At 32.2% G+C, this 120,969-nt stretch overlaps 6 protein-coding genes and 1 long non-coding RNA gene across 7 annotated transcripts; 5 read left to right on the top strand and 2 right to left on the bottom strand.

Moving 5' to 3' along the window:
* The first annotated feature begins 4,815 nt into the window (after window positions 1–4,815).
* Window positions 4,816–9,584, top strand: LOC143042180 (LITAF domain-containing protein-like). Its single transcript, XM_076214449.1, has 3 exons — window positions 4,816–5,029; window positions 6,881–7,076; window positions 8,556–9,584. Exons 1-3 carry the CDS (start codon window positions 4,963–4,965, stop codon window positions 8,665–8,667), a joined length of 375 nt encoding a protein of 124 aa, XP_076070564.1. The 5' UTR covers window positions 4,816–4,962; the 3' UTR covers window positions 8,668–9,584.
* A 1,077-nt stretch (window positions 9,585–10,661) lies between these two features.
* On the top strand, window positions 10,662–18,355 carry LOC143042181 (LITAF domain-containing protein-like). The gene is made up of 3 exons (XM_076214450.1): window positions 10,662–10,842; window positions 17,345–17,537; window positions 18,124–18,355. Exons 1-3 carry the CDS (start codon window positions 10,776–10,778, stop codon window positions 18,233–18,235), a joined length of 372 nt encoding a protein of 123 aa, XP_076070565.1. The 5' UTR covers window positions 10,662–10,775; the 3' UTR covers window positions 18,236–18,355.
* A 13,695-nt stretch (window positions 18,356–32,050) lies between these two features.
* On the top strand, window positions 32,051–39,352 carry LOC143042177 (uncharacterized). Its single transcript, XR_012967899.1, has 3 exons — window positions 32,051–32,206; window positions 35,848–36,058; window positions 38,408–39,352. It is a non-coding gene; the product is annotated as an uncharacterized LOC143042177 (long non-coding RNA).
* Window positions 39,353–43,948: 4,596 nt separating this feature from the next.
* Window positions 43,949–54,219, top strand: LOC143042176 (LITAF domain-containing protein-like). The gene is made up of 3 exons (XM_076214445.1): window positions 43,949–44,100; window positions 47,164–47,410; window positions 53,970–54,219. The coding sequence occupies exons 1-3, from the start codon at window positions 44,061–44,063 to the stop codon at window positions 54,076–54,078; spliced, it is 396 nt and encodes a 131-aa protein (XP_076070560.1). The 5' UTR covers window positions 43,949–44,060; the 3' UTR covers window positions 54,079–54,219.
* Window positions 54,220–63,420: 9,201 nt separating this feature from the next.
* Window positions 63,421–105,317, top strand: LOC143042179 (uncharacterized). Its single transcript, XM_076214448.1, has 6 exons — window positions 63,421–63,745; window positions 84,859–84,941; window positions 87,424–87,523; window positions 88,116–88,240; window positions 98,685–98,846; window positions 104,873–105,317. The coding sequence occupies exons 2-6, from the start codon at window positions 84,875–84,877 to the stop codon at window positions 105,172–105,174; spliced, it is 756 nt and encodes a 251-aa protein (XP_076070563.1). The 5' UTR covers window positions 63,421–63,745; window positions 84,859–84,874; the 3' UTR covers window positions 105,175–105,317.
* A 2,160-nt stretch (window positions 105,318–107,477) lies between these two features.
* On the bottom strand, window positions 107,478–108,661 carry LOC143042178 (uncharacterized). The gene has a single exon (XM_076214447.1). It carries the CDS (start codon window positions 108,583–108,585, stop codon window positions 107,671–107,673), a length of 915 nt encoding a protein of 304 aa, XP_076070562.1. The 5' UTR covers window positions 108,586–108,661; the 3' UTR covers window positions 107,478–107,670.
* Window positions 108,662–111,212: 2,551 nt separating this feature from the next.
* Window positions 111,213–117,159, bottom strand: LOC143043700 (uncharacterized). The gene is made up of 7 exons (XM_076215882.1): window positions 117,007–117,159; window positions 116,077–116,272; window positions 115,326–115,426; window positions 114,785–114,913; window positions 113,388–113,564; window positions 111,923–112,041; window positions 111,213–111,398 (listed from the first exon to the last, which is right to left on the bottom strand). The coding sequence occupies exons 1-7, from the start codon at window positions 117,056–117,058 to the stop codon at window positions 111,213–111,215; spliced, it is 960 nt and encodes a 319-aa protein (XP_076071997.1). The 5' UTR covers window positions 117,059–117,159.
* Between the last annotated feature and the right edge of the window lie 3,810 nt (window positions 117,160–120,969).

Genomic DNA, 120,969 nt, shown 5'->3' with positions numbered 1-120,969 from the left:
TCAATAAATTGTTTAGAAAAGCTAGCATTAAATAGTTAAGTGTTACTATGTATCAGCATTCAGATACTGGTTTGATATCAACCTCCGTAACAAAGATGGGGGTGTGTACTAATACAAGCATAAAAAATACATACAAGTGATTCAAAACATAAATAATAGGTTTTTTCCTGGAAAGCTGTATTATGAAACTAAAATATTATACAGCATAACATTTCATTAGTTTAAATTTATTACTAAATAAGTTGTGAAAACTACTTATTTGAATTATTTTTTAAACACTATATTAATTCAGACCTTAAAATTGGTATTTGCTTTCAATATATACAGAATAATACGTATAAATCAGTTTGCTATGGTGGTAAATGTAACCTATTTCACATGAGCCTGAATTTAAATCTTGTGTTATTCTCTAATGCAATTTTTAAGATGACTTTATACAACACTAACCTCCGATACGTTCATACTTACCTTGTTTAACAAAAAATACTATAACTAGAAAACAACTAAAATGGTGTAAGTAAAAATTAAAAAAATGACAGACTAGATATAGACACAGAAGAAAACAACACTCTCTCTCTGCTCAGTTGAAATTTATTTTTTAACAGTGTCTACATTCGAATTGTACCCATTTTTTGGGAATGACTGGTAAACATTTGACAAAGCATGTTCACTGCATGATATAGCCTGAAATTGAATGCATGTACATTTGAATTTTTTATATTGCACACAAATATATTTAACAATTTTAATTTTGACTTCATATACATTTCATTAATTTTAAACGAAATTCACCTTTTCATAATTTGTGTATCTGAAAAACAATATATGAATGATCGACTTTGTTTGCTTAAACACCCAGTGGCCAATATTTAAGGCCTATTCGGAACTAAGGTAAACATTTCAAAGCTATATTTGTCAGTATAGACAGATCCAACTATCAGAATAGACAGATCCAACTATCAGAATAGACAGAACCAACTGTCAGTACCGGTATATAGACAGAACCAACTGTCAGTACCGGTATATAGACAAAACCAACAGTCAGTATGTAGACATATCAAACTGCCAGTATATAGACAGATCCATCTTAATCAGCACAGACAGAACCAACTGTCAGTATATAGAAAGAACCAACAGTCAGTACAGATAGAACCAACTGTCAGTATATAGACAGAACCACCAGTCAGTATAGACAGATACAATTATCAGTATATAGAAAGAACCACCAGTCATTATAGACAGATACAATTATCAGTATATAGACAGAACCACCAGTCAGTATAGACAGATACAATTATCAGTATATAGACAGAACCACCAGTCAGTATAGACAGATACAATTATCAGCATATAGACAGAATCACCAGTCAGTATAGAATGATACAATTATCAGTATATAGACAGAACCACCAGTCATTATAGACAGATACAATTATCAGCATATAGACAGAATCACCAGTCAGTATAGAATGATACAATTATCAGTATATAGACAGAACCACCAGTCATTATAGACATACAATTATCAGTATATAGACAGAACCACCAGTCAGTATAGACATACAATTATCAGTATAGAGACAGAACCACCAGTCAGTATAGACATACAATTATCAGTATAGAGACAGAACCACCAGTCAGTATAGACATACAATTATCAGTATATAGACAGAACCACCAGTCAGTATAGACATACAATTATCAGTATAGAGACAGAACCACCAGTCAGTATAGACATACAATTATCAGTATATAGACAGAACCACCAGTCATTATAGACATACAATTATCAGTATATAGACAGAATCACCAGTCAGTATAGAATGATACAATTATCAGTATATAGACAGAACCACCAGTCAGTATAGACATACAATTATCAGTATATAGACAGAACCACCAGTCATTATAGACATACAATTATCAGTATATAGACAGAACCACCAGTCAGTATAGAATGATACAATTATCAGTATATAGACAGAACCACCAGTCATTATAGACATACAATTATCAGTATATAGACAGAACCACCAGTCAGTATAGACATACAATTATCAGTATAGAGACAGAACCACCAGTCAGTATAGACAGATACAAGTATCAGTATATAGACAGAACCACCAGTCAGTATAGACAGATACAATTATCAGTATATAGACAGAACCACCAGTCAGTATAGACAGATACAATTATCAGCATATAGACAGAACCACCAGTCATTATAGACATACAATTATCAGTATATAGACAGAACCACCAGTCAGTATAGACAGATACAATTATCAGCATATAGACAGAACCACCAGTCAGTATAGACAGATACAATTATCAGTATATAGACAGAACCACCAGTCAGTATAGACAGATACAAGTATCAGTATATAGACAGAACCACCAGTCAGTATAGACAGATACAATTATCAGTATATAGACAGAACCACCAGTCAGTATAGACAGATACAATTATCATCATATAGACAGAATCACCAGTCAGTATAGACAGATACAATTATCAGCATATAGACAGAACCACCAGTCAGTATAGACAGATACAAGTATCAGTATATAGACAGAACCACCAGTCAGTATAGACAGATACAAGTATCAGTATATACACAGAACCACCAGTCAGTATAGACAGATACAATTATCAGCATATAGACAGAATCACCAGTCAGTATAGAATGATACAATTATCATCATATAGACAGAACCACCAGTCAGTATAGACAGATACAATTATCAGTATATAGACAGAATCCAGTTAGCTTGATAGAACCAACAGTCAGTATATAGACAGAGCCAACAGTCAGTATTTAGACAGAACCAACTGTCAGTATATAGACAGAAACAACTGTCAGTATATAGACAGAACCAACTGTCAGTATATAGACAGAACCAAATGTCAATATATAGACAGAACCAACTGTCAGTATATAGACAGAACCAAATGTCAATATATAGACAGAACCAAATGTCAATATATAGACAGAACCAACTGTCAGTATTTAGACAGAATCAACTGTCAATATATAGACAGAACCAACTGTCAATATATAGACAGAACCAACTGTCAGTATATAGACAGAACCAAATGTCAATATATAGACAGAACCAAATGTCAGTATATAGACAGAACCAACTGTCAATATATAGACAGAACCAACTGTCAATATATAGACAGAACCAAATGTCAATATATAGACAGAACCAACTGTCAGTATATAGACAGAACCAAATGTCAATATATTGACAGAACCAAATGTCAATATATAGACAGAACCAACTGTCAGTATTTAGACAGAATCAACTGTCAATATATAGACAGAATCAACTGTCAATATATAGACAGAACCAAATGTCAATATATAGACAGAACCAACTGTCAATATATAGACAGAACCAAATGTCAATATATAGACAGAACCAACTGTCAGTATTTAGACAGAACCAAATGTCAATATATAGACAGAACCAACTGTCAGTATATAGACAGAAACAACTGTCAGTATATAGACAGAACCAACTGTCAGTATATAGACAGAACCAAATGTCAATATATAGACAGAACCAAATGTCAATATATAGACAGAACCAACTGTCAGTATATAGACAGAAACAACTGTCAGTATATAGACAGAACCAACTGTCAGTATATAGACAGAACGAAATGTCAGTATATAGACAGAACCAAATGTCAATATATAGACAGAACCAAATGTCAATATATAGACAGAACCAACTTTCAGTATATAGACAGAACCAACTGTCAGTATATAGACAGAACCAAATGTCAGTATATAGACAGAACCAACTGTCAGTATATAGACAGAACCAAATGTCAATATATAGACAGAACCAAATGTCAGTATATAGACAGAACCAACTGTCAGTATATAGACAGAACCAACTGTCAGTATATAGACAGAACCAACTGTCAGTATATAGACAGAACCAAATGTCAGTATATAGACAGAACCAAATGTCAGTATATAGACAGAACCAACTGTCAGTATATAGACAGAACCAACAGTCAAAACAGATAAAACCAGCCGTCAGTATACCCCACTCTTATAAAAGGTAAATGTGTTACAAAAAGGAAGTAAATAAAACCTTTGTTTCCTCTGAAAACTAGGTCAGTTGATTCTGTCTATATATTGACAGTTGATTCTGACTGGTGGTTCTGTCTATATACTGATAATTTTAATGTACGTATTGTTATGCGTTTACTTTTCTACATTGGCTAGAGGTATAGGGGGAGGGTTGAGATCTCACAAACATGTTTTACCCCGCCGCATTTTTGCGCCTGCCCCAAGTCAGGAGCCTCTGGCCTTTGTTAGTCTTGTATTATTTTAATTTTAGTTTCTTGTGTACAATTTGGAAATTAGTATGGCGTTCATTATCACTGAACTAGTATATATTTGTTTAGGGGGCAGCTGAAGGACGCCTCCGGGTGCGGGAATTTTTCGCTACATTGAAGACCTGTTGGTGACCTTCTGTTGTTGTTTTTTTCTATGGTCGGGTTGGTGTCTCTTTGACACATTCCCCATTTCCATTCTCAATTTTATTAAATAATTACAGCGTTTGAATTTCAAAATGTTACTGTATTTTATTAAAAAAAGTATTTGGAAATAAAAGTAATACAGAAATGTTTGTTCTGAGTCAAAACCTATATGCCCCCACAACAAATAGTCAACTCTAAGATTAGTGTTTATCATAATCAAAAAAATATTGAATTTTAATGTCTACAAAGGAAAGTATTTTCAAGGGGCATCATGTGAAAATCATATCAAATGAATCACTCAAACATTTCAAAACATTTAAAATGTGAACTTTAAACAGACCTTTACTGTAGCACCTACGTAACCATCTAACTCGGTCGAGATAAGATAAACTTTATTGTTTAAACTGAAAGGACGTTAAAAAAAGGGAAACACATTTAGGATATAAGCTTCAAATATGGAGAAAGGATCACCGTACCCACAACAGCAGCCACCACCCCAACAGTACAATCAACCTCCACCAGGTAAGGTGTTAATAATACATAGAAAAGTATAAATAAATATTGATCAAACTGTCATATTTTGAGGTGATGTCTTTAACATCCGTATAATGTAAAAATTTTAAATGGTCCGTGGCTAGGCATTCGTACCCGTCTTAAAAGAATTTTAACTTCAAAGTTGAGTAACACGTTTTTTTTTATTCAATATAGTATTACGTAGTTCATAGAAAACTATAATAATTAAATATTGATCAAACTGTCATATTTGGAGGCGATATCGTTAACACCCGTACAATGGTTAATTTTAAAATTATCCGGGGCTATGCATGTCACTAAATACATTTGTACATGACTTTGTCTGAATAAAAAGAAATTGAACGATATTTGTTTTCTGTATTAAAATAAATCGTAGTTCAAAAACAAGTATCAGTTTCATGCTCGTTTTTTGATGTATTGAAAATCTATTTTTATTTTAAGGTGACATTTTTGTTGTCACTTCATTAAAAAGCTTTTTAAAGGATCTGTGTTTTTGATCCTTAATTGAAACTTTGTATCTAAAGTTTTAATCAACTATGAATAAATTATAAATGGTAGACAAACATATTTTCAACATATTGACCATAAAAAAGTAAAAGAAACTAAAAGTTGCAATGTCTATTACTTGGAATGTAGATCAATGTACAAAATGTAGGTACATGTATTTTGAAATGGTTGTTTGCGTACGTCCTCGTATTACCTGTTATGTTATGTGTCAGTAGAGTTAAAAAGTAGAATCAAGAAATATTGAGTTACACATATTATAAGTAACTGTACACTTTAATACATTGTAAAAGAATTTATAAATAAGATGGTTATCTTTAATATTCCGTTCTCACACTCAAAACAGATTTAAAAAAAAAACACAAAAAGAGTGAATCGTTGAGCTTATTCTTAATTGACAATTTTTTTGTTTGTTTTTTTAAGTAAATTCTTCTATAAAGCCTCGCACTGAAAACCGAAATTGAAAAAAAATAACTACGGTTCGAAATAGTTCTGTTGACTGATTTTGCTTCAAAATCATCATACTTTAACTCGTATGTTAATAAGCATGATAAGGCTTTAACGAGATCCTTAATATTTTCAATAATTTAAACAAAATTGTAAAAATAGTCCGGAAGTAAAATGTGTTTCTTGGTATAGTAAACAAGTCCATATACTCATAAATGTACTTGAACAATCACAAACAATCTCCTGTGGAACAAATATGTCTCAGGGAAATAAATTCTTCGAAATTGAGTTCAATGACATATATAAAATGAAAAATTCTTTGGAATTTGTGTAAACAGAAACGTCATTCCTTGCTAAATAAAAAACATGGTCTAAATGTGAAGCAAAATCCAAGGAACTGTTAACTTAAAAGAAGCAAAAAATAAATACTAGGAACGCTGTTTACTGTTTGAAATAAGGTTTCTTGGTAACAAAAGTCACAATAGAGTTTCGAGATGGATCATTGGTGCGAAACTTAGTATGTCACTGTAAAATTAGGGTAAATTGGTGAGGGACAAAAAATTAACCTTACAACGGGCCATCATAGATCTCAAACAGTGTTTGCAAGGGTCCTAATAGTGCAGAAACGTGGCATTCTATACACTAGTCATCGGATGTAACGTTTCAGTTCTAACCGGATATAGATAGAGAGTTGTCTCATTGGCACTCACACCACATCTACCTATATCTATGACTGCGAGTTAATGCAGTCAGACGGATGACTAACTTAGGCAAAGGTTTGTTTTCCAATCTGAAGAAGACATTAGTGATGACTATATTTCAAAATACCTCAATTCATATTTGCAATGTTTATTAAAGAATTTATATGAATAATACTTTTGATTTCAGCCTATGCACCACCTGGCCAGCAGTCACAAGCCACAGTCGTGGTTACACAGCAGCCAAATGTTTTGCTTCGGCAGAACTTCCGTGAGGTACCAGTGCGTGTGACTTGCCCATCATGCAGCGCTGATATCATGACCGCAACACAATTTGAAATCGGAATGCTGACCTGGTTAGCGGCTGGTATGATTTGCCTGTTCGGGTAAGACAACTGTATTTTACAGTCAAATTTTCATTTAAAATTATGGTTAGATTTGGGTTGATGCTTTCTTGTTATGTCTATTGATAAATTGTTTTTGTTTTATTTTTGTTTGGGGGTTGGGACTGTATCTTCGTCTATCCTTTACTGCATATTTTTCTCTTATACTTCTTCTAATATTTCTTCTATTTTAAACATGATTTATCTATCTAATCGAATGAAAAGAACACTGGGGAAATGGTAGATAGATCTTTATTCTCATTAACTAAATAACATAGTTACAGAGATGATAGTATATACAATACAACATATTTTGCATGTGTGAAATATACATAAATAAATGTAGTTTAACCAGGAGGACAAACTTTCACTGATATATAGTTTATATATCTACACAATTTTTCTAGTAAGACAATATTGACTGTAGTGAATACATTTTTAAATTTAAGAATATTAACGTTTGTACAACAATAGTGTGGTAAATATTGATATCGTTCTTTTTTGAAAAAAGGACAAGACATTATATAATGGAATTCATCGCCGATGTCAGCGGATTCACAAAGGTGACAGAGCCTCTCGGGTCTTTGAACTTTTTGCCACCTCCCTGTCTCCACTGGCAAACGGTGAATACCACATCTAAATTTACATAGTTTCAGTGCATTTTTTAAAGATAAAACTGAAAAATAATTTTCAAATTTAAGTTCTGTTTTGAATAATTTATAACATAGACCTTTTGAGGATTGATTTACATTTGCAAGCCATTCTTGTCTAAACTGATCTTTTAACTTTTGTTCAATACTTAATACAATCCATTTTTTGAGATACAATCTTGATTTTGCCAAATGTTTGACATACCACAATTATCAAAAATACTTTTGATAAATAACAACCATTTGTTTTCAATTCCATACTTATTATAATTAATATATATCAACTTATATAACATTGACGAAATTTTGTTATCAAGTGTGTTATCAAGAAGGTTGCACCAAAATTTTATCATCCGTAATTTAACGTATAAAGAAATCGGATATCTTCCCCATTCCCCGTAAACCATAAAATTTGGAGTCGATCTTTTTAACCGTAAAACATGCTTACAAAAACTCAAATGTACTCTTTCCAAAATGTCAAAATTTTCGTATCCCCAAATTTCGGCCCCATATAAGAGTATAGGTAAAACAGCTTTGTCAAACATATCGAGCTGGCATTCTATAGAAAGATGGTTTGATCTACTCTTCTTAATAACACAATACATAGCTCTAGTAGCTTGATCTCTAAGATATTTTCTAGTTGCATAAAAAGATGCATTTCTAGAGAATATAACACCAAGATATTTATAGTTCTTAACAATTTCGATCTCTTCGTTATTAATAAAAAAATTCAAATTGTTCTGTGGTCTACCTTTTGAAACTAACGATCATATATAATTGTATATAATTGTATGAAAAAAACATGAACGTCAACTGGTTTTCATTCTTTCAGGTTATGGCTTGGATGTTGTCTGATTCCATTTTGTTTAGACGCCTGTAAAGATGTCGTCCACACGTGTCCAAACTGTAACCACGTGGTTGGAAAATACAGCAAATTGTCATGAGATCTACAAAGTTCAAATAACGGTCTTGGAGGTTCAATACCTCGTCATTACATATTACATATATATAACTTTATGTAAATATTTATTTTGTAGCCCTCTTTAAGTGTTTATTGACCATGACCATTAACACTTAAAGAAATTGTAAGAAAGGCTTTTAATCCAATGGCATGGTCGTCCATGGATTTTTTTTCAATATTGTTTATATACTATATACCGTGTATTGTATGGACAGTTTATATAATTTGCTTAATGTTATTCTCAGTTTTCTTTTATATGAGAGGGTGGTATAGAGACAGAAGGAACGTTGAATAAACAAATATCACATATGTTAAGAATGTTTGATTTGAACGTATTTGCCGAACAGACCCTTGTGGTTAATTTTTAAACATTCCGAGAACTTCTACAATTAATATTTTTATTTTCTCGCAAATGTTTTTGTGAAAATTTCTCTATTAAGTTTTGTTCTTTCAAATCGATATATCAATGAATTTCAGTTCTTAAATGATTGGGGTACAATCTCGTAATATGATAATGTCCATGTGAAACGTAAGAACTTTGCTGCCCTTTTCAAAACTTAATTACACTTCTGTATACAATTTTATCCTAATTATATTATGTGTTGCAAGTATTTTTTTAATCCTGAGTGGGGAAACTTATTTTATTTTCAGCTCTAACCAGGCCAGAGAATTCATTTTTTACTAATCCTGAAAAACTAAACGACAGTCCTGTATGCATGTGTCTTACTTTTTCCCGATTTAACATGATTTTTTTACAAGACTTAGTTCAGATTTGTATTAATAAATTCAAGTGTTAAATAAAAATGGGTGTTTTTATAAATATTATTAGTCTAGTATGGTTGTATTATTTGTTTTAGAGGCAATAGAAAATCAAATGGAAATAAAATATCATTGACAAAATTGGACTTTTTAACACCCAAAATGCTTTCATAACATGACTGCAGGGTAAGACAGATCTTATAAGGTGTCGTCAATTGAAAAATACACAAATGCAAACAGAATTAACATAATACCATTTTTTTAACGCACAAGGTGAACGTATTAATGCAAAGACTTCTCTCAACAAATTAGTTAAAACAATTAATTTGAAAATCTGCCCGGTCTCGTACATCTCTGGAACGATAAAGTGCAATGTGGCACTGATCTACGTCCATTTAGTACACATTTTGTTTATAGGGTCTGGCTGAAGCCCGATCTGTTTTTCATTGTGTTGAAGACTCATTGGTGACCTTGGACAGCTTTCTATTCTATGGTCGGGTTGTTGTCTTTTTGACACATTCTTAATTTCCATTCTCAATTTTATTGCATGTAAATTTTGTCGGATTCGACTCCGGCCTTTGATCAGTTCATAGGTATGATGTTACTCAACATAATCGCATACATAAAAGTACAGATCGGCGAATTGTTGGCTGTTTAACGTTCAGTGACAGATATTCCAGGTCTGTTGATCCAAAAGATTTAGGGGGCTGAGGTAACATTTATGGCTAATCAAAATTTTTACTTGTTCTACATTACACTAGTGCTAAAATGTTTTGTGTGTGGACCCTCTCCGTTTCAAAATCCTGGCTTCTCAGAGCCTGACTCAGCATTGTGAATCAACTATTGGTGCATGATCGAATAGGGTTGATATGATCATTTGGCCTTGCAATAGATCACCGGGCCACGAACCTTTGAAGAGTCTTTGCAAGGTTTCTTTCATGTGCAGAAGGTTTGACATTCTTTACAATGTGTTCCCAGATCCAGTCTAATTAGACGTGGCTACGTACTTATACATCCCGCATTGCCATACTGATTTTAAAATAAAAAGGAAGAGAGATTCAACATCAAATATATCACAGAGTAAATATCCATAAATAAATACAAATATATGAAGCCTTAGTGCACTATTCTCATAAGCTCATAAAAAAATTCAAGACACAAAACGAAAACGTTAACACGCGCTAAGGATACAGTGACAACAGGTCTCAACTGTAGCGACCTAGTTCTTGACTCCAGGTAATCGACGTATTGTTTTTACGTTCTAGTCACAGTGTTGCGAAACACCAGCTTATTTCGATTTTGAAATACTTAAAGAGCGGATTAAAAGAAGACATGGAGAAAGGATCACCGTACCCCGCACAACAACCCCCACCCCCTCAGTACAATCAACCTCCACCAGGTAAGTCTGTAACTGAATAGTTTTTGCTATTTGTTTACATTTAAAGATTTATGGATCGATTACTGCCCTTGGTTCTTTGTGTAAACACACTGATAAAGGAATTCCAAGTGTGTTTGTTTGGAACATTTATTAATTTATATATAGACCTGTATGAAGTATTATGTAAAGAACCACACCAACCTAGACATTTTGTCAATTTGTGTGTACGTCTCGGTGGATGTACATGTAGTACCTTTATGGACCCTTAATGTTATATACTGATTTTATTATACTATTATGTGGAATTGTCCCAAATTAAGGAATTTCTTTTTTGATAATTACATTTACGTGTATAGGCCTAAATGTCAACTATTTTGGTAAAATGTGAAATTAAATCACCTATAAGTATCCAATTTGGCACACCCGTAAACCATTTGTAAACATAAATTTACATGGACGTTGCGCACGATATTGGTGTCACTTTGGAAATATAGGTTAGAAGGCGGGTTATTCAAATTCAAGCTCTTATCCTATACCATAAATATCCATGTTATGCATATCATTCGAAAGGAAATAACCCATAGAAAACAATAACATAGATGATTTTATGCTTTGTCTATTTTTTAATGAAAAACTTTGCTCATTTCGATGCCTATAACGTCATTTCAAGGGTGTCCCGCTGTTACAATTTTGTTTTATGTGCGTCTTTGAAATCCCAGTGCGGATTCATTAGTAAGTAGAATGGTTTAAAATTTTACAACTGTTTTGTATACATTTAACGTTAAATGAAGTAAAAGAAGTTTTTAACTGTAAGAGAAGGAAGATCGTCAGAAGAGTTTAAATAAAAAAGAGAAAAAATGTCCCATCTAGCTGCTCAACCCGTAAAAAAACTTCCTGTCTTCACTTTCATAAGATATAATCGACGAAAATGGATTTTAATAATATTAGAAAAATTATACATGTCCCAAAGAAGCTATCTGAAGTCATCATTATGTAACTGCGGTCTTTTTTAAAAAACATCGTCATTTTTCCCGTGTCCAATAAAATGTCCCGATGGACAAAATAACACAAAGAATAATTGAGAGGCTTTTTATCAAACGAAATTCTACTACATCTCAAATTTTTAACACCTGTTAACTGATAGGAATGGAAAATACATTTAATTTCCTTTAAAATGATATGATATGTACATTTGTTTGAGTTGCTGGTAGAAAATTCCAAACGATCTAAGATGTCCAATGACATGTCCCCGTAACCGTAATTTGACGTTCGCGTTATAATAACGTTAAACTGTATACGACTTTTCTTGCATATTTGGCATAACATAATTGCATGAAATGGTCTGATCTATATAAAAAAAAGTTCCCGTTTGATATGCATTAAAATATAGATCTGCATTGTTTCAAGGATATAAGATGTCGAAATATTTAACTCGGATACTTCATACAGACAAGGCCCCGGAGCTACATGTATAACAAAGAGATAACTTACTAATGACCACACTCCCACTTTATAAAAGCAAGATACATTGAAAAACAAAATGCGATCAAAAGTGAGATCTATTTAATAATCCTCCTCAAACAGATATAATCTGTAATTACTAGCGTTGCTATTAAAAGATTCGAAGCTATACACACGAATGAAAATTCTCACAAAAATCTTATGAGAAAAAAAAAAACTCCTTAGTCGTGAACATTTAAGTAAAACGTGCAATGATTTTTTTTGTCGCATCGACTCATCTTACAAAAAGTTTTATCAGAGAAATTATTTCATGTCATAAACATTTCAGTATAGCTATTACGATCATTTTTTTTTTATCTACTGAGTAGAACAATTCCTAGTCATCTACCTAGCAATATGTGTATGAAAAATAAGGTTATTACATTTAGAAGTAGTGTGGCAGAATGAATTTTATTTTCTCGAATCTCCAACAGAATTGCCTGGTACATAGGCATGTGATGAAACTAGTATTTTGAAATTGAAACTTTTCTTTTACAAAGAACGAGAGAGAGAGAGAGAGAGAGAGAGAGAGAGAGAGAGAGAGAGAGAGAGAGAGAGAGAGAGAGAGAGAGAGAGAGAGAGAGAGAGTAGTTGTCCGACATATATGATGGATGGCACACAAACATGTAGGAGCTAGATCTAAGGTATTAATTTACAGACACTCCCAACTCTTTCGAGAGAAAAAATTCAACCAATCAATCTGGTGTGTGCAGATTATTTTTTTTTGTGTGTAAAGTAGACCTTTTTTTTATCTTTGCAGAACGCCACAAAACTTACTGGCTCGAATATTGATTTTTACATCGCGATGACCGTGAGGGCATTCGATGTATTGTTGCCATAGAGATTTGACTTTCGTCTTTGACTGGTAACCGATCGCATAAATACGCTGATATCATCGAGTGCAAAATAACATTTTCTATTTCTTGTTATGAATTCATTTCTTCAATGAATACTCATAAGAACAGAAATTAATAATACGAAAATATTTTGTCGTTAGAAATATTTATATGCATTAGAATATATGCACACGTACAGAAAAATTGTGTTAACGCATGTGGAAGAATATCGCAAGAAAGTTTTGTGGGAAAATATGAATGATTACTCAAATCCAATCTATTGGAAAAATCGAATTGTTATAGAAGAGTGTCCACCATGCACTTGTACTACACTTTTATTAGAATCGTAGAATAGAATGATATACAATAGATGAAAATAATACATACATGTAACTGCTAAATAAAAATATTATAATAATATAATATGTAACAACAAAATAGAGAATACTGATTTGTATCACATCAATATAATAGATAATAAAGCAGTGAGGTTGAATTCCCTGTCATTTATCAATCATCCACGCACGAACTTGTCTCAGAAAAAAACCATATTTCTGTACATAAACCTCAGTTTCAGGTATACAAATGTGATTTTTTTTTCTGAGACAAGTACTTGTGACCAACCACAAGAACTTGCGGTCATCCGATGTTCAGTACTTCTGTACTTTGATTATTCTTGTTAAAACAATTTTAAAAACGAAACCAAAAAGATTGAAACCGAAAACATAAAAATAATCAGTTTGGAAACGGTTTTAAAAAAATTGTCAAAGAAGATGTATCTTGTAAACCGATACTCATTTATATGTTATATGGAAGCGCTGAACCAAAAATAATGTAAAGTAAAGTTGAAGTGAATGAAAAAATACTGATCCATGTGAACATGCACATAGAGCAGTTACTTAAAAAATCACATCTAGTCAAATAAAAATAATTGTATTATTCAAAATCGCATTTCGACCTGCTAGTAATCTGTGAGGTAGGTATTGGTCTGTGTAAGAGTTTGCCATACTTTGCAAAATTCTATAATTTCAAACATTATCAAAAAAGTATTGATCACCGACGCTTTTTTGAAGCTTAGGTTTGTGAAAAAATGTCAGATGGAAGGATAGCTGGTAAAATATGTTTCCGAAAGCAAAAACAAAACAATAATACATAATCTCCGTTCTCATTTTCATAATAAAGTAGAGGATGCGGCCGTATAAGACCAATTGATAATTTCTATATGCAATCAACAAAGAGCAAAACCATACCTTATAGTCAGCTATAAAAGATCCCGAAATGACAAATGTAAAACAATTCAAACGAGAAAACTAACTGATTTATGTACGAAATGTGAAAATTCCTACATAACATGAATTTTCTTAATTTTTGTGCCTGGGAAAACAATCCTGATTTAAAAATTGTAATCAATGACAACATTTTCTTTTAAAAAAATATTTTAGACCCCAACAAACTTCAATCATTGAAAATTGGCAACGGCAGCATAAGAGCACGTATTTCTTTTGCAAACTTGATGCACATTTTATAAATTTTTTTGTGAGAGATTTTTGAAAATATGCTATTTATAACATTTTCCATAAAATCGGGATTGATGTTAAGATTGTGGACTTACTTATACGTTAAAATAAATAATATGAATTATAATGTAAGTATAAGTCACTGTTTAAGAAAATTAAAATTAAAACCAAATTCTGGGACTATTATATTAACGTTAGTAGAATAGTCCCAGGATTAAAATGGTGATAAAATAAGATTTTGAAAAGAAAAATACCTGGCGATATGCTACCTACATCTTTCACATAATCAAAGACAAATCAAGAAGCATTTGAACATTAACGTAAATTGAGGGAGCGAAATTATCAAATTACAACAAACATATATAAACGTGTATTTGGCGGAAAAGAGACAGAAACAAGAAAGGAAATATTTACAATTTTACTAGCAATGATAGGAGACGTCTTCTGGCAGAGAAAACATTGCCTGATTTTAAGAAATAGAAGAAACTGATAATATACACAAATAGTAAAAAAAGAGAAGAAAATAAGACATCGAAGGTTATAAGCAAAGACAGCCAATAAAATATGTTGTATAAGCACGCTCGTCCTAAGAGTAAAGTGGTTAGCCTCAGATTTGTCCTGCATTTGTTTCACTCATAGTATCAAACTAAGTTTTAAAGTTTTAAAACATTTTGAAGATAAAAAAAAAACGTCAAACAATAAACAACACAGACTTTTTCGTTCATTTTGTAACATGAATTAGGCAGTTAGTTTTTTGTCTGAATTGTTTCACGTTGTCATTTCGGGACCTTTTATAGCAGACTATGCGGTATGGGCTTTGCTCATTGTTGAAGGCCGTACAGTGACCTATAGTTGTTAATTTCTGTGTCAATTTGGTCTCTTGTGGAGAGTTGTCTCATTGGCAATCATACCACAATCTTCTTTTTATATATTTAAATCATTTTTACAAGACATCAAATTGTTATTTTGTGTTATTGTTGCATGCATTTAAAATTTTGTTTTAATTCAATGGCATTTTGCATTTGTACCGGCTTGAAAAATTAAAACCATATAAAGAAGCAACTTTACTTTAAGCGGCTTTTTCACATGAGTAGAATAAAAGTTCAACGTTTGAAACTTTCCGTGGAACAACGTCAAAATCGTCGTTTTATTAGGAACGTCGTGTAACGCTAAGTGGCACCAATACCGTGCGTAACGTCACGATAAATGAAAAAAAAATAAATAAAAAATCGTTAGAACGCGTGTCTATCTGCGTCATATAAACCTAAGTCAGGAAGTAAGAAACATGCAAAATAATAAAGTCATATAGTTTTATACGTAGTTTCATCATTATTATAGTAAGCAAACTAAAGCTCGTTACCTTCGACTCGCAATAATTTGAGGGGTTCATTAATGCGGATTTATAATACGTCATGGGGTTTATAGAAACTTGAGAGATAAAGTTACCAAGATTGGAGAAAATGCATTGATGAGCCAGAGACATATAATACATTGTATTATATGTCTCTGGATGAGCCCAATATATGTTTAATAATTTGATTTAATAAGAGGTATAAGTTGGGTGCTGAGATATATACAAAGAAAAGAGAATAATGTGCAACAGTTATTGGCTAGAGAAAAGTTCCCCCGAAAATTTAAAATACAGAAATAAAGGCCCTCCTCCCCAAACCAGAACCTGGTGTAGCTGACATTTCGATAGGCGGGCATATTTCTATCAAACATATCTCCACTTTTTAATACAGTGAAAAGTTAAAAAAAAAAAAAAAACAAAAAAAAAGTACTACAAGGAAAAATCATGACGTCTTTGCACAAAATCGGTATGATGTGAATAGAATGATATTTTACTTTGGAAAATCATGATTCATTTATCAGTAGAATTTTTTTTAACCAGTTTTCCAAAACTAGGAGTACTCGTCGATCAGTTTTTTGTGTTTTCATGTCTTTTTGTTATTTATTTGTGAGCTCTAATGAGTTCAGTCTTTGCCAACTGATTTATTTCTCGCACCGACCGTACAGTGACTACATATCGTTGCCGAACAATTTGGATGCAAGTGATAAAGCGTTTAGGAATTCTACTCCATATTATTCGAAGGGCTTAAATGAAGGGCCAAATGAAGAGCATAGGGAAGATATTAAATTTAATTTGTCGAAGTTGAATTTTATAAATGAATTAACATTATAGAAGGACTGTTAAACCCTTTAATTGGTGTTTATTCCTTGGGAGTGTCAATAGGAATAAAAAAACAACTTCAAAATGATTTTGATGTACCAAGAAATGCAAATTGTGTTATAAAAGTAAAGAGTACTAGTAGTTTTCACACAGGCCTCTTGGAATATATGTGAACGGTTTTGATAAGTCTTAGTTTGTGTTGCCGCCTATGCTTCATGGTTACGGTTCCATGGTTTCATGGTTTCATGTGAATTATGTTCCTTTATTTTGCTGTCATTTATTTGCCTTAATAATGCATTTTTTAGTAAAGTGTGAATAATCACTGATTAACAGATTCCTTGAATACACCTCAAATCATTACAAATCATAACTGAAATACAAACTACGAATTCTGCACTTAAGTCCTCTAGCTTTATTACATCTTGTAGCTTTTAATGAAAACCCTTGTACACGTGATATACATTCATATATTTTATAAAATCTATCTTTTATTGTTTTAGCCTATGCACCTCAAGGTCAACAGACCGCTGCCACCGTTGTAATACAACAACCACATGTATTGCTTCGCCAGACATTCCGGGAAGTACCAGTACGACTGAATTGTCAATCATGTCAAGCAGACATCATGACAGCAACCAATTATGAAACTGGAATGTTAACCTGGATGGCTGTCGGCATTATCTGCCTGTTTGGGTAAGTTTGTCTGTTTCTCAGGTAAAACTGTCAATAACCACTGGTCAGCATTCGACCTGTAATGCAGTCTTGTGAGCATTACCAGGAAGAGTGGTTATATTTTTGCACCTGCTCCGACAGTTGAAGAAGCGGCGAGACTAAGGCATACAGTGTATCTAGCGTCAATGTAAGGGGCGAGCAATAAGTAATTAGGTCTTATGCCAGTAGCAAATTAAAGTAAACAGGATAATTACTGAAATTGTCGGATTTTAGAATAATTTTCTTTCCATCAAATCATGGAAGTATTATGGGTAAAAGCACCACTTAAAACTGTGTCACCATCTGATCAAAGTGTATTTGTAATGTTGATATTACGTTAATATTATGTAACACATATTGATTGTTGATTGTTTAATGTCCAGTGGCAAATATTTCATGCATGTTATTAACGAAATATGTAACATAACAGAGAAAGTTCTTGGATCTGCCGCCTGAAATATCCACTGTGAAATATCAATTCCAGTAATATATGTTTTTTTAGTATACAAGTCTCTTTATATGTGTGTGTCAAGTTGGCAACTTTTAAATTTGTTATTGATCTTTACAGAGGGTGGCTCGGATGTTGTCTTATTCCATTCTGTATTGACGCCTGCAAGGATGTTGTTCATACTTGCCCAAACTGTAAACAAATGGTGGGAAAGTACAACAGATTGTCATAGAGACAGTAGAACCGGAAGTGGCTGGAAATCAAACTTACCAAAATGTTTTAATATGTTTTTAACAATGTTTTGTATTGATGTTAGTTTAAACATACATATGCATTATTTTATTAACACAAACTATTTTAAGGGCATAAAGATGATTATGTAAATACTGCAAGACAGCCTGAAATTTTTACTTTTAAGAATATGAGCTACAAATGAATTAGTTTAACCATTGGAACACTAATGAAAGTTATCAAATCATAATGTTCTTTGAAATAAGTTATTCACTTAATCTGTTGTGAAAATTTCTTTCTATGATCTAGGAGCAAAAAATTGTTGACAGCATATCTCAAGCAAAACTGGAGGAATTTTTGTAAAGATTAGATAAGGATGTCTTTGTGTAACTTTTATTGTAACCATATCTATGCCTTATAACATATGTAACATACATAATATATAATTCACTGTTCATAGCTGATCATTTTAAAAGTCCCCTACTATTAAATCCTTAATTAAACTATTACTAGTATGTCATAAGGGATGCCAGTTTCTGCTAATGTAAAATTACTGAACCAGATAAGAGTGCTTTTTGCAATATATCATTGACTTTTTTGGCAATCCTTAAGGTTTCGTGAAATAAAACACTTTAGATATCAGAGTGGGGACAGAACACTTTTAGGCTTAAGACAGGGAGATAACTCTTTAAAAATCATCTGAACGTTTTCATCAAGGAGAAATGAGAATTCTCAAGGATCAAAATTAGTGTTTGTCTCAAACTAATGAGTTATTCCTGTAAATTGTGTGGTTCAAATTTTTATATTTTTGCATGTCAAAAGGTCAAAGTAAATATTTTGTGAAAATTTAATGAAATTTATATGAGCCAAATCTATTTTAGTCAACATGTGGGGTCTTAGATTTAAACTTAAATTGGCTATCTGGGGCCAATTTCACAAAACATCATAAGTTTAAGATTACACTTAAGTCAATTCTTAAGTAAAAAACCAAACGAAAGTACGTTGCTAAGGTATTTATATCTTAAAGAGTGGTCGTAAGATAATACTTGAGATTCAATCGTAAGAGTGGTCCTAAGTGTAGGATTAAAAATTACGATATGCTTCGTGAAATTGTCGTAGGAGAACACTTAGAAAAGTCTTTAAGTATAACACTTTCTTAAAAGACTTAAACTTACGATGTTATGTGAAATTATTCCTGTCTGGCAGCCACACAGTGACATACAACTGAAATTTAGAAATGTTTTAATAATTTCCAAATGCTCTATACTGCATTCATTTCTACGTTAAAGTGAACATGATTTATTTTGTTTTTAAAAAAGAAAAAAAAATACTTTTAATAAAATTTAAAATTCTATTTTTAAACTTCGATGGTTTGAAGTTGAAATATAGTAAGTGCCTTGAATCTGTATTTATTTGTTGTTTTTAGCCTATTATTATCATTCCTTTTCTTTTATTATTGTGTAAGTTATCTGATTAGTTTTATTGTTTTATGTTTTTACTGTTCATATATAAATGTGATTATAATAAAGTATTTTATCATCTTCTCGTAATTTTTATTCTACGAAATGTGCTTTCATCAATTCAGGCATTGCACACAATATTGCTACTTTGTTGATGATTGTTAAAGACTACAACATTTGGCTTTCCTAATATCCAATCTTATTGAAATATAGAACTCATATTATAATAATGTATAATATCGAAATCAGAGTTGTTCTATTAAAGTAAGGCTTAGCGATCATTAAAACACTTAACATATGATTTTCTGATACAAAAGGTTGTGGGTATATATATCAATTAGACAGCTACATAATCATCCTTAGCCAATTTGATTAAAATAAAGACCCTATTATGAGATAATTAAATATTGATTTTAATTAGATTGAATCATAACAATTAAAAAATAAATCTAGAGGTCAAGATCCTTGCTTGGCAATTATTTCATTCATGTTCAGGATCATATGGCAAATTAAAACGATGAATACAATTAGTAGGCTCTGCAATAGAGGACATCAGTGGTATTGGAATGCCCCTGGAAAATGGTGCTAATTTGGATTGGAACAGAAATTTTGCCTTGCAACAGACCACCTTAGTAACGGACACTCCCGTTTCCCTTAACACGCTGACAGCATGGTACTTTATCTGCAAGAGACATCGTATTTACTGTTTTCATTCTGACAAGGACGTGGCAGTGTACTTTTACATCCCGCACAGCCAAATTAACGCCCAACTTGAGCATTGGTGTTACTGCTGTTTGGAAGAAGACATTTAATGATCATATTTTTATTCCCCAATCATCCTGGGGAATTAGAGAGGGGGATCTTTTCGTGTCTGTATCTCATCAGCGCATTGAGTTCGCATGCATTCAAAAATGTTTGCACTATTTTGTTTAGAGTGACATTTTTACATTGGACAGTGAAAAACGTGGGACGCAGTGAAATAAAATTAAAATGACAATGTATCTAGCATATTTTATTTCGTAATGATAAATAACGTATTAACGATATATAACAATGTTTCCTTCGATGAAGACCATCATCCGTCTCATATTGAAAATTTGCATTTCTGTTCCTGGAATTTTAATGTTCAATAAGTCATCAGGCTCGATATATTTAAGGATAACAAGTTTTCTGTAATCCGGGTTAATCACGAATTTTAATGATAGAAAAAAAGTATGTTCACCCGTTTGACTTCATCCTCCCATTCAGCTCTGTGTAGGGCATACTATTCCACAAAATAGAATTAGGTTGTCATTCATTTATTGACGTCGAAATATGTTTTTTTTCTATAAGATTGTTTAACATTCATGACAAATGTGCACACAGTTGATTATTCGAAGTCATAGTCCCTCCTCAGTCATTTACAGTTATTCAAATTGAGATTTTTTTATATCTAGAAACGTTCAGGCTTCTTCATAAACGTACTTTCAAAAATGTTAAATATTTGATTTTAAGAAATATTTGGTTATCAAAATCAGAAATCGGCAGATCAAAGATTTGTTAATACAAGATAAATACTTGTTTGTAAGGTCAGGCAACTTGAAAACACCTACAATGTAAATAAAGTTAAGATAACGTACATGTAACGGACGTAGTGTCGTAAGGGAGGCAACCATGGAATAATTTATAATATATTTTTTAAATTCACAATTTGTAATCTCCCTTGGAAATACTTGCAATATTACAAAATTTCATATTGTAATATAAACGGCGACAAATCCTGCAAAAGAATTGTGTGTTACATGCAAATTTTCTGAAGAGGATGGTCATTTTGATGGCAAAATTAATGAGTTAGTACATTGTCGGCAGAGTCTAACAAGTTTCTTTGAAATAGATAATTATAAGAGTGGTTACGTATACTAACCCCAAAGTCGTTATCATATGGTTACCGGGTCCAGTAATAATATATAAAGAAATTATCACTCTTTCATATGCATCTGAGCGAACGACTTATTTTTTTATTTAACGGAAATTAAATAGTTACCTGAAATACTACAATACTATTTCAGCTGACAAAAATGTGCACTTGCATGTACATGACTTTGTACGTGTGTAGGTTTGCTATTTTTTAAAGTGCTAAAACGGAGACATATTTGTATGTATGAGAAAAAACCTACTGAAATGACAGTGTTCGCTTCCGTTTGTCAACTTATGATAAATAGATAGGAATATGTGGTATGAGTGCCAATGAGACAACTCCCCATCCTAGTAACAAGTTATAAGAGTAAACCATTATAGATTAAAGGATAAATACTCAAGTAATTCGCAAGTTTTATTTAATAAAAAGCCGTCTGCTGTATGATATAATCCATGGCTCTGAAAGAAAGGCCAACAAAAGAACACAAAATGTATAGTACCTAATATAGAGTATGTTAAAGGGGCACTAGCTGTCAAATTCATGGTCACCAATTTGACTCAAATTCTCATATTTGATTTATAACAATGTAAAACATTTATCCAAACTATCAAAAGTCTAAAATAAACAGTTTACAGAGCATGGGGTAGATAATATGTAGGTTCGTTTCGTGTGTATTTTAGTCCAGACGCCATCTAATTAACTATCGATTTGACCTCAGATGACCGTATAAGCGATGTAAACATAAATAAAGATATGCATAGATTAAACCAACACGTGCAATTGGATTTTTATAGGTCTGTTTGATTTTATTTTATAGATTAAAAATAGATATTTCTCATTGTTTTTAACCGTATGAGAATGATTTCATGTGCATCGAATTAGTAATCAAATGATTGACCGTTCACTTTCATTGTTGACATTCTTTTTCTTTGCATGCGTTGTCAATCTCTAGCTAGGGGTTAAATTGAAGTTCACGTGAATACGGATTTAAAGAGGTCGACTCATTCACTTGCAAGTGAATTACTAATTATCAATGTTTCTTAGCGTAGTTTGACAAAATTGAACCTTTTTGGCTGCAAAAAGCGAATTGTTAATTCACTATTTCACTTTTATTATTGATTAAACAGAAAAAAAAGTCAAACTTTAGATTTTTTATACATCTCGTAGCTAGTGCCCCTTTAAAACAAGTCAAGTGAAATGCAGTAAAATGAAACCGAATGATTTGGCATAATCTGATGAAGCTTTGTGGTGTGTTGTCAAAACAGCACATGTACATGTAATTGGCAATTTCATGTATTTAAAAGAAACCTTTTCTAACAGCCTGCATGAACATTTTGAACTACACATAAAAATTCGTTACTACTATCTATACTAGTGATAGTATTTTTTTTAGCAAATAAATGCCAATTGTATAAATATATTTTGCACGTCAACTCAGTAAAACGTGTCTGTAATTTATACTTTAAATCCTCAACTTCTAAAACATGTAGATAGATTTTTCGTTGAAATCAATACGTCTTTGAAAGTTTATAGAATCAAAAAACTACTAAGTAGCTTCTAGGAATTTTTCCTTACACGGTTTTAGGCGGTCCTTCCGAGTCTTGGACTGTTATAGTATCACAAAGACCTCAACCATTCTTTGAAATGTTATTTACTTTTAATGTGTTATCTTAAAATATAGATAGCAAATTTGTTTAAGTCTACATGGTCTACAAATGTAGGTCTTATTCGTTGTCTCCTTCACAGAAAACATTTGTTAAACAAGAATGTTTGAAATAGAACACACGGAAGATGTAAATTATGTACGTGTGCCTTTATCATGGCAATGCATACAAATGAGCAACTACATTGTAGTTAACTATTGTTAACCTTGTATACTTAAATACACATGTTTCTGTCACGCGCCATCGGTATTCAAAAAGTAAATGTTTTCATATTACTTTTTTATCTGAACCAATTTACTTTTCGTTTACAAGTACATCTTTTACAAAACCACTATTCACCAGGTTTAATGGTCCGTGTAACACTTATCAATTTAAAGTTTTAAAAAGTTTTGAAACTTTAGATTTTTGGAATTTTGATCAAAGTTTTAAAATATCAAAATTTCAAATTGTGTAAAAGTTTTGAAATTTTGAAATTTTACCCAAATTATTAAAATATTAAAATTCTAAATATCGTTTATAAATTTGATAGTTTAGGAATTTGGTCAAACTTTTAAAATACTAAACCCAACGTGCAATTTTGATTATTTCACTTTTTGAAAGTTTGATTTTTTAAATTTTTGATTAAAATATCAAAAATAGAAAAGGGGCGAAAAGAGGGGTACCTTTAAACACTGATGTTAACACGGCTTTGATAACAATCATTCATAGTTATAAGTAAATAGCACGAAATATATCAAATCATTTTTAATTACAAAATAAATAATGGAAAGAAGAAGCCTGTTTTTTATATATATAAAACATATTAGACATCGCATGGGATAACAGTATTCTGAAATTTTAAGGTTGTGCATCTATCAAAAATAATTTGTTAAACCTATTTAAACCGGAATTAAATAAGTTGATTTAAATCTCTTATATAAAGTTAGCGTTTGAGATAATAATTCAGAGCTATTTGGTGTTCCAAGTGCCCAACATTTAGAAGTATCAGTGAAAACTGACCAACTCGCAGTAAACCAAATAGTATTATTCGCCTTTTTGACGTTCATGATGAAGGAAGAGCCAGAAAAAGCGCTTTGGTCGCATGCATGCAATTTTAAACGTTTTTTTTTTTTTTTATCGATTGCATGACGATAATATATTCTAATGCAATTATTTTGTAACAATTGTTCTGCTCCGCGTCGCCAGGTAAACTAAATTTGCGACAGTAAAACTACCGATGGACGTCCTTAAAGCTTCAAATACAATACAGTTATCTCTTAATTGCCTTTTATGATTTATTTCAGTTCCAAGAAATAACACGGAAGGAATACTTTTATGTATAGCGTCGCAATGAACGTTGAGGTAGGCGCGCTTCAGCTGGCCCCTAGACAAAAAAGTGTACTGGTTCAGTGATTATAGACGTCATACTAAACTTCGAAATATAACAATGAACTAAAATTAAAATCATACAATACTTAAAAGGACAGAGGCTCCTGAATTGGGACAGGCGCACAAATGCGACGGGGTTAAACATGTTTCGTGAGATCAAAACCCTCCTCTATACCTCTAGCCAATAAAGAATGAAAAACACACAGTAATACGAACAGTAAAACGCACTTGAAAAGGAATTCAAGTCCTATGTCAGAATAGGAAACAAACGAAACTAATCAAAATGACAATGATAATAAATTAACAAAGGACTACTATCTATAAAGCTAGCAGTTACTGCCATACGCCAGCTCCAGACCTCAGTTAAACGGATTGAAAGGTTATGTCTTCATTATGCACACTCTCTCCCTGTTGTATTTATTGCTAATTTGTTCCGGAACATTCATGAAATATGCGTCACTGGCAACAACAAATCAATAATTTAAAATAGGTTGTTTACGTACAAATTACGAAGAAACTTAAGATTCCAGTCCCTTGGACAAAGTAGCCCTTATAGATGGATTTTGATATGTTTTAACTTCACTTTGGCCAAACACCTCTTCAATTTTTTTCGGTTCTTATTTTTCTTGACTTTCAAATTTCAGTTTTCAGCGTTCCGTAGTTGAATTCTTTACTTAAAATTCAGCGTTTTACATTGTACTGGTTTTTCGAGAGCAACATTGGTGTATGGCCAAAAATTGAAAAAAAATCCATCATGCAGCTGACACTGTGGCTTCTCTTTACACGCCCCATTCTGACTGGATGTACCTATATTCTTTTAGTTTGCTAAAAGCCGATTGTCGTACGATAATTTAAAAATGTTCAAATAACAAAATATAAATACGGAACAATAATATCCCTTAATACAAAAAATCCCTTTCCTTTTATTTACTATTTAAAAACAGTGGTTGATCTAGGACCCATAATGGAGCTACATGTACGTATATAATAACCAGTCCAAACGTTGTCTATAAGGGAGCAACCATTTAACTTTAAAAGTAGGGTGTTGTTGTTTTGTCGAAGCGCTAACAATTTTGTTAAGTATATCGCTGATATTAACTTTAATTTGAACAGAATTTTCATCTACAAATAGATAGATGGGCGCTTAATGTAGTACAGCGGCAACTATTACATACATATGAATGCTGAAAATAATGTTTATGGTATACGTTTATATATGATATGAATGGTTTCAACTTTTACAAAACCAGAGCTATAAGTTTGATATAAACGTTTAATCTATTTGGCCTTTTTAATTTTATTTGACTTTATTTGCCTTTTTAACTTGATTTGAATCGAGCGTCACTGATAAGACTTTTGTAGACGAAACGCGCGTCTGGCGCAAAAACCGGCAAAATTTATATCCCGGTATCCAACTATGATGAGTTTATGTAGATACCTTGTAACAGTATCTTGGCTCCAATCTACTAATATTTGGTCTTAGTACTCTTAATTTCAGCGTAAATAAGATATATATATATATCAAAAACCTCCCACATTGTGGACTAGCACAACCTCAATTGGGACACCATGCATTCAGTATTCCTACCGTACCAAAAAAAAAAAAAATAACTAAAATCATTGATATAAGGCAATATAATTATGATCGTCATACAACCGATAACCAGATGCTCCACAGGGCGTAGCTTTATACGACCGCAGAGGTTGAACCCTGAACGGTTGGGGCAAGTATGGACACAACATTCAAGCTGGATTCAGCTCTAAATTTGGATTGTGATTAAATAGCATAGGTTTCTGACACAGAATGAATGTGTTCTAATGAACTTAAAATTTTTGTTTTCTCTTAGAGCAATTCACTATGCTGTTGAATATTAATCCTCTCAAAAAAATGTTTGAAGAAATTTTCTTTTTTATTTATGAAATTTCAAATGAGAAAAATTGAACCCAATTTTTTTAATCACATCCCCCTTTCCCTTATTCCAAAACTAATCTCAATTAAAATTTCTAATGGAGTTTGCAACAATAACTACTCATTTAAATACATCATAAAATATTAAGATGTAAAAAAACTGCTTGTTATCACTGAATGGTAAAGATTATTTTAATTTATCAGTTGGTAGTAAAAAGTGAATATACATTGTATATTGTATATAACAAAGATTTAAGTTGATTCTGGACAAAGAAAGATAACTCCAATTAAAAAAAAATCTTGCTATTGCACAATATTTTGCAATTAGATATTTCTTGCTTACTATTCTGGACAAAGAAAGATAACTCTAATTAAAAAAAAAATTGCTATTTCACAATATTAGGCAAATAGATATTTCTTGCCATTGCGCAATACTGTGCAATTGAAAAGACTTGCTATTGCACAATACTTAATATAATAATTTTAGATCCTGATTTGGACCAACTTGAAAACTGGGCCCATAATAAAAAATCTAAGTACATTTTTGGATTCAGCATATCAGAGAACCCCAAGATTTCAATTTTTGTTAAAATCAGACTAAGTTTAATTTTGGACCCTTTGGACTTTAGTGTAGACCAATTTGAAAACAGGACCAAAAATGAAGAATCTACATACACAGTTAGATTTGGTATATCAAAGAACCCCATTTATTCAATTTTTGATGAAATCAAACAAAGTTTAATTTTGGACCCCGATTTGGACCAACTTGAAAACTGGGCCAATAATCAAGAATCTAAGTACATTTTTAGATTCAGCATATCAAAGAACCTAACTGATTCATTTTTTGTCAAAATCAAACTAAGTTTAATTTTGGACCCTTTGGACCTTAATGTAGACCAATTTGAAAACGGGACCAAAAGTTAAGAATCTACATACACAGTCATGACAGTTAGATTCGGCATATCAAAGAACCCCAATTATTCAATTTTGATGAAATCAAACAAAGTTTAATTTTGGACCCTTTGGGCCCCTTATTATGTTGGGACCAAAACTCCCAAAATCAATACCAACCTTCCTTTTATGGTCATAAACCTTGTGTTTAAATTTCATAGATTTCTATTTACTTATACTAACGTTATGGTGCGAAAACCAAGAAAAATGCTTATTTGGGTCCCTTTTTGGCCCCTAATTCCTAAACTGTTGGGACCTAAACTCCCAAAATCAATACCAACCTTCCTTTTGTAGTCATTAACATTGTGTTTAAATTTCATTGATTTCTATTTACTTAAACTAAAGTTATTGTGCGAAAACCAAGAATAATGCTTATTTGGGCCCTTTTTTTGGCCCCTAATTCCTAAACTGTTGAAACCAAAACTCCCAAAATCAATCCCAACCGTTCTTTTGTGGTCATAAACCTTGTGTCAAAATTTCATAGATTTCTATTAACTTAAACTAAAGTTATAGTGCGAAAACCAAGAAAATGCTTATTTGGGCCCTTTTTGGCCCCTAATTCCTAAAATGTTGGGACCAAAACTCCCAAAATCAATACCAACCTTCCTTTTGTGGTCATAAACCTTGTGTTAAAATTTCATAGATTTCCATTCACTTTTACTAAAGTTAGAGTGCGAAAACTAAAAGTATTCGGACGACGACTACGACGACGACGCAGACGACGACGACGACGACGACGACGCCAACGTGATAGCAATATACGACGAAAAATTTTTCAAATTTTGCGGTCGTATAAAAATGAAAACATAACGTTAAAAGTTACGACCGAAGCGCTTTTCTAGATCGACCTTCTTAGGGAACGCTCAAAGCTGAATATTAAGGGCCAACAAATTACAAAGTACAGATTCAATGATATATTCTTTAGCCAACATGATTGCAGAAAGTAAGAAGTCGTAGAGCAAAACAGAAAAAATTGAAATCAAATGAGATAATACACCGTGTATTGAGCTGTTCTATTGCTTAAAGTTCAGTAGAAAATATATATACTTGCTCAACCTAAACATATTATTTGACCTACTGCGAGTAGTTCAGTTTTTACTGTTACTCCTGTTTCTCCTAGAATATGGGTGCTAGAAAAACCAGCAAGTAAAATGGCCAATATCAGATCCGTAAGTCTTGTTTTGAAATGAATTCTCTTTTTTTGAGAAATATTCATTTTGTCATCTAATTGTTCACCACTTACATCTGTGGTTTTATTTCAATTTCATACATTAACTTTTAAGTATCAGTATGTTTTCAATTCATATTGTTTCGTTTCGTTCCGCTTTTATTTCGTTTCGCTTTTTACAGGTACCCCTCTTTTTGCCCCTTTTCTATTTTTGATATTTTAATCAAAAATTTAAAATATCAAACTTTCAAAAAGTGAAATAATCAACCTTGCACGTAAGGTTTAATATTTTAGAAGTTTGATCAAAATCCTAAACTATCAAATTTAAAAACGATATTTAGAATTTTAATATTTTAATAATTTGGGTAAAATTTCAAAATTTCAAAACTTTTACACAATTTGAAATTTTGATATTTTAAAACTTTGATCAAAATTCCAAAAATCTAAAGTTTCAAAACTTTTTAAAACTTTGAATTGATAAGTGTTACACGGACCTTTAATGAGCTGTGCAGTGAAACCTACAGTAAAGAATAAATCAACGTACCGATTTTTGGTCCGTGTAACACTTGTCAATTCAAAGTTTTAAAAAGTTTTGAAATTTTAGATTTATGGAATTTTGATCAAAGTTTTAAAATATCAAAATTTCAAATTGTGTAAAAGTTTTGAAATTTTGAAATTTTAACCAAATTATTAAAATATTGAAATTCTAAATATCGTTTATAAATTTGATAGTTTAGGAATTTGATCAAAATTCTAAAATATTAAACCTTACGTGCAATTTTGATCTTTTCACTTTTAGAAAGTTTGATTTTTTAAATTTTTGATTAAAATATCAAAATAGAAAAGGGGCGAAAAGAGGGGTACCTGTAAACACTGATGTAAACACGGCTCCGATAACAATCATTCTTAGTTATAAATAAATATCACGAAATATATCAAATCATTTTTAATTACAAAATAAATAATGAAAAGAAGAAGTCGTTTTTTTTTTCTTAAAACATATTAGACATCACATGGGATAACAGTATGCTGAAATTTTAAGGTTGTGCATCTATCAAAAAAAAAATAAAAAAAATAGTTAAACCTATTTAAACCGGAATCAAATAAGTTGATTTAAATCTCTTATATAAGGTTAGCGTTGGGATAAATAATTCAAAGAGATTTAAATCAACTTATTTTATTCCGATTAACATCACAACAAAGAAAGATAAACAGTATAAAATATCCATTGACTTGGCTTATCTGTTTATAATGTAATGGCAGTATGTTACTTTGAGAACAACACCAGTTTATTTTAAGGAGCATAACTCTTCCATTTACAGTGTATTGTTTTCATAAAGGGACGTAAGACAAGATAAATGAATTTATGTTTAAAACAAAATTAAAAAATCCAAAATCAGTCGGGATTTTTTTTAATGAAATTCTGGCCTTTGCGATCCTGTCCCATGCTGGCAGGAATTTACGAACACAGATAAGTAAAAAACAGTCATATAACTTTCTCCTCCAATGCAATACTCTTCACTTTTAAGCATCTGCTCTATCACCTTCGCAGCTACGTATTAACCACGTATTATTTGTAAACAATCTTTGCAATGATTTTTTGATGGATCAAATGATGGCCTATTGCATAGAAAACACATTGTGTTCCTCTTTTAGCAGTCGGTTCCAGCAAGGTTCGATATGAGAGGTTTTCTCAAAATCGATTAGGTATCGTATCTAATATCTGAGTTTTACGGCATTGAATTATATCACTTTGGTTCTTTTTTCATTCCTTCTAACAATGCTATGACGGACGAGTATGTGTAAACAAAAACAGATCTAGAGCAAAGCTACTTCCTATACACAGGAAAACAGGAAAAAAAAAAACACAAGAGGAAACATGCAGCAGTCGTCAACATCAAACTACTACAGTTTACAAAAATATCAAAATTGTCGCGAAACAGTTTCTGCAAAAGTAGTTGACATAAATTTGTCTGATAGGCTAGTAGACTGCATTTGGAATCGGTTCTAAGTTCTCTTCAAATCTGTCAGTAACTGTCACAACGGGTAATTTCCAGAGGAACTTCAGAAGTTTATTAGGAGGAACAACTAAATGTTGACAATGCAATACTAATATTTTACCCGCTATGAAAAAAAAGTCGGAAGTGTTCCTCGACCAGTACAATAGTCTTTCAAAGGATAATACTATATGATAATAGTTATTATAGTATTTTTGATAATAATCACGGAAACATAAGAAGAGTATTTTTCTTCGCTTGTCATAGACGTTAACATATAAAATTGTAATTCTCCCAATCCTTCTTATAAAAAATTGCTGTTTAGTTGAACCTGACCTGAGTATGTTGAAAACATACATGTATAAAACGACCACAGGAAAGGCAGTCTACATGTACATTTTGTGTAACTGTAAATTTAAAGAAATCTGAAGCCAAACGGGACATGAAATTAGACGAAGTAAAATCGTAGATTTTGAGAAAAGAACTGATATATGCTTCTAAAGCAAAAGAAACTTCAAATCAAGAATTTATGTCATTATTGTCTCACTCTGAGACCATGAAAAATAAGTCGTATGGAACAAGTTCTAATTATAATATATTTTTTAATGTCTTTCAAATAATCATTATACTAAATAAGGTCATGAGTGCATTTTATTTTACACAAACTTCAATCCATAACTTTAATATAATCGACAAAAATGTTTAATCAAATACTAGGATAGTCGCTAAGAACAAAATTGGAGAACTTACATACGTAGGTAAACAAATTTTCCATCGAAATTATTGTAGACTCATATTATAGTGTATAATACTGAAGAGCAATGGCTGATTAAGAGGTGTATTGGTAGGTGTATGCCACCCATTTGTTTTGAGAAATCATTGCATTGCTTAAAATCGTTTTATATTATTTCGAATTGTCTATTTAGAACAGCTCATCGAACACTAGATCCGCACCTAGCAAGATAGTAAAATTCTGATAACACAACTATATAGCATATTATTGTAAGAATAATTTGATAATCAAATTTGCATATACATGCAAAAAATATGACAATGAAACGTATAACTGTCTGCACTTACAGTACATAAGTTTAATTACAATGTAAAAATCATGCTTCAGTGATTCCCTATATATAATCAACCAAATTTCCCCCATAAAACGGGGGGGGGGGGGGGGGGGGGAGGGGGTGAGGGCGAAGCGCGCCCTCCCCGACCCCTAAATCCACCTCTGGTAAAGCAATGAATAACATTAAAGAAAGTGCAGTATGGTTTGATTTGCATGCGTTTAATGCGATACTTTTTTCCCGGTAATTTCTCGTCTACATTTACAAAGGAATATCGTCCTGCTTCCCTATTGTGCACATCTTTACATTTATAATTTCTTAAACGGGTCTGGTTGTAAATCAACAATATAATTATAAAAATACTTCTGTATTTTGTAATTTCCCCTGGACTTTGTTAATACGTGCCAGTGCTCATCTTAGTACACGTTTACCTGACTAATTAATACGCATCCGCATTTAATGAAGTATTTCCTTCAACAAAATGGAAGCGCAAGGTAAGACGTTTCTTCTACTTATAAGATATGTAATATATGCAGTCATAGAATATAAAGAAAAAAAAAAGGAATAAAATAGACGAGAAGTATTCGTCAATAAAAAGCACTTAAATGTTACAAAAACTGTATATTTATTTCTAAATATAAGGAAATATGACAGCTTAAGTAATATACGTTTTTTCATCTTTTTTTTCCTTCGTATTTTTCGGCTTTTCCCTTTAACTTTTCTAAAGTTTTGTTTTCACTTTTTAAGCGTTTTTTTTTAATAATTCTAGTCTCACCTATATAGTTTGTATTACATAATTCATAGTAATTACCTGATGATAAACGACATAAGTTTTTACAATCTTCTCCAGTAGACATTCACGTAAAAGTTTTTGACAATTAAAAAAATAATCACTATTTATTTCAGTAAAAACTGTAAGTTATACAGTCAACCGAAATATGTCGTTTTTCAAAATCTGAAAAAGTTATACAGTCAACTGAAATATGTCGTTTTTCAAAATCTGAAACAATTTTATAAATGAAGGCAAACGGCCTATTTCAAATTAAACAAAAAACATATTTCACGGACAACGGCAACTGCTTGACACTTAAGTATGTGGCGGGACTAAAGATGTCCTATGGTGAACCAACACTGTGACAACATAACACGAAATGTTCAATTCGATTGGAAAGGGTTCGACTCTTCAAATCTGCATGTGCAGACAAAGACAAAACTTACACATTTAAGTACTATACATACAACAGTTACTGTAAACTTACTAAACTCTAAAGAGTAAACTTGTTCTCCAGGACTATCAATCCCTCTTGTAACATAAATTTGTGTTTCAAAACCATCTTGATCAAGGGTAAATCACAAACGTTCCCGGACGTGTCAAAAAGGAAGAAATAGAGGAGAAAAAACCACACACTGGTACTATTCTTAGTTCCTATATATCGTCTCTCATTCTTAACTTAATGATTTGTGGAATCAATTAACTTAAAGGTAATCTCGTTTAAAGAGGCAAATAGATACATGTACCACTGTCTCTAAGTTCATGACAAAATGTGCCTGCATGTATTATGGAATTAGTTTACACTAAATTTCAAATAATCACATATAATAAAGTTGTTAAAAAAATCAAATTATAACAAAAGCATTCCTCCATTTTGTGATTTTGATACACGTATGACTGTGTTTGTAGTGTCGGTGAACCCGGATATTTCTATATACAGGTGTCAGACCACCAAAAACAAAAACTGTATTATTTACAACTACTCCCTCAAATTTAAAAAGTAAAAGTAGCCCTACTCTGACACACAAATATAGTGATTTTGATTACCTTGTTTACTAAACTAACCAACAAATTTGCAGAAATAAACTTTTGGTGAAATGTTTTAGCCAAAATTTACTTTTATTTAGTTTGCATTAAAAAAAATCAGATTAATGTGATCCATAGTATACTAATTTAAGATTTCCAGAAAACCAGGATTTATTTTGGTAGTACCTCAGTGCGGGACGTCTCTTTTTTCTTATAAGACTTTAAAGGTAGGTTGAAAATTGGCATGTAGAAAGGTGGTACATGTACAATTGATGATATACCTGGATTCTATGGAATTAAACTTAAGGTAAAATATTTTAATTTAAAGCTGTGAAAATTGTAAAATTTAGTTGAACAGATAAGGATTTTTAATGGTGGTCTAACACCTACATGTATATAATGTATAGCTTCTTTCACTTGGATCCAAATAGCTAGTTTTATCAAATGCATGTTTGGTGTACACTGAATCCCCTTTTAACAAGAATAAAATTAGAAGTGGAGAGTTAGCCATTGAAAGCAACACAAGATAACATTAAAACCGAAAGCAACAATTAAAAACACGGAATCTTCAACATCAACATATACATACATATAACGCCGCGAGTCTTCAAAAGTTAATTTTTGACAAGCTTTTCCTTGTGGTTTACATGTTCAACATGGTCTATTTCATTGCTAACTGTTTACAAGCCATAAAGAAGCGAATCCAAAGCAAAATTGCATCTTTTTCACCGTAAACTGTGACTGTTTCAATTGAGAAGTGTTTTTTTCTTTACATTTTTATTATATTTAGTAAGGACCGATTAAAAAAATTTGTTGATGCATCATCGTCATATTTGAAAAGAAGTTTTGTTTTCTCTTATATTCTCTTCAGATAAAGTCTCATCGAATTTCGCATTATATATACATATTTAGAATTGTACGATTCATAAAAACTGTCAAAAGTTTATTATAGTATTTAACATTCAATCTGAATCTAAAAGCGGGACCATCTCAAAATATACATTGATACTTCGTCACATGATTCTGACTATGCACCTCGTGATAATAAAAAAATATTGGTATCACGTGCATTTTTAAAAAGATATTAAAAAAGATTCTTTCAATACAAATTTACATTTTCATAGCCGTTAAGTGTACACAAGACTATTTAAACCTGTGTGCTATGTACTAAATAACTGCAACTATATTTTTATTAATTGATATCAATGATATATATGAAAGAATATTATATATGCAGTTTCAACAAAAGTCTTAATTTTAAGTTTACTGTCAATGCCCTGGAAGAATTCATTACTCAAATTTAACTATTATATAGAAAAAGGTAAAAAGCGGTCAACATGATAGGTTTTCAGTGTGAAAGGTGAGGTGTTATAACATAGCAATAGACCTGAACTACAAAATTTATAAATGTATGATGCTTGTTCAATGATATTCTGCGAGGCAAAATGCAGGAATTAAAAGTGAAAAAAAGGATGCAAAGCTACAGATAAAAATAAAGGATATTGTCTGCAGTTGTTCTGTTCCAAGTCAAGGGAATATATGGTTGATGCTTTCTTTGAAAATTTGTTTTTTTTTAAAATCGGTGTGGATGCACATGTGTCTTAGTAATTCTCAACATGTCGGAAAATTGTAGCAATTTTTTATTTGGTTGCAAAAGCAGTTGCTTTGGCATGTAAAATGAATTATTCTGATAACACATCACAGTTTTATAAATTGTGTAAGTATTTAATTTTGACTCTAACTAATAGATGCAAGTCTTAATGTCCCAAGTTAGAGGAAGTGATATGGGCGCTCGTTAACATTTTTAACACTGCCGCATATTCTGTATGTGCCTGTTCCTAATGAGGACCATGTAATTCAGTGGTTTTCGTTGGTTGCTGTGTACCATATTTGTTTATCGTTCCTTATTTTGTACATAAATCTGGCCTTTAGTTTTTCGTTTGAATTATTTTACATTTGTCATTTGGAGGCATTTTATATTTTACTATGCGGTATGGGTTTTACTCATTATTGAAGGCTGTAAGGTGATCCATAGGTGTTTATTTCTGTATCATTTGGTCTCTTGTGTAGAGATGGCTTATTGACAATAATTCCCCGTCTTCTTATTTTTATATAAGACATCTTTTGTGTTTTTTTCTATTATAAAATGTGATTTAAATACATACAATTCAAATATTTATGAAATTGTCTTCCTAAGCATTTTGCATTAATCGAGCTTTGGAGGTTATTTAACACACAAATGAAAAATAAACCATTACAAATATGTTTTTGGTGTTTGTCTTTTTTTCAAATTTAATATATCGTTGTTATAATCAAAGATATGTTTATATGTTTTAGCCCCGCCCCCTTATGGTCCACCAAGCTACCCACAAGGCCAGACACAACAGACGATAGTTGTAGCACAACCAACGGTAGTGGTGTCCCCACAGTACGGCGATTCTCCGGTAAGGATACAGTGTCCGGCATGTAAAGCAGATGTGATGACTTCAACTTCTTGTGAACCTGGGATGCTGGCGTGGATTATTTGTTTAGTTTTGTTTTTCACTGGGTATGCTGTAAATTCAGAAATTATTGCGCGCATTTATTATTTCGATTGTTGAATATTGGACACAAATCCGATTTGATTATTGCCATTTCAGGAAAGGTAAAATACAAATTTTACAAGGGCATTTTTGTGGAAAATAACCCATATACTCTTTAATATAAGACGTGTCAGTATATTAAAGTATATAATTATATACGATTTTTGACAGAGACAAGTGCATGTCTGTGAAATAATTCCATCAAATTGAATGCGCGGTTAGAATTTGTCAGCGCAATTTTCGCAAAAATAAAAACATCGCATTGATTTCTTTCTTGAATATCATATCATTGAACTAAATAACTGGTTCATTGACAAACTATTAGTATCGACAAGATTTTTGACCGTATAAGTGTTCAAAATTGCATTGGAATTTTCCGGTAATATATATATATGATTATTTAGTTAAAGTGTATTTCAAAAACATTGCGTTTTCATGATGTGATTTTTAAAAGCACTTTAATCTGACTACATTATAAAAATAATAAAATGCCGCTCAAAAGCAGTTTCTTTGATATTGACATTTCAGTTCTATAAATTATTTATGTGATTTTTACTATAATAAATAGATACAACTCCCTCTGGATGTTGAACCGCAAGTGTTCAAAAACTGGCTACGAATTATTACATATTAAGTTATGTTTAAATTAATCAATAATAAAATCAATGTTATAAAATAATACCGATGAAAAAAGTCCCGCTGGACTTGGAAAGAGCTAGAATGAGTGAAGAAAAAAAGAAAATATATTAAAAAAAAAATTTGATGGTAAAATAATTCTAATTTTTTCACTTGTTAAAAATGGTAATTTTTCCTTATGACTATGTTAAAAATAGTGATTTTTCCTTTATGACGATGTTAAAAATTGTGACATATGTGCTTATTTCATGGTTTAAATTAGGAATATATGAATACCAGTAAAAGCGAAAGATACCAGGGGGACATTCAAACTCAACCGTTAACAATATACGGACAACATCATTGCTATAGAAAAGAAAAAGACCATGCAACAGATAAATATTAGTACACAAAACACAACATAGAAAACTAATGATAACAAAACCCAACAAAAACTAGGGGAGGGGGTTCGGTTCTTCGGAAAGGTAAGCAAATCATGCTTTACACGTGGCACCGTCGTGTTGCTCATGTTAGTAAAAAACAGTAATATTAGTAAGACTAAGGCATGGGTAAAAGTGATATGAGTGTATAGTTACAACATTATGAACATAATTACCCATTATCATCTGTGAGTGTTATTCCATAACGGTCAACAAACTCATGATGGTGTCCGTAAAACTTACGAAGGGATGATTTCAACCTCACCACTTGGTAGTTTCGTGGTGAGCAGAAATTCTCTATCAAGTTATCAATGATATGGAATACAAGCTCTGGAATAGCGTATCAACTGGGGGATATATTCTCCGTAATAATTTTTATGCATCAACATTCCAGCAGCACCGGCATACGGAGTCCGATTTGAAATTCATAATTGGGAAGTTGAAATGATCTCCTTTGCGTTAAAGTTTTATTTTCAACCGATTCTCATTGTCAATTTCTAGATGTGAGTCAAGATATGAGGCAAACTTAACTGTATGATATGTTGTATCCTTTATCTCAAGTTCGATCCGTTCATGGAAGTAATATTGAGTTTAAATATTACTTCCATGATCTGATAGATGTGTTCAACATAGTCATCATTATTTTTTTTATTATTAAGTGAGAGAACATCATCTTTTAATATATAGTGGAAAGTAAATTTAATGGATACTGCTAACTTCTTTTCTTTGATCCTTATAATTTTATGTATGAAGGCTTCTCCATATGAATAAAGGAACAAGTCGAAAAGATGAGGGGCACAGTGGTTTCCCAGGGAAATGCCGATCGTTTATCGAAAACATGTCCTCTAAACGTGACAAACAAGTAAGGAGTCCTATCACTGTCATTCATTTACAAGTATTCTCGAATAAGCTCACTAGTAAAAACAATGCTGATCCTTATTGACATTGTTAATGTGACCTCTGAGTATTTAACCTTGTTAACACATGTATTTGACCTTGCTAGTAAGTGTGACTATCTGATATTGTTATTGTTAGCACATGTATTTGACCTTGTTAGTTAGTGTTAATATCTGGTCTTGTTAATGTTAACACATTATTTGACCTTGTTATTGTTAATATCTGGTCTTGTTAATGTTAACAAATGTATTTGACCTTGTTAGTTCGTGTTAATATCTGGTCTTGTTAATGTTAACTCATGTATTTGTTAATTAGAATATTTGACCTTGTTCATAACATATGTCTGTGATGATATCGTTTCAGGTTCTGGTTATGCTGTGTTATTCCGCTCTGTATTGATTCCTGTAAAGATGTAACTCACACGTGCCCTAACTGTAGACATGTTGTTGGGAAGTTTAGTCGAATGTGATAACACGTGGCCTAACTGTAGACATGTTTTGGGGAAGTTTAGCCGAATTTGATAACACGTGCCCAAATTGTAGACATGTTGTTGGGAAGTTTAGCCGAATGTGATCACTGCATGCTAACCCTAACAGTTAAAACTAAAACTATTGTATAGCGATCCAATCCTCTGTTATATATGTTTTCTTAATACTTAAGGATGTACTTAAGTGAAATTAAAAAAATCTAGAATCTAAAATTGATAACATATTAAAGTTGGAAGTGCATTAGTTAAGGAACAAAATAAGCAGAATCTGCTTATATTTTGGTAAATGACCTTTTTTGAGCTTTTGAAGACTTTTATGAAAATAAAATGGGTGTTATGGGGCAAACTATTTTACCTTGCATTGAAGGAAAAAACAAGGAGTCAGAACGTATGACACAAATTCTTCAACCTTACATAAGTACACCATTAAAGCATCGAACACTCATTTTCATGGTGGGGAGGGGGTAGGCATAATGGGCATGCAATTTATTGGGTTTCAGCAACACACTATTGGTCATTGGTCATTTATGTTATTAAAAACATAGTTTGCTTTTGTATAAAGTGAATATTTTTTGTCTTGCGAAAATATAACACTGCTCTTCTTTTCCCATAAAGTGTTTGCTTGTCTTCAATATAAGCCTTAGGGAATACATTGATAATAATTATTTACTATGTGATATACCTGCATTGCTGTAATAATCATTCATGCTTTTTATGCCGTACGTTTTAACAACTTGATTAATGTCCCTTTGCACAAATGTGCAGTTTATTATGACAAAACTACTTTATAAATCGGTCATATAAAATTTTACAATTTATTTTCCCCATAAAAAAAATAATGTATATTTTTCATAGTTTTAGAATAAATTACAAAGTATCATACACATGTCGTGTAAAATATTGTGTACAGAACCAACATTATTGTACTGAATTGTGTATCAATATGTTTTTAATTTGTTTAAATACTATAAGTTATATGGTTCGCTACTGACCCCCTACGGATCCATAGAGGGTTAGTAAAATCCATAGGGGTTGAGGCCGGAGGCCAAGTCCCCTATGGATTTTATTCATCCTCTATGGATCCGTAGGGGTTAGTAGTTAACCGTATAACGAATTTATCGCACGCTGGACCTTTTCTGCTGCGTTTTGTTGAAAAATAAACGATGAAACAGAACAACATTCATATAGATAATGTCACCATTAACGCGTCATGAACCCCCTATGAAATTTACTAACCCCTACGGTCTCATAGGGGTCACCACGTGACGGTGTTAAACCAATCACAACGTGATATTTTACCCGCAGTGCGATAAGATATTATAGTATTGAATAATTATGTTCAAATTCATCGTATTCATTGTAAAAATACTTTTTGAATATTAAATGGTTTTATTATTAAAGGAATGCCTTATATATTTATTCAGTAAGATCAAGATTTTCAATTAGATAAATTCATATGGTGGAAAGCACGAACAAATAAACTCATCATAGATACCAGGACTAAATTTTGTATATACGCGAGAGGCGCGTTTCGTCTACAAAAGACTCATCAGTGACGCTCGAATCCAAAAAAGTTGAAAAAGCCAAATAAAGTACAAAGTTCAAGAGCATTGAGATCCCAAATTCCCAAAAGTGTTGCCAAATACAGCTAAGGTAAAAAAGCCTTATTATTTAAAAAAATTCTAAATTTTGTAATGTATCCTATGAAATGTATATGTTCGTATATAAATGAGCATCCTGTTACTTTATTATAAACCATCTTTCTAGTCCTTAGGAGCACACATTTAACTTCAGGGGTTGGGTGGGGTTGATTTTTTGCTTATTTTATTTCTACGTAAAAAAAGTGAGAACATTTTGTTTGTGTTTTTTAATGCTATCTATCAAATTATTTTTTTGAAAACTTAAAACTATAATGTATGGGGAAAATCTTGATTCAGAATGGTTTTTTGGTCATCTGCATAACTACAATATTTTGTCCATTAAGAGATCAGACTATTTTTTTAAAGAAAAATCCATACCCCTCCTTGAATTTAAATGGTCGTTCCCTAACATGATATTCTGTTGTGACGTCAAGTGCACAGAATCAAGAAGTCCATTTTACTGAACTATAAATAAGAAAATGGTATCAGTATACATTACTGTTTAGGGGTCAGCTGAAGATCGCCTCCGGGTGTGGGATTTTATCGCCGGAAATGAAGACTCGTTGGTGGCCTAGATCTTTCATCTGGTCTTTGGTCGGGTTGTTGTCTCTTTGACACATTCGTCTTTTCTGTGTTCAATTCTATATATTATTGTAATGTTATTTGGGTAAATTTCAAATTCATGACAGCACATGTCTGCTTCCTGTGACACCGTAGCAACACTGCATAGGAAAACAAACAGAAATGTACATAATAATTTGAAATGTTATTCGTTTCTGTTTTTTTTTGGGTATTTTCACACATTTGAACACCGTAGGCTGACTAGGGTATATAACTATGGTCTTCTTTCTTTATCGTCCGTTTGGCTGTGTGGGATATGTAAATACTCAGCTACATTCGAAATAATTAGAAATTAAAGGTAATTATGACGCCACATCTCAGTGCCCTGTCTAACATAGTATCCTCTTTTCATAATGGCGCTGTAAAATATCTACGGTATATCTAACCTGATTAATTCAGTCCATCCCCGTAATTGATCTCTCCTACTTGGTAATGTAGTAAGCGGAATATAACGACTGAATTATTCGGGTTACGGTATATCCCAGTCAACTCACTGTGTGTAATAAACACAATGAAATATATATTGCCATATACTGCCAAAGTAGCAGCAATTTTGAAAAGAACTAGAGATATACCTGAAGGAGTGTGTGTTGATTTCCCTTAATTTAAAATTATTTCGATACTTTATAATAGTCAATTTCAATCAAACAATATCCGTATTTTCATGCCACAACTGCATGAAGCAGTGGCGGATCCAGAAATTTTCATAAGTGGGGGCCCACTGACTGACCTAAGAGGGGGCCCGCTCCAGTCACGCTTCAGTGATTCCCTATATAAGCAACCAAATTTTTTCCCAAAAAGGGGGGGCCCGGGCCCCCCGGCCCCCCCCTAAATCCGCCTATGTGAAGTAGTCGCTACTGGGTGGAGTGTCGATTCCCGCGTTGAAAACAGCCGACCAACAAAGGTATCGACCAAGTTGAAGTAATAACGCTAAAGCTTTTTTTTTTAATTCTACTGCACCAATAAGGCATGTTTATATTAAGTGCATTCAAGAAACGTGCTTTTTCCCGCAAGTTTTTAATCAAGCAAAGTTCGAATCATCAAAGTTTTCGAATTAAATGCAAATTCCGGTGTCTATAGTGTCCATCATCGATTACAAACAGGAAAGTATATGAACCTCATATATATATAGAATTATCATAATGAAACTGAGTTTTGATACTTCTACCATTGGGTGATATCGCTAAAATGTGCTGTTAAGCATCTTTGCTAGGTTAGGGTTTCAATCCAGTCCTCTCCTCGTTACGAATAGACTGGATCGTAATCATTCGCTAGCGAATCAGAGTATAAAGAAAATACGACAAACGATAGATTTCCAAACTTTCTTAAATTGTCCTTTATGAATTTTGAAGTTTTTAAGAAACCAAGATTTCAGCACCATCGGGAAAATACAGTAGATCTTAGATAATTGCATTTACAAAAAAAATAATGTAGCTATGATTTAAGGTCTATTTTGTTCATATAGCTCTTCAGCTGGTTGACTCACAAATTCTTGGCTTTTAAATATTCGGCTTTGAATGTTCCTAGCTGATGAAGGTAAATCCAGAAAGCGCTTCGGAAACTGGTTTACTCTTAGATGCATAATTTTTTTATTAGTTGTTAGTGGCTTTGAACTAGCTGTCAGAGAACTCTCAGATCTGTTCATTGTGTCTTTTTGTGTCGGGATGTATAAGTACCCGGCCACGTCCACTTGTATTTTTGTCCATCTAATGAGTTAAGCCTTTTTCAACTGATTTTTATAGTTCGTTCTTATGTTGTACTGTTATATCACTGTCCCAGGTTAGGGGAGGGTTGGGATCCCGCTAACATGTTTAACCCCGCCACATTGTTTATGTATGTGCCAGTCCCAAGTCAGGAGCCTGTAATTCAGTGGTGGTCGTTTGTTTGTGTGTTACATATTTGTTTTTCATTCATTTTTTTAATATAAATTAGGCCGTTAGTTTTCTCGTTTGAATTGTTTTACATTGTCTTATCGAGGCCTTTTATAGCTGACTATGTATTGGCTTTGCTCATTGTTGACGGCCGTACGGTAACATATAGTTGTTAATGTCTGTGTCATTTTGGTCTCTTGTGGACAGTTGTCTCATTGGCAATCATACCACATCTTCTTTTTTATATTAATAGATATAGGAATTCGAAGATGTGGTGTGAGTGCCAATGAGACAACTCTCCATCCAAGTTACAATTTATAAAAGATGTTATCATTTTTTTCAGTTTTATTATCAAATGAAAACAACTTTCTTTATTTTAATCACACATGTGACATGTGTAGAAAAGAAGCATTTTAAAACTTATTTACATTTAAAAAATGTATTCCTCCGTTCGTGTCCTGTTAGGTAATATAATATGCTAATTGTATCCGTGTGCATCTAGCAAGGCAAAATTTAAATCTATTAAAACGCTTCAAATAAGATTTAAATTTACTTTAACATATTGCGTTTATCAATAACATATTTATCTGTAAGTAGTCTAAATGTGTAAAAAAAAAAAACGGGGAATTTTATCATACATCAAATTTGTTTCGATATCTAATTTTTTAAATCGATGAATTAAAATATATTTTAAATGTTCGTTATCTCATAATGACATTTGTCAAATCACACCATCTTTATAATACATGAACACGCAATTACTTGTGTCCATAGTACACGGATGCCCCACTCGCACTATCATTTTCTATGTTCAGAGGACCGTGAAATTGGGATCAAAACTTTAATTTGGAATTAAAATTAGAAAGATCATATCATAGGGAACATGTGTACTAAGTTTCAAGTTGATGTAACTTTAACTTCATCAAAAACTACCTTGACCAAACAAAACTTTAACCTGAACTTCGCACTATCATTTTCTATGTTCAGTGGACCATGAAATTGGGGTCAAAACTATAATTTGGCATTAAAATTAGAAAGATTATATCATGGGGAACATGTGTACTAAGTTTCAAGATGATTGGACTTCAACTTCATCAAAAACTACCTTGACCAGAAACTTTAACCTGAAGCGAACGGACGCACGGACGGACGGACGGAGGCACAGACTAGAAAACATAATGCCCCTCTACTATCGTAGTTTGGGCATACAAATATTTTTTTAATCAAATATTAAAATAAGCCAATTACCCCACTACCGTATGCCTGTTTGCTTCAGAAACTATCGTGCGTGCAACACTAAACCACAGACCCTAACTGTAGGTTAGCCGCCTGTGTATCAACAGAGCGTGTGTTAATTTATTGAACATTTCTGTAGAGCAGGGCGTTAACGATTTACAATGCAAGGACAAGGACCGTACCCCCAGCAGGGACAACCAGGTAATTTATTTAATTAATTTTTATAACATATAATTCTTAATTGTTTGACCTGCTATGCCGAGACTTTGATAAGAAACAGATGTCTACGAACTAACATCCATTAGTAGGTGAAATATTTATTGTAGCGTATCAAGGGTTGGTTAATTTTTACAAAGATACAAGTTTTCATATCTGCACATTTATGAGAAACGAAAATGTGTTATAAGAACATTACGTGCAATTAAACAACCCGTTTTTAGTATAAATATAACGGGGACGGGTTATTTACATATAGTTAATCAGCCTGTAGCTGACATTATGCCAAGGGAAATGGTATCATGTCGAACATTTACCCCAAATTATCAATTCATAAATCGATACATACACATTTATCATTTCTTTATAAATAGAAGTCTTTCCCTAATTTCTTTCAACTTTGATTTTAATAACATTTGATCTTTTTCGATGTGATCAGCTTTGAAAAAAATATTGATGAAACATTTATATGACCTTTTATTACTCTGATACGATCATGGGTGAACGAATGAATGAAAAATACCCAAGATAATTGCTTGACCTTTCAATGCGACAGCTTGAGGGCAATACACACAAGCTTCGCATCTCCCTTGTTCAGATCACGTGACTTACATACCTGGGACAATTGACAAGTTAAAAATGTTATTGTAGAGGATACATTCAAAAACATTGTTTTTTATAACCTCTACAGGGAATAAATCCCCTCAGTTCAAGTATATGTCTTTTTTTGCTTTTTGCGTCAAAAGAGGGTTACAATTAAAGTCTTTCCATATTAAACTGTTAATATATTAATCGTCCTGAATATGATGAAATAATTGCCACTGGACGTTACAGCAAGCAGTAATCGGTCGAATCATAGTCAGTTTTGACTTTGAAATTGAATCGACCAGCATCCACCAAAATAAAGCATTTACAAAACACAAGGTTGCACAAAGAGTATGCCGGTATAAACAGAATTTACGAAGCACGGAAATCGAAGGAAAAAAATCCTTTTGAAGGAGTTGTTATTGATAGGAAATACACATTCTGCATTGAGGATCTGGATGGTTCCCTTCATTTCCATTCTCTTGGATTTTTAAGTCATTTACTTTTATTCTTTATATTTAATCGACCCATTATTCTCTACCCTTAGTATTTTAGCACCCCTTCATTCTCTATTCATAATTGTTGGCCCTATTTTCTCTTTTCTTTATTTCTGCAGATTCGATCCAATATTCTCTTTAATGTCAACCCCATCCGCACGTTCTTTTATGATCTTGTAGAGATTGATGTACACACTTTAATATTACTTCTTTGTCTTAATTTAAATTTCTTCAGACACTAAGCGTAACTTTTGTATTTATATTAATCCATTTTACAGACCTTCAACAGTGTTAAACCACCTGTAAACTATACCTGTTCAGGCCATACAGTAAGCCATTGTTTGGAATGATACTCGTAAAAATTATCATATTTATGAAGCTCCCTGATACACCTCTGCAGTATACGGTAACACATTGGGACCATTGAAACGAAGGAACATACTAAAAAGAAAACTATATCTATTTTTATACGACCGCAAACATTTTTTTGGGGATCGTATAATGGAATGATGTCGTCATCTGCGTCGTCCGAAGACACATTTGGTTGCCGGACAATAACTTTAGGTTAAGTAAATGGATCTCTATAAAATTTAAGAAGAAGGTTCAATACCACAAAAGGAAGGTTTGGATTGATTGTGGGGATGATGGTCCTAACCGATTAGGAATTAGAGACCCAAAAGGGGCCAAAACAAGCATTTTTCTACTTTCAGGTTAATAACTTGTATAAGTATTTTAATTGCTCTGAAATTGTACCACAATATTTAATACATCAAGTAGAAGGTTTGGATTCGTTTTAGGGGTTATAGTGCCAACAATTTAGGAATTAAGGACCAAAAAGGGGTCAAAAAGGCATTTTTGTAGTTTCTGGACAATATAAACTTGTGTGTAAGTTTATGGATCTCTCTGACATTGTACCCCAGGGTTCCATATCACAAAAGGCAGGCTGAGATTGAATGTGGGGGTAATTGCCCAATTCATGCAGGAATTACGGGTAAAAGAAGCCAAAAACAAGCATTTTTCTAGTTTCAAGACAATAACTTGTGTTTAAAAGTATGTATTTCTCTAAAATTGTACTACAAGGTTCCATACAACAAAGGAAAGGATGGGATTCAGTGTGTGGGTAATTGCTCAAAGTGGAATTCAAAAGTTTGTGGGTTCTAATTTTTCTAAGGGGTTCAAATTTATTTTTCAAAATTTTTCAAATTTCAAATTTTTCAAATTTTCAGGAAGAATCTTTAATTGCACAGTATTGCGCAATAGATTTGTAAGATCTTGACATTTATTTTGTGTTAGAAACCTTTACTATGTCAAAAATTTGATCACAATCCAAATTCAGACAGTGTCAAGCTTGAACACTTTGTTCAAATTTGGCCCAACTGTTCAGGGTTTAACATCTGCGTCGTATCAGGCTGCGATCAGCGAAGCAATTTATTGTATTGTAAAAATAGACTGTGACATGAATTAATAGTTCATAGATACCCTGTATAAGAAGATGTCACTTTTTGTGGTATAAGTGCCAATGAGACAATCTCCATCCAAGTCACAGTTCGTTAAAAGTAAACCATTGTAGGTTAATGTGCAACATGGAACCTTGGCTCACACTGAACAGCGAGATATAAAAGGTCCCAACATGACTAGTGTGAAACAATAGATACATGAAACTTACAGTCTAAGCTGTATATAAACAAAGAGAACACTTACTATGCCTACGTACCACATCAACTAATGACAACCGCTGTTGTTCCTGACTAAGGACAGTGCAAACAAAAACAGCGGTTTTCAACGTTGAAACCGTCTGAAACCTTCACCCTAACCTGGACCAGTAGTATAACATTATACAACATAGAAAGACACACTAAATTATAAATTGAAATTGCTTAACTCGATCAAAATGAAATAATAACAAAACAGGTAAAGAAAGACTGAACGAATGAATTTCCTCTATATACTTATTTTAATTATCAAGGTTATCCTCCACCGGGACAGCAAGGTCAACCAATGTATCCACAAGGTCAACCGCAGCAAGGTTACCCACAAGGTCAACCACAGACACAGACAGTTGTAGTACAGCAGCCTATGATTGTTAATCAGGTGTTCAGGGAATCTCCAGTCCGTATGCAATGTCCTGCGTGTAGAGCAGATATAGTGACCGCTTTGAATTATGATACTGGGATGTTGGTGTGGATTCTTTTTGGAGTTATGTGTATATTTGGGTATGTCAGTTTTTTATACAATGAATAGTTGTTACAATGTATACGGCATTTACCATGTACGTCTGTCTGTCCGTAATTTTTGGTTCATATATTTCTTATAGCTTCTGTATTGGTAGCAATATGATTAGCTAATGCCAATTTTGATTAAAAATATATCACAAGTTAAATAAATATTATATTAAGGTGGTACCCAACATCTTCACTAAAATTGATTTGACTCGTTTAATTTTCATAAAATTTTGACAAAGTATTTATTTTGACCCTTTGACATAATATAAAAATTTCAAAAAATTTGAACCAACCATTTTATTAGAAAATTACACTGGTTATATAGCAGTTTGACAAACACTAATTTTGATCATTGAGAAGCTTAATATTCCCTTAACAACACAACGTAATTAAACCGTTTAGCTGATTTTACAGAGTTATCTCCCTGTAGTGTTAGGTACCACCTTAAAACAATAATAAGGTAACGGTAGCTTAGTGGTGGATGTTGTGAAAAATTCTTAAGCACCTTACTGCAATTTGTAAAGTATTTACTTAGTTAATCAACATTTTGGACATCTAGGATAACAGCGGTATATTATATGGTTATTAAAATCGTATTCCGCGATATTAGTACAAGCATGACAATAATTCACTAACATTTAGTGCCAACTATTTTAGTATCATTGAAGATTCCTGCAATAATGGCGAATGCCATTTTGTTTATCTATATAATTGTTTTGCATTTATCGATTTACTCGGACCCTCTCTAGAGCAAACACAACCTAGACTTTATGACAAAGTATTATATACAATAGCAGCCAAGATGCATTAGTTTATCCACATCGGAAATCATCTACTTTTCAAAGTCACATAAACGAGCTAGTCTGTGTATCTGGTTTCATATTTTGTACATTGACTACCAATCGACAGTTGTGAATATATTTCCGCCTTATATAAAACAGAAAGAAGATGTGGTAGGATTGCAAATGATACAACTATCTACTATCATGACTATAGAGTAAATGAAGTCGATGTAAACAGAATATAGGATAATAACTTGTCAATTTAGATGTTTGTATAATATCCGTTCGGGTGTGGAGGATATATACACTTGCAGCCAATTAAAGTTTACTGAATGACACGGTTAAGGTTAAAACCTTATTCAGAAGGGATATATTTACGATACTGTTGTCATGACATTTAGAATGACATATTTTTGTATTAATATTGATTCACTCATATGGTCATTGGTTTGGAAATAAACACATTCATTATAAAACCAGTTGAGGGCATGATACGGGTTATGTAATTGTTCTTCTCATATATTCTATGATGGCATCATACTAACCTCCTAACGGGAGGGATTGTACGGTAGCAGATTAGTGTTGAATTATAGTAAGACTAAAGATTGTTTTTATCCATGTATAGATACTCTAAGTCGTTTATGGAAATTTGTATTTCTAGTAAATGCTTTTCAACTTACTGCTGGAATCAGCTTTCCAACTGTTTTGTGTCGAGAGCCGCTGGCGAATTTTATGTTGCTGAAGTGAAAAGTCCGGTATCTTTGATATGTTATCGTATTTTAAGTTGGATATTGACTTAAACTGTTAGCAGAGGCGGATTTAGGAAAGTAAAGGGGAAAAAAAGGGGGGGGGGTCCAATTCCCTTTTAAGGAAAAACAAATGGTTGACATTTTATGAATTTCTGAAGCATGACTGGAGCGACCCCCTCTTAAACAGTCAGTGACCCCCCTCTTATGAACATATCTGGATCCGCCACAGCTGGTAAGAATTCAGATCAGGTCGTAATGAAATCGTTCTTACACATGTACACATCAGCCATATAAACCAAACGGCTGTAACTGTGGTTTTGTCTACTTCAACCTGGAATTTTACTTTTATATTACATTTTATTTATATAGGATTTGGGTTTCCTCGACTTAAATACACAACCGCAATTCATTCAACATTTCAAAATATACATGTTTCAGATTAAGAAATACGTCGATATCTACAGATGTAAACTGTAGCTAGTAACCTCTCACTCAATCTTACTCTGACACACATTTGGTTATATCTATCCTTTGGACACACTGAATATATTTTCTTCGTTTAACTCTGTTAGGAGAGGCTGTAAGAAATATCATAAAATTCTGAGAAACCATCCCCCCTCTTCCCCCTAAAAAACCCACAAAAAAAAAACAAACAAACCTTAAACAAAAAACTGGCTAGGCTACTATATTTTGAGTATATTACTTTAAGTTCTTTTACTATTTTACTTTCACTTTCAATTAGATTCAAAGTTTAAAAGGACGGGTTCGAATATTTAACAGTAAATTTGGGAATTTTCCCAGCGAGGTTGGCTGCTGTTCAAAAATATTTTATTGACATATCTTTTTAAGTGCAAGGAGTGGCAAAGGTCACAAAATTAATATTACGTGCGTGTACAGGGTATACAGTGGCGGATCCAGAACTTTTCATTAGTTTCGCTGACTCACCTAAAAAAAAGGGGGGGGGGGGCGCTCCAGTCATGCTTTAGTGATTCCCTATACCCTATATAATCAACCAAATTTTTAAAAGTTTTTTGTACTATTTCCTACGGGATGTAAAGGCTTAAGCTATATTTTTAATTGTTACTTTTTTTATCTACAATTTCAAAATGTGTGTTGAAAAAAAACCCGTAGAGTACGGGAAAACCTTTTTTTCTTCGTCACTGATTATATTTGAGAGGGGGAATCGGTAGCTCTCTTGTACCTATACTAAATTTAGACAGTTGTTGCTCATCCTAATTTCTCTATTACAATTCCGTTCATAAAGCTTAAAATTGTGAAATTAATTTCAACAGCAATATATCTGAAACCGCTGAATGAAATTTAACCACAAGGACGTTAATCTTGGGCGATGCATAATAAATAGTGCATCAAGCATTTTAAATTTATATAAAAATTACTATAAAGTGGTTTCACATTTCGAAATGCTTGTGTATAGTTGGATATTTTTGCTCAGGGACAGGTTAATGGATTTCATTTTACATCATAATACTATACTATTATATATTGTAGTGTAGTTATGCATCGTTTATTTTGTTTCTGCGTAGGAGAAAAAAATTGGGGAAATCCATATTACATACACAGTCTATACACAATTATGATTTTATGGATCTAATCAAGATATATATCTTGTCCTCTTTATCTTATTGCCTTACAGCAAATGTCAGACTAAGGGAGCTACCATTTGATTTTTATGGGGGGGCTAGGATGAAAAATTTTGTCCTGCATTTTTTTTTAGCTGTAATCTCTGTCCTGCCTTTTTATTTTTCACTCTGTTCGGTCCTGCCTTTTTTTTATAGTTTATCCTGACTTTTTTTACCTAAATTGTCGTCCTGACTTTTTTTTTTTGCAAGTGTCTCATCCTGCCTTTTTTTTTACTCAAAACTCCTGTCCTGCCTATTTTTTTCAAATTTCATCCTAGCCCCCCCATAAAAATCAAATGGTAGCTCCCTAACGTTAACAAACCACACATTTCTTTTCTTTCTGATGTGTTAGAGAGCTGTGCGAGCCAAACATCAGCCTGGTATACATGGTATATAGGTGTGATAAGAATAAGAATAAGAAGAAGAATATTTATTATTTCCAATCAACAGACCTTAATGGGCATCATGACATGTACACATAAAACATTACATAATGCTTTGTAATCTGGTGATATATTCAAGGTCAGAAATACAGGACGTATGAAATGAAATAAAATCCATATATGATGGCCTCAATTTACGTTATGCCAATTTGCCATCCCTTGGGTTACTTTTCTAGTTTCTGATATACAATGTCATATATCAATGAATATAGTATCCCTTATCAAACATGTTTGTGTCGAGATATGCAAAAATATGCATCTAATAAAGCACGAAAATCACTAGGGGATAGTTTCCCATATATATTTTTCCTCAAACAACCGACCAGTATCGTATGAATTTTCGACAAACAGTCAATTTCTGTTTATTGATTGTTTGTTATTTGCTTATTCCTTAACGTCCAGTGGCTAATATTTCATGCAGGTTCAGTACGATCTGTGTTAATAGAAACGTATTGATATTATACAGTATCTAAATTATAAAGCATTGTGATTCTGGTTTGAGATTTTCTTATCAGTTTTTAGAAAGGAGAAAGACAATTATTTTTTTAACGAACAGTTTATTTCCTAATCCACTACTTTGTATAATTATTATATTTATTTTCGCTTCCCAAGTATAATGCAGACTATAATGTAACTTCCTGTGTTGTTTTCTAATGAAATTTATGATCGATTGAAGTATATCAGTATAAAAATAAATTTAAACATACTATAATAACTTTATAAAATAAGAAGCTTATAAGTTATAGTGTGAATATTTTGAAAGCAAACCTTAATGAGTAGCTCATGATATACAGTACTTTAAATATTCATTCACAATATATGGTGTGGAGACTTCTGAAAGTTACAAGCAAAAAGAAGCTCCTTTAGTCTAGTGGTTGTTCAGTAATGCCCTCTAGAAATGTTCTTTTATATTTGCGGTAAAAAATAAAACTTGGACCAAATGTGTAAAATACGATCATCCTATGCCTCCGCCCACTCCGGTCCCATTTCCATCACAACCCCTACAACATTTTTTTTTAAATATTAATTTTTATGAAGTCACTCTATAAGATAAGATAAGATAAGATAAGATAAATTTTATTTTCCAAATTAGGTCCCCAGGGGGGCATATACACATAACATATATGATTGATACAACATACAGTATTTTACATAACATTGTAAAACAAACTATTGAAATAGTCATACAGGTATTATTTGTTAAATAAAAAAGTATTTGAGAGTTGCTACTCCAGAGATGTGGCAAACCCCATTTATTTATTTACTTTTTTTTTCTCACTTGATTTTATAATATTTTGCTGAAAATGTATAAATATAAAATATAAAATAAATGATTGTTTAGCTGCAACAGACACCAAGGGACGATGCTCTAGGATTGTGATCTTAAAAGCTCTAACAATCCTCCTCGTATCGGATGCAGAAAAACAAACACAAATGAAAAAAGTTTATGTATATTCACAGCAAACAACATATACTGCAGTAAACAGGTATTGAGAATAGTGTAGGTTTCCCTACTGTAATAGACACCAAGGGGCGGTACTCAAGGAGCTGTGGTATTTACACAGTCCTCCTCGTGTCTGAAGCAGACAATAAAGCCACATAATTAACAATTTTTCGAAATAAATTTACATGCAGCAGTGAGAATAGACTTATCTATAAACATGATAGGGGTGACCTTCTGTTGTTGTTTTTTCTATGGTCGGGTTGTTGTCTCTTTGGCACATTCCCCATTTCCATTCTCAATTTTATGATAAATATTGAAACAATACGAATGATCAATCGAAAAGTTTGAGTTGTTTCCCCTTTACCACTGGCTACTACTTTAATAATCATACAGCCTCGCTTTTAGATTATATCATAATGATCAACATTATACGAGGTTATTATTTTGCGATTGTTTTGTATGACATGTAATGTTATGAATTTATGATTGCGTAATACTACAAGACATTACACTGTTGTTATGTTATGGTAATATTATTTCAAGTAAATTGTTGTATAAAACAGATTGTGTTTGCCATGTAATGCTCTTTCGAAAGTCAACGAGCGCATAGTGTAGGTGAAGTTATTAAGTTATTATATCACCATTGATTCAAAACAATGGCAACCATGCCATGATACACAAGGCAGTTTGTTACGCCGACATATTCTCTGAAGAAACGAATCATTTATAACTGCGGACGAATATCGAAATATGTCTTGAGGAGCAAGGTATTTACGGTTGACCAAGGGAAATTATCCTTTCCTTGGTAATGCTTAATCAAAACATTGATGCGCGAGGGAAATTCAGAGGCCAATTTAGGGGGTTCAGGGTGCACGGGTCCAACTTTTATGGGAAAAATTTGGTTGAAATATTAAGGAATCACTGGAGCATGAATGAAGAAGGCCTCTCTTAGGCAGTCAATGCCCTTCCCCCTTTATGAAAATTTCTAGTCCGCTACTAAAAATTGCTTTGCAATTGAGGATGAATATCGAAAAGTTCTTCAGTGGCATGGGACGTATTCACGGTTGACCGAAGCGAATCTTCCTTTTATTGATGCCTTTATAATTGACGCGCGAGGGAAATCACTTAACAACTGCTGATGAATACTGAAATAGCTTTTCAGTGGCACGAATTGAATTTACTTCATTTTATTGTGAGATAAATAAATCTACATTGTACACGTTCATGGAATTAGCTGTTCACAAGGACCTTTTAAAATATACATTTACTCAACAGTTTTCCATTAGTAAGTACTTTATTTTAAAACTTTATCAATGTCCTTAAATAAAGATTTATCAATGTCCTTAAATAAAGATTTATCAATGTTTCCTAAAAAGTATCCAAAAATTATCATATATTAACATCCAAACCTAGGTAGGATAAGCATGATCTTAAATACATTTGTAATCAGTACACAATTGATATGTCTGACGTTACTTCTTTTTTTTTGTAGATTTTGGATTTGTTGTTTTATTCCATTTTGTGTTGATGCCTGCAAAGACGTTACACACACGTGTCCAAACTGTCAACACATGGTTGGAAAATACAGTAGACTTGGATAATGTGAGACCTGTCAGTTATAAATGACTTTATATGAAAATGAGACTCAGTCACATGACGTACATCCAAAATGAGGCTCAGTCACATGACTTACATTGATGTTGTGTACATCTATGCAAACGTAGTAAAGTTGTTTGATTATGTATTTGTAGCTGCTTTGTATCCTCTCAAATGGTCTAAGAATTATTATGTTTTTAATTTAAAAAGTTCTATAACAGTGCCTAAATCCTTTATGACTATATACAATCATCACACATTTAATTCACTTTTAATTAACTTGCTCTGAAGTATCGTCGGTCTGTAATTATTGGAGCAAGGGAATGCTATTTCCCCAGTCAAATACAGTTGCCACAAGTTGAAAAGTTTACCTAAAAACTCATCAGGGATATAAGGTTTATAATATTGTATACCATACGCGCGTGTCGTCTACATAAGACTCACCACTGACTCTCTGTTCAAATTAGCGTCAACCACTGTCATTTCAAATCACAAATTATAAATCAAACTTTATAAACTCAGGTTAACTGTTTTGTGCCTACAACATTTTCCAAGTTAAGAAGAAAACGGCGGTTTTAATTTTTTGGTATATTGTTGTTGTTTTTTATGCAATCTTGATACATGTACTATTGCTTGGAACATTTTTTCTTGCCTTGCAGTTTTATGTAAAACGTTTATTGTTACTTCTACGGATAACTTTGTATTTTGTATGGAAACATGCGAAGGAAAAAAGTAAATTGTTTTAAAATAAAGACTGCCGTTTATTTTTTTCACCATTTTACATGTCAGTTTATTTTGTTATTCTTGTCTGTATAAGTTTAATTAACTATTTTCAGTTTTCTAAATATCAATATTGTTTAGAATTAACAGCCAGCCAATATTAGTGCTCTCTCAATTTTGTCAAAAAATACTTCTCGTTTATTCTGCTCGAGAGGTTATACTTTACGTTTTAGTAAATCATTTCATTCGATAGATTTTATTTTTTTCTATAATGATCTTGTTTAAATCCCTTTATATATTCATCTACATGAACTTGTATTTTCTTTTCTTATTAAAAATTATTCATGTTTTTTTTATCAAATGATACATGTATACGTTAGTACCTCTATACTTTTTAATATCTACGATATAAAGTTATAAAAATAATTTAAAATGTCTTATTATTTTTTTTAATCTACACATACAACACAATGTACGAGAAGCAGCTAGTATTATATACTCACACACTTACTAAAGTTGGTTTCCGTTCTCTTAATTACTTTAATTTGCCTCAACCAAATGTTATAGTACTCATACACAATGCTCATTACCACACATCACAGCCTAAGTTTAAATTTTTGTTGCGTCACTTTAACCGTTCTAGAGTTACGCCCCATTACAAATGGAAAAGTTGCTGAATTTTTCGTTTCCGTTCTCTAACTTTAGTTGAGGTGTTGTGAAACTCATACACCGTGCTGTTTTAACCACAGCACAGATTAAGTTTGAATTTTGGTGGCGTCACTGAAATCGTTCAAGAGTTATGCCCCTTCATAAAGGTAACTTTTACCGTCGTCCCTTTTAACTTAATACTAGTATGATATGCAAGCGGCAGCATCATCTGTATCCCATGGATACATTCCCCATTTATTTTAAGTGTAAAGTGTATATCTTAGGATATGTTTGGGATACCAAAACAATACAGTTAGCCTAAAGACATACTCGTATAATTGAAGTAATGTTATAACTATACAAATGACAAATATCCAAATGTCAACAAACGGTCTTCAAATATAAAACATGTCTACACTATATGCCGAGTTAAATTACTCTTAGTCTACAACAGGGACAACAATTATATTGTAAAAAGCACTGACCAGGTTCCAAACTTGGACAGTCAAATGACATATTGAGGGGTTAAATTAAGTTTTGAGATCGTTGTATATGTAGGCCAACACTAATACATCAAAACCTTCGATTAAGAAAAAGAACGGGAAATGACTGACACTGTCAACACAAATATTATTGTTTGGGAAGTTATTTCGCCGTTCTTTCATCTACTACCCATTGTGATTGAACGTCGTTGCGTATTTATGTACACATTCCGCAAAGCCAAACCAAGACCTCATTATTATACAAATCGTAATACTGGAAAAGGAAATTCAGAAGCCAATGAACAATTGGTTTTATGCAACAGTAATCGTCAGATATACATACAATGGTGATAACAAGTATCAACCAGTAATTGTGCGACATATTTGGTAAGGTTTGACCATGAACTCGTTTCAGATGAGTTTCAGCTCATACTTTTAGCATATGATGTCCCAAACACCAACACAACATGGTTTAAAAAAATTAAAATCTTAAAAATACCAAACACCAAAGAAAATTCAAAACGGGAAGTTCCTTATCAAATGTCAAAATCAAAAGCTGAAATACATCAAACGAATGGACAACAATTGTTATATTCCTGACTTGGTACAGTATTATGTAGAAAATGGTGGATTAAACCTGGTTTTATATCTAGGTAACCCCCCCCCCCCCTTTTTCCAACCACACACACTTGTATGACAGTCGCATTAATCTATCATATTGCCAACGATGTGTGAACAAAACAAACAGACATAATCGGTAAACATGTCAAAGATTTTGGTACAGAAGTCAACATTGTGTTATGATCTTAATCACTATTTAAACAAACTAATATGTAACAAAAAGGTATATAGACCAAGCACATAAGTAAAAATGTAACACAAGATTACAAGAATTTACCATAGCACAATAACACAATGACGGTGTGTATAAGTACAGAGCCACTTCATGTGTAACAAAGAAACACAAAAGTTATATAGATTCGGACAAAGCACAAAAGCAAAAATAAAAAAACTACATTTTTTTACCATAGCACAATAACACAATGACAGGATGTGTAAGTACAGAGCCACGTCATGTGTAACAAAGAAACACAAAAAGTCATATAGATTCGGACAAAACACAAAAGCAAAAATAAAAAAACAATACATTTTTTACCATAGCACAATAACACAATGATGGTGTGTATAAGTACAGAGCCACGTCACGTGTAACAAAGAAACACAAAAAGTCATAAAGATTGGGACAAAGCACAAAAGCAAAAATAAAAAAAACAATATATTTTTTACCATAGCACAATAACACAATGACGGTGTGTATAAATACAGAGCCACGTCATGTGTAACAAAGAAACATAAAAAGTTATATAGATTCGGACAAAGCACAAAAGTAAAAATGAAAAACAATACATTTTTTACCATAGCACAATAACACAATGACGGTGTGTATAAATACAGAGCCACGTCATGTGTAATTAAGAAACACAAAGAGTCATATAGATTCGGACAAAGCACAAGAGTAAAAATGAAAAACAACACATTGTTTACCATAGCACAATAACACAATGACGGTGTGTATAAATACAGAGCCACGTCATGTGTAACAAAGAAACACAAAAAGTCATATAGATTCGGACAAAGCACAAAAGCAAAAATAAAAAAAACCAATACATTTTTTACCATAGCACAATAACACAATGACGGTGTGTATAAATACAGAGCCACGTCATGTGTAACAAAGAAACATAAAAAGTCATAAAGGTTCGGACAAAGCACAAAAGCAAAAATAAAAAAAAAAACAATACATTTTTTACCATAGCACAATAACACAATGACGGTGTGTATAAATACAGAGCCACTTCATGTGTAACAAAGAAACACAAAAGTTATATAGATTCGGACAAAGCACAAAAGCAAAAATAAAAAAAGCAATACATTTTTTTACCATAGCACAATAACACTATGACAGGATGTGTAAGTACAGAGCCACGTCATGTGTAACAAAGAAACACAAAAAGTCATATAGATTCGGACAAAGCACAAAAGCAAAAATAAAAAAAAAAAACAATACATTTTTTACCATAGCACAATAACACAATGACGGTGTGTATAAATACAGAGCCACGTCATGTGTAACAAAGAAACACAAAAAGTCATAAAGATTCGGACAAAACACGCAAGCAAAAATAAAAAAACAATACATTTTTTACCATAGCACAATAACACAATGACGGTGTGTATAAGTACAGAGCCACGTCATGTGTAACAAAGAAACACAAAAAGTCATATAGACTGGGACAAAGCACAAAAGCAAAAATAAAAAAACAATACATTTTTTACCATAGCACAATAACACAATGACGGTGTGTATAAATACAGAGCCACGTCATGTGTAACAAAGAAACATAAAAAGTTATATAGATTCGGACAAAGCACAACAGTAAAAATGAAAAACAACACATTGTTTACCATAGCACAATAACACAATGACGGTGTGTATAAATACAGAGCCACGTCATGTGTAACAAAGAAACACAAAGAGTCATATAGATTCGGACAAAGCACAAGAGTAAAAATGAAAAACAACACATTGTTTACCATAGCACAATAACACAATGACGGTGTGTATAAATACAGAGCCACGTCATGTGTAACAAAGAAACACAAAGAGTCATATAGATTCGGACAAAGCACAAGAGTAAAAATGAAAAACAACACATTGTTTACCATAGCACAATAACACAATGACGGTGTGTATAAATACAGAGCCACGTCATGTGTAACAAAGAAACACAATAAGTCATATAGGTTCGGACAAAGCACAAAAGCAAAAATAAAAAAAACAATACATTTTTTACCATAGCACAATAACACAATGACGGTGTGCATAAATACAGAGTCACGTCATGTGTAACAAAGAAACATAAAAAGTCATAAAGATTCGGACAAAGCACAAAAGCAAAAATAAAAAAAACAATACATTTTTTACCATAGCACAATAACACAATGACAGTGTGTATAAATACAGAGCCACGTCATGTGTAACAAAGAAACACAAAAAGTTATATAGATTCGGACAAAGCACAAGAGTAAAAATGAAAAACAATACATTGTTTACCATAGCACAATAACACAATGACAGGATGTTTAAGTACAGAGCCACGTCAATTGGATATCAAAACCAGACCCGGCTTCAGTAAATAACTAGGCATTAGGCACATATATAAGGACTATCTCTTAACATTGCACACTATTCCCAATATCTTCAGCGAATATCTGGGGGTCGAATATATTTGAAGCGAAGCTAACAATGGTCACAAGGAGACAATGTTATGAGATGGCAGGCAGTAATTTCTATTTTTGGTAGATGTCTTTATAAGATGTTGAAATCACACAGGAATAAATTTATACCTTTTGTAATGTTCAATGTGTTGACATTCTTATAAATTATGTATACCGTGTATTCATCTTGATTAAAAAACTCAAGAGAAATCCAGCTCAAACCTGACAACACTGAAATCTCAGCCTTTATTGTGACAACAGAAACAAAGTAAATACAAGAAGTATTATATTCTATTTGGATAATGCAGTAAAATTGCTTTTTAATTAATTTGATTATACTTGATAGTCTTATAAAATTTGTTTACGTTTTTGAAATGAAATTATTGGTTGTTTCATCCTATCTAATTTACATTGATTGAGTGTTGATTTCACAGTATTATATCCGGTTTAGACTAGTCATAAGAGTAATTAATAACATAAATCAATACATTAATATCTTGAAATCGACAATCATGGTCAATTAATAGTTAATGAAAACTGAGTATTGAGAATATCGTAAAAGACCAGTAATAGTAACTGTTATGTATAGGTTTTTTTTAATTACAAAGTTTATTTTTAAACAAATATCTGTGAGAAAGCTATGCCTGTATAATATCATGTAGACACTTTAAGGTTCATAAATCCATCATGTGGACCCTATGGCTAAAATGGCCGTACTTTCACCTCAAATTTTTTTTCTGAGTACAGGCAAACCTGTGCATCTTGAAAAGTTTTAAGGCATGGCATGCCCTAGATAAATAGAATTCAAATGCATTGTATGATTTAGAAAATTCATAACTTAACTGGATTTTGCCGTACACTTTTTTTCGTCTCTGCAGAAGATGATGAAATTAACAAACAGTTCAGTTTACCTTGATATGGTCCACTCAGATACACAGTTTAAATAACCAATTATTGTCAGGTATCTATTGTCCATCTAATGTCCATGTCAATTAAAAATGCTCCCTTTAATTTTTACCTGGGGGGGAAGTTCTCAAACGGCCTGTTTCCCAACTTAGTTTATTTTGGCACCTTCTGGAGGAATGAAAAAAAGTGCACGGCAAAATCCTGGTAAGTTTTTATTTTTCTAAAACATAAAACATATTTAAAATTCATTTATCTAGGGCATGCTACATGTATGCTTGAAAAAAATTACAGATGCGCAGGTTTGTCTGTACTCGGAGTCTATTTTGAGGTGTAAATACGGCCATTTTAGCCATAGGGTCCACATGAACCTTAACCGTAAAAACATGAACGGCATTAAGGTTCATGTGAATCCTATGGCTAAAATGGCCGTATGTTCACCTCAAAATTTACTCTGAGTACAGACAAACCTGCTCATCTGTATTTTTTAGGCACAGCATACCCTAGATAAATGAATTTTAAATATTTTTTTATGTTTTAGAAAAATAAAAACTTACCAGGATTTTGCCGTGCACTTTTTTTCATTCCTCCAGAAGGTGCCAAAATAAACTAAGTTGGGAAACAGGTTTGAGAACTTCCCCCCAGGTAAAAATTAAAGGGAGCATTTTTAATTGACATGGACATTAGATGGACAATAGATACCTGACAATAATTGGTTATTTAAACTGTGTACCTGAGTGGACCATATCAAGGTAAACTGAACTGTTTGTTAAATTTCATCATCTTCTGCAGAGACGAAAAAAAAAGTGTACGGCAAAATCCAGTTAAGTTATGAATTTTCTAAATCATACAATGCATTTGAATTCTATTTATTTAGGGCATGCTATGCCTTAAAACTTTCCAGATGCACAGGTTTGCCTGTACTCAGAGAAAATTTTGAGGTGAAAAAACGGCCATTTTAGCCATAGGGTCCACATGAACCTTAATATTTCTATTTACATTTCCGTACTTAAAACTACCAGTATCCAGATTTAATGGACTATGGCAATATCATTCATTGACTCCTGTACGTTACAGATGCAGATGCAAACGGAGTCCAGCACGCGCCAGGTTAGCTCGACTACAATCTTAATTAGAAAGGACTCTTTTTTTCCTGCCAAAGGTCGGTACTTCTCTATATGCGTTATGGTTTCCTCCACCAATCAAAAACGACCGGCACGAAATAGCACAATAGTGTTGAAAATGGCGTTAAACGCCAATTAATCAACATAGTTATGCCCGCACGTGGTAGGTGTGCTCGACACCAAACCCAATTGCCAATCATTGTCAGTGTTTCTGTCGAAGGTCGGTGGTACACCGTGCACAAACAAAGACTGAACACCACGAAATAACCGATAGTGCTGAGAGTGGCGATTAACACAAATCAATCCATCAGTCTATATTATTTAATTGTTTTTTTGCAGAACAATTTTGTTGTTTGTACGTTCCTTCCTACCTTTGTAAATCCACAGATCAAGATGAAAAAAGTTGACTCAAAGAACTTTATCAAGATGATGAGGATAATATGTTCTCTTAGGGCCTTTTGTTCGATGCATTTCGTGATGATATTTAATCATAAATTATTTTTTAATTTGTTTACAAAAATTAAACCGAGCATACTCATTACGTTCAGTTCGATACAAAAATAAAATCAAACAAACACAGTTCGCAAATTGAACTTTAATAGATTTCGTATTTGTTGATATCACTGCACTTCAACCATTATAGTTTGCATTGAGGGTCGTAAATCATTTTCTTTCATTATTATCATCCAATTAAATGCATTAGTTTTTGCACTTTCAATTTGTTTAATGAACCAATGTAACTTTTAACTGAAATTAAATATCAATATGCACACATTGTTTTGTTAACAAAGGTATAATTTTGCTTGTGTAAACAAAATTTAGAAAATGTGAGTGATTAAAGTATGTTTTTGGTACATTCAATATGCTATTCCGCAAACATAATCATTAAACAAATGGCGAAAATAGGGCGAAACTTTTAACACCTCAAGATATGCAGTCTCAAAAGGCTATATTTTTGGTGTTTGACATCATCAACATGAGGTCATTGATAAAGAATGTGTAGTTTCCAAGACTGATTTCCTGTCCTTTATGGTTGAACAAGCTTGCTCAGATACCAGTATGTTGCATGGGAGAGATGTTACAGTTGTCGATATTCAAATATCACGACGATAACATATGTGTATAAAGGCACATATTTGCCACTACCGTAAAAATGTATATACTATATAGATGGGGTATAATTGACAATGGGAGAACTCACCACCAGAGATCTAAAATTAGTTACCAGATTACATGTGCCTTTACCATACACTCAGTCGTGTAAACTCTAGTGTGCGTGTGTCTGTACCATACATTTGTATGTACTAGCCTAAATGTACATATGCTGTGCATATATGTATACTAATCTACATGTGCATGTACTGCATATGTGTACAATTATTTGTACTAGAGTCTAAATAAACATGTGTATTACATATACATATAAGATAAGATGAAATATATAAGTATACTAGTCAACATGTCCCTGCACCGAACATGCACTTGTATGTAAAACAGTTCACATTTGTCTGCACTGATATGTATACAAGTATAGTTTTTGTAAATTGTATTGTTATAAATTTGGCTGTTACAAAAATGTAGTTCTTTTGTTTGAATTATTTCCCATTTATCAAAGAGTGATCTTTTAAAGTCGTCTTTAAAGAATTGAGTTTTTTTTTATCATTGACGGCCGTACGGTGATTCTTATCTAAAAGGTATATTTTATAACGAGATAAATGTTCTACCTTTGAAGGACTTTTGTCCAAATTGGCCAATTTAGATCAAATATGTTAATGTTATCATAACATTCAACATAGCAAGTGACATTTCTAAATTGAAGTGACTATTTTATTAGCCATAGGTGTGTTTGTATTTCTTTGACATGAGTTTTTATTTTTCATATCTAAGTATTGTTTACGAATATTTCCTCCTAAATCTATTGCTTTCAAATAATATATACACAATACAAATAGAAACACAAATTCCACAAAAGATGACACTTTTGATGTTGCCTTGCTTACTGTTTTGTTGTTTAAAAAGTATTTGCTGTACGTGGTAATTATATTGAAATATTCGATTACTTTACACGAATCAGGAAATTGCCCTGCTAGAAAACGTTTCACACTGATTATAATGGAGACAATCTTTTAATCAATACAATTAAGGTAGATGAAATGCAGTCTTTATTGTAGGTTATGAAGAAACAATCTAATGTTCAGTTGGAGTAATGACCTTCGTTTGCACTGGACCACGGAAGTCTCGTTATCGCCAAAAATCTCGCATCTTTGGATATTCTTTCGTTATTATGGTAACGGAGATTTTTATCGATACATTCCGAGTGATCCGAAGTTACAGTAGTTCATTATCCTAAGACTCCAATAGATATTTCTACAACTTTGGATTTAAAAAGCATTGTTTTGACGTTAAAAAAGGAGAATTGATAGAACTTGTGGAACTAAATTTTAACAATAAATCTTGTTAGTTTAATTTTGGAATATACGAATGTTTTTATAAATAGTGAGCACCATTGTTCAAAGGTAAGAAAGTTTTTCTAAGAAAGAACCATAAGCAATTGTTTCAACAATTAAAAAAAATACATATATTTATAATAATAGTATAAAATTTAAAATCTAAGTTCAACTTGTTTACTGAAATAAGCACTACTACACACTGTCCAGAATATGATTCATATTCCTCATAATTTGCTTCTTTAGCTTGTCTCTATTTACATTTATTAAGGATTTGGTGACAACGTATGTGTTAAAAATTTAACTTTTCTCACCTTTGGGTGTGTCAATGTAACATTTACTGTTTTTATTTTTCTGTATTTTATTTTCCAATGTTGAATTTGATTGAGCAGTACCATACGAGCATTTTTGCATTTTGAAAAGTATACTTTTACTGCTATAGAAAGGTCCTATGTATTGGTTTTATCTGTAAAAAAGTCATGTATTCGATACATTGTACCTAATATGTACTAAATGTATATCAATATGATAGAAATACATGTTTATAGAAACCCTACTACTTCTTTCTGTGTTCTATCTTGATATTGTTTCCTTTAACACAAATAATTACTTATGTAATAGAAAAGTTGAAGATGTTACAACAAATAAACAAAAAACGATAAAAACCTCAGAGATTCTCTATAACATTCAGCATCAAATTCTGTCCATTCTTCTGTCATTTTTTTAATTGTATACGTTGACGTAACGCTAAGCCTATAATGGTACATATTTCTTTGGTTGCTACTTTAAAACGATGGAGAAGGAACTAAGCGGTAATAAATAAATTATAAAAAAATAACCGCTAGACAACCATCAAATTGAAAGAAGAAAGACAAAAAAAAAATAACTCACAAAAAAATCAAAAATCAGGCATAACCGACGTGCTCGAGAAGTTACTTTCGGAGTTGTTCGTAGTTCAGTACGAAATTGTTTGTAAATAGTTATCAAAGGTATCAGGTTTATAATTTAATACACCAGACAGATCATACAGATCACAAATTCATAAGCTCTTAACGAGGAAAATGCTACGGCTCTTGCTAACTCTGCTTACCTTGAATCAACCATCGGTTAAATAGCAATGTCGTACTTTAAGATGAACAAAGTCTAGAATTACTGAAATCATATGCAATCAATTTCTATTCTATTTCTAAGACGTTATATATTTTTTTGTTTGTCAACAACAATTGCTTTACCCTGTACAGATAAGCAATAACGGAATATGCTACATTAATTCTTTAAGATGCAAAAGAATTTCAAGGACACATATTTATACCGGTATTTGCACCATGACTTTCCATTTGTTGTTTCTATCTTATCAATAAAATTCACAAAGCGAGTTATATTTCATGTTTTGATCATTGATAGTAAATGTTTCTTCCACACTCAGGATGTAAATCTTCTAGGTCTGCGCACGCTTTTTATGAAACAGAAGGCTATTGACCATGCTTTCACTGAAAGATAACACAGTTCCATTCTATTTACAAAATTTACAAATATCACTTTTGATCTAGATCTGTATTAAAATTTCCCGCAACCTCCGGATTTCTACTATTATTCAGCATAGAACCTCATTGCTTTTTCTGATGATTATTTTCCCAACCTTTAAGTGCTGTCCAAAAAGTTTGAATACAGAGTCTATATATATTCATATTACATAACATAACAGAAAAACCCACCGACCTAACCATACTATTCGGGATACGACTTTATAATACTATTTTGAAGAATATTTTTTTATCTATCAAAAAGATGTGGAATTATATCATATGTGACTTCCATCCATTCAGACATGAGGACAAAGATATGAACAATCGTAAGGCAAACCCAATTACTCTATAGTAAGCTATTAAAATTCCCGCGATAGATGTCAAACTGTTCAATGGAAGAATAAAAAATATTCAACTTCTGTGTAAGACCAATAGTGTAGCCTTATATTTCCCAGAATGGATATGACCTTAACTTATCATTAATATATTTGAAGGAAAAAATGTTCAAATCTAATTATATCATAAACTTCCATATTGTGAACGTCTATGTTTAGTCAGTTCGAATTTTCCAATGATTGGGCAATGCATATAGCATATAACCAAGAGGACACAAAACAATATAACCATATTCACAGTGGTGGATCCAGAACTTTTGTAAGGGGTGGGGGCTGACTGACCTAAAAGGGGGGGGGGGCGCTCCAGTCACACGTCAGTGATTCTCTATATAATCAACCAAATTTTTCCCAAGAAAGGCCTCCCCTGGATCCGCCTATGATTCATTAAAGGTCAACTTTGCCTGAGGGAGTTGAACAGCAGTTTTGTTCATGATTTCTTAATTTTATAAACATTGAATTTTAAGAAAAAAATTATAAATCATGTCAGTGTCAATACATTAGAAATATCGACCCAGTTTCTTTTGCTGATGTGATTTATAAATATAATTGATTTCCGTACTTAATTCCCAATAGCAAAACATATTCATTTTCAGATTTACAATTACAGATACGAGTTCTTTATTAACAATCATACAAAACATAGATCTTTATATCATTCTGATGTGTCTCTATATAGTGCTAATTCCAATTCGGTATATTTGAAAAAGCGCAGAATTTCAACGTAATAATTAATTATTAATTTTACTGATACTAAGCAACAAAAGCGTAAAATCGGATGCGCTTTGTGACAGCAAATATAAACTAAATGGTATTTTGATAGTAACTTTAGACCATGTAAATTGTTTGGGTTCTAAATTGATTCTAAATTGATGTTACATATAAGGAACATTATCTTTTGCCCATCCAAACATAATGTGTTTGATCGATTATTAATTATTTTATGCATTAATATTAAAGTTCATTGTTGAGGAATCGAGGAAATATTATCCTTTAGTATGTTGATAATTGTTATTTAATGACAAGTGCTTTGGTACTCACATTATTAATATCATTGTTTTCTCAAATCGTTCGTTGATAGATATAGAAATTATTGAGAAACTAAGGTTTAAAGTCCTCTGGCAAAGTTATCATTAAATTGAGGTGGGTTTTAAATGTATGTTTATGTCTCCATAGGTCATATAGATATTCTCTTGTTTCGGTAAATATACATCCTTGGCTTTGGAATTTTCAGCTGTTAGCGTTCCTTAAACTAACTGACATCTGCTGAGGTGCGCCGAATGCAATTGTTTTTAAACTAATGACATTTGTCTAGTATACCTGATTGTCATTCTATAGTTTTGATTGCCATTTTTAAAGCCTTTTTATTCGACTGTTTCAATAAACACTAAATAACTTAACAATGTTAGTTCTAACACTTAAAACACAACTTTTTGAAGCAAACATTCCAATAATCATCATCCGTTTATTTTTAATTCAAGAATAGAACTAGACATAAGGATTTCTGATGCACTCACTCTTTATTTTGTATTGGTTACGTAGTTGATAAAATATTTAATTAGTAAATTGGTTCAAATATTTGCCATTTATTATTTTGTTTACCATGTAAATACAGTTAAAGATATTTGTAGATGTTTTATGATACATACACCCTGGCTTGATTTTTATGTTATAGTTTTTTTTCGATGCGCCAACACGAACATTAACTAAAATATGTGGCAATTACTTGTTTTATTTTTCTTTGAGTATTTTTGAAAAGTTCAAATGGGTTTTTGAATTCAATGACAATTTACTAAACTTTCGTGTTTCAATTTTACAATTAAAAGAAAAGTTATACTCTTTATAGTACAACAGAAACAAAGGACCAAGCATTCATGTCGTAACGACATCACGATTAAAGATTTACTTTGACAAAACCGCACTTATTAAGTCACACGAACGTTCAGTTCTAATTCAGATAACTTTGATAAAACTCCGTTAGCTTTCTAAAAGCATACATATTTGATATTCATTTGAATGTTTAACTATTTAACACGCACCATACAAAATTATTATAGCACAATAACAAATAAATTTCCAAATCAGTGAATTTGAAAGAAAAAAAAACCACGCAGAATTTAATCGTGGTTATTGATGTTGTCATATTTGTTTGTTTGAAGGTGAATAAGATAACACAATGGTGACTGCTGTATCTTTTTGACATTTTGTCTATTATGTCTGTTTGATTTGTTCACACATTGTTGTTAGAACATGTATCTTCATGATCTTGATTTTACAATTTTCGTGCGGCAGGAGAAATTTTCTGAATTTGCCTTCACCAGACACGTACAAAAGCAAAATTATAACTGTCAGGGATGTATAAATACATAGAAATTAGGATCTGTTTGACTAAAAGGGACATAACAACAGCCAAATTCATTAAAGTTTAATTTTGTCTGGGGGAGTTGGAACTAAATGGTTCATGGTTTCTTAATTAATGAACAAAGAAATTTTTAGAAATAAATGATATAAACCATGTCAGTGTTGATAAATAAGTAGTATCGACCCAGTTTCTTTTGTTTGTGTGATTTATAAAGTTAACTGATTTCCGTACTTCATTCCAAATAGCAAAACAAATTCATTTGCTGATTTACGATTACTGATATCAGTTACTTGCTAACAATTTTCTGTTTAACAATCATTCAAAAACAGAGATCTTTATATAATTCTGATGTGTCTCTGTAAAGTGTTAATTCCAGTTCAGTGCATTTGAAAAAGCGCAGAATTTCATCGTAATAATTGTGTATTTTACTGATACTAGGCAACACAAGCGTAAAATCGGATGTGCTTTGTGACAGCAAATATAAACTAAATGGTATTTTGATAGTTATTTACGACCATGCTAATGGTTAGGGTTCTGAATTGATCCTAAATTGATATTACATATAATATTGAATCGTTTTGTTTTTAAATATTAATTAAATGATGCATAACAATTAGTATATTAAAGTTCAATGCTGAGGAATAGAGGAAATATTATCCTGTAGTATGTTGATAATTGATTGTTTTTTTTATTGACAAGTGCTTTGGTACTCACATTATTAATATCATTCTTTTCTCAAATCGTTCGTTTATAGATTTGAAAATTATTGAGAAGTTAAGGTTTAAACTCCTCCGACAAAGTTATCATTAGATTGAGGTTGCTGGTAAATGTATTTTTATGTCTCCATAGGTCATATAGATATTCTCTTGTTTCGGTAAATATTCATCCTTGGCGTTGGCATTTTCAGCTGTTAGCGTTCCTTAAATTAACTTACTTGCCGAGGTGCGCCGAATGCAATTGTTTTCAAACTTATGGCATTTGTCTAGTAAACATGATTTTCATTCTATAGTTTTGGTCGCCATTTTTGAAGCTTTTTAAGTAGATTGTTCCAATAAACACAAAATAACTTAACAGATGTTTTACCCGCAATGTTAGTTCTAACACTAAATGCACAACTTGCTGAAGTACAAATTCCAATAATCAACATGTTTATTTTTGTTGCAAGGTTTGAACTGTAAATGAGATATGTCTGTTGCATTTCCTTCTTTATTTGGTATTGATAATGTAATTGATAAAAGATTTTATTGGTAAACTGTTTCAAATTTTTGCCATTAAAAATTTTGCTTACCATGTAAAACAGTAAAATATATTTGTAGTTGTTTTATGATACATACGCCCTGGTTGGATTTTTATGTTATAGTTTTTGCGATGTACCAACACGAACATAAACTATAATATGTGACACTTACTTGTTTTATTTTCTTTGAATACTTTTGAAAAGTTCAGTTGGGTTTTTGAATTCAAAGATAATTAATGACAATATACTAAACTTTCGTGTTTCAAATTTACCATAAAAGAAAAGTTATACTCTTTATAGTACAACAGAAACAAAGGACCAAATATTCATGTCAAAACAACATAATGATTAAAGATTTGCTTGGACAAATCCGCATTTATTAAGTCACTCGAACGTTCAGTTCTAATTAGATAACTTTGAAAAAACTGTTTTATCTTTCTAAAAGCATACATATTTGATATTCATTTCAATGTTGAACTTTTTAACACGCACCATACAAAATTATCATAGCACAATAACAAATAAATTTCCAAATCAGTGAATTTGAAAGAAAAAAAAACCACGCAGAATTTAATCGTGGTTATTGATGTTGTCATATTTGTTTGTTTGAAGGTGAATAAGATAACACAATGGTGACTGCTGTATCTTTTTGACATTTTGTCTATTATGTCTGTTTGATTTGTTCACACATTGTTGTTAGAACATGTATCTTCATGATCTTGATTTTACAATTTTCGTGCGGCAGGAGAAATTTTCTGAATTTGCCTTCACCAGACACGTACAAAAGCAAAATTATAACTGTCAGGGATGTATAAATACATAGAAATTAGGATCTGTTTGACTAAAAGGGACATAACAACAGCCAAATTCATTAAAGTTTAATTTTGTCTGGGGGAGTTGGAACTAAATGGTTCATGGTTTCTTAATTAATGAACAAAGAAATTTTTAGAAATAAATGATATAAACCATGTCAGTGTTGATAAATAAGTAGTATCGACCCAGTTTCTTTTGTTTGTGTGATTTATAAAGTTAACTGATTTCCGTACTTCATTCCAAATAGCAAAACAAATTCATTTGCTGATTTACGATTACTGATATCAGTTACTTGCTAACAATTTTCTGTTTAACAATCATTCAAAAACAGAGATCTTTATATAATTCTGATGTGTCTCTGTAAAGTGTTAATTCCAGTTCAGTGCATTTGAAAAAGCGCAGAATTTCATCGTAATAATTGTGTATTTTACTGATACTAGGCAACACAAGCGTAAAATCGGATGTGCTTTGTGACAGCAAATATAAACTAAATGGTATTTTGATAGTTATTTACGACCATGCTAATGGTTAGGGTTCTGAATTGATCCTAAATTGATATTACATATAATATTGAATCGTTTTGTTTTTAAATATTAATTAAATGATGCATAACAATTAGTATATTAAAGTTCAATGCTGAGGAATAGAGGAAATATTATCCTGTAGTATGTTGATAATTGATTGTTTTTTTTTATTGACAAGTGCTTTGGTACTCACATTATTAATATCATTCTTTTCTCAAATCGTTCGTTTATAGATTTGAAAATTATTGAGAAGTTAAGGTTTAAACTCCTCCGACAAAGTTATCATTAGATTGAGGTTGCTGGTAAATGTATTTTTATGTCTCCATAGGTCATATAGATATTCTCTTGTTTCGGTAAATATTCATCCTTGGCGTTGGCATTTTCAGCTGTTAGCGTTCCTTAAATTAACTTACTTGCCGAGGTGCGCCGAATGCAATTGTTTTCAAACTTATGGCATTTGTCTAGTAAACATGATTTTCATTCTATAGTTTTGGTCGCCATTTTTGAAGCTTTTTAAGTAGATTGTTCCAATAAACACAAAATAACTTAACAGATGTTTTACCCGCAATGTTAGTTCTAACACTAAATGCACAACTTGCTGAAGTACAAATTCCAATAATCAACATGTTTATTTTTGTTGCAAGGTTTGAACTGTAAATGAGATATGTCTGTTGCATTTCCTTCTTTATTTGGTATTGATAATGTAATTGATAAAAGATTTTATTGGTAAACTGTTTCAAATTTTTGCCATTAAAAATTTTGCTTACCATGTAAAACAGTAAAATATATTTGTAGTTGTTTTATGATACATACGCCCTGGTTGGATTTTTATGTTATAGTTTTTGCGATGTACCAACACGAACATAAACTATAATATGTGACACTTACTTGTTTTTTTTTCTTTGAATACTTTTGAAAAGTTCAGTTGGGTTTTTGAATTCAAAGATAATTAATGACAATATACTAAACTTTCGTGTTTCAAATTTACCATAAAAGAAAAGTTATACTCTTTATAGTACAACAGAAACAAAGGACCAAATATTCATGTCAAAACAACATAATGATTAAAGATTTGCTTGGACAAATCCGCATTTATTAAGTCACTCGAACGTTCAGTTCTAATTAGATAACTTTGAAAAAACTGTTTTATCTTTCTAAAAGCATACATATTTGATATTCATTTCAATGTTGAACTTTTTAACACGCACCATACAAAATTATCATAGCACAATAACAAATATATTTCCAAATCAGTGAATTTGAAAGAAAAAAACCACGCAGAATTTAATCGTGGTAATTGATGTTGTCATATTTGTTTGTTTGAAGGGTAAAGATACTACAATGGTGACTGCTGTACCTTTTTTACATTTTGTCTATTATGTCTGTTTGATTTGTTCACACATTGTTGTTAATACATGTATACTGGAATTTTCTGCGACTATCATACAAGTGAGAGATGGGGTTCGTGTTGTCTAATTTTATCCAAACATATGTTTGGTTGGAAAAAAACGATAAGGGTTCAATAGTTTCTGCAAAATGATCCGCTTATCCTTCCGGAGTACCTGAGATCTCCCACAGTTTTTGGTGGGGTTTGTCTTGCTTATCTTTTGTTTTATGTTGTGTTTTGTGTACTATTGTTTATAGATATCAGAAAATGTAGTATGAGTGCCAATGAGACAATTCTCCTTCCAAGTCACTATTTATAAAAGTAAACCATTAAAGGTCAAAGTATGGTCTTTAACACGTAGCCTTGGTTTTCACCGAACAGAAAGCTATTAAAGTGGCTCGGCGGTCTTCCTCCATCTTGGATTTTAAAGAAGCAGATAACTTTGGTCTAGATATTTGATAAAATGTGCAAATTTTGAGAGTTGCATGTAATTTATGTAAAAGACTTTTGGTATAAATATTGAAAATTGTGTGTTTTATCATAATTACAGCTGTAATTTCTCACAATCACCTTGTTTGTGTTTGATAAGATTTGTTTCAACTTTGTCAAATAAGGGAGATAACTCAAACAAAGTAATTTTTATAAGAGAAAGTGTTATGAGTTTACCTATTTTGATATGTAGCAAGAAAACAAGTTCGGTGACCCCATTTTTTCTTTTTCTTATCTGAAAGCACATTTTATCTTAAAGTTCTTATAGTACGTTTTCTTTTTATTACACAAAAAATGATTTTCCATACATAATCTTTACAAAATCTGACAAATTTGCACAACCTGTAGCGTGAAAAAAAATCCGGTGACCCATGCTTTTTAATATTTTTTTGAAGAAAGCATGATAAAAACTTCATTTTGACAAGTCATCAAAAACTTCTATCAATTTTAATTAAGACGCCCTAGCCACCTGAAGTCCCTCAAATAACTTGCTGTGTGTTTGTCTTGGTCATTTTATAGCCATGGCGTTGTCATTAATTTTCGATGTATGAAATTTGAATGTCCCTCTGGTATCTTTCGTTACAATTTTTATTGTCTCTCTTTTCCATTGGAGTGTTTTGATAATCTCCTAGGGATCTTCCATCTCTATAACTAGGATTGTAGTGTATTGTAGATTTCTCTCAACCGTTTTATATATTTGCTTTCCAATCTTGAGCGTACCTGATGAAAGTCTATTCAGAAACACTTCCAGTTTGCATGGAAATCATATCATACCTTTTTCTCAATCGACATAAGATCTGCCAAGGTGTGTCAAATGATCTTTTTTTTTTATACGCGATGATCTTATAAACAGGCTTATGATTTTTATTTGCGTTTGATATTATTGATGTCACTATTACTCGACTGTTCCAATAAACATTTAATAACATAATAGATGTGTTAGCTGCAGTGTTAATGCTAAAATACTAAATACGTAACTAATTATATAATTGACGCAACAATATCAACATCCGGGTTTTTTTTATCCAAGGATTAAACTAGAAACAGATATTTCTATAGCACTTCTTATTTATCTCATATTGATTACTACTTGTTTAAAGATTTAATTAGTAAATAAACTCATCATAGATACCAGAACTAAATTTAGTATATACGCCATACGTGCGTTTCGTCTACAAAAGACTCATCAGTGACGTTCGAATCCAAAAAAGTTGAAAAGGCCAAATAAAGTACGAAGTTGAAGAGCATTGATTGGTTCAAATATTTGCCTTTTGTTATATTGCGTACATTGTAAATATAATTCTAGTCTTTTGCATGTTTTGTGAATGTTATGATACACACACTTTGGAATGATTTTTATGTAATCATGTTTGCGATGCGTTAACACGAATGTTACCAAAAATATATGCTAATTAAGAAGTTTTATTGTCTTTGATGATCTTTTTAAAGAGTTAAAGATGTTTTGTAATTCAAAGACAGTTAAAACGAAACGTGTGTCTGGCATATTAGATTATTAGCCTAGTACCTTTGATAACCAATTAAAAACAATGTATCAAACCCGTTTCAATCTTACCATTAAAAGAAAACAAATTATATTCTTAAGAGTACAACAGCAACATAGGACCAAATCATTCGTGTTATCACGTAACAATGATTAAAGATTTATAATTTTTACAAACCCGGATATTAGGTCACATGAATGTTCAGTTTTTATTTAGATAACTTTAACATGTTTAATAATAAAATTCTTTTACTTTTCTAAAAGCTTAAATATTTGATTTTCATTTGAATGTTTAACTATTTTACACGCACCATTTTGTTTGTTTTTAGCTTTTCATTACTTTTTTCTAACAAGAGGAAATCAGCAATTTAATGTCATGCAATTTGTTTTGTTTAACCGCTGTACATATTGTTTAGAATGTTGCCATACATTCAAATTTATGAAGTCAATCAAGTGCTAATAGTTGCATAACAAACCAATAAAATGGAAATCAACACTGACAAATATCATTATATTTTCATTAACTAAGTCGAATTCTAAGAGATATGTCCAACGGTTACGAGTGTCAATTTAAGAATAACGTATCATTCCATCGAACCCTTTTTTATTTTGCAATTCATGTTGTCCTTGGTAGATTGCTGTTTGTCTGTTTGGCCTATATCTGTTAGTCATACTTTAATACATCTTTTGTCGACAACTTTATTACCTCCGGTTTTATGATTAGAAGAATAAGACTGAAATAACGTGAAAATTCATGTATCTTCATACGGATTTGTTTGCACCGTCAAATATGACCTCATACAAAGCTATATTGTGTTAGCAAGGACAGTTGAAAGAAAGCAATTCAAAATGAACATTGTATATACTTCAGGAATATGTCTTTAAAGCAGATACATAAATTGTTTCAAATTGTTCATATCGTGGTTTTTTTATACATGGAGCTGACTTTGGTATACATGTTTTTCATTGCTGGAGGCGGTACAGATAAACATAAAGCAATTATTATCGAAGTCATTAAACTTAGTATCAATCTAGTCCTATAAAAGTTACTTTTAACAATAGAGTAACATTTGTAAATGCTTGTACAAAGTCAGGAATATGACAGTTGTTGTCCATTCGTTTGATGCGTTTTATCAATTAATTTTGCCTTTTGATTAGGGACTTTCCGTTTTGAATTTTTATCGGAGTTCAGTATTTTTGTGATTTTACTTTTTTGCGCAGTCATTTGACAAAGATGGTATTCAGAATTTACGTGTATGGGTAATCCTGATATGTCATGGAATACAGTCGATATTTGTTTTTAATAATTGACACCCTGTGTACTCTGCATTATACCGAAGACAAAATAATAATTGTTTCCTAGCCCTACAGGAACAAATAACTGATATATATGGTGTGCGAAACTTTTTTGAGAGTGCAGAATTGAAGGGCAACGGAGATAAGTAAATATTTCGCGAAAAACAACGGAAATTTATATTTTTTAAACTAAACAATACTACAATGTATCATAATAAATTTTTATTTATAGAAAGATTTCATTCATTAATTCAAATAAACAAAGTTCTCAATTATAAACGCTACTTTTGCGCATATGGGTGAATGATTGCATTTTTAAATCTTGAGAGCGACTGATATATTCAAAACTTTCCTCTTATAAAAAAAAAGCGACATAAATTGATATTTTATAAATTCTCTGTATAATTACCCTTATTTATTTCTTTTCCCAAAAAGTGTTGAAATTGATTTATTTTCAAAGTTATTCATACCTTCATGCAGGCTTTAACTGTATCTTGTATATAATAATAATTACATTAGATGTATGTTTCATTATAATACTTTATTCTGATTAGCTAACAGCACATCACGGGTTATTCCGTAAGCAATTGTATCACTCAATAATACTTTTCATTCATGATAGCACGTGGTCCCACAATAAAGTGCACAGGTGAATTAAATAAAAACAATATAAAATTCGTTTTTTCCTAATCATAGCTAAAAAAATGTAATTATAAGTATTGAATGCTTCTTTTTGTAACTTCATAGGGTTGTAAAAGCGTTGACCGTGCGCACATTTTTAGAATGAAGCGCTTCCGCGCTTCATACAAAATGTACTTCGGTCAACGCTTTTACACCCCAATGAATTTACAAAAAGAAGCATTCAATTCTTAAATATATTGTATCATGACTAAGAATTATTAATGAATTACAGTCAATCAAATATGAGCAGAACAACGATTCCAGAACTGTATTATGAGTGCAGAATTGAAAATTTAAGTTTTAAAAAATATCCTCTCATTATTATTATTTCTATTTGAAATTATTCAAAACGTTTCTCCTCGTTGTCAACTGAAAATGAATTGACTTTATACATTAGAGTTTTCGTTACTTTTAGAGTACATTGTATAAAACAATTAAAGAACTAACGATTCAATCCATCAATCAAACACAGTAGGAAATCATCAAAGGAGATAAATTCTACGATAAATGGAGATAAACTATTCATGTTAAATGCTTTGTGTGGATAAAATGTTTCCATTCAATGATTAATAAACGTTTAAGAGTTTTATTTATATTTTTATAAAATTATTTTCGTTTCATACCAATTATTTATTGAATTGATACTTTGTAATGTCATATTAGTTAAAAATCGTACAAAGCTCACAATTCTGAGAGAATTATTTTGGAAAAGTAAATCAATAATTTGAACGAGTATTTTAACGTATCTAGGGGCATCAGTGGCGAGTGCTATATGTAGTTCACTACTGTTTCACCAGCCTGGAAACGCGGAGGTTGTTTGTTCGAACCCAGCACGACTCCTATATATCTAAGTGGACGAGGATTCAAATTGTCAGTTTTCCTGCCGAAGTTCAGTGGTTTCTCCGTGGACTACATAAAAACATGAACACCGAAATAGCCATAACACAATAAATGGCGTTTAGAAACAATCAATCAATTAATAAATCTGTAATGTGCACAGTAAAATAGTATTCATATGACCACTACGAGAGAAATAAATCCGATTTAAAAAAAACATTTTTCGTTTTAAACACAGTATATTTTTCAGTTATTGAATGCAACAGTACCACCACATATTTAACCAGAGAGACACTCAAACTCAAAAGTCCAAAATAAACGAACAACGCAATGGCTAAAAGAGAAAAAGATCTAAAGACAATTGCCATAATGAAGATGTGGTAAATTCTAAATAGGATTCATTGTAAGTGCTGTTTAGATATCAGTAGAAAGATTGAATATAGTTATCAAAGGTACCAGGATTATAATTTAGTACACCAGGCGCGTGTTTCGTCTACATAAGAATCATCAGTAACGCTCATATCAAAATATTTATACAGCCAAACAAGTACAAAGTTGAAGAGCATTGAGGACCCAAAATTCCAAAAAGTTGTTCCAAATACGACTAAGGTAATCTATGCCTGGGATAAGAAAATCCCTAGTTTTTCGAAAAATTCAAAGTTTTGTAAGCAGGAAATTTATAAAAATGACTACATTATTGATATTCATGTCAACACCGAAGAGTTGACTACTGGGCTGGTGATACCCTCGGGGACGAGACGTCCACCAGCAGTGCCATCGACCCAGTGGTGTAAATTGTTATCAAAGGTACCAGGATAATAATTTAGTACGTCAGAAGCTATAGAAAAAAACAAACCAAATATGAGTAGAAAAACGTTGAATTCCAGAAATTCGAAAATTTTATGCCAAATCTGCGTACTAGTATAGGCCATGAAAACATGGTAGAAATACATGACTCTGTACTATTAAATATGTAACACTCCCAAACGTGTCCTTCCCCCCAAACGTGTGCGATTCCCTCAAACGTGTCTATTCTCCTCAAGCGTGTCCATAATATTCAATTTTGCCCAAACGTGTCCGATTTCATAATCCCCAAACGTGTCCGATAATTGTTATTCGCCAAAACGTGTCCACTATTAAACCCCAGAACGTCTCACGTCTTTAGCGCTAATACATGTATCTCCTAAATGAATTCGTTAACGTTTACGGCAATTCTATTATGGGGGTCACAGGTGATGAAGTTATCATTTATTTGCTTATTGTCCAGTTGTAAGTATTTTATTCTCATTTAGAGCGAACAACAAATATTTTTAGAGTTGAATTAATTAAATTTTAGGTTTCAACATCACTTAAGACACACAATCACGAGACATAACGTCCAGTGCCAAATATTGCAACATCATGTTAACAATAAATACTGAAGATAGATACTATTATCATACCGGGAATTTAGGATTGAGTCTAAATTTTTACTGCTATTCAGGATTAACACTACTTGTGGTTTTAATCTCCAAAATTTTAAAAGCGAGCAAATACCGATTTTTTTCAAACTCCGTTATGTAATAGAAGCCGTTTTAAATTGAAAACAAATAGGGATATTAAAAAAACATAGATATAGGAAGATGTGGTGTGAGTGCCAATGAGACAACTCTCCATCCAAATAACAATTTAAAAAAAAGTAAACCATTATAGGTCAATGTACGGCCTTCAACACGGAGCCTTGGCTCACACCGAACAACAAGCTATAAAGGGCCCCAAAATTACTAGTGTAAATCCATTCAAATTGCTTTCTAAACTACAACTGCATGATGGCACCATGAAAGAGTTCACTTACACGAGGTATCTTATTTAGTACTAATATCTACAATTTAAGTGAGCATGACTGCTAACATTTACATCCAACATACATGTATACATAACCGAACGGACGCCCCGCCCACACTTTTATCCAGGTTATATAGCCGATAAAGACATAATGTAAATTATTTCTATTTTCTTATGAAATAGTAAAATGAGTATACGTTAATGAAAGAGGCAATAACCAAATAACCTACATATATTTAATATTGACAAAAAAATGGTTCTATTCAAAGAAAAAGAAAAGCTTGATATAGACACATTTGGGGGATTAGACACGTTTGTGCGTTTAAAGATATGACAAGCGTAGGCGCGCTTTTACAACCAGACATGTTTTGTAGTTCAGTGACGTCAATGTGAACACGTTTGGGGGAATCGGACACGTTTGGGGGGAAGGACACGTTTCTGAGTGTAACAAATATAGAGACCATTTTTTTAGCCGGATTGTTTCCGAGCCGACGACGTTCTGAATTAGTATAAAATAATAAATAGTTAGTGTATGTACTGTACTTTATACCTTCATATGAAGACGAAGTCCCCTATTACAGTAGAAATTACAATAAAAAAAAAAAAAAAAAATCGGGAAAATTTCCCTAATTTTTTATTGTACTAATGAACTCAAAATCGTTCAATTTTTTTTTGTCGCGTTTTTACATTTCCAGATCTGCTAAGTAATCTACTTTCGTTTCCGGTCTTGTTTACATGAGACTTTGAATAAAATGTATATTTATCAGTCTAAAAAAGGAACTTATACTTATTCATTTAAAAAAAAATGTCTGTTATTAAAAAACGTTACCTGATGACAGCGTTTCTTTGTTTACATTGAATATGGCGTCATAACTTGAATAACGTCACAACTAAAATCCCTAACAACAGAACCAAAATCGGAAACGTTACGGTATTTCCGTTCTCTTTTTAGCATTGTTGATTTTAAAAAAAAAATCTTAGACTTCGTCCCCATTCACAGGTAATGCCTGCCTCATTTTATAGTTATTGCTTTAATTAGCATAGCTTATTTAATTAAATCCCAAAAAAGGTTCCGTAGCTGGTTCCTTACCGTCTACGTTTCGTAAACTTTGTGATATTTATCTTACATTCAGGTTTGGTATTTCATTGTTTTGATTGCCATTATTAGTGTCACTTTTACTCAAATGTTACAATAAACATTAAATTAAAGATGTTTTATATACGGTTTTAATGTTACGTATTATATACGTAACTTATTGACTCGACAATTCCAATTATATCACATCCTGGCTTTGTTGCAAGAATTGAACTAGAAAATAGCTACTAGTATTTCTGTGGCACTTCCTGCTTTATCTTGTATTGATTACGTAATTCATTAAAGATTTTATTAGTAAATTGGTTCAAATATTTGTCTTTTATTAATTTGCTTACCATGTAAATGCAGTAAAACTATTGTGGACGTTTTATGTTTCACAAACCTTGGTCTGATTTTATGTTATCACTTTCCGATGTACCAACACGAACGTTAACTAAAATTTGTGGTCATTCAGTTGTTTTATTTTCTTTTATGATCTTTGAAAAGTTCAAAGTTGCTTTTGAATTCAAAGACACTTAATTGCAATTTACCATACCTTCTTTTTTCAGTTTTACTATTAATGGATAAAGTAAGAGTACTTACAAACAAAGAACTGAAGCATTCATGTAATCACGAAACAATGATTAACAAACCCGGATATGAGGTCACACGAATGTTACGTTTTTCTTAAGACAACTTTGATGAAACTCTACTATCTTTCTTAAAGCTTAAATATTTGATATTCATTAGTATGTTCAACAATTTACACGCACCTTTTTGTATGCTTGTAGATTCTAATAATGTTTTTCCACAGAAAAAATCATAGCAATCTTAAAACTATCATGTATTTTGTTGAGTTTAAATGCCGTACGTATTGTATGACACATTGTTATATATGACATTCTATAAATTGCATAAGAAGTCAAAATAAGATTGAAGTAAACACTAAACTGACTATTTTTCATAAATTAAGTGGAAGTCTTAGAGATGTTTCCTACGTTTGCGGGTAGTGGATCAAGGACGGCAAAAACTTCCAAAGCACATCAGTTCAATCCCATTTTTGGTGGGATTTATGTTGATTTAGTAGATTGGTGTTCTAAAGCATATGTGCCAACTTCCCGTTTTTGGATGAGACTTAAGAAATCCCGTACTTCCAACGTACATGATTTTAATTCCCATTTTGGTCAGATTCGGCATGTCTTTGGTGGTGGATTGCTGTTTGTCCGTTCGTGTCTGGCAAGGTACAATCGATCTTTCATCAACGAACTTAATTATTGTTTCCTGAATTTACGACGGCTTATGTAAAGATTAAGACTTGTATAACGAGGAAACTAAAATCTTCACACCATCAGAAAGTTTTGCGCTGTAATAAATGAACCATGAACAATACCGTACCCTAATTTACATCTTCAATATCATTTCCTATCAGTTGTGTGTGCAACAAGACATATTGTAGAATGAAATATTATTATCAAATAAAACAAAATTATAAAGGTTATTGTTGCAAATTGAGAAAAACATGCAGTCATTTCGTAAAGACATTAAAGAGGCTCGAGGGTATAAAAATTTCAGAAAAAAATCAAACATTTGTTTGTCATTACAAATTTTATTTATTTCCTTTTGTAGTTGTTACTTTATCATATGGTACAAAAATCATTCAAAACAATCAATTCGTGTTGGCCCCAGATGACTTTCAAAATGTATACCTCATTGAAAAAGTTCCAATTTATCTCCCTTTGGTGGAAAAATGCCATTTTTTGGCTCTAAAATTGAAATATCTTTTTCAACTCATCGGTGACCTATCTTTTTTAATATAATTTCCATATAAGCTGAACTTAAACTAAATTATTTTAAAATTTTAGCGTTTTCTGTAATAAATTCTTTTTTTTTATTTCGATATTACCTTTATATCTCCTATTACTTCAACAGAAAAAAAACACCTTTACAAAAATGTATGCTTCTTTCGAAGGCAGATTGTGAGCGCAAATGAACGGTGACTCCACTTTTTTTATTTTATTTTTCTATTAACTATAAGATAAAGTTCATTTATAGAAAAATAAAGAGAAATCCTATATAAATGATTTAGACCCGCGAACCCCCTTAAGCAGAATACTTGGAGTATTGATATTCCTTATTTTATAAATTCTTAAAACTTTCAATAATATAAAATCCTTAAACCTTTTTTAATAAATGCTACTTGTATCGCCTTTTGGAATATAATTGCATTTTGCAACTTGAGAGAGAGAGAGTGGCATTATCAAGACTAAATTGGTACAGGAACTTGAACAGAAAAATGACAAGATGCAATGATGATTAATAAATTTTCTACCTAATTGAACCCTTTTGAAAATGTTATAGAGAAATATAGACAACATCAGCTATATCTTATTGACATTGATTTGTTTATCTGTTATTTCTCTCTTATGTTGTGTTCTTAATATTTTTAATTCACGAGACATCTTTGCTTTTTTGTAATATCGAATTGTATCATCACATAGAATTATTGATGATTTACAGGTTATTATAGAAAGAAGGATGACGAAATTATTTCAGTATGAAAATTGAAGTTCTGACAAAAATCCTTCTATCATTTTTAATAAGTAGAAGTTATTTGAAATCATGTAGTAAATTTATATCCTCGGTGATTTCTCAAAATTTAATTTTCCGTCACTTGAAGAGTACATTGTATAACTAAACTATAAAACAAAATTGAATCACCAAACGCAGTTTAAAATCATAAAAGGCATAACAAGTCTACAGCATAGATGTAAAACACAAATCAGCCATGCTTTATATTTTATTTTAAACGAAATATAATCAGAAATAATGTTCCAGTTATTAACCCCGTTGAAGGGTTTTACATGCCTATTTTTGACATATTTACCTATTATGTCTGTTTTGTTCACGCATCGTTGTCACTATAATGGAATTTGATGCAACTGTCATACAAGTGTGCGGTTTAGCTAGCTATAAAACCAGGTTCAATCCATCAATCAATCATGTCTATCCCAAGTCAGGTATATGACAGTTGTTATCCATTCGTTTGATGTGTTTGAACTTTAAATTTTGGCATTTGATTAGGGATTTTCCGTTTAGAATGTTCCTCGGAGTTCATTATTTTTGTGATTTTACTTTTTATGACATATAACTGGGAGAGTGCCACATCTGGAAACTTACAGGAACCGTGTAACAACGTTTTAAATAAGGTTCTACCCAGGAGTGACCTGTTTGTACATTTCCCCCATAGACAAACATTGGAATTTTTTTACCCGTATATCCCAATCGATCATCTTCTCAGAACGTGTCTCATATGTTGATGTTATATTTGTTCTTGTTCGTAATGTTAATTGAATAATAGACAAATCACGTTTAACAAACTCCAATCAACAATAATAAGTGTCGAAGACCATTTGTTGACCTGTAGTTGATTACACTCGTGGTCATTGGTCTGATCAAGATACATAATAATCAACCCAAGGGTTTCTGGGGTTAAGATATATTGTCACGTGGACTTTTTCTTTTCCGAAATGCTTTTGATTAAGTGAGGTGTTCGTTTGGCTGATCATGACAAATGAGCTCATAGCCATATAGAATCTGAAAGCCTGGTGCTACGCTTTCAGCAATTTAAAAAATTCGTGCAACAACAACACGGATCCGTATGTAGCTTGTAACCCGGAGTTTTTTTTTTTTCTCAATCGATTTATGAATTTCGAACAGTGCTTAATGTTCTTTTTCGTACTCATAACTGAAAAATGTTTTTTTTTTAAACTTTTTTATACGAGGTCAATTTCCAATGGCCCAATAAATCATATCAATTAAACATCATAGATTTTTGGTGACCTTTGAATAACTATAAGTTCAATATTCTTTAGATAAAAACTTTTAATATGACTTGGAGCGTGGTGTAGTCTATTTCTTTCTTCTTGTTTATATTCATTAAACATGATAATTTTCAAATCAATGTTATTCTTCAATTTTATAAAGTAACTAAAGGTGAGTAAAAAACAATATTGCTCTTTAATAAATAGATTAAAGAATATTTAGTTCTTTTTACATTAATATTGTTTTGTGTTGGTTTAATCACGCAAGTGTAGGTACTGAGTTAAAACAATTGAACTGATTTTGGAGATCAGCATATCAAATACTCTCACTGGTAACTCTATGATATAACGATATAAATGAATTAAACAATGGTGTATTTGCTTTGTTGATTAAAAGGGATAATAAAATTATTTCAAATAATTATAGATTATCGTTGATCATCTCAACGAGATTGATTTCCTCGCTTGAGCTGGTACAGCGAAAGTGAGAAAAGCAATCGAGTTGCGATGACCAATGATAATCTGTTTATCGCTATTTTACCTATGACGACGTTGTCAATTTCATGTCAATTTCGTTAGCAACGCCACGTGGTCTCCTTAGTTTCTAGCGATAATTTTTCCATCTCAAGCGAGAAGCATGATATGAAAATTATCACAAAAAAAGATCAAAAGAAAAATGCACAAAATAGCGATAACCTGTATTACGTGTTGGTAAATATCATATTTTACCACTCCTTCCCCACCATACCTAGATAATAGTCCAAGACTAGAACTATACCATAATTAATGTTACAGTGGGGTAAAGTGTTGTAATACCTTCTACATAAGGTTAAAACGTATTCGTCCTTAAAACAGAATCTTCTTCTCAATCAAGAAATCATTGTTTACTGTCTACGTGACCATGATCTTGTTTGCATTGTTGTTGTTGATTATTCATGGTTTCTGGAAATCACGTATGCATGATTTTGATTGCATTCTTGTTGTTGATTGTTCTTGGTTTCAGGAAATTACGTATCCATGGCCATGATTGCATTCCTGTTGGTAATTGTTCTTTGTTTCTGAAGATCACCTGTTAAGACGGATGTTAGGAAATAAGTTGTTCGATGATATTTAAGATAAGGAGATGGGCTATTCAAATAAGAAATAAACGCTATGTTTTCTTCAATAATTTGTGGACATTATCATTACTACCCGAGAACGTGATGACATTAACATTTGTTTCAAATGACGAATCTAAAAAGGAAACTAATGACATGAAAATATGATGCTTAGCTCTGAAGTTAAGCAACTGAAAATAACAAACAACTAGTCTGAATTGTGAAAAGAAATTGGGTGTAAACCAGATAACAAAAAATAGCCTCAAATACGCTATGTGTGTTATGATAAGTATAATAATAATATATCTAATCTATTGCAGGTTTAACAATGACGAAATGAGACTATGTGTCTCAATAACAATACTGATGGTTCTTGTAATGTTATTTATAGCAAAATCAAAGGGTAAGTAACTGAACATTGATAATTTTTATATTATTGCGCATGCGTCAAATTGTGGCAATGGAAATTGGCTGGACAGTCTAATCTAACCAAATAGGGTTAACGGCAATGTAGAATGAAACTGTACTATCTACACCAACTTGTATCTGAAAACAATTTAAACATGTATCCACGTATTGTTACTGTTTGATTTCGTTGTTAACGTCTTTACATTAATTAGAACACTCTTCAAATTAAGTCATTTATTGGCGTTTTGGAAGATATAGTTTTTCAGCTGTTTTATAATAGTTTGGAACTCAAAATAATAAGAACGTATAAAAAATAATGCATTTGTGTACATACACTCATTTTAACCGAAGTGTAATTTCAATTACAAACGTAAAGGGACTTTGATCTAGTATAATGTCAATAACATGCCGTAAGATAATTAGCAACTGTATTTGCCTAATAACAACTTTGAAACTTGCTTCCACTACAGCTACACAGACTTTTTTTATAGAGTTTTATTGGTGTTTTATTATGGCCTATCAAACACTTAGCATCAAGGCGGAATTAACATACTGAGCTCATAAATGGGTATATTATGAGGAAAACCTGTGTTTACCTCAGTCAGTGTTTACAGATTAACGAACCTGTCAAAATTAACTTTGCTATCTATAGTACCATTACGATACGTGTTTACAAAATTTTGAATTTTTGAATTACTAAGGCTTTTCTACCTCAGGCATAGATTACCTTAGCTGTATTTGGCAAAACGTTTAAGAATTTTGGTCCTCAATGCTCTTCAACTTCGTACTTTATTTGGCCTATTTAACTTTTTTGGATTCGAACGTCACTGATGAGTCTTTTGTAGACGAAACGCGCGTCTGGCGTATATACAAAATTTAGTTCTAGTATCTATGATGAGTTTATTTACGAAGTTTGTCGCGATAAATTGTGTCTCGAATACTAATAAATTTTTTCTCCAATGTAGGATTAAATACAATTGACGTCATGAATGAAGGCAACAGTTGTATACCGCTGTTAAATACATGAATATTCATAAATTGATTAAGCGACCGAAAGAAACACACCAACTTTAAGAGGAAACAATGGAAGAACAGAAACAGTAAATTGCAACAAAACAAACGCTAAACATACATAGAAACAGACTATTTGATATCAATTGCCGTATTTGTGAATTTATAAATGACACATTAAGGACATAATGATGGGTTGTACCTGGTTTTATTGCTAGACAAACCCCAGGCTTATATGACAATTTCAAGAATACAGCTAAAATGACAACACTACGTGACAGCTATGCAGTACAAATAAACGCAAGACTACTGAGGACAGAAAATACACTAATAAGTAAAACCTTGCACTACGACTACTTTTACATGATAACATGTATGAAGGGACACTAGGGTATCCGCCAATGAGATATGGAACCAATGACAAAATTAACTAAAAGACATATATAGGGCAGCACCATACAGTCTTCAAAATAGAAAGTTGTTGGGTTAAATTTCGCTTGGACTAGATACAAGTTGTTAATACATAAAACAGAAACACACATGTATCCTAGCTATCATATCTTCAGTTTTGAGCGAATCTGGTGAAAAAAACACCATGAAAAGCCTTTTCGCTCCAAAGAAGTTAATGAAGAGGTATTTTCATTCAGAATGATAAACAAAAGTAATAAACATATCTTAGTTTAATGCAACATGAGTCGACTATACATAAGGAAATCGAAAACTATGACTGCAACAAGATATAATGTTATAAATCGAGAGTAACAAGGCATTAATGAACACTGAGTCACTTCAATTCGTTTAATATCGAAATCAACGCCTCTATCCGATGGGACACCGATGCTTATTTATCAATCTCATAGAACCAAACACACGATGCCCGCTACAGTCTTTTCCACATGAGTCTTGCTATCATGCATATACCTTGGCAGACACCTTAAAGTTTATAGATTTCTTCTTTAAAAGTTAGCTTTAATTCAGCCTTTTTTTTTTTAAATTTTCTGATAATTTGATGTGCATCAATTCTGTAAAACAAACTAAAACTGTTATTTCACCATCTGTCTTAAATGGCAAAGACCGGATATTCCATATAAAAAAGCAGGTAACTCGTGGTAACCAGTAATTACTTGTATTTATACAGTGATTCAGAAGAACGACATTACGTGTTATCACATTGATTATATTTTGTGCATTAAATTGTTTAAAATGAAGAAAATAGAATTGAGAATGAAAATGGTTAATTTGTCATAGAGACAACAACCCGACTAATGCGCAGACAACAGCAGAAGCCCACAAATGGGTATAATAATGCAGCGAGAAGCTCCTGCACCCACAGGTGTGCGTCAGCTGGCCCCTAAACAAAAATGCATACTAGTTCAGTGATAAACGACGCTATACTAAACTCCGAAATATATAGGTTTCTACATGTATCACGTCTAATTCTAATTTTGTCTTTTTTTCTATTTCAGCATGTTCGAAATGTTCTTGTTTAGCCAAAAATTTTGAATTCGTTGCATCATACACCAAAATTGCCTTAGTATCCTCTGAGTACACAGAAAATACAACAGGGTGGGTATCTTCATTTATAGAGAATTTAAGGATCAAACATGATTATTGTGTATTTCTACAGATTAACAAATAAATGTGATTAAAATGTCAACAATAATCCTTATTCCGATTTCCAAGTTTACAAACTCAACACAGAATACAAGGCTCAAATGATTTAGTACGACAGAAGCACATTTCGTCTTCAAGGTACTTATCAGTTACGCTCGAACCAAACTGTTGGGAGCCTAAATGATTTACGAAGTAAGAACCCCTCCTTCCAAAAGAAATAGTAAAAAATTGAACAATTCTTCATGACTTAATGTGCATTTTTGAAATTGAATCTTAATATGAAGTGCTATTTTAGTTACATATACTTTACATTTTTTACATTTACTTAAAATAGCTTTGACTAAGTATACGATCGTGCACTTTAGAACATTTAAGATAAATACATATTTTGTTTGTAATTCGTCTATACTAACATTGTAATTAGAAATGTAGAAAAAGTGCCATTACTATTAAAGTTTGTATCGACAAGCTGGTGGGTAGAACATGTGGTTAACTTAAGGTTTTGTTTTTGTTCGAAATGAAAATATAGTTTTATTTCTTACAGGTTGATGAAGTGTGCATGGGTTGTCAAAGCTCAGAATAGTAGCCATTCCGTCACATTCAAAATGAGTCAAGTTCTTACCACCAAATCTTCATTCTGTGGAGAAGATTATGTTTTTATACGAGACGGTGAGTCGTAGATACTGTATGCCTTCATTCGAAGACCTAGCTCTGATTCCTTGTCCGGTTTTGTTATTTTTTTTAGTTTATCGCTCTTAATCTATTTAATAGGCTTTGGATTTTCAAACATTTAGGCCTCGAGCTTCGTTGGAGAGTCATTGGTTGTCGAAATGTGTATCTTGTGCAGAAAATTTGGTACCGTTTTTGTTGTTATTCAATCAATTAGATCAATTATTTTAAGGACAAAATTTACGATGGGTTCAAATGATTACGATGGGTTCAAATGACACTTAATCTATAAGATAGCAGAAAACATATAAATCATTGTGTTATTTTGTTAGGATTATATGTCTTTCGTCAGCTTATAAGACAGTCTCCAAACAATTTAGAGCGCCCTATATTTTTGGCGTTTTGCCTTCATGTTTGAATGTTAAATGTCTTTTCAGCTGTAACAATTGCTGAAGAAAATATTTTATTGCTGTCACGTTTGAAATCAAGCCAACAAATCTTTTGAAATACATGTATATTCATATAAAAACAAGAATGTGTCCATATAGTGCACGGATGCCACACTCGCAACATCGTTTTCTATGCTCAGTGGGCCGTGAAATTTTTATCACAACTCTATAATTTAGCATTAAAAAAAAAAATCATATCACAGGGAACATGTGTACTTAAGTTTCAATTTGAATGGACCTAAACAACTTCAACTTCACCAAAATCCTCGTAGGTGGGGCATAAACCATGAACTCTGGCCTTTGTTAGTCTTGTCTGAATTTTGAATTTTAGTTTCTTGTATATATTTCGGAGGTTTTAAGTATGACGTCCATTTTCACTGAACTAGTACATGTATATAGTTTTGTTTAGGGGCCAGCTGAAGCACGCATCCGGGTGCGGGAGTTTCTAGCTGCATTGAAGACCCATTGGTGGCCTTCAGCTGTTGTCTGCTCTTTGGTCTGGTTGTTTTCTCTTTGACATATTCCCCGTTTTCATTCTCAATTTTACTTGAACACAGGACAGCTATCTATAATTCATAAGTACCTAATGTATGTTAAATTCCTGTCATAATATGAGTAACGTATGAATATTTATGGATTCCGCATTCCTTTAGATTGATTTTTCCTCAATTGCTTAACACAACAATGGAGATTTAAACATGTAAACTGTTAAAAGATTTTGATATATCACGCATTGATACAAATATTATAAATATTTATGTTTTATCTAAAAGATATACATACATATATACCCCCTCTAAAGATCAGATAACCTATTTTCGCTAGTGTCTTAATTCACGGATACATAGTTTACACAATCTTGTATATTGATACGGGGGGTATATATATTGTATGAAAATAACGATAAAGATGTGTTAGTTATTGGAAAATATAGCGTACTTCTATTGTCCGCTTGCAAAACGCATGCTGGGGTTTGATTCTTTTTTTCGTACGGGATGTATAAATACGCAGCTATTTTCTGAATATGTTTTTTTTGCACCTATCAAATACAAGAATACGATACCTTTTATAAGATAGCTGTCACGAGCAAAACCTAGCACTACACATATGGTTCAGAGTCAAATATACATGTCAATGTATAAGTTAATAACTAATTTACAAATTTCTTTGAATGGCGCATAAAAGTTGTAATTATTATAGTCTTATCCAATACTTATATATACACGGTTATTTTCCTCAGAATCTATGTCATGAACATGGCACAAACTGGATTTTTATATTCTTAATTTTTGGTATCTATATAAGACATGTTAGAGAAGGACATTCCAAAATTTTTTTTTCCTAGTTACAAGGATTTGTATAGTGAGAAAAAGGGTAATTATATGACTGCTTACAAGTGCTTCTCTCCGACCTCTAGGGAACATACATGTATGCACAATAGGCCGTTTTAAAAGACATAATTCTGTTGAGAAATACAATACCTTTGTTGTTAACATCCAATTTAACACAGAAGCAAGTATAGATGTAAACATTTCCATCACGTTTTCTCAGAAAATTCGAGATCAAGGAAGTTAATTTATGTTAATTTGATCCCGCCCATAATGACGACATTTTGATGCAGCTGGTGACCGTAGTGGTATTTTAAAACGATGATAATAGCACACGTTATCAATTTATATGCCCTTTTTTTTTTTAAAGAACACCAAACAAACTATTATCAAATGAAATAATTACGTTTCATAGCTGAAATCGACTAAATGAAATACTTTATTGATTTTATCTAAGCCCATCCTACTTTGCACTGACGCGGAACCATTTTGGACAGGTCGGCCTGAAACATTCATCAAAATAGCAACAACCAAAGCACCTTTCACCATATCATTTGAACTGTTCACGTATCAAACACATTTATTTCATATTATTAAAGTTTTTTCACATAATTCCTCATTTTGAAGGAGGAGATTGAACTCAAAGATGGGGTTTGGACAGCCTTTTTGGGCGGGATTATGGCGATGACCAGGAGAGAATACGCATAGTCAATTTAGCTGTAAATAATGCGTATTGTAACGATGTTAATTGATTTCTTAATCTGAACTGACATAATATTACACATAAAAGTATCATTATTATGGAAATATATATATATTATACTTACAATAGGCTGACTTTAATCTTGATGCGACACGAATTGAACTGTTAATGGAGGACATAAAACGACAAACGAGATGCATCACGGTTAATCTCGCCAAAATCTCGTATACGCAGCTTTTTATATACAACCAATGCAAACTGCTCGCGAGATTCCAATCCTTCTCACTATACAAATCCTTGCTAGTTAATATAAATTTTGTCTTTCAGATTCAACTTATTTGTTTCGGTTAAAGGTGTCCTTCGATACAATTTGTTATACAAATTATAGCAAAATATTCAATATTTTTATCAAGTGTATTTCGAAGCGATGTGTACCGTACCGCTAAACGTTCAGTTTATTTCTATGGAATCATGTATCTATAATACTAAAATTACGAGGTCCAATTTGTCAGCCGTCATCACGTAAAAACGACGAATCAAAGAATTCAGTTTTATATATAACTAATATAGTACAAAGGTGTAGATTAAAAATTACACCACTCCAGGCCCTTTTGTTTTCCACGTAATTAACATTGCCAATAATTAAGAAGTTCCGGGTCGAGTCCGATACCGATACCAATAGTATATTCACCTGTTACCTATTACCTTATCTGTACGTTCCGCATCTGACAGGTGCACCACCAAACGGTGTATTTAGGATTATGCTATATACACGGATCATAATCACAGGGTTGACACTACTAAATTCAATCACTGTCAAATTGTTACCTATTGTAGTATTTTAATCAGTAAGACTTTCTAAGATAACAATACGAATACTAAAAATCTGGACTAAAAATAAGGTGTATATAGGAACCGTTTTCAATTTGTCAGCAGGCATGACATAAAACAGTGAATCGAATAATTCAACTTTATTTATAACTAACATAGGACAATGCTGTTGATTAAAAATTACTCCATTCCAGGACCTTTTGTTATCCAAATAATTAATATTACCAATAATTGATAAGTTCCAGTTCGACGGGTTCAAACAGAGATATTTGAAAGCAGAGAAAACTGTGTATCTTATTATCGGCATGACTTTTTCAGATAAAAAATAATACTAAAATAAGGCTTGCGAATAGTTATATACTTTAATTCAGTCACGGACCCGCGATATCACGGGTGTGTTCTAGTATTGATGAAACATAATTTGAGCATAGATGTACATTGCACAGTATGTATACTCCCATCTTTAATTTAGTAAATTATTCTAGCGCTTTTGATACTCGAATTTGATAAAGTAAAAATGAAACTTTCTTTTTCTTCGGAAAGGAAAACGATCAGTAGAAATTGGCCATGCGTCTTTAGAGTCTAAGTATTAGAATTAAGTAACTGATAGCAGAGCTTAATTATTCTCACTCTTTTGATACCCGAATATTAAGGAAGTTATAAAAACACGTACTTTCCTTTTCTACATTTTGTACTAAAAGGAAAATAACAGGTGAAAGTGACCATGCCTCTTTAGAGTCTCGACGTTAGATTGAAGTAGATGATAGCGGAGATTCTTCATTGAACCCATTGTAAAGTTATTAAAAGTATCAAATGTCTACAATTTAAATGTCAAATGTACACAAATCTGTTTGAAGAGAATTCAACAAAATACTTAAAGTCTACAATGAGTATACATAATAATTTAAAATTACATTTCATTGCGCTTTTCTTTTTAACTAATTCACCAACAAGAATTTTAGATGTTGATTTAGGGTCAATCCAGTTTAGTGGTTTCAGTAAATAAAAAGAGTACAAATAAAGTCTAATTTATAACTCATGATAGAGATTGCAGTTGTAAATCATAGGGCTGTCTGTACTTTATTCAAAAATATTTAAAAATCAGTTTGATAAATAATTATTTTGTTGAAAAGACGCCCTTATATCGACAACAGAAATTTAAATCTGATTACGAAAAAGCGCAGTTACCGTGAAATAGTTTTGTGAAAGGAAACGTCCGCAAATAAGAAATATTTGTAGATGAAATAATATACATATAGAAAATGTTGTAAGTATTCAGGAGGATTTACATATATTTAACGATACTATCCAACCTAAACGATAGATATACTAGTACAGGAACCGTTTTATAAAGTAGGTAAGACTAATTTTCGTACATGTATATATGTTATACTTTATAAACCTTTTTTTTAAACACTATAACAAAACAGCAGTAATGGTAAAAAGTAATACTGCTTTTCCGCAGTAGTCTATTATTCCAGTAATAATATTGTATCCCAACAAAACCTTATTAAATGCACCGTAAGTGGTATTTTGTCAAAATTTTATGAAAATTAATCGACCCAAATTAATTTTAGTGAAGGTGTTGGATACCACATTAAAGCCTGCTTTCCGACGATTACTCTATGTTCACTGTCTTAATGTCGATAAAACTATATGTTCAACGTATACTAAACTCCATGTTCATAGATATAGGAAGATGTGGAGTGAGTGCCAATGAGACATCTCTCCATCCAAATAACAATTAAAAAAAGTAAACTTTTATAGGCCTTCAACACGGAGCCTTTGTTATAAAGGGCCCCAAAATGACTAGTGTAAAACCATTCAAACGGGAAAAGCAACGGTCTAATCTATATAAAATTAAAAAAAAAAACGAGAAACGAGAAACATAGTCTACAACATTTCATGTTAAATTCAAAAATCATAAACAATATAAGAGAATGCGTTGTTGTTTATATCTTTGTAAGGTAGATCACAGGAAAATGGATATGAGAGACGACTTAATGTGATTGTTTACTTATTAGAATGAGTAAGATGTAAGATGGTATGAGTAAGATGGTATGAGTAAGATGGTATGAGTAAGATAGTATGAGGAAGATGGTATGAGTAAGATGGTATGAGAAAGACGATATGAGTAAGATGGTATGAGTAAGTTGGTATGAGGAAGATGGTATGAGTAAGATGGTATGAGGAAGATGGTATGAGTAAGATGGTATGAGTAAGATGGTATGAGTAAGATGGTATGAGAAAGAAGATGGTATGAGTTAGATGGTATGAGTAAGATGGCATGAGTAAGATGGTATGAGTAAGATGGTATGAGTAAGAAGGTGTGAGTAAGATAGTATGAGTAAGATAGTATGAGTAAGATGGTATGAGTAAGACAGTATGTGTAAGATGGTATGTGTAAGATGGCATGAGTAAGATGGTATGAGTAAGATGGCCTGAGTAAGATGGCATGAGTAAGATGGTATGATTAAGATGGTATGAGTAAGATGGTATGAGATGCGACATGTCAATCCATGAGTGTTATTCTATATACCAAAATATATACGGTATAGTCAGACCATAATCTGTCAATATTTCATGGCTCCAAATATCAGACACCCAGTATGTGCTATACGTAAAGTATATAAGTTAACATGACTACAAGTTATGACCATTTACAGACAGTAAATTCCCTGATTGATGTTCTTTGGTTGGAAAAAAGTATCAATTCGTATTTGTTATTTTTTTGTGCTTTAAACACCTGTGCCATTTCTTTGCGATTTGTTAAGATTACATGCATATATTGAACCTTAGACTAGATATGTTTATACAAGCCACTTCAAACGAAATTCAAAATGCATTGAACTTGCACAGTATGCATACCATAAGAATTTGATGTGTGTATTATAATCCTAAGCTGTCATGCAGGTGTAAATTCATAACTACGTTATAAGATAAGTTTTACTTGTTGTGAAAAAAAGGTTTATTTTACTGTCAAGATACAATTTTATGTTTTAATCCTCTGAAAGTTTCCTGTAAACATTTTTGTAAAAACATGTATTATAAAAGAATAAGGTAAGAACTTATAATAAAAAATTTATAAATCATAATAAATAATAATTTTAGAGAAACATTTTTGATGAAGGATTAAAACATGTTGACTTACCTTTAAAATACGTGCAATAATTTAACATAAGTGTCAAACGTTTGTTTAATACATTTCATAAATATTTGGGTCAGTTGCAATATAGACATTACATATTCATATAACAAGACTTCTTGTGAACTAGTGTGGTTTATAAACAGTTAACTTGAAGAGGTTATAGCAACTTTGTTTGACGTCGCACAGCATTTTCTTATATTGTTGGTCCTGTGTGATCCTCCAACTTCTTAATATTATACGTGAAGTTTGCCTTTCTGACCTTCAATCTTTGACTAGATGTAATAGAGGCATGTATAATCCTTTAATAAAATTGTTTGACATTTGATTATTTTCAATCATCCAAATCCTTTAAGACAGAAAAGTTAACGTTAGGTTGTAATATATGCACTTTTTAAGGCCCCCTTTTTAATACGAAAACACGTTGAAAATGTCAACGAGAAGGAAGAGACTTTGCGTGCAAATGTCATGGAGGACCAGATCTCCTCAACAGGTGACCTTAAATACACGAAGGACCCATTGTGTTAATTTTTATTTCATTCTTGACGGCTTTTGTTTGTTGTTATATGGGATTTATATCAGTTAATTCATTAAGTAAGACATATCTACTACTTCTGTTATGAATGGCTTTTTTTGTCAAAACTTTAAAATAAACAAGTATATTGTTTTGTTAGGATTTAAAGAGCTTTGATTGTACCTATTTTAGTTATAATTTCATAGTTCTGAGTTATTTATAAGTAAAATGTTGTGTCTGGACATATAAGTATATCAGTGAAAAGGTAGGTATATATATGTACAAATGTATATATTTGTTTGTATCTGTCCTAATCCAGGAACCTAATGTTCAGTAGTTGTCGTTTGTTGATGTGGTTCATAAGTGTCTCTCGTTTCTCATTTTGATATAGATTAGACCGTTGGTTTTCCCGTTTGAATGGTTTTACACATGTCATTTGTGTGGCCCTTTGTAGCTTGTTGTTAAGGGTGAGCCAAGGCACAGTACTTTGACCTATAATGGTTTACTTTTACAAATTGTGACTTGGATGAGAGAATTGTCTAACTGGAATTCATACCACATCTTCTTATATCTATATATGTATAAATGGCAAGACTGTAAACCGTAAGATGGTGGGGTTGGGTTGAAGTGATCTTATTAGAAAATCAACTCCTTTTTGAAATCTATTAGATAGTTGTCGTATAAGCAATAAAATCACATCTCTTTATCTTATAATGTAGATGAGATTATACGTAAAACACATTTAACATTGATATCATATACAGTAATGGTACGACGGGTACCACTTTCAGAGCAGAAACAACTATCGTTTGTAGAGCGCCGGAGTTCATTGATATAGGAAGATGTGGTGTGAGTGCCAATGAGACAACTCTCCATCCAAATAACAATTTAAAAAAGGTAAACCATTATAGGTCAATGTACGGCCTTCAACACGGAGCCTTGGCTCACACCGAACAACAAACTATACCTTGTTTAGGAGGAGTATCTTGTTTCTGAATAGTATGTTGTGGAATTTGTTCGTCTATTTCTATGAGGTCATGTTGCTATCTGTTTTTATTCAATTTGTGTTTTTTTACTGTTTCCTTTGCATCTCCCCCTTGTACGTCTGCATGAAAAAGGCCAAATTAATCTATGACGTCAAATGATGTAATTGTGTAATTAAGGAATGACTGTAATATTTTTTCTGTCTATGAAGAAATAACATAAAAAAACTTGGTGCACACTGAATAACGCGCGTAGCGGGTTATTTAACAGTGTGCACCACATTTTTTATGTTATTTCGAAAAGACAGAAAAAATATTACAGTCATTTCTTATAATTTAATTCTAAATTCGATTTTAAACCGTAGAAAACCATGAAAAAACGTTGATGACTTCACGGTCACATGACTAAATTATGTCTATGGGCTCATAACAAAATAACGTCAGCCAATCAGAAGACGCGTTACATTCAAAATTAAATTTAATTTATTGTAATATATCACCTTTTCTTAAAGAAAATGATACATGTATACAAGGAAAGACTTTAATAAACATAAAAATTAAATGTTTTGCTAAATTACTATATACATGATATATTACAGTAACTTTATAAAAAGAAGTATCTATGCATAATACTATTAATTTTTTTTAATATATGAATCTCACATTCGTCAATAAAATGAAATTAAATGATAAAAAACTATTTTAATTGAAGGGAAAAGACTAGAATAGAACGTTATCCAGTTCCTTTATATCTGCCAAACGTTACTAAATTACTTGACAGTATTTTAGTATCAACTAAATGCATCTGTTTGTTTTAAATGAAGTGTGAATAACATTAACTAAGACTGTCAAAATTACACAAGGAATCGTTTAATAACATTACGGTAACCGTACCGTTTTTTCTGCACCAGATACGCAATTCGATAATAAATGTCTCTTCAGTGAGACTCGATGCAAAAACGTTGGAGAGTTCTAAGCTTTGTAAAAAAGATCTTTAAACCAAAAAGGACAAGATAGTATATATATAGTCAGATTCGGACATAGAATCAAAGCTTTGCATGAGGGAGATATCGGTATTCCTTAATTAAAAAAAAACTAAAGTTTTTAACACCAAATTTAGAAAACATTTTTTTATTACAACTTGTAAATGTCGTATAAATCTGCACCATGCAGAGGCGGATTTAGGGGAGGGGGGCCCAGGGGGCCTTGGCCCCCCTTTTTAGGAAAAAAATTGGTTGCTTATATAGGGAATCACTGATGCGTGACTGGAGCGGATACCCCCCCCCCCTTAGGTCAGTCAGTGGGCCCCCTCTTATGAAAATTTCTGGATCCGCCACAGCCATGCTTCGAGTAAATGACCAGTAGTCAACTACATACAGTTCGTGTTTTTCTGACTAATTTATTTTCAATAGTCAATGAACACGCTGTTAAATATTTTGACAAGGTAATGTTAATAGTGGCATTACTTCCTGAATTGTAAAACACGTAGATTTGAAGGTCAGTTTGTGTTTGTTGACACTTATTATTCTATCCTTTGCTGTGCACTTTTATCATCTTAATAAAATGAAAGTGTTGTAAAATTATCTTTTCTTGAATCATTGATGTACCTTCATAATATGATATATATGAGAAATGTATTAAAGCCAATTGTCATAATTTGCTTGATAGTATTTGTTCGTTTTGGAGATTAAGAATGTTGAGTATACATTCCAGCTATTGATATCCTGGTACTGACTGTTTGTCTATCTCTATTTTCAGATTTGTTCCGTTACTGTTATTAATCATAACGTATGCCATTTTTTATAAGAACGAAAAGAAACTCCACTTCATAATGTATGGTTTTAGGATTTATAATTTTGAAAATGTCTCTTTTTTGTGTGTGCTATTAACTGAAACAGTTGTCACATTGACGTCAATCAAGCCCCATATCTACTTTCATCAAACCATGACTATTATACCTAAAAACCTTATTGCAGTTGGTCGTCTCGAAACATATGTTCTACAAATGACACATGTGCTTTATGTACTCTTAGATGAAACATAATATTATTAAATTTGTCACGTGCTACATTTGTAGCATGCACTAAGCTGTCCCATGTCCAAAACATTGATCCAACAAATTTTAGCTTTTATATCAAGTCTGTTTTTTTTATATATATATTTTATATATTTTTTTCAAAGTTTTTTTTTTAAAACATATTACAGAAATTAAATAAGCATATTTAATTTCAGAAGTTTTAAATACATTACTTTTATCAAGCCGATGTTTGGATGATATGAACCAATACAATAATTCTAAAAATAGATGATCGTCTATTTTGAGTAACAAGCTGAATAGGATAATGTCTTAATTTAATTAACATATATATGACGAAATAACACATGTGTGAACATGACTAAAACGAAACAAAAACAAAGTAATAAGCAAGACATGAACTTTATATGTAACAGTCTATAATGTAAAGTAGATTTTTTGTTGTTGTTGAAACAGGAAGTTCCGGTAGAGGACCTCCATTAGGATACTGGTGTAAAGATGGAACGTACGATACTGAAGTGACGTCATACAGCAACGCCATCCATGTTGAATTAGAGACTTATTCAAATGGGATAGCCGGGTTAATATTTGTGATGTCATTTTGGGAGTCTTCCGTTAGTAAGTATTCATAAGTAGATATAGACAAAATATAGAATCGGTAAAGACGATCAGAAATAAGTCGAACGGAACCAGTATTAAAGCGATACCAGTGAAATCAGCTTTTTTTAATCCGTGTACCTGTCCCAGTAAGGATAACGCGTCATCGGATTAAGTTAATTTTTCATGTTCTTATCCAAAAATGAAAACAAAGTCACGTAATTGGTTGACTTTGAAATATTTTGGAAGTTGTAATCCAATCACAGTGGTGAAATATCGTGAAACTGTTGGAAACTATCGTGGAAAAAACCAAACCCCAAAATACTAGTTGAAAAAATAAGATATATGAGCACCTTTATGAACTGGAATATAACTAAACAATCAATATAAAAAGGGACAGGGCTTTGCTGGTAGGTGCTCGTCGTTTTAAATTTTACTGAAGAGTTTATCTTCTGCTGCAAGATCGATGTTCTTGTCTGCTAAATCGGAACCTACTTGTTTATCTTTTTATTGATTGTTGTTTGCTTTAAATCCAGTGGCAAATAGTTTATACGGATATTTAGGAAAAGAAGGATTCAGAAAAATAAAAAAATATATGATGTCATCATTTTAATATAGGAGTTTTGATTTTTTTCAACTAATTTTATTAGCGGCAATTGTTAGTATTGATAGCGTTACTACATGTAAGAAAAATTTCTTGACTAAGATTAAGATTAAGTTGTGATTATACCTGTTGATTAATGTGGTAATCAATTACATAATTACATAATAGTAAATATAGTCAATTAACACGTCTTTAATTAATCGGCTTACAATACCGAATGTATCATTTCAATCAAAATTAAACTTGTTTGTTTGTCCTTTTTATATTTTCATTGGTCAAAATACACCTAGGACTAAATGTTTAAAAAAAGTTAATTTTGCAAGAAAAAGGAGGTTTGAAGTAAAGAAAATATTTCTACGATTAGTGGAGGGTTATTTATGTTGCCATAAATACTGATCTGTTAATACATGCTGTGCACTGGCTGTTTATATGTTTGATATTTGCCACTGGACGTTGTGTATATATGTTTGATATTTGCCACTGGACGTTAAGCAGCCAACAATCAAGTATATATTATGTTTGATGGAAATATAAACTATGCGACTATTCACTTATTCACCTCCTGTTATGAGCCCTAAGTCGTCTGACATTCAACAAGGTTTGTTGGAATATCTAACCCTTTTTATTTAATTCTTATTTTATTTTTTTAAATTTATATATGATGTACTCAAATTACCCAAAACATGACAAACATCCAAAACCGATCATTTTGAAAAACTTCAACCAACTAAACATTTTTTGACACATGTCATTTTAGGGGAGATTAAAAACTCCGAAAAACTAAAAAAAAATAAAAGTTGCAGAACAGTTCACCTGTGTTTTAATATTATATTATCGTAGTGGCATCATTTAACTAAATTTCTTACTGCACCATGCATGGAGTGTTTAGGTAAAGGTAGAATCTTTGGTTAGCTTGCTCGTTAGCATATCGTGAGTTCCTTATTAGGTTAGGTATACTACCCTTCTTTCGGATAAGTCTATTCCTACAGACAGATAGATGGTTGCTGTCGGACTAGTCTTTCTTAAAGGAGGGTAGTTTACCTAACTTATAATGACTTCATTATTCAGCTAGCAAACAAGCTATCCAAAGATAGTTACTTACACACTCCATGCATTCTGCTGTAACTTATTTGATCCTCATAGACATGTATCACCTATTTAAAAAAAACCACCATATTATTATAAGGAAATGGGAACTCTCTCATTTATGTTATTATATTGGAAAAGTGTTACAAGTATCATATCTCTTAGCGGGGGACCCATTATTGACTATATGTATCTGGGTGTCCGGTATCGCTAATAGCATGTCCACCTCATATTTTCAGCACAAAAAAACATGTTTAACTTCTGAACGAGAGAAGTTTCGTGACCAAATTTCTATACCCCAATAATTTAGTTCGATATTCAACGATTTCTGCTGCATAATGTACTCATAAAACAAACATTCAAACTGCTAACCTAGATATTACACGTTTCGATAATGTCACTATTATTCAGTACATCAAAAGAGCGGAAGAAAAACAATACTTATTGTCAAATTTACAAATCGCCATAATTCATTTTATATAGAACCTTTTAATGATTTCCATACATAAATTAGGTTTATGAATTTTTAATAATAAGATCATATAAGAGATTATTGCATAATTTTCTAGTACAATGAAGGATATTGTGACAAATCATAACAGGTATTTAATGACACAATTGTTAAATCTCACACATAAACAATGAACAGCACTTAAAGTCCATAGAACCGAACAATATGTCTTCATGGGACGATTGTCATATTATTTCTAATCTTAAATGCCCAAGTGTCAGTAGCATAAAATATTTGAATAATATAATGGAACATTGAACAATAAATTGAATGAAGCACACAAATAGCAGGAAAAATACCTTTATAAAATATCAATGCGATGTCCAACAATATTTTATACCTTCGGAATAAAACCTTTGATTAAATCCATCACTTTGAATAGACAATCTAAAAATAGTCTATATAGGAACAGTATATGCACCGAAACTAAGAACTTTTCCAAATAGCAATCATGGCATTAGATTTGGTTATTTTTATGGATCATGGCTTATTACAGCGTAAAAAGAATACTATACCGAAGCACATTTGAATATAGGCAAGTTATAGTTTAGCAGAAGTTTTAGAGGACCGTTGTCTTGGTGGCATACAGTAAGACAAAATATCGGCCCAAATATATTCCCATTTTCAGTGGCACTCTAAACTTTCCGCCTTTAATCCCGGTCGTCCTACTCTGTTAAACCTACCTATATGATATATTTTTAAATTGTAAAGTGAAATATTATCACTGGACATTACGCAAACAATAATCGACAAATTAATCGAAATCGCGCAGATTTTTGAAAGGTGTTTCCACTTTAATGTAAAAAGGTTTTTAACATTTAAACTGCACGATGTATTTGTTTTATGTTTTTGGTGCAATTAAAAGAAAATAAATCTCTATTACGCAATGTCTCAATTTCATTAATTGAACAATTTTATTCTATTTTGATCAGTTGCATATGATTTTCGATGTCTCGAGAGTAATTGTTCCATCGATAACAGTTTCCAGGAAAATCGAGCTTCCGGTTTTGTAATCTTAAAACAGATGTGCTTTTATTTGTTATTACGTTATATAATTAACACGGAAGCTTATTTCATTGACATTTTTATTAAAGAACGAGGCCTTGTTAGGTAGCAACCATTAAAAACAAAACGGGGAGGGGTTATTTTTTTTGTCTAAGTCAGAGATTTTTTTGTTTATCAGTATTTCATTTAAAGTCCGATGAAATATAATGAATAGAAAAAATAAATGACTAAGTCTTGATTATTATTTTCTAAGAAAAATATGATGCGATTGACAATGTAACGGTATATATCCTCCTGAACATGCATGAAATACTTGCCACTGGACGTTAAGGAACCATCAATCAATCACAATGTAACGGTCTGTCATTATGTTATTCATAAACATTTAGCCATTCAGTATAAGTAAACTCAGTATAAGCAATGATTTTATGCTTTTGATTATATAGATCTAGATTAAAGCGTTGTGATGACACAGATGATATTTGTTTGGTGAATGCCGATTTGTTGTTTTTGACGGTTTCGTCAGTTGGTTTCCAAGCACTTATTAAATTAACTTGTCTTTTTTAACTGAATCAAGTGACAAATCTTCTATAATTAGGTCAAAGGAAGCTTACCATTTGTATAGATTTCATTTCAAGTTGTGTATCTCCCCCACCCTATTAAGCAACTTTTCTATAATGACATTATGTAAAGGATGCTTTATGTGAAAAAGTACTTAAAAACTGATTGACCCAACGCTTTAACGACAATAGAGGCGTTCTTTACTATTCTCCCACGTCAGTTCTAATGATTAATGAATTAATAAAGAAAATCATCCAGTTTGTTTAACGTGACACGGAGCCATTCCAACAGTAATACCACGTTCGGATTGTCGTTGCTGGGTAAACACAACACTATTTAAATGTTTTTGTTTCTTGCATAAATCGAATAGGATATTAGAAAACGCGTCAGGCAATGTTTACAAAAAGTATCGCGATTTTATCAGCTTTTTTTTTAAAATATATATAGTTGTATAATTTCAAAAATTCCAATTACATACTAAAAGAAAGAACATTTCAAAGTTTGTATAAGTGAACACATGATTTTTTTCGTTTTCTCAATAATATCAGTATATATAATTTCATGAAACTGTACTGAAAAAAAGTATTACTTTCAGTGGCGGATCCGGGGGGAGGGGGGGGGTGGTTCCGGGGGTTTAAACCCCCCTTTTTTGGCCGATCAATGCATTTGAATGGGAGCATATAGTTGGAGCCCCCCTTTACTCTGGGTTGGGACCCCCCCCCCCTTTTTAAAATGGCTGGATCCGCCACCGACTTTATATATCTCTTCACTGACTTGATTTTTTTGATAATATGGTATTTTACAAGTCTTTAAATCACAAATTGAAATAACATGTACATGTATGTGTTCTCTTTCTAATCTACAAACGCTAAGGAACGTACATTAAGTAGAGCAGTGTTTTGACTAAAAAAGACTATGAGGATATACGACGTATTATTCCATTTATTTTACATCAAGGAGGCTATATGAGAACCTTCTAATATAACCTCCTTGGTTACACGAATCTTATCGTCATGATTGAATACGGGAAGGAATACAAAAGCAATGAATATGCCAGTAGAACGGTGTTCATTGGCGGATCAAGAAATTTCCACATGAGGGGAGGAGCACTGACTGTCTAAGAGAAGGACTGCGCCACGCATTCATGCTTCATGCAGTGATACCCTATTAATCAACAAAAATATTCACACAAAAGAGGGGATGGGGAGTGCAGTCACCCTGATCCCTCTACATCTGCCTCTTGTGTTCTATAATTACGATGATATACGAAGTCGGTCATATAACAACTCCAATGTGGCTTACATGTATATATAAGCTTGATCAGGTTGACATGCATATCTGCCATATTATGTAACACTAGTGATGTTTCAACCGGAATTAAGAGGAAGTTCAATAACCTTTCAAGTACAAGTATGCATGTATTTTCATGACAAAATAATAAAATAACTGTGTCTTTCTGTCTTTATTTTACGATCTTTGATTGTCCGTTCTGTTTTTAAGACCTAAAATCTGCTGAATACTGCAAAAGGCGATTATTTTTTCGTTTGAAATAATAAGTAAACACTAGAGAGACTCTTGAATGCATGGAGAGAATTCATTGCAATGCATAAAAACATGTTTTATCCTTCTTTCAATTAAACAATTTCTAACAATTTAATCGAAACATTAAAGTTTCATGGAATCAATATTCACTTAGAAGATTCAAAACCACTGGTGTTCAATTTAAATATCATTCATTAGCCATTTACAAAATGAAGTGTATTGTTTGCTTATAGATTTTGCTAAGTTGATAGAGAACAAAATCAGTATACAAACAAAAAATCGTGACGTCATCAATAATTGTGCAGTAAAATAAATGTTCTTAGTTAGAGTTCTCATGGTTGCTTTTTATTCCTTAGAAAGTATTCTTTTGTGATTTTTGACGAAATTGTATCCCGTTGAGTATAAGTCTCTTTGACCAGACATAAGTTATTTGTATACAAATAGTTACGGCGCCATTTTCTACAGATGGAATCTTTAGTTCTACTGACACGAATAAAGCAGTCTTTACTGACAAAACTACTACTGGAGAACTGGAACTAAATTCTTCAACTAACATCGAAACACATTCTGACAACACAACTCTTGTTTACGATAATTTGGAATACAATAATGAATCGGAATATGATAAAGTGACCGATTCCATTATTACCTCCGAATTTGAAATTTCAGACTACGAATTAACAACTGAATTTTCGGATTACGAATTAACAACTGAAAATGTTTATTCTGTTATTTCAGGTTCAAGTGTTCAGTATGGGCCAATAGAATATGGAATAGCTAATTACGTTTTACTAGCCTTCAGTTTTCTCATAGGATCTCTGCTTCTTGGTGCTGTTGCGTTTCTCATCTATAGAGAATATAAGAAACATCAGGCCGAAAAAGAAATGAAATTCAGAGAAAAACTTTTAATGAGACGAACAGGAATAAGTGGTCGTAGTGGTGGTATTATAAATGACGATTTCCGCCATGACAGCGTGAGTGACAAAAACACGTCATTTATATTTTTGTCTCCGACGCCGACGTCAGAGATTAGTTTGTGAATATTCACAAGGATGAAGGACACTAAACGCAGAACATATTTGTTTGTATGTGTGTATATATTATGTATTATGTAAATGTAAATATTAACATCATTTCATTCATGACTGTAATGTGAAAATAAAATACCATTATTGCCAGAAGAGCTTCTGTATCAAGAGTATTTCTATTAGAATTGTTGTACAAATAAGGCCAGGACTAAACCACATGTGAATCGTCCTGAACATGCACGAAATGTTTGCCACTGGACATAAGGCAACCGACAATTAATTAAACAATCCATTTAATATGAGAACTCAAACTAGGCACGCGATACAATTCTTACAATCATGGCGTCCGCGTCTCTGAAGAGTTGTTTGAACCAGCCGTTCGAACCTGTTTTACTTTTGGACTGCAAGATAAAGCATAACCATTAGTTTTAAGGTGGTACCTAACACTACAGGGAGATAACTCTGTAAAATCAGCTAAACCTTTTAATTACGTTGTGTTGTTAAGGGAATATTAAGCTTCTCGATGATCAAAATAAGTGTTTGTCAAACTGCTATATAACCAGTGTAATTTTTCTGATAAAACGGTTGGCTAAAATTTTTTGAAATTTTTATATTTTTGTCAAAGGGTCAAAGTAAATACTTTGTAAAAATTTTATGAAAATTAAACGAGCCAAATTAATTTTAGTTAAAATGTTGGGTACCACCTTAAACAACATGAAGGAATGCATTCGTTTTTGTATAAATCTACACGATTTCATTTCTTAATGTTACATGCAATCATGATGGTATTTCTAGACTTTGAAGTCTTCACTTTGGTAGTTAATATTATACCAACGCTTTTGTGACAATTTTCAAATGGGTTTTGTCAGTATTACTATGTGTTAAACAAATAACCTCGTATGGTTTAACCTTTGTACAATCACTTCATCAGTAATATTAGACAAGCTTCTATGGTCTGGTTAATAATCAAATAAGATGTGGTATGATTGCCAATGAGACAAATCTCCAAACGAGACCAAATGATATAAAAGTAGACTACATTCCACCGAACACAATATTATCTTATGCATGCCTTCTCTGTGCCATAATAAACAAAAATGGTAGACCTTTGGTAGTTTCTATGAAATTACACATAGTTTGAGGCGATTTCTATTAGTTTGACGTATTTAACAGACATTTGTCTGATGTATGCAACTATATTACTCTAGATGTCTTTTTTATATGTTTGTCTTTGGGGTTTTTAATCAAGTATTCTTTTCGTTAGTCTTTTAATTCAAATAGACAAAAATGCCAAAAAAAGTACCGGTGTGACCCTGAAAGAAAATGAAAATCCAAAGACACATGCTTGATTAATTTGATTGGTTGATGGTGTTTAACACCACTACCACTTCCAGAAATATTGATTATATCCCGGAAATCCGTTTTATTGGTGGAGGAAGCTTAATAGTGCCCAGAGGAATCTATTGACCTTCGACAGGAAAACTGACAATCCGAGTCAGTTGATATTGGAGTAGAACACAACTGCCACGTACAGGGGTTCAACTCTCATACCCCCCTACCCCCGCGTTGACTAGTGAGCGATACAGTAGGTTAACTACATATACCGTTCGGCCAACAAAGCAACGTCGGACACTTCAAGAACATCATTAATTTCCAAAAATGCACACGGTGTTAGGGATTCTTTAAAGGTAATACTTGATTGCTAGGAGTCAGAATAATGTGTCCTCGTAGGATGGCATGTCTGGCTGTGTAAAGTTAACTTACGTATAGGTCTACTACAATACAGTGAATATACGCATAGTATTACCATCAATCTAATTAAAAACCGATCTCTCATCGCTCCCGTTTTCTGATATGTCACATGGGAGATCTAACGAAACCCGCTTTGAGGTCACATGTATTATTTTGACTGACGATTTCGTCGTAAATAAAATGAGTTACATCCCTTTACCTTACGTTAAACTTTCAAGATCGTGGAAGACTCAATTTCATTGGTCGAAAAAGACACACCTACGAGGTCACTCACATGTGACCTCAAAGCGGGTTTCGTTGTTCTACCACGCGACATATCAGAAAACGGGAGCGATGAGAGATCGGTTTTTAATTAGATTGTATTACCATGTTAATCATAATTGTCTTTTACATGTACTTTTTTTCCATTTAAAAATACAACAGCAAAATTATGAAGGACAACATTGATAACTTAAAAGATTTCAGAAGGTCAAAAAAATAAGAATTGCCTAAATAAACCAATCCATTCAGAAAACAAATAGAACAATTGCCAATTGTATGAAAAAAAGAACGGTTTCATAGAATAAAATTGAAAATAGTGTCTGTTATTTACAAAAATATTTACAGAAAGAAACACAACTGAATTATGACTGTTATGAATAATAAATGATATAAAAATAAATGACTAGCTAGAGTAGGAATGATCACACAAAGAGTCCGCAATTCCATGTCTGCACTGCAATGTTTTAACACGGCGAGTTTTACAGCAATAATGGGTTAGTTTGAATCCTTATTTACAATAGGTGCAGTGTCGTCTTCAATTTTGGACGATTCATAAATAAAGTTATCATTTTCACCAACTAAAGTTGTCTCATCTTTTTCAAATTTCGCTTTTTTAATTTTTTCACCTGCTACGTTAGGTATCTTTCCATTTTGTTTTGCATCATCTTTGATTACTTTCTCCTTATCCTTGTCAAAGTTCGAATTTATAATCAGTTCAGTGTCATGTTCTATTTTTGTTGACTCGTCCATAAATTGATGTTCATCTTCAGCCATTAAAGTTGTCCCGTCTTTTTCAAGTTTCATTTTATTTATATGTTCTTTGGGGTTATCATCTACATTGGGTAAGGCTCCATTTTGTTTTGTATGATCTTTAATTACCTCCCCTTTATCCGGATTAAAACTTCCGTCTTGTGGCATAGTATCAGGTTCATCTTCATTTGTAGTGTTTCCCAGTTGGTCAAATATATCACGAATTCGTGTTGGTTCTGGTGTGGTCATACCATTTTCGCTATACATTGGCAAACTTATATTATCAGGATCACCTTGATGAACAGGCCGTGTCTGACCAGATGTTTCTGTTTCTGATTCTAAATCCATTTCATATTGGAATCTTTGCCGAATAGCATGTGCAATATCTTCTTCCGGTAATCCAGGAGCTATCGTACCACCAAGAGTAGTCCCTCCGTCGCAATCAGGTATAGGCGAAGGACCAAATCGAAAGACGGCGATTTCACTCAACGTAGGATATGGCGAATACGGAGAAACAGCACCGCAACGACTCATTGAAGAACCCACTCTATCGAAATGGTCTATAGGTGGCGCTTTTACTGTCAGTGAATCTGGTCTGACCTTTTTCAACTGTTTCTTCTTCTTCCAACAATAAAAAACAATGGAAATAACTCCAATCATAAGTAATACGACAACACAAAGAGAAACTACTGTTGCAGCACTGAATATGTTTTCTGGAGTTATAACAGCTGAAAAAATCAAATACAACATAAAACTCTAACAAAAGCAACACGAAAACACAAAGATAAGCTACTGTCGCAGCACTGAATATGTTATCATGAGTTATAACAGCTGAAATGAAATTAAGATGGCACCTAACACTTTCACTAAAATCAATTTGGCTCGTTTAATTTTCATAAAATTTTTACGAAGTATTTACTTTGACCCTTTGACAAAAATATTAAAAATTCAGAAAATTTGAACCAACCGTTTTATCAGAAAAATTACACTGGTTATATAGCAGTTTGACAAACACTAATTTTGACCATTGAGAAGCTTAATATTCTCTTAACGTAATTAAAACGTTTGGCTGATTTTACAGAGTTATCTCCCTGTAGTGTTAGGTACCACCTTAAATAAAACATAACAAGACAAAACAAGACATTTTGTTGCGTCATGATTCAAGTGTTGTGTGATTCATGGAACAGTTGACGCATTCGGTCTTGTTCCTTTCCGATTCTCCTCAGTTATTGATAATGAATTAGTAAAAAAAGAGGTGTATCGAAGTAATAAATAAGACAGCAAATATTTGAATGATAAAATAAATAAATGGTGATAACATTTTACAGCAAAACAATAATGAACACACGTTATATTGATAAAATCTATTATTATAGTATAGTTTGATAAATTTACTTTTGAACGTTCTATAATTGATTGTAACTATGTTGTCTTCGTGTATAAAAAGCATATCGATCAAAAACACCTTCCCTAATCAGGTTCTACTTATTTTAAGAAATCAATGTTTCTTTTCTAAATAGTTTTTTCAAAATTAATAATGAATTACTGTGGATTCATTTTTATTCGTGGGATACCGATGTTCGCGGATTTCGTGGTATACCGATGTTCGCGGATTTCGTGGGATACCGATGTTCGCCGATTTCGTGGGATACCGATGTTCGCGGATTTCGTGGGATACCGATGTTCGCCGATTTCGTGGGATACCGATGTTCGCGGATTTCGTGGGAAAAGGTGAACCAAATTACTAATTGTCAATAGGCTTGTATACAGACATGATTGGCAAAACCACGAAAATAAATATCCACCAATTTTAAGTTTTTCTCAATCCACGAAAATTTGGACCCACGAAAATAAATGAATCCACATTATATTTAAACCGAGCTTCACTATCCACCCACGGGAAGACTGTAATAGCTATACGCCTTATACAGGTTTTGTTGATGCTTCAATACAATTATGTCTCCCACACTATTAGTTTTGAACTTGGCTTATACAGAAACACATGTCGCGCCCATTGAAATTGGTTTACAATTATAAGTCATTACAGAAAACATTAAGTGTAAATAAATAACAATTTAATTAATCGTGACTAATGACAAAAAACGAAACACTGAAATCAATATTCGACTGCATTTTTAAAACATATAACCAAAATGTAGAGAGTTTGTTTTTGAAATTAAGCATACTTACGACACGTTGCTGAAAAAGATAAAAAAAAAAGCATGTTTATTTTATTATCAATTGTAAGTAGTTGTCCATACTTCCATGTTCTCATTGCACACTAAAAGTAAGGAACCGAAAAAATAACCCTTAATGGTGTCTCTTTTCTAACAAGAAGAAAATGCAGTGTCGTTTTCAAAGTTGAACGATTGAATTTTACATAGATCATCAGACATCATTTGTTCCCGGCATATGCTAATTCTATACTATTCTGTAATATGATGGAAAAAAGTAAGATCACAAAAATAAGGACTTAAAGGAAGATTAATTCGGAAAGTCCATAATCACATGGCAAAATCAAATAACAAAACGCATCAAAAACCAATGGACAAGAACTGTAGCCGTCTGATAAATTATCAATATAGAAGAACCTCAGGTTTAAACATGACCGTACAAAATGTATCAACCCACGAGTCTATATAAAATATATAATTATTGACAAAAGATTTTTAAGAATTGGAATACATTCCAAAATCAAGATAGAATCATATTCAAAACAGTGTGGCTGTGGCCATTGATTGACGACCTAAATTATCCCATTGACTGGAACAGATTAGGTGAACGTTTGTCTGTAACGACCATTGCTCACTACTTACTTATTATAGAATTTTAACTGTGGGGTCACCAAAGGTTCTTAACGCCTTTAATAATAAAATAATTCGAAAGATAAATCAGGAATAACCTTTATGTTTTGATTTATATTATTGATATAAATCAAACCATCGTGTTATTGCTGATTAGTTTTTCGAATTACGTTATTTAGGTGTTGAGAACCTTTGGTGACCCACAGTTTAAGTGTCTTTAACAAGTATATAGTGAGCAGTGATCGTTACAGACAAACGTTCACCTAATCTGTCTCAGTCAATGGGGTAATTTAGGTGGTCAATCAATGGCCACAGCCACACTGCTTTGAATATGATTCTATTATGTTGTTTCAATTGTTTTTAATTTTTATCACGTACAATGTACATTGTAATAGAAGTTGAAGTTTTGCACCTTTCAGGGATGATAATTTTGTATTCAAATATGCTATATGCGCGATAAAAGCATCGCAAAGTTATTTAAGATTAATCAATAACTGTTTGTTCGTGATATTTTTTGTTTGTTTCTAAATTCATTTGTGAACACTTACATGTCTGAGTAAGGGTTAATAAGCCTCCATGAGTGGCGTAAGTAGTCGAGACTTGGTTCTGCATACAGGCTTGTGGATACTGTGTTGCAGTGGCTGTTGCATTACTTATGGCAGAAATCGACTGAAAAAATGATATCTATATTCTTATTACAACGTACACAACAAACGGATTTGATGGAATACAACTGTCATAATCCTGACTTGTACAGGCATTTGCTTATGTAGAAAATGGTAGATTAAACCTGATTGTAAAATACAAAATGTATGTGAGTATCAAATCATGAAAAGATATTTGTTTCACATTTTCAAAGTTTTTGAAAATATATCAGGTAGTAATAGTGCTTGTAGAGTAAACGTTTGTTTGTATAAACGTTTGCTCACCCAGTTTAAATATGATTGATATCTGGAAACAATATAGAAAGGAAAAGTTAAACCTGTATATATGTATACTTACATGTAAATTTGATTGGACGTCATCCCAATTTCAGTTGTGCAATATTCAAACAAAGCGAGCAAAGTGACCGAAGTCTTATTCTACATGCAGTAGAGAATTAGCTCTGTGTCCAGTCTAATACAAAATGTCGGATCATATGCAAGGGCAGGTTTAGGAATATAGAATGCAAACAGGAAATTGAATTTACTTACGTAACATGAAAATCTGAACGTTGTCAGTTCATCAGGTACGGAACTGTCTGAATTATAAACAGTGACGTATGTGCTGTTTTCAGTTGCGACATAATATACACAATTAAGAGTTCCCTCAGCTGAAAAAAGATCGTTTACATCAGTGCAAAAATAAGATGTCAATAAGATGTCAATTTCGATGCAATATAGCGATAATTCGCACATGCATGCGACGTTTTAAAACAAATAATCAATCAAAATTCAAAAAACCTTTATAATAATTGTATATCAATCAATCAGATAATTATCATATAGAATTCTCAACATCTTTCTCCCCTGGTGTGCCTTGTAGAAAATGTGCTGGTATTCACTATTACTTCTAACCAAAACTGTGTTGGTATTTTGCAAAATTTTGCTGGTCCGGACCATTGGTTCACCATTTTTCGCTTTTTGGTCTTTGAGCAAGGACCATCTTAGAAATTGCTTATTATCGTGGCTATGTGATTTATATAGTCTAAGAGATTAAGTAGAATCTAAAGTAGCACAGTTTACACAAGAATCTATACTGCTTCACAATTTCCGTTGCGAAAAAAGCGATTGAAAATTATCATGAATAAATAAAGTAAACATCAACTATCCACAGGAGGTGCCTTTGTTGAATGTATGAATATCTACTTCCACAAGTCATGTTCGTCTCCGCTAAAAAGGAAGGTTTATCTAAATGACAGTGCATATAAGGCAATGTTAACTTGGGTCGCCCGAGTCTACAACATTTATCTTATTGTGACAGTCGTAGACTATTTACCGGGTTTGTAGTAACATAAGCAACACGATAGGTCCCACATGTGGATCAAGATGTTCTTACCCTTCCGGAGCAGTTGATATCACCCCAGTTTTTGGTGGGGTTCGTGCTGCTTAGCCTTTTGTTTTCTATGTTGTGTCTTGTGTACTATTATTTGTCTGTTTGTCTTTTTCTTTTTTTAGCCAGGGCATTGGTAGTCTAATTTTGATCTATGAGTTTGAATGTCCCACTGGTATTTTTCGCCCCTCTTTCATAAGATCTATTGATTAAACAGAGAAGAATGACACACATGCACATCAAACCTAATTCTCTCTGCAGCCACCTACGACTTTCGATTTAATAGCCTCTGCATAGAGATATAACGACTGAATCACCAATTTCGCGATTATATAACACGAAGTTTGACTATAATGAAAAGGAAACTAACTGAACTACATTGTCACTGATTAAATAACTTTGAAATTAAGAAGTTTGTGTCAGTCATATTTATAAATATCTTCTAGGCTTTTAAGAAAAATATCATTGTACTGCTGTTTCGTTCAACGGTCTTAACACATTATGGCTATTTCAATTTAGATTACTAATTTAAAGAGTTGTCTCACATATTATCAAAGCATTTCAAAAGTACAATGGTTATTCCTTTGGTATAGAAAACACCAAACATACGCGTTACTGCATGCTTACATGAATATGCTTGAACAGTTGAACATAATGTATAATTATAGACAATCTGGCTTTCTTCTGTACACGAGTCCATATAACTGTTACTGGTGCACTGGGTACTACTACCGGCATCAAACTCGTAGGTAAATTTGCCGAGGAAATCCAAAGGACATGTTATAGATGCCGAAGATACGCTTCCTGTAAAACATTAAGAAAAACATTGATAAAAAGACAGTATCATAGCAACCACTTAAAAAAAAGACCTCCAGAGGTTAACTTGTGACAAACGAACTACTTAGCTACATGTACATTGTGTGCAATACTAGAAGTGTCTTTAAGGTATTGAAAGAAAGAAATTGACATTAGTGAGTAATGAGTGTTCAACTTGGATGTCGTTTGTAACGAGAATTGTTCTGATGAAGTTCTTAGTGATACACAAAGCTCTGTATATAAATTATACAAAGGATGATACTCAGGGATGATATTCATTATTTTCATTTCCATTACTTCCACTAGTAAGGAATCATAACGAATCATTAAAACGTTATTTTCAATATAAAAAATAATCCCCAAAACGTGCAATCAAATAACTTTCTCCAATTTATATATCTACTTCCTTTTAAATACTTAAACGAATTCAAGCATTTTATATGGGAGACTACTCATTCTAGTTTATAACTTTTACAATGGAAAGAATATGATTCCCTCCCTTTGGTTATACTAAGTTTATTTTTCAGGTTGATAGGACAGATTTATATTCATAAATACTAGTAGTCATTTCTACCAAAAGTGTGATGTTTATAAAGTATGTAGAAGTTGTATGTGCCGTTTAAAATTTTCTTGATATTAAAAAATGGACTTTGATAAAAAATACGGTATTGATATTTCTAACTTTCAGTGAGTGTAATTCCAGTGTTTCGAATTCCACAATGAATAGATAGCAATATGAAAATTGCTCAAATAAAAGCACGTGGCAATGATGTTTAAACATTTTGCTCCATGTATAGAATACCTCACTTTGAATTTGAACAGTGTAAATTGCATTCCTATTTTGAGCTTTTATCGTGGTAAGGTTTGTTGTGTAATGAATTAAAGCGCTAAATTCCTATTTCAATTTAACTAGTTGATGATATTTCCAAGACGATTGGGACATATATAGCAGATTCTGTTGATCTGAGATAGTCTCGGTTTATAGTGGGGTTCGTGTACACCCGTATAGCTTTTCTGTAGGGTTTTGTGGACTGTTGTCTGATTTTTTTGTCATTTTTTGAAGTCTTTAGATTTGGGATATTGTTACAGATGTAGGGTTTTCCACACGCTTATTGTTTTACTGTCCTTATGATGTTTTATTTCACTTATTTTCCCTAAAACTCTTATTTATGATACAATTCATATAAGACTTGTTTGTCTATGCTTACCGTCTTTAACGAGAACTCTAATGGCAGAGGCATCATATGGACCGTTGAGTACGCAGTCTGTTGCTATAGAAAATGTTGCTGAGGCTGACTTGAGTTTAAATCTGGCATTTGTTGTGTTGAGCATTACAGCTGTTTTGATACAAATATATATGGATTTCTGATTAAAGATGGGTATTTAACAAAAAGAAAGAACTATATAAATCTGTGTGTGTCTTTTTAAACTTTCAATGTCTCTCTTTAAATATACTATTTTGCGCGAAAGACTTTTGACTAAAACTATGATATTTTGAACGAACATCTTTTCATATGATATTTCATAACAAGGAACAAAGATATGTATTCTAACTTTGATATAAGATCATTAAACATAATAAAAAATAGGGCATAGAAAAAAACTTAAAAAAATTGTGAAATATGGTGAAAATACATATAAACTAAAGTTTCTCTTGTCAATTGGAGGTGGTGTGGCATTTTCTAGTCGAAATGCAGATACACATGTATTTGCTGTTCAAATTATACACTTATATTTAATAAATCTTACACTGGGCGCTGTTAAACACAATTTTGGATGATTCTGAAGACTCTATATTCCAACACATGGTGATACGGAATTGTGCAAAGTATTGGGTGAACTCATCGGATCTGAAATAGAAAGAAATCCTAAATTTTATTTGATAGCATAAACATTCATTCTTATAGATCTTTTCCCAAATATGTGAATTGCATATTGCTTCAACTCGATCGTTTTGCGTTGATCTCCATTCCTCTTTTGGAGGTTCAAGTACTTAGGAAACCATGAGTTTACTGTAGTCCTCAGATAATGAAAAATTGAAGATTCGGTCTGACATTCAAAAAAGCTAAATCTTATGAAATCAAATGTTTATACAAAACTTTAAAATACCCTTTGTTTGTAATAAGATATTCGATAACTGATATAACATTGTAACATTGGAATGCCTCTGGACAATAGTGGTAAATAGAACAGGTATACAGTCATCTAGATTTGCAGTAGAGACTCTGAGGACCCATCAAAGACTTGCTGTAATGTTTCTAACAAGAGGCATCGGAGTTAACGTCTTCATTCTGACAGTTCGTGAATGCGAATTTATATATCCAGCACAGCCGCATGGATGCAACGTCTAGACATCGATTTAACTACCAGTCGAAGGAATTAAGACTCTCGGATAACAACAGTTCTATTCCCTAGTTCACCCTTGAATGACAGTTTAAGGTAAAATTTGCACTGAGAGTACAATACAAACCTTACCAAAACGATTTGAATAAGAACTTACTTGATATACAAGATGTTTCCTAGAGTATCTTCACAGTTGAAAGTCACAGCATTAAATTGTGACATTATTTGAGTATTTGAGTCAATTTTCATAAGTTTATTTGATAGTGTGAACTGTGAACTGGTGAAAACTGCCTGACCAATATCACTTCCATGCCATATACCGGTCAGCTGGGACGGAAATGTACATGCCGCCTCTGAAATAATCAGATGTATAAAAAAATATTACTACGTGACAAACCAATAGATTAACTTTTTAACGGAAAACATATAGCATCCTTAGTAAATGTTAATTTTCGATTAGTTCGTTTGTTTTTTTCTCGGATAATTTTTTGCAGAACAAAATTTCCAAAGCCATAAAAATATTTTAAAATTATCATTTTTTTTACATATAGATGTGTTGCCATTCCCAGTAGGTAATAATGTTTGATTGAAATGATATAAAACTGTTACAGAATACCATCTAGTCCTCTTTCCCAACACAATTATGATTATTAATGTTCAAGATCATACATGAACATATTGATACAAATTTTGCATCAAATCTAAAATACAAATGAATTTGTTTGTTTGATTTCTGGTTTGTTTGCCATATTCAGTTACATTGGCTATATCGGCCAGTATGGATGTATAGAGGAAGCCTGAGTTCTAAGAGTATTAAAATATATTCCTTGTTGATTCCAGACTAAACTAAACATCCCCCAAACAAAACAAAAAAATGTATGTTTTCATGCTATTAACCTTCGGCAATTCCTATGACTTGTAGTCTTAAAGGAACGCTAATGTTCTAATATGATTTTATTATGCTTTTGATTTAAACGGTCTCTTTTTCGTCGTCAGATTCTGGATATTTATCCAAAGCCAAACAAGGCCTGAATCAACCTTTTATTCATTGTTCTAAATGATAATTCAGCTGTTTAATACTACTTACCTGCATAATAGATCTCTAAAATGCAGAGGACAGCAACCCAAATCATCCACATCACTAGAAAGCGCGCTACTTCATCACATTCTATAAACAATCTTTCTTTTCTCTTGTGTTATTAGGAAGCCATTTTGTTTTGAATAGTCATATTGAAACAGTTAAACGGATAACAACTTTGATGCAATTTCTATTGTTCAAGCATGCTATGGTGATTTGGATTAAGGGGATTAAAATCTTTAAAACGATATATGCATATAACGTACTGCTCAGGCCGATAGCAAAAGGTCTTACATTTAAATATCTAAATGTTTGTTAAAATTAAATATCATAATCTCGCACAATTTAAAGTAGTATAAATTCAAATAAATCATAAACTGAAATATTCAACTATTTCTGATTCACATTCTGTTCTGAGGTTTCGAAAATGTACACAACAAATATTTGTTAGGTCATGAAAATGTCATCATGGGTATAAAGTCACAGAAGTTATGATTTTAAGAATAAGGAGGAAATGTGGGATGATTGCCTACGAGACAACTATCCACCATGACCAACGTCCAAAGAAGTGGAGGCAAGAAATTATAAGCAACCGTTAGGTCGTATTGGATATACATAAATTGGATTTTTTCTTCTGATGTTTTTATGAAATAATTTGTTTAAAAAGTGTGGTGAGGGAAAACCATGGTATATTATATGCAAATTTATGTTGTACCATACTTTGCTAATTAAATATGCAACTCGACTAGAATCCAAAGGAAAAAAGGCGGAGCTTCAGCCATGGTATAACATATTCATTTTCATGTTATTCCATGGCTGAAGCTCCACTTTTTTTTTTAAATGTATCCGCCTCTAAAATATTAAGGAAACTGTAAAACGTACTAAAAGGTCAAGATCTTCATTTGTTTTCATTTTATAAGAAAAAGCAATAAATTATGTGTACCAACTTTCAAGAAACCCTTTTCAAACTATATAAGATTGTTACGAATTCCCTTAATTTTGGAAACAATTACTAAATGTTTCTTCTTTCAGTTTTGAAAAAAATAAAATGTAAAACTATCATTTCCTTTGCGAAAATTCAATTAAATTTCGATTTAAAAAGGGGGTACCTATACAAAAAGGAATAAATATCGGCTACAAATATCTGTGAAAAAAAACATGATTAGGGGACGTACACTATCTACGGCCCTGGATCCGCCACTGTTAAAATATTGTTTTATTATTAAAATTGTGTTTTAATAAATAATCTAATATAATAACGGAAGAAAAGCATTTTTCAATTAGATGAAAATTCTGTAAAATATGATTAATTTGTATGATACATTGAAAAAAAACCAAAACAATTCTTACCGTCATTAGAATAATTATTTAATCCTTGTCGCTGGAATCCGACATTTTTGTTTGTAAACCTCAGTCTGATGACATTATGAAATTACCTGCGCCTACAATCATACACTGGGCGCAAAACTAAAAAAAAAATCGGGAAAATCCTTCGGATTCGTTTGTTTAAATATGTTAACTCGTAAAAACCATGGTATATATAGTACTTAATGTATATGGTTATTAATATTAACCTTATATTTGTTTAATATGTAGACAATAACTGTTTAGTGTCTTTAAATATCAGCTGTATTTGTACGAGGCTTGGAAACAAGGTGTATGCGAGCTTTTAGCGAGCTACTACATCTGTTTCGAGCCGAGTACAAATACAGCTGATATTTAAAGACACTAAACAGTTATTGTCTTTATCCTGCAATTAATTCTATGTATTATTTGAGTTTTGAAAGACACAAATACACATGTTTTGCATTTTTTTCCCGATTTGAAACCCCTAGTGGCCCGTTTAGTAATACGATACAGTAATCCCACATTCTGAAGACGGCTTCGCAAAAAAGAATCTCGAATGGTCACCAATAATACATCGCCCAAGGTGAATAATTATCTATTTTAACATAAAAACTAATTTCAACAGTAAAAACAAATAACAAAACATTGTCTAATTTGAAACAGGAGTGTACGAGTTGTCCTACGCTTCAGACTGGACATTCACTAAACAGCATGCTGAAATAGACATGGTTGTTCATACACATTACAGTTTGAAATCGAAATTTGTCATCGATCGTAGAAAAGACTGCTGTTCATGCGTGTATATTATCAGAACATTGGTGTGATTCTTATTGCTTTGAAGAAATGTTTGAAAACAAACAGAACATATAAAAGTAATAGTTAATTCGAAATTAATACGTCATTGTCCCATAATGCGGGTGCAATACACATTCTGAGGTCACGCAGGTTCATACAATACTCAGTCCGGCAGTGGGTGGAGCTTTAAAGCGATATCTGTATAGTATACAGATACAGCATAGCGATATCTGTAGGGCTGTATCTGTATAGTAGAACACCCAATTGCAGGATAAAACGCAGTAATATGTACCGTGTATGTGTATGTACTTTTAAATATCAAGATAAAGAACTTGGTAAACCTAGATATTTTCATCAAGCCACTCATCGAAAACACCTAAGCAAAAAATGAAAAAAAGATTAGAACCCAGATCCTTATCATTATATAGATTATCTTTAAACAAACAACAAAATAATGAACTTATGACCTAACGATAGTTTAAAAACTGCAGTTTTGACTGATTTTGATCAATTTTAAGTATAAGACGATTATCCTAAACCAAAACTAAAACTTGAAAATGATATGTGAATAGTTTTTTGCAAACCAATTTGATTTATTTGGTTATGGCTGCCCATATGCATTTTATATACAAAATATGTAAAATTTGCAAATACAATATTAATAACGTCAACAATAAGATGTAGCTTGTTGCGACGAAAAAACACTAGAGTGTAAAGAAATGTATACTAGTAAATTGTTTTAAAACTGATATAAACTTTTCAAATTCTCATAAGATTTGACACATTTTAGATTTTGCTCCTGTTAGTGAAAAAAGTATAGAGGAAATCGTTTCTATCTCTCAACGAAATTAATAATAAATTTAGAAATTCTTTCATAATGGTCAGATGACTACATGTATCAAGTGGAAAAATATAAATACTGAGCGCCGAGGTAAATTCAAAACGACAAATTCATAATCAAATGGCAAAATCAAAAGCACAAACACTTAAACAAATAGATATCTTACTTCATGTATCATATTCCTGATTTGGTACAGGCATTTTCGTATGGTGGATTAAACCTGGTTTTAATGTTGGCTAAACCTCTTACTTGTATGACAGTCGCATCAAATTCCATTATATTGACAATGATGTGTGAACAAAACAAACAGACACAATAGGAAAAAAAAATAAAAAAATAGGAATACAGCGGTTAACATTGTGCTATAATCTCAATCACAATAAAGACAAACAAATATGTATCATAGAAACACAAAAAGGCATATAGACAAAGCACATTCGCAAATATTATAGACAAGAATATAATATACGAACATTTGCAATATCACAATAACCTAATGACGGGATGTATAAGTACAGAGCCACGTCACAGATATCAAGATACACAAAAAGGCATATAGACAATTGCAAAGCACATTGGCAAAAATTAAAGACAAGAATACAAAGATTATAATAGAACAATAACACAAAGACGGGATGTATAAGTACTGAGCCACGTTACATGTATGAAGAAACACAAAAAGGCATATAAACAACGCATAATTTAACAAAAATGAATGACAAGAATACAAAGATTATCATAGAACAATAACACAAAGATGGTATGTATAAGTACAGACTCACGTCAAATGGATATTACCAAACTCTCTCTCTCTCTCTCTCTCTCTCTCTCTCTCTCTCTCTCACAATATTATTGTAATATAGGCCACTGGACCTTATACGGCAGAGAGTCAATTGGAAACTTACACCAGAAATGCATCACTTTATAAATCAGTATACAAAAACCTATCTGAATACATTAAATGAAGAAAGATTCACGTAGTAAAATAC

The sequence above is a fragment of the Mytilus galloprovincialis genome, chromosome 8, assembly GCF_965363235.1.
Source record: "Mytilus galloprovincialis chromosome 8, xbMytGall1.hap1.1, whole genome shotgun sequence".
Lineage (NCBI taxonomy): Eukaryota > Metazoa > Mollusca > Bivalvia > Mytilida > Mytilidae > Mytilus > Mytilus galloprovincialis.
The sequence above is the reverse complement of the archived record's forward strand: the minus strand, read 5'-3'. Positions and strand labels throughout refer to the sequence as shown.

Bases quoted from the DNA above. Each gene is read 5' to 3' on its own strand.
- LOC143042180 (XM_076214449.1), top strand. From the start codon at position 4,963: ATGGAGAAAGGATCACCGTACCCACAACAGCAGCCACCACCCCAACAG. The intron at 5,030-6,880 runs GTAAGGTGTTAA...TTTTGATTTCAG, and splicing joins GTACAATCAACCTCCACCAG to CCTATGCACCACCTGGCCAG. The intron at 7,077-8,555 runs GTAAGACAACTG...TCATTCTTTCAG, and splicing joins GGTATGATTTGCCTGTTCGG to GTTATGGCTTGGATGTTGTC.
- LOC143043700 (XM_076215882.1), bottom strand. From the start codon at position 117,058: ATGTGGATGATTTGGGTTGCTGTCCTCTGCATTTTAGAGATCTATTAT. The intron at 114,914-115,325 runs GTAAGATTTATT...GTATCAAAACAG, and splicing joins TGTGTTTAACAGCGCCCAGT to CTGTAATGCTCAACACAACA. The intron at 111,399-111,922 runs GTAAGTAAATTC...TCATTTTTTCAG, and splicing joins CGTTCAGATTTTCATGTTAC to TCGATTTCTGCCATAAGTAA.
- LOC143042179 (XM_076214448.1), top strand. From the start codon at position 84,875: ATGAGACTATGTGTCTCAATAACAATACTGATGGTTCTTGTAATGTTA. The intron at 87,524-88,115 runs GTGGGTATCTTC...TATTTCTTACAG, and splicing joins TACACAGAAAATACAACAGG to GTTGATGAAGTGTGCATGGG. The intron at 98,847-104,872 runs GTAAGTATTCAT...CTGTTATTTCAG, and splicing joins ATTTTGGGAGTCTTCCGTTA to GTTCAAGTGTTCAGTATGGG.
- LOC143042176 (XM_076214445.1), top strand. From the start codon at position 44,061: ATGCAAGGACAAGGACCGTACCCCCAGCAGGGACAACCAG. The intron at 44,101-47,163 runs GTAATTTATTTA...TTAATTATCAAG, and splicing joins CCCCCAGCAGGGACAACCAG to GTTATCCTCCACCGGGACAG. The intron at 47,411-53,969 runs GTATGTCAGTTT...TTTTTTTTGTAG, and splicing joins GGAGTTATGTGTATATTTGG to ATTTTGGATTTGTTGTTTTA.
- LOC143042178 (XM_076214447.1), bottom strand. From the start codon at position 108,585: ATGATTGGAGTTATTTCCATTGTTTTTTATTGTTGGAAGAAGAAGAAA.
- LOC143042181 (XM_076214450.1), top strand. From the start codon at position 10,776: ATGGAGAAAGGATCACCGTACCCCGCACAACAACCCCCACCCCCTCAG. The intron at 10,843-17,344 runs GTAAGTCTGTAA...TTATTGTTTTAG, and splicing joins GTACAATCAACCTCCACCAG to CCTATGCACCTCAAGGTCAA. The intron at 17,538-18,123 runs GTAAGTTTGTCT...TGATCTTTACAG, and splicing joins GGCATTATCTGCCTGTTTGG to AGGGTGGCTCGGATGTTGTC.